This window comes from Thermobia domestica, chromosome 17, assembly GCF_964235325.1.
Source record: "Thermobia domestica chromosome 17, izTheDome1.hap1.1, whole genome shotgun sequence".
In the NCBI taxonomy this organism is placed as follows: Eukaryota; Metazoa; Arthropoda; class Insecta; order Zygentoma; family Lepismatidae; genus Thermobia; species Thermobia domestica.
In genome coordinates, this window is record NC_137470.1 from 131,292,891 (window position 1) to 131,437,069 (window position 144,179).

Here is a 144,179-nt window from a genome sequence, read left to right on the forward strand (position 1 = left end):
GTGTGAATGTTAAAACATAATACGTCAATGTTAGCGTAGTGATTTACCTCAGAACAACCACTCTTCTCTGTAGGTGGAAAGACTCAGAAAGTGTTTCTCTTTTAGTTGTATATACAGATTTACGAAATTTACGAACTCCATTGTCATCATCATCATCATCATCAACATGGTGTAGTTGCCAAATTTATATTTTAGCAGTCACATCAGGTAAATAGTAATAACTATATTTAATAGTAACCTCTCAAATTGAATTTCCATCAATGAAACACGATCCTGACAAGACATTTTATTTTATTCTCCTAATAGAATACCTAGTGTAACTAAATTCAAGATACCTTATACATTTTAAAAGTTAGCAATTGCAATTAATATACCGTTTGACATAGAAGTACAGTCATCCAGTACGCTTGTTTATAAACAAAGTAAGAGTGAAAAGAATGGCATAATTTGAAATAGTTTATCTAAGAATACATTATGCTAATGTGACACTTACATTTAAACCATGAATAATATTAGTTCTTCCTTCAACACATTAAAAAGAGAAAAAGAAACTCAAAGCCTTATATGTACGAATTAAAATTGTAAAATGATATTTTTTTTGTTCCTAGCAATAACATCAAACTTGGCATTTTTGCTAACATAAAAGAAAATTGAATAAGCTATCACCTGTTTCAATAACACGTAATTCTGCTTTATTTAGTGTTGAGTAAAATTGGCATTAGAGAGGAATATATAGTACAATTCAAATTTTCATATCAACCAGTTTTTTTTTTGTTTTATGTTTTTATTAAATAGTAATATTTAAGATCTAAGTTCATAAATGGCATACAATAATTTAATTATACCCAAATTTTGAAATACAAATTTTTAGTTTTCGGAAAGTAGTTTTGTCACTGAAAAATCATTCAGTTTAACGTCCCACGATTATGTCCTTAAGGCTAAGGGAGACAGATGATTAAGGCAAATTAATGATGATGGAAGAATTCATGGAATGAAAATGAGGGAGAAACATGCGGACACGATGTTGTCCATTTCAAACTTACTTTTCCGGGGATTGAAGCAGGAATTCCACGCACCAGAAGTAAGCACTCTATCACATAGCGTAATTATCAGTTTTGTCACGGGATAACAAAGAAGAAAATAAACATAATTTTTAATCAGTGTATGCTAATAAGCTTAGAATCAGTGAATTTACAATAAACATGTTTATACAAGAGTAGCCTAATTGCAAGTATGTTAACTTTATACGTAGGCTGACTACAAAATCCGTACTAAGTGCCGAAATGAAAATGTTGAGTAAAAAGCCCAGATTTTACTTCAGAGCTGGTGGCATACAGGCCGCACAGCATTCTTCTGGCGATTATTTGAACTTCTTCCACAGTGAATACTAGATAGCCCGATTTTAACTAAGTAGTGTTAGGCACATAGAAACATTTTGACATTAAACAGAACTTTTCCATATTTGGTACTTAGCACGGATTTTATTTTCAGTCTCTCTCTCTCTCTCGCTATATATATATATATATATATATATATATATATATATATATATATTGAACTGTAGATGTTAGTGCCACTTGATAACGTTGTATCATCTGACTAAACATATTTTTGTCCGAGGGAATGCCTAAAGTTTTCAAAGAAAATCCTACATGGTTACGAAACCTAGTAAGTGCACGCGGTTACAAATATAGGCTAAAATCCATTAAACATAGTTGTGAAACCTTGTTAAGTTACAAACGTTTATATTTTAAAACTGAAGTTTATGGTATAGCGTGGTTAAAAGAAATGCTTTCAGCGTGTTTTGTAATTATATGCTAATCTAAGCTAGATTAGTTCATATATATATATATATATAAGTATGTAAAATTTAGTGCTTTTAATAAAAGCCCTTGCTGTGCGTTTTAAGATTTTTTCCTTTTAATTACAAAGAATACAGTGAAATAAAATTTCATTTTAGAAATATGCTTTCTTACAGAATAATACAAATTGTCCTAAAAATAAATAAATAAATAAAATGAAGCTACTAAAAATTGAAAAATAATTGTTTTCAAGAAAATTACTTTTAAAAAAATAAATTTTACTTATGCGTGGCTAAAACAAGAAAGCGTGGGGTCCACTACCATACACAATTAATTTAAAATATACTAACTGTAAGTACCCGTTGTTGCCAGGTTGTAATTTAAAAACAGAATTTTTCTTTTGTCAATCGCTTCCTGTCCCATGACTATCGGCTAACACAAAGTAGTGCTTGGAATTGCTAAGTAAGTGGATGCATTCGGTTTTACCCGATCGAATTTGACTAAGGATGGTTTGACCTGGTCGACCCGTTTTACCTGTTTGATCTTTATACCCGTTTGGTCTGAATACTCATTTGGCCATGACCCGCATGACTCGTTTGGACCGTTTGAACCGTATATGACTCGTTTGCCCGTTAAAACCGACAGACTCTTTGGACCTGTTAAAATAGAGACCTGCTAAAACTATTAGACCCAACAGACCCATTATGAATCCTTATATACAAAATACATCATTCTGAGTTATAAGACTTATTGGAGACAATTTTTTTCTTTAGATTATTTTCCATACAAACTTCTAACATACTTTAGATTTATTTCTGGTTAGAAAAGAAAGAGAAAACAAAGAAAAACATTGGCAAGTATAGGTGATTTTTAATTAATAGTGTTCCAGAGTAGAAGTGTACTAACAAGGAACGAACACGAACGTGTCATCCGGACATTCGAATCAAACCTAGTTCACTCGATAAACATAACAAAGATATGTTCATGCACAAAAGAAATAAGTGCTATGGACAACGGGGTAAGTCCCCGTGGCCCATTAACCCTGTTAGTATAAAGAAAATCGTGGACTCGCAGTGAAATAGCTATTGCATCAACACTGTTCGTTGGAAAGTCATTGGAATGAAACTGTTTATAGAGCTGATAGATGAACGTTTATCATTTTTATTAACATTTGATAGTGTTAGCAATGACTGTTCTGAAAATGTAGCAAATTTCATGGAACAAACTTATTTAAATTTTATGAATGAACTAGAAATTTATTGTAACTATACATAACATTTACTGAGGCCACTAAAGTTCCAGGAGGAGAACTTTAAAATGCTATCCACAAGTTTCTTATTAAAAAAAATTTGACGCGATATACTTGCAACAGTGAAGAAGGAAGGAATTCTATGTATAATAATTTTAAATCTTTAACTGCGTAAGTTGACTTTGGTCGACTGGAAGAAGCTTTTTCTAACCAGCGCATGTCGACTTTAGTCTATAAATGTAAGTGTTGTACTCAGTACCTTGGGATTATCGACAAATATCCCCCAAGGCTTTCTGTGCAATTTCCGGTCACTTTACATTGCACAAAACAATATTAGAGAAAAATATGTATCGGACGCACTCAACTCAAAATAACAGAAAAACTATATTAAATTCGCATTTTTGGCAGAATTTTGCACTTTTTAAGCTAATTCGTGTCAGATCACCTACACAATAAAAGAATTAAAGTAACACTATATCCAAAATAGCCGTTTGTGGCTTTAAATTTGTAAACGGAAGCTCTGAGGGTCAGAATAAAATATTTTCAGAACAGAGAACGAGATGTAGCCAAAATTCTATACCAAAAGAGTTTTATATCTGTTTCTTGGTTTATACTATATTTTCTTACCTACCAGATTGAATTTAGGTAACCAGCAAAACATGCAAAAAATGTATGATTTGCAGGTAGTTGATAAAATGGTTTGACAACAAAACAACACTTGGTGTATTGTAGTTGCATAATGTACAGTTGCTAGCAACAAACTGCAATGCGAGTTTGAATATCAATTTAGACAGCCAATCCGGACTAAAGATACGGCTTGGAAATAGTGGATGTTCTAAACGCATTTTCTTAATGTGTTAATCCACTGGAGGGAAACAAAACTGGTATTGGAACTAGGAACTCAAAAAAGGTTTTTTTTTCTGTTTTAACAGAAAGCGAAAATTTCCGATTCCTCCTCCAATAGAACTGCCTCTATGAAGAAAAACTCTATCAAGAAAAGAACATTTTTTTTTTCACTTTTACTCTCAGGTAAAAATTATTGAACATTTGTCAAATCATCACCATTGGTTATTTCTGTAAATAGACTGTACCCGATCAAGTAATTGTAAGAGCTAATCTGATAATGTTAGAAGATTGCAGAGCAATATTGAAGAAAAATGTGTAAATAGTATGAAACCTGAAAGGTAGAATTTAACATCCTAAAGCTAATCATCGAAACTTAAATGGTCTCTCTTCGGCTTTCCCTTGCCCCACGCATGGCAAATTTACATGCCAACATTGCTTCTAAATTAGTATAGTATTTGTGTTTCTGTCTGTTAATGTGAATGTATTTCGCAGATAGATGGTTTCATGGATAGAATAATCTCAAGAAGGTAAGTTGTTTCCTATACACCCCGTCTCTGACCAATTTTTATGGCGTTCTACCAACACCTGTGTGACTACGCTTTTCATAGACTTAGTTTACCTGTGACCTTATTTTTTCTATATACAATTTGCAGTAAGCTACAAAACAACATTCAAACAACATAAAATTTACTTTTTTCAAATTGAGAATAAAAAAGTATACTGAAAACTTAGTAGTGTAGGTAGATAATACACGTTCATACTTCTTTATAATTTAACATTTCATTCTAATAGCTGTCCAGCTGTTTTACACTAGTTAACTCTCTGATAACTCTTCACTTTTCACGCAACTTGCAATACACTTTCCACCTAGACTCATATCTACTTCCAACAAAGTGAGTTTCATTTCACATTGTTAAACTAGGGTACCTTCCAAACTATGTGATTTGTTTTTACACTGCTCGCCAAGAAGGAGAGAATATAGCAGTGCAAAAGATGGCAAGCAAGCTGCAGGTAGCAAATGATAAAACATGCTGCTCTCCGCGACGCATTATAAAGGGCAGAAGAGTTCGTAGGTGTGAGAGAGTTGTGCAACATCTACCAGATGTATTCATGAGGAGATAGATGGAGGTATCGTACCGGCTTGGGAAGCACAAGAAAATAATGTCCAGCTTATGACGGTACGTGCAACGTGAGGAAGCACGTTATCTTGCTGGAATGTAGTCCCGCGGAGAACCTACCCAAAAAGGACACAATGGGGTCCAACACCTCATCAATATACTGTTTGTTGGTCAAATGTCCATCAATGCGTAAGAGGCACGAATGGGCACGTAATTCAGTGGCACCATTCGTCTCTCCATGCGCGACGTTCGCAACACGATTGTAATCTCTCACATTTATGCTATGCAGTCTGCGGAAATAGCAGCAATAGGCGCCGTGCAAATATGGTCCAGACGACTAAGAACTGTATGAGAGGCGCCTAATAAGTTATCTACCTAAACAGAAAGGAATGCAGATGTGCTCACCTGGCATCACTGTTTTTAGATGTAGTCCCCACGAAGGTGTATGCACCGTGGCCACTTTGTGGGCAGCGAAGAAGTCCTAGAGAAAAAAAAAACAATAGTCTTTGTCATGGCCTGCAAATCACTGGGAAACATCCTGTTGGACCTAGTTGTCCGACGAAAAACGTTGCCCCGTAGGAATTTCTTTAGTTCTCTAAACTATTGCCTACTTCATGGTTCTCTTAACAATATCCATGAAAATGCAGAAAATGTAGAGGGTCTTCTGATGGAGCTAAATACTAAACTACAGCATCATCAAAAACACACAACTATCTGTAACTTCTTTATCGATCGGCTCTTGAAAAATTCTTGACTGATTACTTAAATTAATCATAGTGCTAAAGTAAATTATAAAAAATATACGTGTAAAAAATCGAGACAAAATGTGTTGTTGTTAAAAAAAAAGAAGTCAGGTCATTTTTTGTTCTTAAAACGGCGATCAAGATTAATCAGGACGTATGGGCGTCAAAAACTAACGAACTTTACACTTTCTTTCATAACTTTTGACTCTCGGGCTAACTCTCAGTACTCGCCAAGATCTCCAAGAATTTGGGTACTTTATATTAACTAATTCTATGTCGTATGGAACCCGGAGGTTCAATGTCATATTCAGAAAAGCTCTCCATTGACCTTTGTCGTTAGCCAACTGGATCCAGTTTCTACTTTGTACTACTATTTCTGCGAGATCCATCTTAATATTGTCCTCCCATCTGCGCCTAGGTCTCCCTAATGCTCGTTTTCCGATTGACTTCCAGTTGAAAGCGTTCCTACTTTCTTACATTCTGGCTACATGACCTTCCACCTGAGTTTCCTAGTCTTCATGACCCTAACAATATTTGGTAAATGGTATAAACTATGCAGTTCCTCCATTCCCCATTTCCGTTCCTCTTCGGTCTGAATATTTGTATCAGGATTTCGTTCTCAAATACTTTCAGTCCGCGTTCTTTCCTCAGAGTAAGTGACCATGTTTCGCAACCATACATCACAATAGGCTACTTTATATTATTATTATTATTATTATTATTATTATTATTATTATTATTATTATTATTATTATTATTATTATTATTTAAAATACCAGTGGTTCATGAACTCCTCTAATGAAATTGCATTTGTGTCACTGTGAGGCTGCACGAGTAGCATTGCGTTTATCCTCCTACTTCTACAATTCATCGTTACAGAAGATAAGCAATGTTTATTAAATTACATTTGTTTGCAAAGAGTATGACACGTGTGATCTTGAATTTCTTTTTTGCCCTACATTTACGTGCTCTTTTCCGTTCTTTGCTGAAGGTGTGGTAAAAAAAAAGTAATGGGTTCAGTGGAAGTTTTATTATTGTAAACAGCACAATTGGTTAAAGAAGCTAAATGGATCATTATTCCTTCTCCTGTTCATGAGCGTACCAGAAAACGGAGAGGGGCAAAAGAGGGAGAGGTGGGTGTTTTCTTTTTTCATTCCAGTCACGAGTTTATTGCTTACAGCTTTTTTCTGTTGGCAACCGTTACCATTCCAGTAGAACAAAATAAGTATTGAGAAAGGGAGCGCAAATGATTTATTTACTGAATGATTGGTAACCGAACTTAAAATTTCCTTTCTGTCTTGCCTTCCAGAAGTAAAAATTCATTCAACATTTTTATTTAACACGTAATTTAGTCTAAAACAGAATTTACTTCAATAGACTTTCTATCGCATATTGCATATACAAGTGCATACTAGGGGTTCACAACTTGTTATTATTATTATTATTATTATTATTATTATTATTGGCCCATCTTTCAACACACTGAATCTGGCAGAATAATCAACAATTCCCAATGACAAATTGCCTATAAAATTCACTCTAATCCTACATGAATGTTTACCTCCAAGATAAATGTGATGTTTGCGTGACTCGCGCAGTGGTGTACGCAGAAATTCGTCAAGGGAGGTTCAAGCTCCAAGGCATATCTCTGGTGCGTGGGGTCTCTGGTTCGACCCCAGACCAAGTAAGTTTGTGATGGACAACATCGTGCCTCTGGGTTTTCTCGGGGTACTCCCGTTTCCTTCCAATTGATCATTCCACCAATTCTTTCATCATCATTCATTTGCTTTAATCATCGTCTTCCTTAGCCTAAAGGGCAAAACCGTCGGATGTTATTTGAAATATTTCATTTCATTTCGTTTTCATAATTGCATGTGTATATACACATACCGTAATATTTAAAAAAAAAAATGTTTATTTTCCCATAATATCTTGCTCAAGCGGGACGGAAACCCTGGAAATCCCCTTGCGTACGAACTTGGACTCACATACGCAAAGCAATAGCATATTTTGGAGAAATAGAGGGTTCGTCCAGAAATTAGTAGGACTGATTTTTTTTTAAAACTTATTCACAATTTTGACACATCGATTTAATAGTTTTCACAATATGTCCCTTCTGCATCAAGACAGCATTTCCAGCGACTCTGCCAATCACTGATTGCTCCCTGGAATGCAGAAATTAGAATGGTCTTCAGCTCCCTCATTACGGCCTTTTGAATGGCCTGGACCGAGCCGTGGTGCCGTTCTTTCGTGACCCTTTTCAGTCGGCGGAAGAGGAACAAGCCTGCAGAGGCGACCTCTGGGCTGCAGGGTGGCTGAGGAAGCTGTGTGATGCTATGTTTGGTCAGGAATTCATGACAGCAAAGGCGGTGTGGCTCGGCACATTGCCGTGATGAAGCTTCCATGATTCAGTGATTGCTGGACGGACGCGGACTACTTGTTTTCTGAGTATTTAAAGTACATCCACGTAGAATGCAGCATTCACAGTTTGACCAGGCCGTGAACTCTTTATGAACCACTCCTTTGCAGTCCAAAGAGAGGATAAACATCAATTTCCTCTTCGACTTCCAATTTGTGCCACTCAAAAACAATTGATTGACCCATGGCATCACTCCCGTACGCAGTTTCAAATATGTCATGTGTCCCACTCGCACTTCATATATATATGTGTGTGTGTGTAAGTGGCCTACTACATTGCAATGAGTAGGTTACTTCGAGATGATAACATATTTTTCCACAATATTTTTAATCTTTTGCTGCCCAAACAGATTTCGACCAAAGTACATGAATCTCTGATCCAATTATCAGCTGAAAATCAACTGGACTTGAACGGAATAAAATAAAATAGACTTTGAAATGGGCTGACTGCTATGTTCAGTGATTCTTGAAAGAAGATGGAAGTTACAGTAAATTCTCACTTTTCTAATAAGAAGCATCTTAAATTTTAGTGGCCTGAAAGTGCTCGGGTCTCAAACGACACTTACCCATTATTTATTATTATGAAAGCCAATTCCGTTACGTGGAGAGCCTCCGCATAGTGTAGTGCAGTAGTTCTCAACCTATTTCCTATCACGACCCCCATTTTAGTACATTATGTTGCCAGCAACCCCCTTGTAATTTCTGGTTTGTAATAAGATTGTGTGGGATTTTTAATATTCATATTAAGAGATTTCATAATATCCATCTATTGATATAATAGTAGAATCCATTTCTTGTATATAGTAGATACAGTAACTTCCCTAAAAGCGAATGGATTGAAAGCAAATTTGGTCAGTTCATTCATATTCTGCTTATCTTCGCGACCTTCATGAAACCCTCTCGTGACTCCTCTAGGGGTCGCAACTCTCAGGTTGAGAAACCCTGGTGTAGTCTATTTGCCAACTGGGCTACCATGGGTTTGATCCTCTGTGAGGGAGAAAACCTTTCGTGTTCTCCCTTTTTCGTCTTGTGTCTCTGATGTTCGCCCAGTTTTTTTTAAAATTTGTGTCTGCAGAAGCCTGAAGAAGTAAAAGTGGATGGAGTGTGTTGTCCACGTCAAGATAGTGTAGAGACCTTCTCTCCATACAGAGCGCCTATGGCCTTTCCGAAATAGACGCAACATTTATGAGTTACCGGTATATTTCGTGAGTATTTTTACTTGATTAATGACTCTTGCTATGAGTAATCAATTTGCATAGCTCGTTTCTTTAAAAGTTTGCAAAATGATTTGGTAATTAGCGGATTTCCGAAGGCTTAGCCTTAATATCATAAAGGTAAAAACTCATTATAGTGATCGCAACGACTGGTGAAGTTTGAGCTCCACACAAAAAATAGAAATGTTTTGATTTATCTGTAATAAATCGGCAGATTTCGGTACGATTCGTGGAACGCTCACTTGAAAAAAAAAAAAAAAAAACAATAGAAGTTCATCAAGAATTTTGCAAACTTCGAAGACATGGTGAATGAGTGAGAGAAAAAAGGCTATGTCAGAAACGTTAACAATTATTTGAATTAAAAAGTTTATTATAATAATAACGAAAATATAAAACAAAATAACAACAGGAATAATAATAATAATAATAATAATAATAATAATAATAATAATAATAATAATAATAATAATAATAATATGTATTGCGTCGAGCGATCGAGCGTTTCGTAAGATCCTGGATCCTGGCAATATTCGAAGCTTTCCTCAATTCTTATTGTTAGAGGTTGTGGCAGATTTTGTTTTTAAATTAAAAGTTATTATTTAGTAGAAATAGATTATTGAATACAAGACCACTTTTTTTTTATTTTTTTTTTTTTTTTTGTATACGAACGCCGTACGTTGTTAATCGTATAAGTAATAATTTTCACGAACTAACAGAGACTTATATTTAATTGCTGTAGTGAAAAAAGTTCAGTTATATGAACTGAGATGTAATCGTTATTTTCCTCAGAATATGGAATTGAAACTTCAGTTCGTAAACTGGAGTGAGTCGAACACTTCGATAGAGCAATTGAAAGAATTTTGAATTGCGACTGCAAAAAGTTGTGAAGAACGAAAACTAAGTTCTGCGGTAAGACAATCCTAATGAAGTTAAGCTACACTCATACGAATGAAACATACACACAAGCAGATCCTACTCTTTAGTGTATTGATTCGTCAACTGGCGCTTTCAGAGTGCTCCTGAGGTTTTAAACTACCCTTAGAATTGGGCGTTATCTAATTTGCATATTAGCTCAAACATGCTCTCTTTCTTATTGGTTTTCGGAAGGATGTATGCGCTGCATTGTGAGTTTATAGTTTAGCGCACAGCGTTCCTATACTTTTAAGAGGAATTGGTAATATATATTTCCATATATGATGTTACATAAAAATACATAACATTTGGTTTGGGAGCAAGCAGTTGCTCTCTACTCCTACTCTAAAGTTGCTATATTTTCACTCGTCATTACATACAAATGTTAACTAGCACTCTTTCACATTCTTCCCACTCTATAAAGTTAAATCTAAGAAAACATTAAGAATAGTCATTTGTTACATCACATCTGCTTCTTTCATTGTGGGTTCCAAAAATCTAACTTACAAGTCATTCCTTATAGGAAAGGTTTCTACTTAATGTGTTTGTAGATCTATTTTTAAAACTGTACCAAAGGCTGCAATATTACTACTTTACTATTCACAACTGTTACTTCCGTTCTTTAGACACTATATCTGTCTCCGAGTATGCAATTGGGTTGGACTTAAGACAGTGGACAGAATTTGGTTGGATAGAATTTTCTTAAGACAGTGCAATTTCTTTTAATTGTGCTAGGAGAATTCAGTCACAATATGTTGCCAATCCAACTATGGTTTTACTTCCTTCTTACGAAGAGAGTGAGGAAGAGAACTAGCTGGCTCGTTGGGAGCAAAACGGAAAAAGAGAGACTTGTTATTTCTGCTCTCCTTTCTGGTTCCTTGCGACATCCAAGAAGAAAGAAAAAAAATAATATCGAAAATTCGTGTACGGTGTATATTACAAATAAACAAAACTTAATGGCAATTCAACAACACTGTAATCTCACATGTTTCCGTATAGCAGGAAAGACAATATTGGCAAACTTTCATAGACAGGGAAGGGTTGAATATCGTAGCACGCCCTCGCATTCTAACTATTAGGTAGTGAAATCGATAGATTTAGGTTTAGCTTTACGATTCCTTGCGATCACTATAGTAACGAGTAGAAAATAGTTTATTTAACTTTCAAGCTAAAATAGAACATTTCGAAAGTAGGAAAAAGACGATGAGTTTTTATTTTGTTTTCTAATTATTTTGCAGATAAAGATTAAAGGACCTTTGTACCTGCATTAGAGGGGCCAAGGCTTTAAACTGCTGACACTTAATCTGCAAAAGTAACATCCGAATTCAGAGGAAGTAAAAGAGAAAATGGGAGAAAAATCTGAGGAGTGTGGTAATTATTACGCTGTACAAATGATTGCTATTGTACTTCTAATACTTATGTTACTTATTTGTATTCTTGGATTTTATCTTTATGTATTGGACAAGCCCGGTATACGGAAAACTTCTCATAAAGCACAATTACGTAACAAACCTCTTTCTGGTATTGAAGAATGACATATGTTGTTCTGACTCAAAGAATTGGATTGAATTCAATTGTTGTGATACATTTGCTTTTTGTAATTCTGTTTTGTATGTACGAATTCTTATGAATTGGGCCATAGTTAACAAGAGTTTGATCACTTTCACTTTTGTAATTATCTCATTATCTTCATAAGCATTTTGTTTTTGACTTTACATATTTAGTATTACATTTTAATCTTCCCAATAATATTGTTTACCGCATATGAGTTAACAAATCAAGAAGTGAATAAAGATATGAAATTTTAAAAGTTGATTTATTGTGTTTTCAACAGCTAAACCCATCAATAAAACCATTGGTGGCGATTGGATTTTAAAAGTGGTGGGGTAAGACATGATCTGAATAGTTGTATACCAATGTCAGTTTCCCTGGTTGCTTCTAACACTTTGTTTGACGAAAGATTGTATAACTAATAGCATACTATCTTTTTCAGTTAAGATACAGTATAACTATTTCCTATTTTATTAATTAAATTGACAAGAGCAACGCAAGTAGGTACTAGCCTTTTATACTCTTAAACAACAAAGGTGTAAGAACAGATTTGATTCCTTGCTCATGAACATCTTAAAATTCTGTCTGGAAAATTGTGATCAGATTATTTAATAACAAATTTGCAAAACATATAAATAGGAAGGATATTATTAATCATAGTAATGAATAATGAGGCTTGTTTTGCAAAAGTTATATTGAAACTGGGGGTTAATGAACATCTTATATTTTTAATTCCATTTGCTATTATATGTATGTTATTACTCTTAGAAACACAGTAATCACTACAAGCATATGCTACGACATATAAAGAAGTACTTACTTTTGCAGCTTCCCGAAATATGTTCGTTGCCATTAGATACAGTTTTTACTTTCTTGGAACACATCAAAACACAACAATACTTAAAATCACTCCACACTCCTGTTATACAAAATAATCCTAAAACCAAAAATTAGGGTCTATATTGAATTCACTAAAGTTAATTGTATATACACTCTACACCCCTAAACACCACTTCGCTCATATATAAGACTGCAAAAGAATGGAGAAGGTAAATTTATTTCTTATTATTCTCTTTTTAATTAATATTCGTTACTGAGCTCCTTCTTTTTATAAGCGGGTTAGTGTACGTACCTTTGGCATTGGAGACCCGGTTCGATTCCCGGCAAAAGTTTGTGTGGTTTGGATTCCGCGTTTATCAGTATATCCACGTCTCACATAGCCTTGCTGCTCAACGGGATGTTAAACTAAAAAAAAAAAAAAAAAATCAAATCAAATAAAAATATTCCTTACTATTAGAAAGAAGAAAAGACATTTTAGGAACTATTAATTTTTGTGCAATTAAAGAATAGCTTGTGATATTTTTTTTTTCGAAATGTTATCTCAATCAGTTTCAAAGCTGCTGACTAACATCGAGCCTTTGTAAGAAGAAATGAAAGTACGCTCGAATTATTGCGCTGCAATAGGTTAATTTTTGGGCCATTTTTCGTGGCAATTACAACGCAATTCCTGTAGCTTTCTTAACTCCACGGGAAGACAACCAATACATACTCACGCAACAGCAAATATTATATGGCATTATTTTTTTCTATGATGCCATTAATACATACTAGAACGTTATATTTCCAAATGAAACTATATATATTAAGGGTCATTTCAAAAACGTGGGGATCAACTTTCCCCCTTTGTCCTTCCTAATCACCGCCCGTGAATAAAATTACCCTTTCTGAAAGAGTCATTTTCATTTTCCATTGAACCCCTCTCCCCACAGCTGTACGGAAAATTGACCTACACTAATCAACGTAGCTTTTCGTGCTGAAGAAAAATATACCTTAATCATCAAGCTGAGACTACGCTTTCGAAAATAATTGCATGTTGAATTTAACATTAGAGTATATGTCCAGAAGTACTTTTTTATTTTTTTTATTTTATTTTAAAGGAACGTTAACAGGTAGAAACGCAGTTCTTAGGAAATTTCCAGGAGACAATATCAGGGCACATCTAATGGTATTAGAGCGACTTTCCGGAAAGTTATGAAACATTACTTAAATCAGGATGGAATTTGCTGCAAAAGCAGTTTCAACATTAACGCTAAAGAAAGATAAGACAATTTGATGCATCTTTTGCTTGAAACGTACGGTAAAAAAATGTAAAGTACATAAAATTGTGAGGTGAAAAAGTAATCAATCAATTAACAAATATATATGTATGGTACCGAGTCCGAGACTAGTCTCGATCTCGTCTTGGTCTCGGTACCATCCATAACTGTAGGCCTTATATCTGGAGAGCTACATATAGTGTAGCAAAACCCAAACTATCACTTAACTCAGTATGATGTCTTCAATCTGTAAAACATACGACAACTCGATTTCGAGCCCGCTCAAAAATTTTGTAGCTTCTGATGCAAAAGCTGATTATTGGCCAAAATCACAACATTGATCATTTTTTTTATCATTCCTAAAATTCTTGTTTGTGTAGATAAGATACATCTACTTTAAAACCGTGAACCGGAGCATTGTAATGTGGCATACGAGCACAACGCACAGCCACTTATTCAAATGACTGTCTCCAATGAAGAGATGCACCTAGACAGTTGAAACTGATACATTATTTCTTCCATAGATTGCACTACATGCTATGAACGGCTTATTACAAGAGGCGCAATATTTTAGTTTTAACCCACAGTAACTGATTCAAATGACTGCTTCCAACGAACTGACCCAGCTAGGCAGTTGAAACTGATTCATTATTTCTTCCACAGATGGCACTACATGCTGTGAACGGCTTATTACTAGTGGCGCCATGTTTCAGTTTCAGCCCAGAAACTTTTTGTAAACACCCTCGTATATACCCAAACTTTAAGTGAAAATTTTGGAATACCATGGAAACTTTAAAATTTGGTCTAGATACAGTCAATGCTTAAACTCCTTACTTATGTTCTTACAGCATACAGACAGACAAACGAAAAAACATTCAGTGGCGGATGACTTACATCTGGTGTTAGGTCATGGGAGTTCGCAGTGGACAATATCGTATTCGTGGTTTCCTCAAGATTATTTCGTTTCCTTCTACATGAAAATTCCTCCTCAAGATTATCTCGTTTCCTTCTACATGAAAATTCCTCCAATTATTATATTATTAGATGTGTTCATCTTCCTTAATTATTCATGTCGTTTAGCCTAAAGGACGTAAGTTTGCACGAGATAAGACTAAAAATGTCATTGCATTTTATTTACAGGCGGACAAACGGACATTCTCGGAAAGAACAGTATTCATGAAACGTGTGCATACATTCAAATTTCGAAAATAAAAAAGAAAGAGGTCACTTCCGCAATGCTAAGTATTTGTTCATTCATATTGAAGGTCGAAAGCGCAAAAAACTTAAAAAAAGAAAAAGAAAAATAAATAAAGAAAGAAAGAAAAGTAAGTTTGAGTACAGTAGAAAATACGTCTAACTAAGTTTTTCGTATTTTGAATATTGCAGTGGAGATATTTTTCGTTGCTTTATTTCAAGTTGAATTTTACTGGCTACGCAAAACATGAATTCCGTCAATTTTAGAACATATTGTATACAATAAGCTATAAAATCTCCAATCGTGCTAATTGCATTTAGGCATATATACTCATCAGGTGGAAAGGGGAAATCAATTTCCAATGAAGATATTTAAGTTTAATGTCGCACGATTAAGACTTTCAGGCTAAAGGAGACCATGAATGATGTAAGTGAATGATGATGCAGAATTAGTGGAATGAAAAAGTGGGAGGAAACGGAAGTACACCAACAAAACTCACTGGCACGATGTTGTTCATTACAAACCCGACGCACCCAAAGTAAGCACTCTACCGCTGAGCAATCATGTCCCCTAATTGCCAATGTGAAGAGTTTCTAAGTTATAATATCTTCAACTTATTACAGAGTGAGCAATAAAGATCAAGTAAAAAAATAAAAAAAGAAAAAAAGCTATGCAGCACAACTCTAACTTCAGATCTCGGATTCAATTGTCGGTGAGAAAACAGTAGTGCTTCTTACAGCACTGGCTCGAATTCTATTTTAAACTATATTTCTCGTTACTGGTTATTGTCTACTTGCTACTGCCAAACCTGTCGGGCGAGAATTTGGGTCTCCAACCGAATGGTCGAGCTGATTACTTCCCAATGATGTTTGTTTGTTTGTTTAGTGCTTTTTAGTGTGTTTTTGTGTAGTTTAATGTATCTTTCCAACCCCGAGGATTTATAATAATCTAATTAAAACGTTAATTTGTAGCTTTAACCACATGAGCTGGGAATCGAACTCGGATATTTCCTTACCGAAGGCGAGAATATTAACCACTCATACACGAGAGCATATTTCTAGTTTAAATTCTGAAGTCAAATAAAATTAGGTCTAAAGTTTAGCATACAATCCTACATGAACCCCTGCAGGTGATTGAGGCAGGACCTCCCATAAGAAATACAAGAACGTTAACCATTCAACCATAAATGATTTTATTTATAACTGTGAAGCACACATATCTGTTAAGGTATACATTTATTCCAAAATGTTACTCCCTAAAATTCTCTAACTTTTCCATCTCTCAATTATTATTATCTACATGTATAAAATTGAAAATCACTATCTTTGTGACTCTAAATCTCCTGAAGCGCCCGACCGATCTCGATCAAATTTGTAACATTGGTGAGGTTCGAGGCTGGGCTGGTTTTAGGCTTCTCAGTTTGTCGTAGAACTGAGGGTCGGGGGACGGGGTATTAAAAAATAAATAAATAAAACTTAATAACTCCTGAACCACTCGACCGATCTTGATCAAATTTTCAACATAGATGAGGTTCAGACCTGGGATCGTTTTTATGATTTAAATTTGACGGAGCAACATAGAGAAGGAGAAGAAGGGGTAGATATACATATGGTGATCAGAAAAATGGAAACACCTGAAGGAATTTGCAACTTACCAGATTAATATGGTGTCGGTCATCTTTCGCCTTCGGAACAGCCTTGATGCGATGTGGGATGGAGGCATAGAGGTCGGGAATGGTAGCAAGTGGAATTTTACACCACTCCTCGTGCAGGGCATCGGCCAGTTCTGTGTGAGAGGATGGAGGTGGAAATCGTCGCCGGAGTAGTGTTTCCAAGACGGACCACAGATGTTCAATTATGTTGAGAACTGGGGATTGGGCGGGCCAGGGGAGGTGTTGAACTTCATCCCGATGTTCCTCAAACCACTCTGCAACAACGCCAGCTGTGTAAATGGGAGCATTATCATCCTGGAAGATGGCGTCATTCTCTGGAAACAACATCCGGAACATAGGATGCAAGTGGTCTCCTAAAATTGCGACATAATCGTTGGCAGTGATTCGTCCGCTAAGTGTGACCACAGGACCCAATGAAAACCATGATACGGCGGCCCACAGCATCACCTAGTCGCCGCCATGTTTCACAATTGGGCTTAGACACTGCAGATAATAAGCTTCTTTGGGCGTTCTCCACATATAAACACGGCCCGTGGTTGGGAATAGGGTAAAGGATGACTCATCCGACCATATCACACGCTTCCAGTCCTCAACGGTCCAAGTTGCATGGTCCCGGCACCATTTGCGGCGTGCGAAAGCGTTATGGTTCCTGATGAGCGGTTTGGCCCGTGCAAAACGACCCCGTAAGTTCATGTCATGTAATTCGCGGCGGACTGTGATTGTAGAAACAGGGTGGGGAGGCGCTGATTGAGTTCCTCCGACACTTGCTCCGCAGTGGCACGACGGTTCTGCGTGACAATGCACTTTAATACCCGGCGTGACCTGTCACTCATGATTTTCTTCCGCCCACTGTTCCGCTTCCCCGATGTGGTTTTCCCGTGTGTTGTGTAGGCCGTCATTACCTTCGACACTGTCCCACGCGACACACCTAACACAGTAGCCACTGCCGTCACACTCACTCCACATAACCGCGCACCAACAACTTGCCATCTTTGAAAATCTGAGAGGTCTCCCATTTTACACTACCTCCGTCTGCTGCAGCCAATGGACACTGCTGTTCCACTGCGCCTGACGTAGTATGGAGACCGACCTAACACACCACCACCAGCGGTCCGGCGCTGCGGGTGCCACGACACCACTGCCAACCCATAGATCTGACGTGTTGCCAACTACAGGTGTTTCCATTTTTCTGATCACCATCTGTATAAAAATTAATTTATATAAAACTGAAAGTGACTGTTTTTATAACTTAAAAACTCTTGAACTATCCGACCGAACTCAATCAAATTTTCAAGATACATCAGGTTCAGATATGGAAACATTTCTGTAATTTCAGTTTAACGGTAGATCCTAGGGTTGGGGAAGGGGACGTATAAATAAAAACTTTCAAAACCTAATAACTTTTGAACCACCCAACCAATCTCGATCAAAGTTTCAACATGCAGTATATGAGGGTCGGGCCTTGGGTGTTTTTTATCGTTTCACTTTGACGAGCCAACCTAGAAAAAGGAGAGGGGGAGATATATGTAAAAAAAAGTAAAATTAAAATGGCTGCCTTTGTCACTTCATCACCCTTGAACCACCCAACCGATCTCAATCAAATTTTCAACATACATGAGTTTAGGGGCAGGGGTTACTTTAGGCTATTCACTTTGAAGATGCAACGTAGGGGAGGGGGAGAGAAATTTAAAAGTGATCAAATATGGCCGATATAAGTATTGAGTTCATAGTTTTCCGGGTTGATGAGAGAAACAGTGACACTTCTGTTGCTGTTTCAAGCCAAATCCAACCCCGTAGGGGAGGGGGATAAACATTTAAAAATGATCGAAAATGACTAATATTAGTGTCAAATCCATAGTTTTAGAAGTAGCTGAGATTAAGAGTGGCAATTCTGATGCCGTATGCCACAGCAAGGAGGGGAGGGGATCTATATAATAATAATAATAATAATAATAATAATAATAATAATAATCGAAAATGACCAATATTAGTGTCTAATCCATAGATTTCGGGATCATTCAGATGAACAGTGACATTTTCGATCCGGTTTAAATCCAAAATCAGCCCCACCAGTTGGGGAGGGGGAGAAAGAGATATATAAAAATGATCCAAAAAAGCCACTATCTGTGTCGAATTTATAGTTTTCTGGGTCGCTTAGGTGAACAGTGATACTTTCGATCCCGTTTAAATTCAAATTCAACAACGCAACTTGGGGAGGGGGAGGAAGAGATATTTAAAATGATCGAAAATGACCGATATTAGTGCTGAATACACATTTTTGGGGGTCACTGAGATTAACGGTGACACTTTCGATGCCATGGCCCGCAACATAGGGGAGGGGGAAATTATATATATATGTATATATATATAAATGATCAAAAATGACCAATATTGGTGTCGAATGCATGGGTTTTGGGGTCGCCGAGATGATCAATGATTTTCCGGAGCTGTTTAAATCGATGCCATTAAGAACAAAAACAGCATATCTCATATACTAAACACATGAGATACGGAGTTGTGCACTTAAATTTTCATTTCAACTCAGCGAAGCGGGTAATATATGATAATATATACATAAATCATAAATATAAAAATAAAAGTGACTATGTTCGTGAATGAATAACTTTTGAACCACCCGATCGATGAAATCAAATTTTCAACATGTATGAAGTTTAAACCTGAGGAGTTTTCATTATTTTATTTTGACAGTAAATCTTAGGGGAGGTGGAGGGAGGAGGGGAAATAAATGAAAAAGAATAAAACTTAATAATTCTTGAACCACTCAACCGATCTCGATCAAATTTTCAACATTAATGACGTTCGTTCTTGGGATAATTTTTATCATTTAACTTTGACGGTGCAACGTCGGGGAGGGGAGGCGGAGATATAAAAATAAGATTAAAAAAAATAAAAATGGAAGTGACTGTCTATGTGACTTCACTCTTGAACCACGTGACCGATCTCGATCAAATTTTCAACCTAGATTAAGTTCAAACATGCGATGATTTATGTCATATTACTTTGACGATGTAACTTAAATGAGGTGAAAGACATTTACAAATAATCGAAAATGACCGATATTAGTGTCGAATCTATAGTTTTTGAGGTCGCTGAGATGAACAGGGACACTTCTGATGCCATTTAAATCCAAATTCAGCTCCGCAAAAATTGTGGGAGGGAATGTATATATATATATATATATATATATATATATATATATATATATATATATATATATATATATATATATATATATATATATATCAAAATGACCGATGCCAGGGAGCGTTTTAGTAATAGTAAAAAGTGACTGACTAACGAAACATGTTACTATTTTTCCTTAATTTAACCCAGCAAAGCGGGTATTTAATGCTAGTTAATTATACTGCTACTACTGAATATTTTGTGTTGCAGATTGATTCGCTACAACGGGATCTTGATAGAATTCATTCTATATAATCAGCATGAGTAATACCAGATTCTAATCTGTAAAATCGTAATATAATCGACAAATTATTGCTATTTTATGGGAAACACCATCAAACAATGAGTGATTACGTTCATTTCCACAACTTTCGAAGCAATTAACTGCATGTCCTCATCTGGTTGAAGGTCTTGCGGAACTTTCTTGAACATGATATGGTAAAAAGAATAAGAACATAAATTCCATCTGCAAAGAGCGAGAGAAGTTCTTGACTTTTGGTGTTTAATTGCTCTCAGAATCCCATAACTTCTTCACAAAAGAATGGCAGTTGTTTGTACAAACACTTTTATTTCTTTTCTGGCTCAAAAGGTGACAAACACACGCCAACACTAATGAAACTGAGAGAGACCAAAATAAGATTAAAAGGGAAACGATCGATAATAAACTTTTGTTCTGCTATAATCTATGTATGCTCATACTTGAAAATATCGTCCCAACACAGGTTTTGAATATATGTAAGATGGAATATCAGTTTAACGTCCCACGTATAGGCTTTTTAGGCGAAGGGAGACGGATGACTTAAGCAAGTGAATGATGATGGAAGAAATGGCGGAATGAGAGTGTGGGAGGAAACGATACATCCCCAAGAAAACCTATGGACATGACGTTGTCCACCACAAATTTACTAAGCCGGGGATCGAACCAGAGACCCCGTGCACCAGAAGTAAGCGCTCTACCAATGAGCCACCGGTTTGAGAAGCGATATTACAGGCGAAGTGAAATATTTTTAGGACGTTTATTTGATTACTTAAAGCAACTTCTCGCTATTACAATTTCTATTGTATGATGATGAACGTTAAAACTGCAAGTGGTTGATTTCTGTTACTTTCGATTTGAAAAGATTAAGAGAGAAGATAATATATATTCCTAAAACACTAAATCGATACCAAAAAACTCTTCTTGATATTTCTAATCGTTTTTGCTCTATGTAGATGATCAAAACTGGAAGTTGTTCTTACTCTGGTGGAAGAACGCAGGCAGAAAGTATTTGAGAATAAAATCTTGTGACGAATATTCGGACCCAAGAGGAACGGGAATGGTGATTGGCGGAAACTTCATAACGAGAAACTGCAGAATTTATATAGTTTATCAAACATTGTTAAAGTAATCAAGTCTGGGAGGCTCAGGTGGGCAGGTAATGAAGCCAGAATGGAAGAAAATAGGAATAGTTTTAAAGTTCTGACTGGAAATCCAATGGAAAAAACATCCATTAGGAAGACCTAAGCGTAGATGGGAGAACAATATTAACATAGATCTCGCAGAAATAGGAATACAAAGCAGAAATTGCATCCTATTGGGTAAGAACAGAAGTCAATGGAGAATTTTTGTGAACGCGACATTGAACGTCCGGGTTCCCATAAACTAGAGAGTTAGTTAGTTAATCTGTGGCTGATTTTAAAAGATTGCTTACGTTCTGGAATATGGGCTATAGCTTGCCACCACCGTCAAAGACTCAGTTATACATTAATACATTAACAAGTGAGTCTATTAACAAACTTGGCCGGGACAACACTCTAACTCTCTATTGGAATAAAAATAGCAATTGAAAAATTCATATCCGTTCAAGAGTTATGGTGCGAAGTAACGGACAGACTGACGGACGTATTAATAACACAATCTTACAAATCTTTCTGTGTAATTCTGATAAAATGTATACGTCAATTTAATTTCGATTAACTTTTATGACATTTCTATCATTGGATGGTAATTTCTACCAAACCAATAAACCACGTGTACCGAAGCACAACAAGAATAAACTTGTTTAATCTTCTGAGATTAGAAATTTACTACGTTCGCAGTGTTAGGACTGGACATATCTCTGTTTTGCGAATAAATCAAGCATTTAATTTGCAGAAGCAATCATGTTCTGATTTAATATCCTTAGCATTTTGATATAATGGCATGCTAAATACTTCATAAATACAATTTTAGACGTGGTGATTTCCTGTTCTGAAGTGTGAAATCGTCAGTTCCTTCTGCATTGCCAAGAAAATGCAAAACTACCGAAAGTCAGATCGTTGAGTCAGTCTCTTATGGTCTATTGTGGAGCGTAACGACTGCATTTTGATCCAGTTGCTTTGGTTTTCACAAACGTCGGAAGCATCTTTACAACTGGGAACAAGGGCTGAGTGAAAAATAAGGTAAGTCATATTACAATGAGGTCAAATCTCCGATGCTCTCCTTCAAACAGCTATCTATACTATGTATTTTTAAAATTAATTCTTTAGTTGTTTTCCATTGTACTCTCAAAGACAAATTCTTTTGTTTTAGATGAATTATGCTGTTTTTCCACAAGGATAAGGAAAAGAAAAAAATCATGTGCATGGCAGTGATAGAGCAGATTATGGGTCACATTTGTCACGACTTTTATCTGAATCATCCGGATCTGGGTCTCGTTTTTTCAGACCTAGTAACCTTAAAATTTCCGAAGACCCAGAAATACTCAGTGACCTTAACAGGCTCGGTGACCCAGACAGAACCCGTTATCCTAATGTATCCGGTGACTCAGACAGACTCGGTGACACAAATGTACCCAGTGACCAAGACAGATTCAGTGACCCGGACATACTCGATCACTCAGACAGACCCGGGGACCCGCATATACCCAACAACCCGGACAGACTCTGTGATCCTGATAGACCCGTTGAGCCGAATATAACGGGCGACCCGGACATACTCTGTGACCCGTACAGGCTCAGTGACCCGAACGAACTCGGTGACCCAGGCAGACCTGGCAACCTGAATATACCCGGCAACTCGGACAGACTCAGTGACTTGAATTTATTTGACGACCCGACGATTCGGAAGCAGTCAAAATATCAGTTCCTCAGTAATCGTCCAAAATTTTATGGTGAGTTAATGATTGCCCACTACTCGATCCCGAATACTCATTTATTTGCATTCCGGTGTGACATATCTTAATCGGAATACCATGTTTTGAACATTTGAAATATAATTTCATATTATACTATACTGGGAAGTAATATAATGCTCTCCAATATAGACTATACAATAAGATTTAACAAGACATTGAGTTTGGCAGCATGTTTTATATTCTAACGATAAGATGTACATGTTTCCTGGATTGAACTTTGACCATCTTTCATAAGAAAAACATGTAGCTTAACATATCTTTGATTTTCACGAATTTATGCACTTATAAACCATGTAGTTATATTTCAGTGCAACGCTTTGATACAATTGACAAGCGAGAAAGAAAATTATTCATTTACTGAAAAGTAGAGGTGCAAAAACCCAGCTTTTCATTAGGGTGAATGTTTTTTTTCCTATAAAAAGTCATTTTTGGTGGGGGTGAGACAAAAAATTTTGCTTTCTTGACATTTTAAAAATTTTCTTGTTCAAGCACCACTTCTGTTTTTCTGCAGTGGATTCTACAATTAATTAAATGCATTTATAGCATTAAGTAGTGTGAATCTATGTTCAGTCCTGGGCTCGCTATCTTAACTGGTTGTGACCCTGACCTTGCATCTACTACGTGTAAGTATAAGTTATGCAACCCATATGACCAAAGTGTTGTTTTAGTTGCCTAAACATTTTATCAAGTAGCCGAAAGTTATACATCTTGATATATGTTTTTTAGTGGTTGCTTAAATGGAAAAATGAAATGAAATCTTTGAGTTTTACGTCCCACGGTTATGCCGGTTAGGCTAAAGGAGACGGTGATGATGAGAGATGAGTGAAATGGTGGAATGAAGAAAGTGGGAGGAAACGGGAGTACCCCGAGAAAACCCACGAGCACGGTGTTTGTCCACCACAAAGTTCACTTGGCGGGGTGCTTAAATGGAGTCTCGTAGTTAAGAGAAACATACAATAAACCAAGAAACATAGTAAAACATGTTTGTGCTGGTATAAAATCTTGCTTACATCTTGTTCTCCGTTCGGGAAAAATTTTATTCTAAGCTCCAGAGTTCAGTTTACAAAATTAACGTCATAAACAGCTATTTTTGGTATGATGTTAGTTTAACATTATTATTTTTATATTTTTTCTGTCGTATCTGTTACAATGTGCCACGATTTTTGAATAAGAAACTTGTGGATAGAGTTCTAAATATTCTATTCTCGAATTTTGGCAGCCTCAATAGATCTTATATATAGTTGCAACGAAGTTGGGATTAGGATCAGGAATTACATTTCTGGGTTTTATATACGTCCATGTTAGCCCGTCTCGTATGAGGGATGACGTCCCTCGGCGAGCACACTATCCGAGGAAAGGGAAGGAAGGAAGCGGCCTGGAACCTATATGTTAAGTATCATCCCGGCATTTGTCTGGTGTGAATGAGGAAAACCCAGGAAAACCTCTCTCAGGATGGCTGGTCTGAAAAAGCTGTTACACTTTTTCGACCGAGTGTCCCCGTGATTTTCGTTGAACGTTAATTTAAAAGCTCTATAAACAGTTAATTGGAACTAGAAAACTCATGCCTTTTTTTCTTTCCTATCGAATGACTGCTTTACTTTGGATCATGGTTTTTTGGACTTTCTTTTTACAATTGAGTGATTCATTGTATATTAGCGTTATAATGGGATAACAGATACGCAACATAAATTTATCTCTTCACTCAAATTGAAATATTTTGAAAATCAGTCCCGAAATTTCACAGGCAAAAAGCCGTGAAAAATTATTTGAAAAAAAAAAAAAGGTTCACGTTGGCTCAGTGGTAGAGCGCTTACCTCTGGTGCGTGGGGTTCCCAGTTCAATCCCCGACCAATTTTGTGGTGGATAACATCGTGTCCGTGGGTTTTCTCGGGATACTTCTGTTACCTCGCACTTTCTCATTCGATCAATTCTTCCATCATCGTTCACTTGCTTTAATCATCGTCTTTCTTAGCCTAAAAAGGCATAATTGTGAAACGTTAAACTGAAATATTTTATTTTCATTTTTTCCCAGAAAGCCTATTTTTTCCAAGCGCTTGCATCCCTAGTGAGAACACAGAGGGAAACGAGAAGATACTCTTTGTTATAATTACATTAGCAGACTCACATATAGTAAGTTGACCGATGATGGCCACCTCAAAAACTCTTCCTTATAACTTCAAAATATACAAACAGAAAAAAAGATGTGGGTTTTGAACAGTGATCCATCCACTTACCATTATCGAATAAATTATATAATACCCTTTAGTACTTGCGAAGAACATGAGAGAAATGACTTAGCATTCAAAATCAGGATCATAGGAAACCTAGGATTTAGGGTTTAGGATTTAGATTTCTGGGCTTTCGGCATCTAAGACCATTTAGCCCTTCACGTTTTGAGAGATGACGTCCCTCGGCGAGCACACAATCCAGGGAAAGGGGAGGAAGAATGCATTGGAGAAGGAAGGAAGAGGCCTGGGACCTATAAGGTAGGTACCACCCCGGCATTTGCATGGTGTGAATGAGAAAAACCCAGGAAAACCTCACTCAGGGCGGTTGACCTGAAAAAGCTTTTACACTTTTTCGGCCGAGTGCCCCCACAAGGAATCGAATCCGGGACCTCTCGCACCGAAGGTGAGAGTGTTAGCGACTACGCTACGTGGGGCCACATATAGGAAACCTATACCCAAAGGAAACCTATACCCTATACCTTTGTATATGGGAAACCTATATACAAAAAAGAATACGATTTCATTAGAAAAATAGTTAGATGCAAGTATGTTAGGCAACCGTGTATCCTATTTAGTACATGGATAACAAAATGATATTTACATTATTTCAAGCTACGTAAGGCAACATATAAAAATGTTAAAGTGCGCTGGGGCAAGCAAGAAAAAAAGAAAAAAAAAACTCCGCTGGAGAAATGAGTAAGTGAAAACTTTCTTGAGGATAATAGTAAAATGTGCTGTCCATATATCTATATCCATAGTTTTTCGTATTGCATGTCCAATTTTAAAAACTGTTTGTGTTAACCACAAAACTTTTGAACATTGGACATATTTTATTTTCTTACTACTTAAATTTTAATATTACAAACCTATTACACACCCAAACATTTCCACAAATTTATTTCGTACTAGTTAGCGCATCATATGACTACTCACTTCTTGTTTGCTCACCGCGCACTCCAAACACTGCATCCAATAAACTATATTCATAACACTTCTCTTGTACTAACACTTCTCTCGTACTAATTCTTTCTGCAACACATGCAGTCATCAGGATGATCAAATGATAATTTCACTTTCTTTCTCGCAAGAAAGTTCTTGCCAGTGGTTACATGTAAAGAAAAAAAATAAACCACTTTGGAAAGCCATTCTACCTCTGGTATCAGCAAAGATGACTAATGATATCAAAGACAAGTTTTGCATAGAATCCCGTAATGTTATGTGTAATTTTATAAAATATCCTTGAAATTGACATATTTGCACTTTATAACTCAAGTACTCTAACAATACCTACCAAAACTTCTAGCGAAGTTGACAACCTATTCCGCACGTCAATTTATACTTGGATACACCATTATTACTATCACGTGATATGTCTGTGAGAACTGTCAAGGAGTGATCATCATCGATCAATTTACTCTAATTTCCATGCGTATGAAAATACTTCGTGGTCTGCAGTTTATATCGGGTTATGTCCGGGTCACTCCGAGTCAAGGGGCTTTCCAGGTGAGACGCGGTCACTATGGGTCATTAGTCTGCTTTTCGGGTCAGACTGGGTTGCGGGTGTGCCCAGGTCAGCAGGTATGGTACGTCATGAGTCTGACTGCCTCTGGGTTTTTCAGGTCACAGATCACAAATTTCCTGGCTTGTTCTATCACTGATGCACGGCAATAAATGAGATCAGGTGTAATATCAAGAGAATATTGAGATGTCAGCACAATCGGATAATTACATTTTCGTATTCTACTGTTATGTTGTATCACATTGTTTAACTAGTAAGGAATTCCGCACAGTTTCTAATAATTTTGATTGATGTGAAATTAGAGTGACATATCGAGAAAAACTATGTGCTTCCTTCTGACTTTGTGACTAACTTGTGTTCTTTCTGTGCTCGTAGTCGTGAGTTCGAATTCCGGCGTGGGTGCTTTCCTTGGATAAATTCGGAAAAGATGTTTGAATATCTTGTAAAGTTATACTATTTCTCTTTACCGACAGATATTGAATGCATTGAATTAATATATACAAACCGGAGAAATGTTTGTATAAATAAAATATATCTAAGTTGCAAGTTCCTGCTGGATCCCAGTTTAAAATTTTATTCGAAACAAATACTAATATTTTTTTCATAGATTATTTAATGTGTTGACATAAATCTGTTTGTCCAGAAACAAGTACAAAAACTAAAAACGACCTTATATTGCTTTCTCTATAAGCTAAAGAAACACAAATAGATTATTTTTTAGTTATTTATTGTTTTGAGGTAGAAAAGTATTTATTTCACAAGCATAAAGAAATATTTAAAAAAACAGTGAACAAATTTGCATTAGTCACTAGATCAAAATGGAAGTTAGGAATACAAGTTTTTTTGTTTTTCTTTTAAAAATAATTATTGTTTTGAGGAGGAAACGTAACTTGTTCTAAAAAGCATAGTAGAAGCAATTGTTGGAGCATATTTGTCACTGCCGCAAAGGTAAAATGTTGATTGCAAATACATATAAATAGTTTCTTTTTCGTTTGTTATTTATTATTATTTCTATGATTTTTTTTAGCTTTACAAACCATTTTTAAAATATTGAGAAAATAATCCTATGGACCAACTTCACTCTCCCTTCTGAACCCCAAGCTTAAAGATATTTTTTTAAAACGCAAACAACTTAGTCCTTAATTGTTTCAAGATAAATATAAAATATTTCAGGAATATAAAGAAAGAAGTGAATTTCGTTTCACAGTTGTAAAATTTACGGTAGACTTCAAAACTATGGAATTCAGTGTTGAAGCACATTTATAACTTCCGACTGCAATAGAAGATAGCATGAGATGAAACGTGTTATACATTAAATTTCTACAACTTCTTGTCTTAGTAGAGAACATCAGGAGAAAAGTGGAACTTTTCTTAAGACACTGAATCGATTCCAGAAACAAGCCTGTCATTATATATTACCGTTCTTGTTTTATGACGATCAACATTGAAACAGAAAAAAGTTGCTTTTCATCACCAATGGTTTGAATAGAGGGTTAGCGGAACACATTTTTCCAACACTGAATTGATTGAAAAATTTGCTTCTCGATTATCATTTATGGTTTTCTGCGATGTAGAAGTCAATATTAAATGGAATTACTAGTGAATTTTAAACACTTCCCCTTTTCATAGAAATCTTTGAGTTTAACGTCCCGCGATAATGGCCTTTTATGTAAGAGAGATGAATAAAGCAAAAGAATAATGATGGAAGAATTGGTGGAATGAGAAAGTGGGAGGAAACTGGAGTACCCCCGAGAAAACTAACGGACATGATGTTGTTCACCACTAATTTACTTTCCTGGGAATCGAACCATGGACCCTACATACCAGAGGTAGGTGCCCTGCTACTGAGCCACCGCAAAGTGCTCAGAAACTGGGAAAAAGCTGTCAAAAATCGAATTTGTCAACTTCGACGCCTATGACTCGGTATTGATATTTGATTATAAGTATGTCTCCAGCTTCGAAACCCGGAGTTTCAGGACAATAATATTTTCACTGTCCATAAAATGCATGTAACCATGAACACATAAAAATGAAAAATCAGTAAAAAAAAAAATGAACCAAAAAATATATGTTTTAACCATTTATATCGTTTCTGAGATCAATGAAAGCGGTTGGATAGTACATTGGACTCAAATACTTTGTGTTTAGTGAAGAGTTTTATTTGTTATCTATTGTCATATCATTTATATGATAGCTTTGTTAGCGTTACCGAAAAGTTACATATACGCTGATGTTAGTAGCTCTGTGTCCTTGCTTATCTGCACAATAAGGTTTATTGAGTTGACCATGAGTAGTACAAAGGTTGAGCATTGGAAGTATCTGCGGCCAAGTGTAGCTGAAGGACTCAGCCCCATCTAACTGGAAATGCGTGATGAATAATGTTGTGACCGCAATCGAGATCCTCTATATGAGCCTTACAAAGGGATAAGGCATATTGTCTTGTACGTAATGCGGATTGCTCTTCGTCCCTGAATTAAAGTTGTAGTGAAAGCCTCATACATATTGCAGTGATAAACTATCAGTCATGTGGAGCTGCTGTATATTACATGTCAGCGCAGTAATATATTATAAGATTGTACACTGAATCTTTTAATCTTACCGAAACAACGTAATCTTGAACTAAATCATATTTCAGTAAGTATTAGTGTTTCTTCGAAGATGGTGTGAGTGCAAAACAGCGAACTTTAATTTTGTATTCTAAGGCCAAACACAGATTTGTATTAGACCGTCTTTTCATTAGCTGCACATACAATTATAGGGAGAGGATATTGAATCTGTAACCGCTTATTGGATGCATATTAACACTTGTCATAATTTCGTACTGGCTAGCGATGTCTAATTCATATAAGGCGTCAACATGTTGTTTTCAATTTATAAACTATATGTATGATTCACGATGGCTGATTTCAAGATGGCGGCATTCATTGTTCCGTGTCCTCCCCAATTTTTCCTCACCTTTATTACTCCCCTACATTATTCCTTTGGTAATATTTTGCAGTATTTGACATTTATGCGAGAGGTTTCCAAACTTTTGGACCACCCTGTATATATAAGTAGTAAGGGGGACACCTGACTGCGTTTTGGACTTTGACCCCGTCTTTGTGACGTCATAGGTCAAAGGTCAATGACCTTGGCCCGGGGTCAATGACCTAGGGGTACATAGGACCACCCACTCTAAATTTTGGCAGGGGTACCATGGCCCACCCTTTAAATTTGGCAGGGGTACCTAGGAACATACCCCTTAAATTTTGGAAATTGCTAAATCTAAAAATTTGGTTTGGTAGCCTAGGACCATAGTATGTACTTCTATCAGTATTGGGGGTCTATGTCGTTCCCTTTCATGGGTAAAAAATTGCCAAAAAGTCAAATTTCGGGGGTTTTTACCTAATTTATCCCCTTTCATGAGGTGTTATTACCCTACATGTATATATGTGCGTATACAGGGGTCCATTACCTTTCACAAGATATGGGTATATTAATGCACCCCTTGAAAAATTTGGGAGGGGTACTTTGGCCCACCCCTCAAATTTTGGAAATTGCCCAATTTAAACATTAGGTATTATAGTACTGAACCCTAACATGTATTATGATAAATTTGGATGGTCCACTTCGTTCCCTTTTAGGGGTACCAAATTGCCAAAATATAAACGTAAGCAATACGTAGTACCTCGTGTTCGGTTTTTACATAAATTATCCCCTTGGATGAGGTCCTATTACCTTATATGTTTATATGAGCGTATACAGGAGTCTATTACCCTTCATAAGACATGGGTATATTGGTGCACCCCTTTAAAAATTTGGGAGGGGTACCTTGACCCACCCCTTCATTTTTAGAAATTGCCCAATTTAAACATTTGGTATAATAGTATAGAATCCTAGTATGTATCACTATAAATTTGGGTGGTCCACCTCGTTCCCTTTCATGGGTACAAAATTACCAAATTTTAGTACAACCACGTGTTTGGTCTTTTGACCTAATTTATCGCCTTTGATAAGGTGTTATTATCCTATATGGTTATATGAGCGTATACAGGGGTTCATTACCTTTCATAAAACATGGGTATATTAATGCACCCCTTGACAAATTTGGGAGGGGTACCTTGGCCCACCCCTTAAATTTTGGAAATTGACCAATTTAAACATTTGGTATAATTGTATAGGACCCTAATATATATTACTATAATCTCGTTCCCTTTTAGGGGTACAAAATTGACAAAATATAAATGTAAGCAATACGTTGTACCACGTGTTTCGTTTTTTACCTAATTTATTCCATTGGGTGAGGTCCTATTACCTTATACCGTTATATGGTCACGTATGGGGATGCATTTCCTATCATAAGACATAGGTACATTTGTACACCCGTTTAAATTTTTGGGAGGGGTACTTTGACCCACCCCTTTAATTTTGGAAATTGCCCCTTTTACATGCTTGGTATTATAGTATAGGACCCTAATATAGATTAGTATAAATTTGGGTGGTTCACCTCGTTTCTTTTCATGGGTACGAAATAGCCAAATTTTAGTACAACCACATGTTTGGTTTTGGCTCAATTTATCCCCTTGGATGAGGTCCTATTACCTTATATGGTTATATGTTCATGTATATATTGGTCCATTTTTTATTATAAGACATGGTACATTGATGCACCCCGGGAGGGGATTCGATATCATAGTACATGCCTCAACATTTATCATGATAAATTTGGGTGGTCCATCTTGTTCCCTTTCATGGGTAAAAATTGCTAAAATATAAACATAAGCAATATGTTGTACCATGTGTTTGGTTTTTGGCCCAATTTCTCCCCTTTGATGAGGTTCTATTACCTTATATGGTTATATGATCATATATATGGGTTCATTTCCTATCATAAGACATGGGTACATTGACGCACCCTTTAAAAATTTGGGAGGGGTATCTTGGCTCATCCACTTGGTTTTAGAAATTGTTTAATATAAGCATTTGGTATCATAGTACAGGACTTCAATATGTACCACTATAAATTTGGATGGTCCACATCGTTCCCTTTCATGGGTAAAGAACTACCAAAAATCAAGTTTCGGAGGTTATTGACCCCTTTGATAAGTATTTAGCACGTTATAAGGGTATGTACAGAGGTTTATTACCTTTATATGTTTATGTTCCCTTTTAAATTTGGGAATTATCAAATAACAAAATTCGGTAAACGTTTTCTAGGACCCATTGTAGATGTTGGTGTTCCTCTTATGACCAAATATTCAAACTTTAAAGGTTATTGACCTATTTTTTGATACGGCTTTATTATTAAATGAGTACAGGATTTATTACTTTTTTATAAGACACAGGTGTATTTGTGTACCAATCTTAAATTTTGAGAGGGGGTACATTTCTTATTGTCATATCAATAATTGGCAATTCTTCTTAAAATTGGATAGTATCTCATTCATTGGGTAAATCATTGTCAAATATGAGTATGATCACGTGATCAGTTATTGACCTATGATGGGATTAGGAGTCCAGGACATTGGTACATTGAAACTTTGTAGGATAATTTGATAATTGTCAAATGAAATTACGTCATTGGTTTTGATTATTACCGCCAAATATAAACGTAAGCAAGACGTTGTACCACGTGATTGTCTTTGATGAGGTAGTGTACAGAGATTCATTTCCTTTGTTGTGGTACTTCTTAAGTTTGACTACATACTTCTAGAAAACAGTTGGTTCTACTCAGGTAAACAATTGACGGACAGTATTGACCTTATTGAACATATAATGATATGATTAACTCTAAGACTTAGGTATATCAAGAGAAGTATTCTTTAAATTTGGGAATGGTGATAAACAGAATTTTAACATAAGGCGCGAAATTAGAAACAATACTTTGAACTTTAGTCACAGCTCATAGTCTAAGATCATTGGTGGTGATTGATTTGACCTTGAGCTTTAGAAATCTGATAGCTAACTTTATTGAATCTTATGACTCATAGACGAAAGGCAATACATGCTACAACAGTTTGAAATTTAATCATAAGGTGATATAATCTGACACTAGCAAAGTTATTGTTAATGCAATTTGATTGGCTGATCACTATCTTTCCTGCAATCTGATTGGTTGATGATTTTCAAATCTTTTCTCTCAAAAACAAAAAAATTCGAATTTTCAAACAAAAAATTTCAAACTAAAAATTTTACGTTTCACGGTTAACCGTCAAACTTAATCCGTTTTTTAACTATTCGATTAACAAATAAACGGTTTTGATCATATTTATCAGTGAGTGCAAAATGTTGAACGAAACCAAGATTTTTAAATATTAAACAAAACTTAAAACTGAATGCAGCAAAGATTTGAAAATCATCAACCAATCAGATTGCACGAAAAATAGTGATCAATCAATCAGATTGCAGGAAAGATAGTGATCAACCAATCAAATTGCATTAACAATAACTTTGCTAGTGTCAAATTACATCACCTTATGATTAAATTTCAAACTGTTGTAGCATGTATTGCCTTTCGTCTATGAGTCATAAGATTCAAGATTCATAAGATTCTAAGAGTCATATTAGGGTCCTATACTATAATACCAAACATGTAAAAGGGGCAATTTCCAAAATTAAAGGGGTGGGCCAAAGTACCCCTCCCAAATTTTAAACGGGTGCACAAATGTACATATGTCTTATGATAGGAAATGCATCCCCATACGTGACCATATAACGGTATAAGGTAATAGGACCTCACCCAATGGCATAAATTAGGTAAAAAACGAAACACGTGGTACAACGTATTGCTTACGTTTATATTTTGTCAATTTTGTACCCCTAAAAGGGAACGAGGTTATAGTAATATATATTAGGGTCCTATACAATTATACCAAATGTTTAAATTGGTCAATTTCCAAAATTTAAGGGGTGGGCCAAGGTACCCCTCCCAAATTTGTCAAGGGGTGCATTAATATACCCATGTTTTATGAAAGGTAATGAACCCCTGTACACGCCCATATAACCATATAGGATAATAACACCTTATCAAAGGCGATAAATTAGGTCAAAAGACTAAACACGTGGTTGTACTAAAATTTGGTAATTTTGTACCCATGAAAGGGAACGAGGTGGACCACCCAAATTTATAGTGATACATACTAGGATTCTATACTATTATACCAAATGTTTAAATTGGGCAATTTCTAAAAATGAAGGGGTGGGTCAAGGTACCCCTCCCAAATTTTTAAAGGGGTGCACCAATATACCCATGTCTTATGAAGGGTAATAGACTCCTGTATACGCTCATATAAACATATAAGGTAATAGGACCTCATCCAAGGGGATAACTTAGGTCAAAACCAAACAAGTGGTACTACGTATTGCTTACGTTTATATTTTGGCAATTTGGTACCCCTAAAAGGGAACAAAGTGGACCATCCAAATTTATCATAATACATGTTAGTATTCAGTACTATAATACCTAATGTTTAAATTGGGCAATTTCCAAAACTTAAGGGGTGGGCCAAAGTACCCCTCCCAAATTTTTCGAGGGGTGCGTTAATATACTCATGTCTTATGAAAGGTAATGGACCCCTGTATACGCACATATATACATGTAGGGTAATAACACCTCATGAAAGGGGATAAATTAGGTCAAAAACCCCGAAATTTGACTTTTTGGCAATTTTTTGCCCATGAAAGGGAACGACATAGACCCCCAATACTGATAGAAGTACATACTATGGTCCTAGGCTACCATACCAAATTTTTAGATTTGGCAATTCCGAAAATTTAAGGGGGGCGGTCCTATGTAACCCTGCCAAAATTTAGGGGTGGGCCATGGTACCCCTGCCAAAGTTTAGAGTGGGTGGTCCTATGTACCCCTAGGTCATTGGCCCTGGGCCAAGCCGTAAAAGGGAACGAACTTCAAAAATCCCGGTCATAAAAGAGAGTGAGGATGAGTCATTCGGGCCAGGGGGGGGTACTACTATATAACTGCACGTATTGCAGCAGGGGTTCTTCGAATCACTTTAGCAGTAGTTGCAATCGATTTAGAAAGGAAAGTCACATTTAAAACGATAGAGAGACGTCCGTCAACTTCCATCGTTTCGAAATAAACTACTTTAGTGCGCTTTTTCCAAGTTTCCGACAACTGTGCACCGTGACCCCGTTTTTCGAGTATTGAAGGTAATTGCGGTGTGCTCTCTTAAAACATTGAATCGGCGAAAAAAGACAGCTTGTCGTTGGCTATTATTGTTTTTTTTTCTATATCGATCAACGTTGAAGCCGGAAACGTTCGATTTATACCACTTCCGGTTTGAGAAGAAGGATAACGGAGATGAAACATGTTGTTGGAATACTTAATATAGTGCAAAAAGTGCTTCTCTATATCTCTTAGGGTTAACTCACATATCGTGTGCCATCACCACGCCGTGCTCCGTCCATGCCGTAGCCCAGGAAGTTTATATTAAGATTTTCGCATTGAAAATTCATTGTATTGTCTTTATTTTAATTCTCACATTAGCCGTGCCTGTGGTGGTACAGTGGTAGAGTGCTTTCTGATGCGTGGGGTTCATGGTTTGATCCTCGACCAAGTAAGTTTGTGGTGTACAACATCGTATCCATACGTTTTCTCGGGTTATGGGGCGTTTACACTTGGTCGATTTAGTCGCACGACTAAATCGACTCGCTGCATTTGCCACTAAATCAAAGCAACTAGGCCGAATTAGATCGATGGATGTGTTCAATTATTTCAACCACAGAAAATAGAACGTCTTTCAATTCAGTTGCCAGTCGATTTGTCGCCTTCGATCAACAAGCGATTAAGTTGAAGTCCCGTTTACACGGTCGATTAAGTTGAAAGTGACGTCAATTCAACTGAATCGAACCCAAATCGACTAAGTGTAAACGTCCCATTACTCCCGTTTTCTCCAAGATTCTCATTCCATCAATTCTTCCATCATCACACACTTGTCCTACCCATCGTCTCCTTTAACCTAACAGAGCATAATCGAGGAACGTTAGACTCAAAGATTCCCTTTCTTTTCTTTTTGTGCAGGTTCTGAATGAAGACGCGACAATGACAGGTGCTTACGGTCAGTAGAGGAATAAAGTTCGAGAAAAAAAAAACTTATTATTTGAAGACTAAACCAATGCCGAAAACTCATTTCTCGCTATCTTGAATTTTTTCTACTTTCTAGAACTTAATATTGAACCAGAAAATAGTTGATATCTTCCACTTTAGATTTGAATAGAGGGTGAAGGAATGAGATGAAACTTAGTTTTTAGTTGCTGAATCGATTTTAAAATACCCTCCTAGCAATGTGTTACCAATCCTGCTCTGATGCTTGTCGACATAAAAGACGGACCTACGTACGGACAAACGGACGTAATGATATAGCCATTATACAAGAGTTATCATGCTTATGCATAGCATAGTATGGAAACCTAGAAATATAAAGAATGCCTATTATTTGGAACGAGCCAAGAGAACCTACGTTCAATGTAAATGTAAGATTTGGCACGTTTTTGTACTTTCATACATGGAAGAAGTGATGTACCCAGCATTAACCTTTCGTCGCTTTTGCCTGGAGGTTTTTCCAGGTACCTACTTTGCAAGTGCTGAATGAACTCGTCAGCTGGTTTGTAATGACAGAGAGAGAGAGAGAGAGAGAGAGAGAGAGAGAGAAAGAGAGTTATAAATTCCGCTCCCACCGGGAATCCAACATAAATAGATACGCAGAATTATTTACGACTACGTCACTTCGGATCTTCGAAGAACATAAAGGAATAAAAATAATGACAATTCAGATATTCGCTGTCACCCCAAATTTACATTTAGAAAAATCAATAGCAGATCGTTTATTTTTGTGTTTTATTTAATTCTATTTTCCGCTCTCAGCTTTTGAGTTTAGCAAAGTTCAAAGTAACACATTCAAGAGATTAATTAATACAGACCTAGCATTCGACTGCGTGTTTAGCCTGTTTGAAAAACTAATGTTAATACCTTCGTTGAAAGTATGTATATATTTCTAATTCTGCTTTATACACTAATTAGGAGAATGCACGTTCTTCGCACGGGAAGAAAAAGGTTTATGAGAAATATTTAAAAGCTATATACAACACTTTTCTGGTTTCAAATATTTCTCAATACAAGTTTTATTTCGCTGAAATTATGTTCATAATGACCCTTAAATTGTTCCTAAATAAATTTTAACTACATCAAGATCAAGTCAAGTCGTTTTATTGTATGCGAAAAAAAAATGTGAGTTCACTAAAATGCATAGAAAACGTTAGGCATTTTTTTTATGTTTTCGACATCCACAAATATATATTTTAATGTGCTTATTTTGGGAAAGTTATGTTGTAAAATCTCTTTCTTAAAACCGGAATTGGAAGACTTTCCCGTTCCGTGGAAATTGATATTCAAAATTTGTAACCCTTAAACTGAGTTTTCCCAAGGTCAACATTAAGTCTCTTCCCACTATCCATAATTAGCTAAATTGTATTTTTGTGTTAGATTTTCATATTGCATATCTTAAAATTTATAGGACCTTAATCGTTCTGACGCATGATTAGTGATATTCTATAGAGTTCGACTATCATATGTTGCCTGCAGTAGTCAGGCCTTTAGTATGACGCTAATTATACGTCAAAACTACTCTGCATAAGGCCCGTAGTGTTCAAATTTGATGACTATATACTGAACGTTTCGAAAGAACATTATAATAATAATGCAGTGTTCGGAGAAGGCTACATAGCCTTAACTTCTACACGTAAAAGAAGTCATAAATAAATAAATAAATAAATTTAGCTAGCTAGCCTTAACTTCTACACGTAAAAGAAGTCATCAATAGATGAATAAATAAATTCAGCTAGAAACAGACCAAGTCCGCTTTTCGATATTATATTCATTTTTTGTAAAACTTCATCTTATTCTCAGCCTAGAATTTAATGTACAAAATTGTATAAAATTTCAGGTTCTCGACACAGGAGTTCCAATATATGATAGATGGTTGAAGCCCCTTCTTCCCTGTAGGAATGAGCAGTGTTGTCTTCCAGTTCTCGTAGCTCAAAAACAAAGTAACAAAATTAAAATGCAGGGAATTCAGAATTGACAAGGCACACCAGTATTTTATAAATAAGAATTTGGTAGAGAAAAAGGTAAGGGATTCGGAACTTGGATTGCTTAATCAATGAAACAGAACACTTTCTATTTGGATACAGATTGTGAAGTGATACGGATGAAAAAGAATGAAAGAGAATGAGGATATGTTTGGCGTAGGCATCATCTACCCAGTACCTGGCTGTCGATCTCGGCGATTCTCTAACGATGATTTCCTCAGTGTACGGTCGTCCTCCCTCTGGTACATGATCTCCATGGAATTGATACCCAAATGACGAGAACAGAAGTCCGGAGAGGACGTAGATAAAATCCGCATTTCAGCGGCGATGAACTTAACTAAAGTGTGAACGCTTTTCTGAACGTCGTAATATTCTTGTTTAATATCAAATTACGCAAATACAAGTGTTAGCTTTATTATGGGACGGTAAAACTTGGACTTAAGAATCTAAAATCGTGATCCGCCCGTTCACATGTTCGTCACCGTCTTTCTTGATCAGAACTCCTCTCTCGTCGTCACCAATCTGTTGTTTTTGTTCAGCGATCTTGGCCAATCTCCCCTTAGTTCAATAGATTAGCACATGGATAATGAAAACAGAAGCTGTGTAGATTAACGCTAAATAAGCAGCGACGCAAATATGTTAGTTATTGCCCGGGACAAGAACTCGCCTTAGCGCTCTCCCTGACCAACCAGACCAAATATTTGCGCAATTTTGCGCCCTTCCAATATGCGCCAGAGGCACAAGCCCCGTTCACACCCCTAGTTATGTCACTGCAAATAAGGTGATTTTTGGAACGTGGACAAAGAAAACAACCTGCTAGTTTATTTATTAAGGAATACGCATAAAAAAACAAGTCAACATACCATAGAAATTGTTTTATGTCTGCAATGTAATTAAACTCTTGGTTGCGCTGAAAGGATATGGGAATTGAAATATAACTCTGACATTGATCTGATTACGAGAATTTTTGTCCAGTCTTCTCTGAATGCGAAAGAGGGCCGGTGTTTTTGCCTTTGCATAGGCAACCTGTCTCCATGTGTTGTGTATGCTAACGCTTAATGGAGTTCTTGTTAGGTGAATCGACCCCAAACTGTCTTCGCAAATTGCGTTGAAATGTGATAACGAAAGTTGTCTTTGCATATTCCACAGCACAAAATGCCTTCTGTTGTTGTGTGCGTGCCATCTTGAAAAATGTGGTCTTGGGAACGGCGGATAATTCAAACAGATCTTGGAGTATGTAATGGCAATCCTTATCACTGACACCTTTCTCCATATACTGAGAACCTAGGAAAAATAAACAAAATGATACAATATTTTCGGACACCCTGTATATATACAATGTGAACCATTTATCTTGATAGGCCTACACTCTTGTAAGATTTGAACTAATGGAGAGAAAACGTTTAAACGTTGTACCATGCAAATGTAGGCAGAGGGACATAATTTGCCATCCTATGTGATACCACAAGGAGAGCGGTGGCTCAGTGGTAGAGCGTTCACTTCCGTTGCTTGGGGTCCCTGGTTCGATCCCAGCTCGCGCCATGTGGATTTGTGGTCAACAAACATCGTGCTCGTGGGTCTTCTCAGGGTTCTCCCGTTTCCTCCCACTTTCTTCATTCCACCATTTCATTCATTTCTCATCACCACCGCCTCCTTTAGCCTAACCGGTATATCTGTGTGACGTAAAACTTAAAGATTAATTTCATTTTTTCTGTGACACCACAAGGCCTGTGGTATGTATGGCAATATCTGTGGAAAACACTACAATATGTACAACGTTCTCTTGTTCATCGTGTCCAAAAGTGTGTTGTGCAAACGGTGGCCACTTTGCAAATCTGAAACATATTTCTACATACCGGAAGAACAATGTGCTCTTTTACAGGGAATTCACTGATATGAAGGCGAAATTTTAAAAGGTGCTTTCCGGTTTCTTCAAAAGACATGGTTGCTTTCGGCGTTGGTCCTGCGGACTTTATCATGCCACAAAGGGTTAACAAAGAGATGAGACCAGGGCCGGATCCTGGATTTTCTGAAAGGGGTGCACTAATAACTATAAGTACATTTGAATTAAATTTAATTTTTTGCCTTTAGGTATCTGTGTTGTGTATGAGGAATTGACTTAAACTATTGTTTTTGCAAAACTTCGCTTTCTTTTAAGCCCGAAACGGAAACATTACATAGAATTTTAGGAAAGTATTGCTTTTTCACTGCCAGTAGTGTATATTCACTTTACTTTAGATAGTGTATATTCAAACCGGAGGGGGAGCACATGCTTTGGTGCAAACTCCTAAATCCAGCCCTCGATGAGACCTATATAAAGCAATATACGATATTGCCTTGAAAATCTGACACATGAAGGTAAATTCCAGTGCACAGTTTTCAAGAAAACCGTTAAAACCATTTTTTCGGCTCTAAAATAAATTGTTTGTTGCCATTACTAATTTGTAACTTTTAATCTGCTAAAATAGATTATACATTTGTGTATTTCATAGAATCTCTATGAAAAAAAAATAAGCTGTTAACTATATCTATTGCTATATATTGAGATTGTTCTTTTAACGGTGGCATATGTAATCCTAACATGATTCAGATATTCCTAACAGTTACAAATACATTACTTGAAATCATCAATGAATCCTGTAGGAAGAGAGAGTGAAGTTATAATCAACATGCACGACAGTGTATGGCAGCCAAGTTCCGCGAAGAAAATGAAAGCTGGCCTGCACTGCTGTAAGAATGTTATACACGAAAATGAGTTGGGGTAAAACCGCCGATTTTGAGGCTTTGTAAAAACAATTCTATTAAGGATAGAAATATGAGATGTAGAATTTAAGGATATATCTAAGAGATGTGCTAATTTACCAAATGTCACATTCCTAGCTTCAACCATGTTGGAGTACTGGACCTCTAAAATATACAGTTTTCCGGCTCACTGATTCACTGACTCACTCATCAAATTGACTAGGTACTTCTCAATGAGATACAGACTTGAAACTTTGCATTATAGTACCCCATAATAACTTGAGTATGGAAAGGTCTGAAATGTGAGGAATGTGCTATGGGAATTCTTTTATGGGCGAAAAACTGTCCTTATCCAAACAGAGATCGGGTCATTCACTCACTCATCATTAATTAGGTACTTCCTAATGAGATAGAGACCTGAAACTCTGCATAATTGTACCTACCTTACGTAATGACTTGAGTATGGAAAATGTTTCAAATTTAAGGAATGTAGTGTGGGAATTTTTTATGAAAGAAAAACTGGCCTTTGCCATTAGCTAGTTCTTGTTGGTATAAAGATATGAAACTAAAGATACCTTATAACGGCTTTTGAGTATAAAATTTGAGGAATTTGCTATGGAAAAATTTCCATTGGCAAAAAAAAAGTCGGGAACAATTTCGTTATTCAACACATCATGTGCATAATGATAATGTTGTCAATCGTCCGAGTGGTCGAGTGGGTACCCTCTCCGCTGGTCTATTGGCTATCACGTGTGCCTTTGGTGTATGGGGTGCCGGGTTCGATTCCCGGTGGAAGAGCCTTTGGAATTTTAACTGTCCTCGATGTTTCTGTGTTCGTGTCCCTATCGTTCTAGGTTAATGGTAAAACGAGCTAAGCTCACTGAGGAAAATCCGGACAGCAGTATATTGTATATAAAAATAAAAATATACGGGATCCTTATGTTTACTATAGAAGTCAGTACTTAGCATACGTTAACGATATGCTACATACTTTTCCCGTTTAGATGTTACACCATATCGTTGGGGATGTCTGACATCTAAAAGTCTTCTGTACATTACATATAAATACATATGTTGCGTACATCAGCTATAAGTTACATATGTCCATCTGTTTGTGATATCCTGACTTCTTATATACAGTTCTATCGTTCGTACGGAAATCACGTTTATTCGGAACACTTATACGGAAAGTATGTATAAAATATACCTTTTCAGTTATATGTTTAGTGTACGTTAAGTCCAAAAACTACAAGATTTACACATGAAGCCTACGTTTTTGCGTGCGCCACATACTTTTCTTCTCAGTGTGCGAGTAAAGCAAGTGGCTCCTAGTAATAAGTAGTTAAGCAAGGTAATGAAGCACGTTGAGTGAACAGCTAACTTTTTTAAGGAGTAGGCTAAGGCGCGTACATACTGCCGTAAATTTCGTGGTTGAAAACCCAGACAAGGAAAGCTAATATTTTTTTGTGAATATTTCTCCTTTATTGCAGTCATTAGTATTAAATAGATATCGAAATTAAATTGATAAGTAAGAGAAGATAGAGGTGGAGATATTTAGAGTTAACGAAGTTTTCCAAGAAATGTGAAATCCAATTGTTCGACTTTTATATAAGATATGTTGGTAGCAAATATAATGAAGTTTACAAACTATTTGAAAGGCGTATATCATTGAAAGGATATTCCGAGGCAGCATGAAACTTCGCAACAAGCGCGTCATGTAATGAACTGTGTAATTTCGCAATGTGGAAGTTTAGAGAATAACTAAGTATATTGAAACACCAGCCATGTCTAGTGATGTAGCATCGAGGATTCAGCATCAAGGGTTTGGGGCCCTCTTGATACTCTTTGTATTTAGGTAATCAAAAATGAGATGTTAGCGATCGTGATTTTGCAGCTTGGGTAAATGAATTAGAATCTCGTTTGGATATGACTCTTTGACAGATATTTAATAGAAGAAATCCTTCCCGCTGGTCAAGTGGCTAGCATGTACGAATTTGTTGTACAGGGTCCTAGGTTCGATTCCGGGTGGGAGAGCCCTTGGGAACTAATGTTGCATATGACTCTTTTAAAAATGTACAATTCTAAATTTAGATCCAACAGTATGACACAATTGAGAATCCCTATACGCAATATTGATATGGTGAACTACAAAAATAAGTAAAATCTGAACAAAAACACCACAGGTGCAAAAAATGCAGTCAAGTTCGTCAGCCTTAAAACGAGTTGAGGTGAGGATAGATGAGCCAAGTTCCTTGGCCACTGCATCTGAAACGAACACTGGAACTTGGCGCGAGGTGTCAAGGAAAATTATGTTAAGGAGCCTTAGGGATAGTGGTGGGTTTGGAGCCGCTATCAACCTTAGGAATATCAACTTTGCTAAGGCGCTAAGGCACATGTACAATATACTGCAGCAAGATTGGTGGTTCGAAACTCAGACAAGGAAAACTTATAACCCCCCACGAGGTATCAGGGAAAATGATGTTGACGAGCTAAGGGTGATGCTTGTCACCGTGGTATATTCGGGGGCGACCACCAGCCCGAGGGCTCAAATATCCCGTCCGTGAAAACAGGAACAGACATCTTGATGTATTTGAATATGTTAGATACTTCGCGCCAAGTTCCAGTGTTTGTTCCAGATGCAGTGGCCAAGGAACTTGGCTCATCCATTCTCATCTCAACACTTATTGAGGTTGATGAACTTAGTTGCACTTTTTGAACCTCTGGTGTTTTTGTTCAGATTAATAAAATAAGCTTCCTGTATCCGTTATTGGCGGGGACTGGTGGCCAGTGCACCGAATTTCAAAGCGATAGACCATGATTCTAATCATACTCATGTCACTTATTATCTTTTCTGTTCACTTTTCCATTCAGGAACAATATTGAAGAACAGCAGGACACCAAGAATTTCGTGAAATGCTAATATCAAACAAATATTGGTAAACTAAAGTAATAACTTTGTTACGTTATATAAGTAAAGTTATAATGTATGTTTATGTTTTGAACATAGTAAACAACAAAATACATTTTCAGAAAAAGAAAAAGACATGACAGTTTTCAAATATCAAAGTGAACAATATCCAGAAACCCCACGTAGGTCAAATAGTGAAGCCATTTACTATTCTGAATTCATACGGATATGAATCCCGTATTAAGTCTGGACTCATACTGGTAAGTGACTGAAACCAGAAGACTATGTAAACCTAGGCAACAGCTTTATTTTATGTTGATGCATTTTATTCGGAATTTTTGCATGAAAATAGTGGCTAATGCGCTTCATTGTATTTGAAATCGCCTTAAAAGCCATATCTAATAGCTGTATGGTAGCAAGCAGAGTTTTCCAGTTTTTGTATATTGAAGTCTTTTTATAGGATATGTTTCCTTATATTTCCATTCCATAATCCAGTCCACTGAATAAGAACGAAAGAGACACTTTTGTGTTTTCCGTTGATACAGGTATTCCTAAAACAATGCTGTAATTGAAATATGAATCAATGGTTGGATATTTTTCTGGGAAGCATACAAATAAGCTTGATGTTCTGAAATTAAGCCTCTGCTTGCTTAATTTTCTTTGGTGCAATATCGGCAAATATTACAGTTGGTTCATTTAGATACACGAGAAAGTTGACTAGATAAAGGTGAACAAGAATACGTGTATAATATGTTGCAGTGTGAAAACTGTAGGAGTAATTTGAAGATACACGTTGCCCCAGTCACAATCCTTGATCGGAGTTAGTCGGATCGGAACTATTTATTAACTCAGTAGATATAATTTTATATTTTGACAAATGTGTTTTGCCAGCCTACATATATATTTGCACTTGAAGTTAAAAGAATCCTTTACACAAATACTTTAATCGGAAACTGACATTTTTTCTAATCAGCATGCACGGCAGTGCATGGGAGTCAAGTTCCGCGAAGAAAATGAAAACTGGCCTGCACTGCGGTAAGCATGCTATACACGAACAAGAATTTTGGGTAAAATCGCCGATTTCGAGGCTCTATAAAAACGATACTATTAAAGGTAAATATATGAGATTTAAAATTTAAGGAGATATCCGAGAGATGTGTTCATATGTCAAATCTCACATTTCTAGCTTCAACTGTATTCTGGTACTGGATCCCTAAAATATCCAGTTTTCAGGCTAACTGATTCACTGGCTCACTCGTCAAATTGATTAGAGACTTACAATGAGGGAGAGACATAAAACTTTGAATAAAGGTACCTTATAATGACTTGAGCAGGGAAAATGTGAGGAATGTATTACGGGAAATTATTCATAGACGAAAAATTATCTTTAGCCAATCAGAAATCGGTTCATTTTCTCACTCATCAAATTGATTAGGTACTTTGCAATGACATAGAGGCGTGAAACTTTCCATAAAGGTACTACATAATAACTTGAGTATGGAAAAAGTCTGTAATGTAAGGAACGTGTGATGGGAAAAATTTTAAAGGAATTTTTTGGGGCGAAAACTGTTCTTAGCCAAGCAGAAATCAGTTTACTCTCTCACTCATCAAATTGATTAGATACTTCCCAATGAGATAGAGAACCAAACATTTGCATAATGGTACCTTATAATGACTTGAGTATGAGAAAGGTCCGAAATGTGAGGAATGAGCCATGGGGTTTTTGTGGGTGAAAAACTATTCTTAGCCAAGCAAAAATCATTTGAATCACGCACTCATAAAATTGATTTGTTATTTGCCAATGAAATTGAGATGTGAAGCTATACATAAAGGTGCCTTTTAGTGATTTGAGTATGGAAAAGTTCGAAATGTGAGGAGTGTGCTATGGGAAGATTTTTATAGGGAAAAAACTGTCAAGCCAAGCAGAAATCTATTAATTCGCTCACTCATTACGTTGATTAGGAACTTTCCAAAGAGATAGACACGTGAAACTCTACATACATGTACCTTATAATGATTTAAGTATGGAGAAAGTCCAAAATGAGAGGAACTTACTATGGGAATTTTTTTGTGAGCGAAAAACTGTTCTTCGCCGAGCAAAAATCGTTTCACTCACCCACTCATCACATTGATTAGAAAGTTCCCAATGAGATTGAGGCGTAAAACTCTGCATGAAGGTACTATATAATGACTTGAGTATGGAAATGGTTCGAAATCTAAAAAGAATATGCTATATGATATTTTTTATAGGCGAAAAATTGTCCGTAGCCATCAGGGACTTCCCAATGAGATAAAGATGTGAATGTCTGCATAAAGATACCTTAAAATGGCTTGAATATGAAAAATACCCGAAATTTAAGGAATGTCTATGGAATTTTTGTGGACGAAAAACTGTCCTTACCCAAACAAAGATCGGTTCATTCACTAATTCGTCATTGATTAGGTACATCGTAATGAGATAGAGACATGAAACTCTGCATAATTGTATCTCTCTTACCTACTGACTTGAATATGGAAAACGTTCCGAATTTAAGGAATGTATTATTATAACTTTTTTATGGACCAAAACTGTCTGTAGCCATTAGGTACTTCTTAATGAGATAAAGATATGAAACTGTCCATAGAGGTACTTTATATCGGCCTGATTATGAAATTTGAGGAATTTGCTATGGGAAATTCTTCATTGGCAAAAAAAGATAAAAAAAAACTGTCCTTACAATCAGAAATCGGGAACGATTCCGTTATTCAACACATCATGTGCGTAGTGATAATGTTGTCAACGGTCCGAGTGAAAATGAAATGAAATGAAATCTTTGAGTTTTACGTCCCACGGTTATGCCGGTTAGGCTAAAGGAGACGGTGATGATGAGTAATGAATGAAATGGTGGAATGAAGAAAGTGGGAGGAAACGGGAGAACCCCGAGATAACCCACGCACACGGTGTTTGTCCACCACAAAGTTCACTTGGAAGGTGGGGCTGGGATCGAACCCGGGACCCCAAGCACCAGAGGTGAACGCTCTACCACTGAACCACCGCGGCCCACAACGGTCCGAGTGGTCGAGTGTATGCCCTCCCATCTGGTCTATTGGCCTTTGGTGTACAGGGTACCAGGTTCGATTCCTGGTGGAAGAGCCTTTGGAATTTTAACTGTCCTCGATGTTTCTGTGTTCGTGTCCCTGTTGTTCTAGGTTAATAGAAAAACGAGCTAAGCTCACTGAGAAAAGTCCGTTATCCGGACTGCTGGATCCTTATATTTACTACAGAAATCAGTACTTAGCATGCGCTATCTATATGTTAACCTAGGTACATACCTACTGCCCAACTTTCCGACTTAGATGTTACACCATGTCGTTGCAGAATGTCTGATATCTAAAAGTCTTCAGTACATTACATAGTACACGTATGTTACGTAAGTCAGCTATAAGTTACATACGCCCATCTGTATGTGAGATCCTGACCGCCTATATACAGTTCTCTCACCTGCCTGATCGCCTATATAAACGTATGGAAAGTACGTTAATTCGGAACACTTATACCGAAAGTAGGTATAAAATATACTTTTTCAGATATATTTTAAATTTACGTTAAGTCCAATAACTACGGGATTTACACATGGAACCTACGTATTTCGTACGCCACATACTTTTTTCTCAGTGTGCGAGTAAAACAAGTGAAATCTAATTACTAGTAGTTAAGCAAGTTAATGAGGCAAGCTCATTGAATCAATTACCTTTTTTTTTTTTAAAAAAAAAAAAGTGGGCTTAGTCACGTACATACTGCTTTAAATTTCGTGGTTGAAAACCCAGACAGGGAAAATTAACATTTTTTTCATTTTTCGTTGAATATTTTTCCTTTATTGCAGTCATTGGTATTAAATAGATATTGAAATTAAATTGATAAGCAAGAGAATTTAGACGTGGGGATATTTAGAATGAATGAAGTTTTCCAGGAAATGAGAAATCCAATTGTTGGACTTTTAGATAAGGCATGTTGGTGTCCAATATAATTAAGTTTACAACGTATTTAAAAGGAATATATCATTGGAAGGAATACCCAAGGCAGTACGAAACTGCACAACATGCGCGACATGTAATGAACTCAATGTGGAAGTTCAGGGAACAACTAAGTATATTGAAACACCAACCGTGTCTAGTGATTATCGAGGATTCAGCATCAAGGGTTTTGGGGCCCTGTTGATACTCTTCGTATTTAGGTAATCAAAAATGAGATGTTAGCTATCGTGATTTTGGAGTTCGGGTAAATGAATTAGAATCTCGTTTGGACATATCTCTCTGACAGATATTTAATAGAAGAAATCCTCCCCGCTGGTCAAGTGGCTAGCATGTACGCCTTTGCTGTACTGGATCCTGAGTTCGATTCTCGGTTGGAGAGCCTTTGGGAACTAATGTCGCATGTGACACATTATGACTCCCTTAAAAATTTACAATTCTAAATTTAAATCCGACAATATGCCTCAGTTGAGAATCCCAACATACGATATTGATATGGTGAGCTACAAAAAGAAGTGAAGTCTGAACAAAAACACCAGAGGTGCAAAAAGTGCAGCCAAGTTCGTCAGCCTCAAAAAAGTGTTGAGATTAGAATTGTTAAGCCAAGTTCCTTGACCATTGCATCTGAAATGAGCATTGGAACTTGGCGCGAGGTGTCAAGGAAGATGATATAAATGAAATGAAATCTTTAAGTTTAACGTCCCACAGTTATGCTGGTTAGGCTAAAGGAGACGGTGATAATGAGAGATGAGTGAAATTGTGGAATGAAGAAAGTGTGGGAAATGGGAGAATCCCGAGAAAACCCACGAGCACGGTGTTTGTCCACCACAAATTCCACACTGCGCGAGCTGGGATCGAACCAGGGACCCCAAGGATCGGAGGTGAACGTTCTACCACTTAGCCACCGCGCCACCACTCAAGGAAGATGATATTAAGGAGCTTTAGGGATAGTGGTGGTGGGCGTGGTGGGTTTGGGGACACCACCAACCTTTGGAATATCAGCTTCGCTAAAGCGCTAAGGTACATATACAGTATACTGCAGTAAGATTGGTGGTTCGAAACCCAGACAATGAATTCTTTTAATCCTCCACGAGGTGTCAAGGAAAATTATATTGACGAGTCTTAGGGATGATGTTTATGAGCCTGGTGGATTTGGAGGCCACTACTAGTCTTGGGGCTGAAATGTCCCGACCGTGAAACTAGGAACTGACATCTTGGTGTATTCGAATATATTAGACACCTCGCGCCAAGTTGCAGTGTTCGTTTCAGATGCAGTGGCAAGGGAACTTGGCTGCACTTTTTGCACCTCTGGTGTTTTTGTTCAGATTAGTACACCACATGGATCAATGCTGTAGGAATGAGTCTCCATCAGAACGGTTACTTACGTAGAAGAAGGTAAAGTTTCCATAACTGACAGGTTTTAGAGGTTTTTTGTAAAGTGGTGCCCATGCAGTGAACGTTATAGAAGCGATGTTTAGTAGTTACACCAGTCAGTGACTTATGTACATATATAAAATAATTAGGCACATCAAATGCATAGCACATCTAACTTTTTATTTTCAAAATTTCATGAATAATCTTTCTGTTGTCATAGCAAGACGAAACAAATAACTATCTCTAGTTACAGACATTAAAATTATATGAACATCAATTTATCTCAACATATATTCTACATTTTTCTTCTTCTTCTTCATAACATATTGTACACTTTTAAGCACCTTTGCCCAAAATAGCTACATTTAGAAATGAAACTAATTCACAAATGTCAGATACACAATATCGTTATATATATGGCTCCCGATGAGGACTTCTTAAATTGATTATAATAGAAGTAAGAATCCTGGACCGTTACATATCTTACGTACGTAGTTACTTTACTTTTCGAGTAGCTCTCACATACATAAAATATAACACACACACACACACACACACTCACACACATATATATATATATATATATATATATATATATATATATATATATATAATTAATTTTATTTTGTCTCAACAATAATCTTACATTCATTTAATAATCAATTACATTTCAATTCTATAAAATTATCAACAAAGAGGACTTATTCAAAATACGATTCTTTTGCTGATTATTTAGGTCCTCAAATAAATTCTGTAATTCAGTATCATCGGAGCTCATAGACAAATTAAATTAAGTTATATTGAAGTGTTGCATAACATATTTCTTCCATTTGGGCATAATTAAGATAATTATAAAATATTTTGAAAACACAATATTGATAAGTGAAGCGAATTACAAGGAAATCATAACAATACTCAAAATGAAACAAAACAAGACTTGATTAATGTAAAGGAATAATACAAATAAAGAAATTATTATATTAAAAATCAATCTGAAAACTCATCATTATCTATGTTAATCTTAGATACAACTTCCGAAGGAACTAACGTTTTAATTAATTGTATCCATTTCCTTTTGGTATACTTTGATGGACGCCATAATTTCAGCTCATCAACATTACGCAACCCCAAAAGTTTACCAGTCTTTACATCCATTAATTGAAAAACGTTAGGGTTAATTTGTTTAGTACACAAATGAGATCCTGCGTATAAATCGTAAAACTTATACATTCTTTTTAATGACACATCACTTTGTGGATGCAACTCGCAAAAACTAGATCATTTGTCTGAATTCTAGATTTACCTGCTTCTTGATGTTATATTTTATGATTTCGCAAACGAAATGTTTGTGTTCTAAGAAGATGTACCATACTAACAAGATGCGAATAATCCATTTCATAATCCTCATTAAGTTTAGTATTAAAATGTTGCTGTATTGGCTTTATAGAGTCTGTTCCATTATGAATATTCGCCGAAGCGACACCCAAAGTATCCGAAACTGAATAATTTAAAAAAGTAGATGATTTTTGTAACATATTTAATCCAGTCAGTGTTTTTTTCCCGACGACAGTGTCTAAATAGCATACCGATATTTCGATGTACATTTTGAACAACAGAACTACTTGGGTGTAACAAAATGCACTTTAATGTTGACATCATTCATCGCAGGGATAAATACATTGCTGCAAAACTGTCCACCATTATCACAAAGGATATGCTCAATTGGGCCACAATGAGGTATATATTCATTCAAAATTCGATGAGCAATTGCAGACAAAGTTGCTCTTCGTAGAGGATATGCGACTAGATATCTCGTAAACATATCCATAACGGTAAAAAGAAAAGTTTCACCTGTAGATGCTCGAGGAAGAGTCCATACAAATCCACAGAAATAAAGGAATGAGGTCTTACAGGCAGGATTAACATAATAGATTTATATATAGCTTGACAGTTATGTTTAATTTTCATACATTCCTCACAATCATTGATATAGCTTTTGATCTGTGTTCGTGGTGATTTCCAATAAAAGGATTTACTAATTAATGAGTACACCTTCAAATATCCGAAATGGTCAAAATCATCATGATACGCTTTTGATATACGAGGCACCAATATCGATGGAATACAAATTTTCTTTCTGTTTTTATATCTGAAGTCTTTAATCAATAATACGTCGTTAGTCATTTGATACATTGTATCCCAATTGCGAGGACAATAACAGTCCTTAGGGCAAGATGTTAAATGATGTATGATTTTAGCATAACACTCATACTTCCTTTGTTGCTCTTTCAATTCCTCTACGGATATCTTAGCTATTTCATCTTGTAAGATTTTAAAAACATTTATGGACGGACGGAGCGAACTTTTGAAGTGCAAAACGTACAGCGAGTTATTCGATTTCTGTGGTCGTATATCCCTTTTCTGCGTTCTTCAATGTTCGACAAACACAGTGAGTATCAGCTGGTTTATCTGTGGTTGGATTAGGTTGCCATAATATACTAGAAATTCCGGATAACGAACCATCACACATCACATAAAAAGGATGATCATATGTTGGATGATTTAGACGAATATATTCCATAATAGTATTTTTTAAATTTGTTAAAACTATGTTCTTGTAAAATACCCCACTGCCACGGGATTCCATTTTTGATTATAGAGAATACAGGATGAGCAATTTCTGCAAATCTATGTATCCATTTTCTAAACCAGTTGAACAATCCCAGTACTTGACGTGTTTCTTTTAAGTTAGTGGGAGCGGGCAAATCTCTTATAGCTTGTATCTTGGCTTCACAAAAACACATTTTTTGAGCGCGTATCGAATAACCCAAAAACTGAATGGAGTCCCTGAAAAATTTGGATTTTTCTATATTAACGGTTAAGCCTGCTTTTCCCAAAAATTCCAAAACCAAATCCAAGTTTTCCAAATAGTCTTTAGGAGTTTTCCCCATAATTAAAATATCATCAGCATAGAAAATCACACTTGCACGAAAATCTTGTCCTATCACTTTATTTAAACATGACGCTAATGCAGCACTACCATTAATTAAACCAAAAACCAGTCGATTATATTCATATAACTGACCTTCAAACGGAAAAGCTGTATAGTGCCTTGAACTTTTTCCTAACAAGATCTGATTATACACCATCACAAGATCCAGATCTCCAAATACGGTATTTCCTTGTAATGAACTAAGGATTTCTTCTACCGGGGGATATTTTACTTGTTGTAAGTTTATATGTTTATTTAAATTTCTCAGATCAAACACTATTCTCAATCCTTTGCATTCCTTTATAAGTGCCACATGCAATGGATTTAAATGGACACTCTGTGAAGGACTTATTATTCCGTCTTGCAACATTTCAGCAATCTGTCTTCTTATAACCTCCATAAATCTATAAGGTATAATGTAGGGCTTTGTTATAATTGGGTTTTCTGTATCGACTTCAGAATCGTACACAAAATTTTTCACCCCGGTCTCTGTAAAAATACTTTTCTATGTTTATAGAGAATATTCCTGTATTGTACCATAAAATTTTCATCAGTACTCTTTACGGTGTTTATAATTTCATCTATACACATGAAATGAATGATCACTGTTGTCTGTTGTAGACTTTTACTTCCATAACCTATAATATCTTTTCTTTTATTATTGCTTTCACTTATATTAAGAACATTATTTATAAAGGGTTGATACTGTTACGCAAAGTTGTCACTAACAGGAATTAAATTTTGAACAATTTTGTCGTAAAGGGTATGTATTGAGAATGTTTTATTTTCAAAATCTAAAACGGCGCGTAATTGCGTGAGAAAATCTAGACCTTTCAGTACATTTCATTAATATCCAAAATGGAAATTGAAATTTCGTAATCTTGCATTGAAATTATCACTTGTGTTTTTCCCATAACCCTTTTCTTACGTTTACCTGTGTAGTTAACCAAAATTAAATTATCTATTTTCTGCAATCTAGGGTTGGAATAGTCTTTTATAAGTTCATGCCAAAAGGAATATGATAGTAGTGATACGCTGGATTCAGTGTCAATCAAAGCTTGAAAGGGAATATCATTAATTTTCACATGATTTCTGGCTGTACTAAATGTTTTCAAGAAAAAAATCATTATCGTGCGTACATACATCTTCTATCTCATCATCAAACACCCAATGACAATTACTAATGGGAATATATTGGTAATTATCACTAAAATCCAAAGTTTTAAGGTTAGTTTCATTTACAGAAAAACACTCTTGCGAATAAGTTCCTTATGTGGCTTTAACCCGTTCCACGTCAGCCACATCTAGTTTAAATTGCCATTAACAAATGATTCGGTTAGGTTGCATTGAGTAGCGCAATCTTGAGTACTGTTCTGTATATTATGGATTCCTCCAGATCTTTGATTTTTATTTTGAGAACTTCTGCCACCTATGAAATTGTTACGAAATCCATTTCGAAAAAAAATAGATGTACTGTTTATCTGATTTCTAAATGCTGTAGAATTATCATTTATATATCTTCTGAAATTGGGTTCGGTTCTATTACATCTATAATTGAATCCATCATTTCTTCTTACATTAAGACTACATTCTTCACGCACATTGATATTTCGGATTGGAATGTGATTGGCTTGGCTTCGGTTGTTATTAGTTTTGTTTCGATTAGTGTTACTTTGCACCATTGATTGATTTTCAAAATTTTGTACTATCATAATTAGATGATTGAAATTAATATATTGTACAAAAATCAACCCAAAACGTAACAATGTCCGGATCGATGCTATGATTCGTGATTCCTGTTGGTATGGATTAATTAATTTCAATTCATTATATACGGAAATAACAAAATCAGTAAGATTCTTATCAATTTTGGGATCATACCGCCTATTTTGAACCAAAGCCTCTCGATTTGCCAACATAAAATCATCCTCAAAATTGGAAGGAAGTGCGTTCTTAAAATCTAAATAATTGCGTAAACTCCCCCTGATCGCTTTGAACCAAACAGAGCACGGTGGTGGCAAAACGTATGGTAAAATCTTAAGAAATTTGGATCTGTCTACCCCAATTAAATCGCATTCTTTTTCGAACTTTTCTAAAAAATACACTTTCAGGTATGTCTTCTTACCTTCCATTAAAGGATCTGTCGTTAAAGACCTGATTTCACTAAATCTGAAATGACGATGATTATGAGACTGTTTCAAGTGATTAGACTTTACGTATCAGGTTTTCCGGCGATGTGACGGATACGGTCTTCTTTCTTCTTTCCCGGTGCTAGAAGCACTATCATCCCTCTCAGTACAGCTTTCTGGTATATCACTTTCTTCCAAAGCTAATCTGGGTTCATTTGGCCTATGGTCGCTATTGGTGACCTCATCAGGATTATCATTTATGGTAATGATCCTTTCCTTGATAGCGTTTATTTCTTCTTGTAATACTTTAATTTGGTTGCTATGCTCACTAACTTGGGTTTCAACCACTTCCACCGAACTTTGTACAGTTGTAAATTTGTGTAAAATTTGTTCCATCCTACAGCCTGTTCGTTCTAATTTAGTGTGAATTTGCTGCGTAATTTGTTCAAATTTGCTATCCATTTGTTGAAACCTAGTATCCATCTATTGTGTTTGCTGTGTCAGTTGTTGTGTTTGCTGTGTCAGTTGCTCAAATTTAGTATTCATTTGCTATGATTGCAGTGTCAGTTTCTCAAATTTAGTATTCATTTGCTGGGTAACTTATTCAAATTTGCTATTCATTTGCTGAAACCTAGTATCCATCTGTTGTGTTTGCTGTGTCAGTTGCTCAAATTTAGTATTCATTCGCTGTGACAAGGATTTACCTGGTCAGCCACATTCGTTGATGTATCCGATCCTGGTGTTTCAACATCTCCATCATTATTACTTTCGACTCTGGGTAAATCCATTTTAATATTCATATAAATTTTCCTTTTACTTCTTAATAAAGTGTACTCTGTGTTACAGGGGCGGATCCAGGACGGACTTCTGGGGAGGGGCGATGGGTTGTAATGCTGCTACTTACAGCTACTTTTAAAAGGCCCAAAACTCTGGAATTAGTTTTTTATCTATATATAAAATAAAAAAAGTTTCCCTTCTGGGGGGCAATCGCCCTGATCGCCCCCTGGATCCGCCCCTGCTATGTTGATGGGCATTTATGAGATTGCTTACTTTACTTTACACAAATCTCAAAGTTCCCGGACGGTAACACCATCTAACAATATGTAAAGGTTATTTATGATTCCTTTTGTTACATATATTGCTCACAATTCGAATCACTAGATAAGTCAACACGATTCAGTATTTTAATTATATACCTCTAAAGTCGGAAACACACTTAATTGTTTGCATACTTCCACAAAACATACAAACACCAAATTTTGCATACTTGTTCGTCATGGGATGTGAGTAATGGGAAAATTCCGATATCACGAAAAAGGCGACATTTTCCATGTAAATGAAGTGTCGAAATTTTTCGTCGTTTCGAAATGCTGGTTTTTAGAGTAGTTCCGCACACCATAGAAACGTCATATTTTGTCAGGCAGTGAAGCTAGGAACATAGTTTATGATAGAAAAAAGAGCATTAAAATTCGTTTTCGTTTCGCGGCGCAAATCGAAAAAATGTGAAATTTGTAATGGCTGTATTTAGGATGTTGAAATTTCGAGGTGATGTTTATTCTGATGCGTAGTTTGCGAATCCGCCCTTAAACTTGAAAAAAATAGTCATGTTCGGTGTCAGAAAGTGCTAGGAATGTTATAAGGGGGCATCTAATTCTACACAACTTGTAGATATGGTGGAATCACGAAATTGCGTTCAAGTGTGTAGAGTACAGCTCATGTGAGGGGAAAAATCCGACATGTTGGAAAAGTCGTCATCTTCGATTCAAAATGGCGTCTCAAAAATTTTTAACCATGAAAATTGTAAGTTGTGCTCTTGGTAGGTAAGCCAGGTTTCGCTATGTTATTAAGGACGTAGTTCAGTTTAAGTGAAGAAACAAATCATTGGAGAAGTCGCCATCTTGAATTCAAAATTGCCATATTTTTGAATTGCCTTCATTTGGCCTCTTATGTGGTATATTGAGTAGAACAGAACAAACAGAATTCAACGTAGTAAGTTAGCTCCGCGGTAAAGTGTCTGCTTTCTGAGTAGCAGGTCTGGGTTCGAATCCCGGCAGACCATGTTTTATCTTGCATTTTTTTCTTATCACGTTGCTTCATTTTACCAAATAGTTTCTGTTGGCATTGCGTCAACAAAATATTTTCGTTATTACAGACAGACGGAAAGGATATATTTATACGCTAACTGTTGAGATGGTCTCGAAACTAGGCAGTATGTTCGTGTAAAGTTTCGAGACGATACTGAAGTATTTAAAATCAAACATATGTAGCTTTGGAAATGGAGCATCACCAGTGTCTCTATCGGAAGCAATGTTGGGGGGGGGGAAATGAAATGAAATGAAATCTTTGAGTTTTACGTCCCACGGTATGTTGGGGGGAGTATTACCCCGGGGGCACTGCTGATAACATTCTATTTGTTATTGTATTATAAACGTATTATTTTGATCTCGCCAGGGGCGCTCTGAGGAGGCAATGTCCCCTAAAAAGAGTCTGAAAGAAACATTGGGCATCATTTTCACGATATAGTGTCCATACAAGAAAACAATACATTTTGTCTCGCGGCAACAGTGTCTGCTTCAAACCAGAAACGATTGCAAAATATCTCTCTCCCCTTTCATGTTCCTCGTTAAGATACATGCGTATACCAAATTTGAAGTGAATACCACAAATGGAAAGTATAAAATATTAATTTTAAGGAAATACACACACACACAGGGACGTACGCAGGGGGTGGGTCCTGGGGGTCCGGACCACCACCGAAATTCCAACTTTTGAGTAAATTTAGCCTAATTTTTGGGACAAGTTTAGGAATTTCAATATAAAATCACTGATATTGAATTGGCCCTTCCCGAAATAAATTCCTGCGTACGCAACTGCGCACACACGCTCATACACGCACACGCACACACACAAATGGGCACCTTTGAAAATTGTCTCGTCGGCAGCGTACATAATTTTAATATATAAGATACGTGGAAAAATGCCCCTTTCGATTTAATAGTTTTAGTTGCGGGTCCGGTTGGAATGAAATGCCGTATATAATAAAGTCAAGCTTACTTTCAATCACCTATGCTATAAAAATAAACTTTCAAAGAAAGAAAAAGTGAGAGAAAAACTTGTTGGGGATCGAATCCAGGTCTTTTGCACAATAGGCTCACGTCGTTCCCCTACACTACTCAATTCCTTAGATTTTGGATTTCCTACTTACTGCTCACATAGTACTGGTACGTAGCGGGCCCGCGTCTGTGGAATTATATACCTCTATAATCGGAAACGCACTTAATTGTTTGCATACTTCCACAAAACATACAAACACCAAATTTTGCATACTTGTTCGTCATGGGATGTGAGTAATGGGAAAATTCCGATATCACGAAAAAGGCGACATTTTCCATGTAAATGAAGTGTCGAAATTTTTCGTCGTTTCGAAATGTTGGTTTTTAGAGTAGTTCCGCACACCATAGAAACGTCATATTTTGTCAGGCAGTGATGCTAGGAAGATAGTTTATGATAGAAAAAAGAGCATTAAAATTCGTTTTCGTTTCGCGGCGCAAATCGAAAAAATGTGAAATTTGTAATGGCTGTATGTAGCACGTTGAAATTTCGAGGTGATGTTTATTCTGATGCGTAGTTTGCGAATCCGCCCTTAAACTTGAAAAAATAGTCATGTTCGGTGTAAGAAAGTGCTAGGAATGTTATAAGGGGGCGTCTAATTCTACACAACTTGTAGATATGGTGGAATCACGAAATTGCGTTCAAGTGTGTAGATTACAGGGCATGTGAGGGGAAAATTCCGACATGTTGGAAAAGTCGCCATCTTCGATTCAAAATGGCGGCTCAAAAATTTGTAACCATAAAAATTGTAAGTCGTGCTCTTGGTAGGTAAGCCTGGTTTCGCTATGTTATTAAGGACGTAGTTCAGTTTAAGTGAAGAAACAAATCATTGGAGAAGTCGCCATCTTGAATGCAAAATTGCCATATTTTTGAATTGCCTTCATTTGGACTCTTATGTGTTATATTGAGGAGAATAAAACAAACAGAATTCAACGTAGTAAGTTAGCTAGGCGGTAAAGTGTTTGCTTTCTGAGTAGCAGGTCTGGGTTCGATTCCCCGCCGAACCTTCTTTTTTCTTACGTTTTTTTTTCTTATCACGTTGCTTCGTTTTATCAAAATAGTTTCTGTTGGCATTGCGTGAACAAATTATTTTCGTTATTACAGACACAGACGAAAAGAATATATTTATACACTAACTGTTGATATCGTCTCGAAACTAGACAGTATGTTCGTGTGAAGCTTCGAGACGATACTCAACTATTTAGAAAGAAACATATGTAGCTTTAGAGATGGGACAACACCAGTGTTTCTTTCAGAAACAATGTTCCTGAGGATCACAGTTAGTATTCCCAGGGGCACTGCTCATAGTATTCTATTTATTATTCTATTATACACGTATTATTTGGTCTCCTGCGGGGGCACTCTAAGAGCCCCAAGGAGGCAGTGTACCCCCCAAAAACATTTTGGAAAAAAACATTGAGCATCATTTCCACGATATAGTATACAGACGAGACAAAAATATATTTTGTCTCGCGAGGATAGTGTGTGCTTCGAACCGGAAATAATTGCAAACAATCTCCCTTTTTATACTGGTCGTTTAGATAGATGCGTATACAAAAGTTTGAAGTCTATACCACAACTGAAAAAGTATAAAATTATAACTTTTAAGGAAATACACACACACACACACACACACACACATATATATATATATATATATATATATATATATATATATATATATATATATATATATATATATATATATACGCACCTTTTGACAATTTTCTCGTTGGCAGCGTATATAGTTATAATATACGGGATACGTGGAAGAGTGCCTCTTTCGGTTCAGTAGTTTGTTTACAGGACCGGTTGGAGTGAAATGCGTTTTATAATAGACTCAACCTTATAGGCAAACAATATATGCTATGAAAATAAACTTTCAAAGAAAGAAAAAGTGAGAAAAATATTGTTTGGAATCGAACTCAGGTCTCCTGTCCAGTAGGCTCACGTCAATCCCCTACACTACCGATTTCCTTAGAATTTCGACTTCGTTCTTACTGCTCACATAATACTGGTACTTTGCGGCCGGCATCTGTGGGGAATTATATACCTCTATAATCGGAAACACACTTAATTGTTTGCGTACTTCCACAAAACATACAAACACCAAATTTTGCATACTTGTTCGTCATGGGATGTGAGTAATGGGAAAATTCCGATATCACGAAAAAGGCGACATTTTCCATGTAAATGAAGTGTCGAAATTTTTCGTCGTTTTTAAATGCTGGTTTTTAGAGTAGTTCCGCACACCATAGAAACGTCATATTTTGTCAGGCAGTGAAGCTAGGAACATAGTTTATGATAGAAAAAAGAGCATTAAAATTCGTTTTCGTTTCGCGGCGCAAATCGAAAAAATGTGAAATTTGTAATGGCTGTATCTAGGAGGTAGAAATTTCGAGGTGATGTTTATTCTGATGCGTAGTTTGCGAATCCGCCCTTAAACTTGAAAAAAATAGTCATGTTCGGTGTAAGAAATTGCTAGGAATATTATAAGGGGGCGTCTAATTCTACACAATTTGTAGATATGGTGGAATCACGAAATTGCGTTCAAGTGTGTAGAGTACAGCGCATGTGAGGGGAAAATTCCGACATGTTGGAAAAGTCGTCATCTTCGATTCAAAATGGCGGCTCAAAAATTTGTAACCATGAAAATTGTAAGTTGTGCTCTTGGTAGGTAAGCCAGGTTTCGCTATGTTATTAAGGACGTAGTTCAGTTTAAGTGAAGAAACAAATCATTGGAGAAGTCGCCATCTTGAATTCAAAATTGCCATATTTTTGAATTGCCTTAATTTTTCTTCTTATGTGGTATATTGAGGAGAATAGAACAAACAGGATTCAACGTAGTAAGTTAGCTCCGTGGTAAAGTGTCTGGTTTCTGAGTAGCAGGTCTGGGTTCGAATCCCCGGCGACCTTGTTTTATCTTGCGTTTTTTTTTATCACGTTGTTTTGTTTTATGGAAATAATTTCTGTTGGCATTGCGTGAACAAAATATTTTCGTTATTACAGACATAGACGGAAAGGATATATTTATACGCTAACTGTTGAGATGGTCTCGAAACTAGGCAGTATGTTCGTGTAAAGTTTCGAGACGATACTGAAGTATTTAATATCAAACATATGTAGCATTGGAAATGGAGCATCACCAGTGTCTCTATCGGAAGCAATTTTCGAGGGGGGGGAGTATTAGCCCGGGGGCACTGCTGATAACATTCTATTTGTTATTGTATTATATACGTTTTATTTTGATCTCGCCAGGGGCGCTCTGAGGAGGCGGTGTTCCCCAAAAATTGTCTGAAAGAAACAATGGGCATCTTTTTCACGATATAGTGTCCATACAAGACAACAATACATTTTGTCTCGCGACAACAGTGTCTACTTCAAACCGGAAACGATTGCAAAATATCTCTCTCCCCTTTTATGTCCCTCGTTAAGATACCTGCGTATACCAAATTTGGAGTGAATACCACAAATGGAAAGTATAAAATATTAATTTTTAAAAAATACACACACATACAGGGACGTACGCAGGGGGTGGTTCCTGGGGTCCGGACCATCCCCGAAATTCCAACTTTTGTGTGAATGTAGCCTAATTTTTTGGACAAGTTTAGGTATTTCAATATAAAATACACAGATATTGAGTTTGGACCCCTCCCGAAATAAATTCCTGCGTACGCCACTGCACACACACGCTCATACACACACACAAATGGGCCCCTCTTGAAAATTGTCTCGTCGGCAGCGTACATATTTATAATATATAAGATACGTGGGAAAGTGCCCCTTTCGATTTAATAGTTTTAGTTGCGGGTCCGGTTGGAATGAAATGCCGTATATGATAGAGTCAAGCTTATTTTCAATCACCTATGCTATAAAAATAAACTTTCAAAGAAAGAAAAAGTGACACAAAAACTTGTTGGGAATCGAACCCAGGTCTCCCGCCTAGTAGGCTCACGTCGTTCCCCTACACTACTCAATTCCTTAGATTCTGGACTTCCTACCTACTGCTCACATAGTACTGGTACGTAGCGGGCCCGCGTCTGTGGAATTATATACCTCTATAATCGGAAACACACTTAATTGTTTGCATACTTCCACAAAACATACAAACACCAAATTTTGCATACTTGTTCGTCATGGGATGTGAGTAATGGGAAAATTCCGATATCGCGAAAAAGGCGACATTTTCCATGTAAATGAAGTGTCGAAATTTTTCGTCGTTTCGAAATGCTGGTTTTTAGAGTAGTTCCGCACACCATAGAAACGTCATATTTTGTCAGGCAGTGAAGCTAGGAAGATAGTTTATGATAGAAAAAAGAGCATTAAAATTCGTTTTCGTTTCGCGGCGCAAATCGAAAAAATGTGAAATTTGTAATAGCTGTATGTAGGACGTTGAAATTTCGAGGTGATGTTTATTCTGATGCGTAGTTTGCGAATCCGCCCTTAAACTTGAAAAAATAGTCATGTTCGGTGTAAGAAAGAACTAGGAATGTTATAAGGGGGCGTCTAATTCTACACAACTTGTCGATATGGTGGAATCACGAAATTGCGTTCAAGTGTGTAGATTACAGGGCATGTGAGGGGAAAATTCCGACATGTTGGAAAAGTCGCCATCTTCGATTCAAAATGGCGGCTCAAAAATTTGTAACCATAAAATTGTAAGTCGTGCTCTTGGTAGGTAAGCCAGGTTTCGCTATGTTATTAAGGACGTAGTTCAGTTTAAGTGAAGAAACAAATCATTTGAGAAGTCGCCATCTTGAATGCAAAATTGCCATATTTTTGAATTGCCTTCATTTGGCTCTTATGTGGTATATTGAGGAGAATAAAACAAACAGAATTCAACGTAGTAAGTTAGCTAGGCGGTAAAGTGTCTGCTTTCTGAGTAGTAGGTCTGGATTCGATTCCCCGCCGAACCTTCTTTTTTCTTACGTTTTTTTTTCTTATCACGTTGCTTCGTTTTATCAAAATAGTTTCTGTTGGCATTGCGTGAACAAATTATTTTCGTTATTACAGACACAGACGAAAAGAATATATTTATACACTAACTGTTGATATCGTCTCGAAACTAGACAGTATGTTCGTGTGAAGCTTCGAGACGATACTCAACTATTTAGAAAGAAACATATGTAGCTTTAGAGATGGGGCAACACCAGTGTTTCTTTCAGAAACAATGTTCCTGAGGATCACAGTTAGTATTCCCAGGGGCACTGCTCATAGTATTCTATTTATTATTCTATTATACACGTATTATTTGGTCTCCTGCGGGGGCACTCTAAGAGCCCCAAGGAGGCAGTGTACCCCCCAAAAACATTATGGAAAAAAACATTGAGCATCATTTCCACGATATAGTATACAGACGAGACAAAAATATATTTTGTCTCGCGAGGATAGTGTGTGCTTCGAACCGGAAATAATTGCAAACAATCTCCCTTTTTATACTGGTCGTTTAGATAGATGCGTATACAAAAGTTTGAAGTCTATACCACAACTGAAAGAGTATAAGATTATAACTTTTAAGGAAATACACACACACACACACACACACACATATATATATATATATATATATATATATACGCACCTTTTGACAATTTTCTCGTTGGCAGCGTATATAGTTATAATATACGGGATACGTGGAAGAGTGCCTCTTTCGGTTCAGTAGTTTGTTTACACGACCGGTTGGAGTGAAATGTGTTTTCTAATAGACTCAACCTTATAGGCAAACAATATATGCTATGAAAATAAACTTTCAAAGAAAGAAAAAGTGAGAAAAAAATTGTTAGGAATCGAACCCAGGTCTCCTGTCCAGTAGGCTCACGTCAATCCCCTACACTACCGATTTCCTTAGAATTTCGACTTCGTTCTTACTGCTCACATAATACTGGTACGTTGCGGCCGGCATCTGTGGGGAATTATATACCTCTATAATCGGAAACACACTTAATTGTTTGCGTACTTCCACAAAACATACAAACACCAAATTTTGCATACTTGTTCGTCATGGGATGTGAGTAATGGGATAATTCCGATATCACGAAAAAGGCGACATTTTCCATGTAAATGAAGTGTCGAAATTTTTCGTCGTTTCGAAATGTTGGTTTTTAGAGTAGTTCCGCACACCATAGAAACGTCATATTTTGTCAGGCAGTGAAGCTAGGAAGATAGTTTATGATAGAAAAAAGAGCATTAAAATTCGTTTTCGTTTCGCGGCGCAAATCGAAAAAATGTGAAATTTGTAATGGCTGTATGTAGGATGTTGAAATTTCGAGGTGATGTTTATTCTGATGCGTAGTTTGCGAATCCGCCCTTAAACTTGAAAAAATAGTCATGTTCGGTGTAAGAAAGAACTAGGAATGTTATAAGGGGGCGTCTAATTCTACACAACTTGTAGATATGGTGGAATCACGAAATTGCGTTCAAGTGTGTAGATTACAGGGCATGTGAGGGGAAAATTCCGACATGTTGGAAAAGTCGCCATCTTCGATTCAAAATGGCGGCTCAAAAATTTGTAACCATAAAAATTGTAAGTCGTGCTCTTGGTAGGTAAGCCAGGTTTCGCTATGTTATTAAGGACGTAGTTCAGTTTAAGTGAAGAAACAAATCATTGGAGAAGTCGCCATCTTGAATGCAAAATTGCCATATTTTTGAATTGCCTTCATTTGGACTCTTATGTGGTATATTGAGGAGAATAAAACAAACAGAATTCAACGTAGTAAGTTAGCTAGGCGGTAAAGTGTCTGTTTTCTGAGTAGAAGGTCTGGGTTCGATTCCCCGCCGAACCTTCTTTTTTCTTACGTTTTTTTTTTCTTATCACGTTGCTTCGTTTTATCAAAATAGTTTCTGTTGGCATTGCGTGAACAAATTATTTTCGTTATTACAGACACAGACGAAAAGAATATATTTATACACTAACTGTTGATATCGTCTCGAAACTAGGCAGTATGTTCGTGTGAAGCTTCGAGACGATACTCAACTATTTAGAAAGAAACATATGTAGCTTTAGAGATGGGGCAACACCAGTGTTTCTTTCAGAAACAATGTTCCTGAGGATCACAGTTAGTATTCCCAGGGGCACTGCTCATAGTATTCTATTTATTATTCTATTATACACGTATTATTTGGTCTCCTGCGGGGGCACTCTAAGAGCCCCAAGGAGGCAGTGTACCCCCCAAAAACATTTTGGAAAAAAACATTGAGCATCATTTCCACGATATAGTATACAGACGAGACAAAAATATATTTTGTCTCGCGAGGATAGTGTGTGCTTCGAACCGGAAATAATTGCAAACAATCTCCCTTTTTATACTGGTCGTTTAGATAGATGCGTATACAAAAGTTTGAAGTCTATACCACAACTGAAAAAGTATAAAATTATAACTTTTAAGGAAATACACACACACACACACACACACACACATATATATATATATATATATATATATATATATATATACAGGGTGGGCCATTTTAATTAATCCACGGAAATATCTGAAAAATGATAAAACATCGAAGAAATGTTTGAAATACACGTTATATATTGCTAAGGGGGAAAACCATTTCCGCCAAAAGTACCCCTCTTCACCCCCCGGAAATGGGGGTAACGGGGGGTAACTTTGAAATGTCAAATGGGAACATGGGTCGAGTAATACCTCGTTCGAAAGGTCTTGGAAAACTAAGTAACGCTGTACCAAAATTTGTTTCATATGGAGCACCAGTTTCAAAATGGCCGCCATGATATAGTTCGGAAACTCCAGTAGCCGTAGTATGAAAAGTATGGGAGGTAAATGAATGGAACAAAATTGAAATACGTAAATATCATAGGGCATATCGAATGATGTGACCCCTGCGATCCCAGCGGCTTCCCTGAAGGGATCTTGTGAACTAACTTCAAAATTTCAATGTCCGACCGGACAACGGTTCGGGCGTACGCTTGACCTACCCAATGCTGTTTGGAAGGCAGACTTCAGAGATAGAGAATTAGTGCACTCAGTTAATGCGGATGGCCACAGTCAAGGGCGCCCATAAGGGGGGCAAGGGTGGCTCTCGCCCCCTTAGAGGAAATTGTGTTTCGGAATATCGAAAACTTAATAGAATTTTTAGAATAGCTACAGCAAAATTTGAAACTATATTTGAAATGTCGCTTTTTCTTGCCTCCCTTGGAAACCACAACATGGGCGCCCTTGGCCACAGTTACATTTTGATTAACTATTAGCACTCATGTCATATTGTGAACTTGAGGGACGAAACAGTGTGTACGTATATCCCCGAAATGCTTTCCGAATAACCAGCACGAATTGCATAAAAGTTTCTGTGGCGACGGAAATTAGCAAATTCACACGTTTGTAAGTTCCAGCAACTGCATTATTCGACAACTTCTTTCGTATAACGTTCCTTCTGTTTTCGCATCAAATCATACTTAGCCATACAGATATGAGTTACCATTCAAATAAAATTTCACCTTTTTTTAGTCACTACAGCGTCATCCTTACAAACAAATGTTTCAACCATACCATACCTATTTGTAAGGTAGCCTTAATTTGCGAATTAAAGTAGAGTTCTCATTTGAACTTTCACTGTTACTTTCCACCCCACTCACATACAGAGCACAGGAAAAGATTATTTTGCAGGACTTGGATATCTCTCTATACATTATGGCAATTTTACTCTAACATTTTTATCTCTGTTGTATCATTCTCGAGCCTTGAAACGCCTCCGTGGTTTTCCTATTTAATTTTCGTTATTTTCATTTATCTCTACCCGTATTCATACTATGGGCACTAGACGTTTTCTTAGACACATTCACCATGTCTTGGCGATCATTTTGAAAACGGTGTCTCATGTCGAAAATATTCTTACAGAAGCTGTTTGATATTCATTTGTCTATGTAACATGATGTTACTCGCTTCAAGTTGCTATTTGAAGTTTTCAAGTGGGCCCGGATATCTTTCAGTGGAAACACCCCGACAACACCTCTCGATGTGCCTTACGTCAGTTACCTACTCCAGTTTTTCTTATGTTGATTTGTCTCCAATCGCTTTCATACTACGGATACTAAACCTTTTCTCTGACACTGATACTATGTTTCGGCGGCCTTTTGAGAACACTGCCATTTCACCTCAATCGTTTTCTCCTTCAAGATGTTTGATTTTGCAAGATTTATCGAACGAGGTACCACTCGACTCATGTTACTATTTGAAATCTTGAAGTTAGCCCCCAAGACCCCTTCAAGGAGGCCACTGGGATCACAGGGACCACACCATTCGATATGCCCTATGATATTTGCGTATTTCAATTTTGTTCCATTCATTTATTTCCCATACTTTTCATACTACGGCTACTGGAGTTTCCGAACTATATCATGGCGGCCATTTTGAAACTGGTGCTCCATATGAAACAAATTTTGGTACAGCGTTACTTAGTTTTCCAAGACCTTTCGAACGAGGTATTACTCGACCCATGTTCCCATTTGACATTTCAAAGTTACCCCCCGTTACCCCCATTTCCGAGGGGTGGAGAGGGGTACTTTTGGCGGAAATGGTTTTCCCCCTTAGCAATATATAACGTGTATTTCAAACATTTCTTCTATGTTTTATCATTTTTCAGATATTTCCGTGGATTAATTAAAATGGCCCACCCTGTATATATATATATATATATATATATATATATATATATATATATATATATATATATATATACGCACCTTTTGACAATTTTCTCGTTGGCAGCGTATATAGTTATAATATACGGGATACGTGGAAGAGTGCCTCTTTCGGTTCAGTAGTTTGTTTACAGGGCCGGTTGGAGTGAAATGTGTTTTCTAATAGACTCAACCTTATAGGCAAACAATATATGCTATGAAAATAAACTTTCAAAGAAAGAAAAAGTGAGAAAAAAATGTTAGGAATCGAACCCAGGTCTCCTGTCCAGTAGGCTCACGTCAATCCCCTACACTACCTTTTTTTTTTTAATAACTTTATTTCCATTGAAATACAGAGAAATATACAAGGATATTTACTATTCACAGCCTCACTGAAAGTGTAAAATATTATTCAAGATAAAAACATTATTCAAGAAAGAAAAAAAAAACTTACCGGTTCAGTTCATTTTTGTTTGTGGGTTACATCATAAAAAAAAGTGTGGGAGCTATTGCAGATAAGTAGTTGGCAAAATACTTTCTTTTACATACAGGAGAGAGCTTCATAGCCTGGTATGTTAAATACATCTCATACATTTCAAGACACAATGGTCGTGCTGTTACAAGAATAAACATGATAGTTTGTACAGTAAACCAGATCACAGCATTATGTTTATAGCTAGGAAAGTAATGAAAATCTGGAAATAATATTACATTATGTACGCTAAAAACAGTTTGTGAGGTACGACATATTCTACTAAGTATAGTGCTAAAAGCCTGCCAAATGGGTGGTATGTCAAAACAGTTATGGAATCGATGTTCAAGAGTGTCTATCTGATTACAATAATAGCATACATTTGTAGAGGTGATTCCTAGATTAAAGTGCCTAGCAGACGTTTCATATACATTATTAACAATAAAATACCACATTTCTTTCTGTTTGTGAGTTAAAAACTTGGCAGTTATGTTTTTCCAGATGTTACTCCAGTTTTTGCATGGCACGTGAAGCATGACGTGTGGCGTAACAGATACCCACGTGCTCTGATAGTGCCAGTATATTTCTTTGACTGACCTAATTTCGATCTGCTGTCGTGCGACTATTGCATACAGCATATCAAGTACTACATCGCGAAGGTGAGGGAATTTAATCGCCCAAGGAAAGATAGGAATCGGAAGCACAAGATCAATACACTGAAAACAGACATTGAAAACCGTAGCAGTAATCGAATCGGGGTGGGAACAAACCATACGACAACTTCTATGCACAAGCAGAGCACGTGACTGAATTCCAATATCCATGAACTCTATTCCTCCTTTTGCTGCAGGCAAAAGTAGTTGTTGTTGACCTACTCTTAAAGTTTTATTATGCCAGAGAAAAAACAACGCCTGACTGTTTAAAGACTTATAGATAGGCTTTGGTAACGGGAAAATCTGTGCAGAATGCCATAGTAAGCTAAACACAGTAGTTTTAAGAAACAAATTTCTACTGAAAAGACTAAGATTACGTGATTTATGCGTTATTAAAAGACTTCGGATCTTAGAGGCTATGACTTCATATGTTTTCGTGATAGTCTGTTGTAAAGTAGGATACCATACAATACCAAGTATTTTGATTGATGGAACAGTGTCAAACGTTCTACCATACAGAGACTGATATTGTTCATGTAAACACAATATTTTTGTTTTTGCTTTATTAAGTTGCGCGCCTGAGGCGTGTTGATAAAGGTTTAGTAACTTCTGTATACATTCCAGATCTGCGTCATTGCGTAATATATAGTGTGTGTCATCAATGTATGATTGCACTGCTAGACTGTTGTTATACACAGGAACACCAGGGAGTAGGCGGTGTGCCGCATATACAAGAGGCGCTAAAGATAAACTAAATAAAATACTAGACATTGTGTCCCCTTGTAGAATACCATTACAAACAGAGATGGGAGCACTTAAACCTCCATTTAGCTTTAACCTGGTAATTCGTTTCGTATATATTCCTTTGATAAGAGAAATGAAAAGGTCACCAAATCCATATTTAGCTAAAACTTGGAAGAGATAATTGTGATTAATTCTGTCAAAGGCCTTGGAGTAATCGGTGGATAAAATAGCTACCGAAGAAGGATCGGCGGACTCATGTAAGGAAATAAAATCTCTGAGATTGGATAAGGCCTTATAAATAGGATTATTGTGGCCAATACCGTATTGGCAAGGACTTAACAGCTTTTCAAGGTATGTTTTCATTCTGATCGTCAGACAACGAGTTAATAGTTTTAGGTCCGTGCACAAGAGACTTAGTGGCCTGAAATTTGTAACACTAGATGCTGATGAATGTTTGGGGACCAAAACAGTAATGCCCGTTCTGAGAGACTGGCCTAAAACAAAATGTGTGCGGTATTCATTAAAAAGGTCGGTGAGAAAAGGAGCTAAAATATCTATAAATGTAACATAGAATTCTAGTGGTAGAGAATCAATACCTGTGGACTTTCCTAGTTTGCCTAATCGGATGGACTGTTTGACCTCGTCTATTGTGAACGGACCCGATAGACACTCTCGATCATCATCCGTTAAAACAGAGGGAATATACTCTAGTATAGAAGAATCAGCACAACTAGTAGGAGGTTGAGCATATAATTGTTTATAATAATCAAGAAAACAAGTCATGACGTTTACGCCCTCATACACACGGCCATCTTCACCCTTAATTTTAGAAATCAATTTTTGTCTGCCCCTTGTGCGCTCCTTGCGTATTTGGTGGATACTTGCCTGTTCAGTGTCATCATATTGACGTGTTTTGCTACGAATCATAAAACCTTGCATACGTCGTTTATGCAGCGTTAATAAATGAGCTTTGATCTGCTGAATTTGAGGTCGGACTTGACCCCCGCGTTGTTGTTCTATCATGTAATCGCGCAATAGACCAGTATAGTAGTGATATTGCTGATAATGATCGGCGTTTCTAGTTCGACAATATTGTTTGGTCACAGAGCAAAAAGTTCGTTTAACACGGTTTTCCCAAAATTGCATGAGAGAACCTTTGTAGCGTTGTTTCACATGAAGGAGGCCTTTCCATTCAGCATGTATCAGAGCTTCATATTCGGGCTCACGTAAAATTGACGTATTAAAGTACCACAATGGGCTACGTTTGAGAAATTTTTGGGCTGGTAGTTTGATGGTCATGAGTACAGCATGATGATCACTAAAACAGACTGGGACCACAGCCATGTGTTGAACCTGATGTATAAGAGTGCGACTGATATAGAATTTATCCAATCTTGAGGAACTCGTCCCTGTAAAGAAAGTATGGCCAGGCGTGGTTGGAAATAAGTGTCGCCACACGTCGACGAGATCATAGGTGTCAATTAAATTGGACAGACTGGCTGAGAAGGTATAATTTGGGGTCATATCTATTGGTGCCAAAACAGCATTAAAATCTCCGGCTAATATACAAGGAGAAGAACCATTATGTAACGCTTGAGCAAGCTCAGTATTAAAGAAACTATTGCGCTCTCGTGCATGATTCGAACCGCTTGGAGCATATGCTGTACACAGGCGTATATTTTCTAGTGTTCCTAAGGTGATACGTTCAGTAGGCATTTGGAGAAGCGCTTGAAAGTCAATATCACTGCGGTATAGAATAGCAGTTCCTAAACCATTTTCAGTGAAGCGTGAAACACATGAATAATTAGGGATGTCTGGAAAATCGGGTACTGCCACCTCTTGAGCAAACAGAATATCAACTTCTTCCTGATATATAAAATCTCGTAGTGCGTGTAATTTGACCGGAGAAGTAAGACGATTTAAATTGACTGTGGCAAAACGAAAACTAAACATTACAAAAAATATACAAAGTAAATACATGAAAGTAAAGCAATGCGGGAACAAGAACATGTGTAAAGTAGAAACAAGGAGGAAATATATAAACAATATAAATTATTGATACCAAAGATGGGCAATGCACTATTCGCCGTCTGATTGAACAACAGATTTCAACTTTTTGGTCGAAGCTCGTGTTTTCCTAACATTCTGACCACTTGTTGTTTCATCACTGCGGTTACCTTTAGAATTTTTAGACACTGCACTACTGTTAAACTGAAGTTGAGTTAACTTGCGCTTTTCGCAGGATGCTACACTCAGATCGGAATCACTTATGGTATCACTAGTAGCATCTTCAAAACCAGTGGTGTCAATGGAACCAAGTGCGAGAGGAACGCTTGAAGGGGTAGCACTGTGCCCCTCTATTGTATTTCTATCACCTACCTCAGAGTTTAGTAGAAGTGGCTGGTCAGTCACAGGAACTGGAGATGGAACACCTGTCTCGTCAGCATCGGGAGTAGGTGTCACTTCCATACTAGGTGATCTGTCAGCAATGGAAGGGTGGACGGGATGAATGTCGGGAACACTAGATGCAGCACTTGCAGGTGGCAAAATCGGGGACGACGCGGGTATGTGCGTATCCTTCTGTAGAACAGGAAATGCACTGTAACAACCGGTATCGGGAGCTGATGTTTCCACTGGAAGGTTGCACGGCATGCGGACACCTGGAGACACAGAAGTAGACCTGGGTAAAGGTGGAGTTCTCTTCTTAGGACAGTCCTGTACAAAATGGTCCTGAGAGTTGCAGACCGCGCAGGTCTGGATTTGACCGGCGTAACTGACAAAAAGACGTAAACCACAAACAGTAACAAAGGATGGAATGTTACGTTTAACAGTCATTTTGACGAGTTTGCTACCCGTGCGGGTGAGATAAATATGATCAGTAGAGTACTGTTCATCAGCAATATTCTGAATATCTCCATACTGGGAGAGTACACGACTTAACTGGGTATCACTAAGTTCCATTGGACATAAAGAGACTTTTACAACAACAACAGAGTTGTCTGCCAAATCAATGGGTAACACATGATCTCCATCAGTATTGGTATAAGTCACGGTGCCGTTGGTACCAGAAAGAATACGTTCACATAGCACTTTACTAACTAGTTTGATGTACAAAAGTTTACGAATAAAGTCCAGTTCTATACTTAACACTTGGTCAATTGTTAACTTGAAAACACTTCGAATCCATTCATGAATATGAATAGACGTAGGCTTTTGACGCACAGTTACGAAATTAATTCGGAGCGTATTAGACCTCATACAACTCATATTGCTTACACTCGACGTTACACGTCAACTACAGAATATATATATATATATATATATATATATATATATATAATGTTGTTGCTCACAAGTGAAACAAAGGACTTGTAATACACACTTCACCAAATCACTAAGTCACAGAAAAAAAAAATCAAACTGCACTATTCGACAAAACAAAGCAGATACAATAGTACAGCACGGACAGAGAGGCGATGTTATGCGCCCCGTGTCTCAACGCGAACTGAACGATTTCCTTAGAATTTCGACTTCGTTCTTACTGCTCACATAATACTGGTACGTTGCGGCCGGCATCTGTGGGGAATTATATACCTCTATAATCGGAAACACACTTAATTGTTTGCATACTTCCACAAAACATACAAACACCAAATTTTGCATACTTGTTCGTCATGGGATGTGAGTAATGGGAAAATTCCGATATCGCGAAAAAGGCGACATTTTCCATGTAAATGAAGTGTCGAAATTTTTCGTCGTTTCGAAATGCTGGTTTTTAGAGTAGTTCCGCACACCATAGAAACGTCATATTTTGTCAGGCAGTGAAGCTAGGAAGATAGTTTATGATAGAAAAAAGAGCATTAAAATTCGTTTTCGTTTCGCGGCGCAAATCGAAAAAGTGTGAAATTTGTAATGGCTGTATGTAGGACGTTGAAATTTCGAGGTGATGTTTATTCTGATGCGTAGTTTGCGAATCCGCCCTTAAACTTGAAAAAATAGTCATGTTCGGTGCAAGAAAGTGCTAGGAATGTTATAAGGGTGCGTCTAATTCTACACAACTTGTAGATATGGTGGAATCACGAAATTGCGTTCAAGTGTGTAGATTACAGGGCATGTGAGGGGAAAATTCCGACATGTTGGAAAAGTCGCCATCTTCGATTCAAAATGGCGGCTCAAAAATTTGTAACCATAAAAATTGTAAGTCGTGCTCTTGGTAGGTAAGCCAGGTTTCGCTATGTTATTAAGGACGTAGTTCAGTTTAAGTGAAGAAACAAATCATTGGAGAAGTCGCCATCTTGAATGCAAAATTGCCATATTTTTGAATTGCCTTCATTTGGACTCTTATGTGGTATATTGAGGAGAATAAAACAAACAGAATTCAACGTAGTAAGTTAGCTCCGCGGTAAAGTGTCTCCTTTTTGAGTAGCAGGTCTGGGTTCGATTCCCCGCCGAACCTTCTTTTTTCTTACGTTTTTTTTTCTTATCACGTTGCTTCGTTTTATCAAAATAGTTTCTGTTGGCATTGCGTGAACAAATTATTTTCGTTATTACAGACACAGACGAAAAGAATATATTTATACACTAACTGTTGATATCGTCTCGAAACTAGGCAGTATGTTCGTGTGAAGCTTCGAGACGATACTCAACTATTTAGAAAGAAACATATGTAGCTTTAGAGATGGGGCAACACCAGTGTTTCTTTCAGAAACAATGTTCCTGAGGATCACAGTTAGTATTCCCAGGGGCACTGCTCATAGTGTTCTATTTATTATTCTATTATACACGTATTATTTGGTCTCCTGCGGGGGCACTCTAAGAGCCCCAAGGAGGCAGTGTACCCCCCAAAACATTTTGGAAAAAAACATTGAGCATCATTTCCACGATATAGTATACAGACGAGACAAAAATATATTTTGTCTCGCGAGGATAGTGTGTGCTTCGAACCGGAAATAATTGCAAACAATCTCCCTTTTTATACTGGTCGTTTAGATAGATGCGTATACAAAAGTTTGAAGTCTATACCACAACTGAAAAAGTATAAAATTATAACTTTTAAGGAAATACACACACACACACACGCACACACACACACACATATATATATATATATATATATATATATATATACGCACCTTTTGACAATTTTCTCGTTGGCAGCGTATATAGTTATAATATACGGGATACGTGGAAGAGTGCCTCTTTCGGTTCAGTAGTTTGTTTACAGGACCGGTTGGAGTGAAATGCGTTTTATAATAGACTCAACCTTATAGGCAAACAATATATGCTATGAAAATAAACTTTCAAAGAAAGAAAAAGTGAGAAAAATATTGTTTGGAATCGAACCCAGGTCTCCTGTCCAGTAGGCTCACGTCAATCCCCTACACTACCGATTTCCTTAGAATTTCGACTTCGTTCTTACTGCTCACATAATACTGGTACGTTGCGGCCGGCATCTGTGGGGAATTATATACCTCTATAATCGGAAACACACTTAATTGTTTGCGTACTTCCACAAAACATACAAACACCAAATTTTGCATACTTGTTCGTCATGGGATGTGAGTAATGGGAAAATTCCGATGTCACGAAAAAGGCGACATTTTCCATGTAAATGAAGTGTCGAAATTTTTCGTCGTTTTTAAATGCTGGTTTTTAGAGTAGTTCCGCACACCATAGAAACGTCATATTTTGTCAGGCAGTGAAGCTAGGAACATAGTTTATGATAGAAAAAAGAGGATTAAAATTCGTTTTCGTTTCGCGGCGCAAATCGAAAAAATGTGAAATTTGTAATGGCTGTATCTAGGAAGTAGAAATTTCGAGGTGATGTTTATTCTGATGCGTAGTTTGCGAATCCGCCCTTAAACTTGAAAAAATAGTCATGTTCGGTGTAAGAAATTGCTAGGAATATTATAAGGGGGCGTCTAATTCTACACAATTTGTAGATATGGTGGAATCACGAAATTGCGTTCAAGTGTGTAGAGTACAGCGCATGTGAGGGGAAAATTCCGACATGTTGGAAAAGTCGTCATCTTCGATTCAAAATGGCGGCTCAAAAATTTGTAACCATGAAAATTGTAAGTTGTGCTCTTGGTAGGTAAGCCAGGTTTCGCTATGTTATTAAGGACGTAGTTCAGTTTAAGTGAAGAAACAAATCATTGGAGAAGTCGCCATCTTGAATTCAAAATTGCCATATTTTTGAATTGCCTTAATTTTTCTTCTTATGTGGTATATTGAGGAGAATAGAACAAGCAGGATTCAACGTAGTAAGTTAGCTCCGTGGTAAAGTGTCTGGTTTCTGAGTAGCAGGTCTGGGTTCGAATCCCCGCCGACCTTGTTTTATCTTGCGTTTTTTTTCTTATCACGTTGTTTTGTTTTATGGAAATAATTTCTGTTGGCATTGCGTGAACAAAATATTTTCGTTATTACAGACATAGACGGAAAGGATATATTTATACGCTAACTGTTGAGATGGTCTCGAAACTAGGCAGTATGTTCGTGTAAAGTTTCGAGACGATACTGAAGTATTTAATATCAAACATATGTAGCATTGGAAATGGAGCATCACCAGTGTCTCTATCGGAAGCAATTTTCGAGGGGGGGGAGTATTAGCCCGGGGGCACTGCTGATAACATTCTATTTGTTATTGTATTATATACGTTTTATTTTGATCTCGCCAGGGGCGCTCTGAGGAGGCGGTGTTCCCCAAAAATTGTCTGAAAGAAACAATGGGCATCTTTTTCACGATATAGTGTCCATACAAGACAACAATACATTTTGTCTCGCGACAACAGTGTCTACTTCAAACCGGAAACGATTGCAAAATATCTCTCTCCCCTTTTATGTCCCTCCTTAAGATACCTGCGTATACCAAATTTGGAGTGAATACCACAAATGGAAAGTATAAAATATTAATTTTAAAAAAAATACACACACATACAGGGACGTACGCAGGGGGTGGTTCCTGGGGTCCGGACCACCCCCGAAATTCCAACTTTTGTGTGAATGTAGCCTAACTTTTGGGACAAGTTTAGGAATTTCAATATAAAATACACAGATATTGAGTTTGGACCCCTCCCGAAATAAATTCCTGCGTACGCCACTGCACACACACGCTCATACACACACACAAATGGGCCCCTCTTGAAATTTGTCTCGTCGGCAGCGTACATATTTATAATATATAAGATACGTGGGAAAGTGCCCCTTTCGATTTAATAGTTTTAGTTGCGGGTCCGGTTGGAATGAAATGCCGTATATGATAGAGTCAAGCTTATTTTCAATCACCTATGCTATAAAAATAAACTTTCAAAGAAAGAAAAAGTGACACAAAAACTTGTTGGGAATCGAACCCAGGTCTCCCGCTTAGTAGGCTCACGTCGTTCCCCTACACTACTCAATTCCTTAGATTCTGGACTTCCTACCTACTGCTCACATAGTACTGGTACGTAGCGGGCCCGCGTCTGTGGAAATACACCTCTAAAATCGGAATAGTAATCGTGTTATATATGTGTTTTTTTAGGATGATTAAGGAAATGATGTCTTGTTTTTTGATTGTAATAAGAAATTAGAATGACACGATTCTAGTACAATGTTCTACTAGAGTGTAGAAAGTGGTGTTGTTTAAGTTGCTATAAACAAATTTTTTAAAAGCCTCCAATAATATTCATATTCTAAATTACCTAGTAAATAAACGTCTTCATTGAAAATATAAGAGTAAAGATACAGGAAGACTGTATGTAATTGTCCAGTATAAATAAACATTTCAACAAGGCCTGCTGCCAATAATTACTTGTGTACCAAAGGACAGCATTATAATACAGTGTACTACGTTACTGTGCAAAAACTGGTGTTCAATCAAATGTTATGAACTAATGTTTAAAAAGCCTTAACAAAATTCATATTTGTAAATTACGAACAAATTTTTTCTTCATAAAAATACAAGACGAGAGATACAGGTAGACTGCCAGAAATTGTCCAGTAAGTATGAAATATTTCAAAAAGTGTTGCTGCAGGTAATATGTACTACTATGCCGAAGGATTCCATTATAAGGGACTTTTCTATATTACAGTGCAAAAGTAGTGTTCTCTCAAATGTTACAAACAAATGTTTAAAAAGCCTCCAACAATAATCATATTTGTAAATCACCTACAAATTGTAGTCTTCATTGAAAATACAAGAATAAATATACAGGGAGACTGCAAGAATTTGTGCAGTATATATGAAACTTTTCAAGAAATCTTGCTGAGGTAATATGTACAACTATGCCCAAGGTTTCCATTATAATCCACTGTACTACATTATAGTACAAAAGTAGTTTTCACTCAAATGCTATGAAAAAAAATGTAAACAATCTCCAACAATATTCATATTTGTAAATTATCTAGTAAATTGTAGTCTTCATTGTAAATACAAGAATAAATGTGCAGGAAGCCTGAAATATTTCCCCACCCTTATATCACAGATATGAATTACTTTTCCTGCAGGTAATATGTACAATTAACTACAATGACACGATTATAATACATTGTACTATATTACACTGCAAAACATAATATTAAAAAATGCTACGAATAAATATTTGAAAGGTTGCAAAAATTACATTTGTAAACAGTGAGTGTTTTCGCAAAATGCAAGGTTTAATAGGTAGGCTATTGGAAGACAGTGCTCGCTGTTTATGTTTGAGAAAATAAATTCTGTTATTGTCTCTAACATGTATAGGTGTGCGCAAAGTGTACATAATAAGCCACGCACATGATTGCCAGAGTAGAAGTAGTAATAGAGTTATTTCTAATAAATTGTGCGCTTGTTTTTCAAAGTTACATGGAAGGAATAATACCGGTTGAATTGAAGTATGTATTGGTAAACGGTGTCTACTGTAAAGGGAAGTGAATTCCTGAAGGAATAGTTTTCTAGAACATGACACCTCATGGGAAAGGCCTGACCGGGGGTCTGGGGGCGGAGCCCCCAGCGAGCTTTAGCGAGTTACACCTCTAAAATCGGAATAGTAATCGTGTTATATATGTATTTTTTAGGATGATTAAGGAAATGATCTCTTGTTATTTGATTGTAATAAGAAATTGGAAAGACACGATTCTAGTACAATGTTTTACTACAGTGTAGAAAGTGGTGTTGTCTAAGTTGCTATAAACAATTTTTTTTAAAAGCCTCCAATAATATTCATATTTTTTATTACCTAGTAAATAAACGTCTTCATTGAAAATATAAGAGTAAAGATACAGGAAGACTGTATGTAATTGTCCAGTATAAATAATCATTTCAACAAGTCCTGCTGCCCAATAATTACTTTTGTACCAAAGGACAGCATTGTAATACAGTGTACTACGTTACTGTGCATAAACTGGTGTTCAATCAAATGTTATGAACTAATGTTTGAAAAGCCTTAACAAAATTCATATTTGTAAATTACGAACAAATTTAGTCTTCATGAAAATACAAGACGAGAGATACAGGTAGACTCCAAGAAATTGTCCAGTAAATATGAAATATTTCAAAAAGTCTTGCTGCAGGTAATATGTACTACTATGCCGAAGGGTTCTTTTATAAGGGACTTTTCTATATTACAGTGCAAAATAGTGTTTTCTCAAATGATACCAACAAATGTTTAAAAAGCCTCCAACAATAATCATATTTGTAAATCATCTACAAATTGTAGTCTTCATTGAAAATACATGAATAAATATACAGGGATACTGCAAGAATTTGTGCAGTATATATGAAACTTTTCAAGAAATCTTGCTGAGGTAATATGTACAACTATGCCCAAGGTTTCCATTATAATCCACTGTACTACATTATAGTACAAAAGTAGTGTTCACTCAAATGCTATGAAAAAAAATTAAACAATCTCCAACAATATTTATATTTGTAAATTATCTAGTAAAATGTAGTCTTCATTGTAAATACAAGAATAAATGTGCAGGAAGACTGAAATATTTTCCCACCCTTATATCACAGATATGAATTACTTTTCCTGCTGGTGATATGTACAATTAACTACAAGGACACTATTATATTACATTGTACTAAATTACAGTGCAAAACATAATATTAAAAAATGCTACGAATAAATATTTGAAAGGTTGCAAAAATCACATTTGTAAACAGTGAGTGTTTTCGCAAAATGCAAGGTTTAATAGGTAGGCTATTGGAAGACAGTGTCCGCTGTTTATGTTTGAGAAAATAAATTCTGTTATTGTCTCTAACATGTATAGGTGTGCGCAAAGTGTACATAATAAGCCATGCACATGATTGCCAGAGTAGAAGTAGTAATAGAGTTCTTTCTAATAAATTGTGTGTTTGCTTTTCAAAGTTACATGGAAGGAATAATACCGGTTGAATTGAAGTATGTGTTGGTAACAGGTGTATGCTGTAAAGGGAAGTGAATTCCTGAAGGAATAGTTTTCTAGAACATGACACCTCATGGCAAAGGCCTGACCGGGGGCCTGGGGGCGGAGCCCCCAGCGAGCTTTAGCGAGTTTTTATACGTAATCGGAAATTCTAATAACTGCATACCTTGAAAATTAGGCACATCAAATGCATAGCACAAATAAATTTTTATTTTCAAAATTTCATGAATAATCTTTGTGTTGTCATCAGGGGTGTAGCCAAGGGGGGCCCTATCGGGGCCAGGCCCCCAAATGATTTCCTGCCCCCCCCCAATTGGCCAGCTTTTAAAATATCATAGCAAAATTATCTCGCTTTATTCATTTAAAAGTAACAAAGTTTATTGACAATTAATAATTTACTGTAAAATAGTATGGATAAATATTGTTTTTCCATACCAATCGAAAAATAGAAAAATAGTATGGTATATCTTCCTTATACCGATCGAAAAATAGGATCGGATACTTTTTTGTGACAGCAGATTACACAATTTACTTCGATTTATATTTGACAGTTTGAAGACAAACGTATAACAAGGTACCATAAATACAGGCATAAAACAAAGTTACTAAACTGATTTGTAAGTACAGTATATTTTTATATGCTTTAACAAGTGTTTTAAAAGACATAGAGGATGGAAAATTTGGTGAGAAACAATGTTTTTATTCAGTTTGGATTTCATTTGCTCTCTCTTTTATTTCTACTCAGTGTAATAAAATAATTATGTTTTTTTAGTCACGAATAATAAATAAATATTTTTGTCGGGAAACCATAAAGAAATTAAGTGAAATTTCAAAGAAAATCAATTTTGTGTAGATAGGTTCTGTATACAAGGTCTTAAATTTAAATATGAAATGAAATGAAATCTTTGAGTTTTACGTCCCACGGTTATGCCGGTTAGGCTAAAGGAGACGGTGATAATGAGAGATGAGTGAAATGGTGGAATGAAGAAAGTGGGAGGAAACGGGAGAACCCCGAGAAAACTCACGAGCACGTTGTTTGTCCACCACAAAGTTCACTTGGCGGGGGCTGGGATCGAACCCGGGACCCCAAGCACCAGAGGTGAACGCTCTACCACTGAGCCACCGCGCCCCCCTTAAATTTAAATATAAAGGTAACCAAGAAAAGTTTTGTTGCTTTTTCACCCACCACCTTCGAACATCGATATGTCACCTAAGACTACCTGGAAGGTCAAAAATCGTCCCCATCAGCATCGACGACCTTCTGAAAACGTTCTGGAAGGCCATGGAATCCATTGCGGTAGAACTTGGTGGACCGTGAAACGAAGAAGGTATCACGTGCATTTGGACTTTTACTAGGGATTTGAACTGGCGTCTTCTAAGGTGATTGTCCAAAGAATAGACAGGTGATAATCGGACGGTGTAATACCCGGGGAATATAGTGGTTGCAATATTGTTTCCCATCTAAGGCGGAGAATGGTGTCCTGAGTCATCCTAGCCATGTAGGACTTAGTATTGTCCGTAAGCGAGGAGCCATTTGCAATTCAGAAGTGATGGCTCCAGAGTTTTGAGTTTTTGTTGAGCACAGTTCAACTGCTGACACTATAGAGTTGCATTGATACTCTGACCAGCTGGTAGCAGTTCCCGATGCACGATGCACCAAACACACAGAAGGACCTTTTGGTGCAGTGCTGGTTTCGGCTGTTTTGAAATCGGTTCATGGAATGCTAACCAGTGATGATGGCGCCGTGGAGCTTCGCATAGGACCCACTTTTTTATCACATGTCAACACCCTGTCCAGAAATGGCTCCGAAACAGTAAATAAACAGAGGCGACTGCCGCGTTGCATTCTGGCCCGGAGTCAAAATATGTGGGACCCTTCGACCCAACTTGTAGTGCTTCCCAAGTTGATGGATGTGCTGCCGAATGGTTTCTCCACTCACACTGAATTGTAGTCGCAGTTTCTCTTTGTACATGTGTTGGTCTTGCGGCACGTGATGTTTCGGGTGTTTCGTCATCGTCCTTAAACTTGTTAAAGCATCGCTGCACTGTCCGCGTCGTCACGACACCCTCACCAAAGGCCTGGCATATCTTCTGTCCCGCTACAGCGGCGTTTGACCTCCATTTGAACTCGTTCAGCATACATGCTCTTATGACGCTATGTGGATGTCCCATAATCCCTCTGTCTTTACGCAAGTTCACGGTGTATCTGAATTGCCACATCCAGATAGTATGTTGGATATACCCACACCAACAACTGACGTTCGCCTTATCTCCACTCGCATTCAACTCACGGTGTGAGGTCCAATTGAACAGAGACTTCCACGAAAAGGAACAGAACATTCTTGGTTACCTTTATAGTTATGCACGAAAGTATAGCGTTTAGTCCCTTGCAGTAGTTCTTGATTAACCATAATAAAAACTACCTTGAATATAATTTATAAAGAAAAACATAATAATAATAATAATAATAATAATAATAATAATAATAATAATAATAATAATAATAATACAAGAAGAAGAAGAAGCTAAAATATTAATTTTAATTTTCCAGAAGGAAACCAACATTTTCCTTTCTTTCAGGCCTCAAAAACACTAGCAGCAACACATTTTTCTTTGGCTTTGTACATTGTTACTGCCCCCCCCCTGAAAAACGACGAGCCCCTCCTATACAAACCTGCTGGCTACACCCCTGGTTGTCATAGCAACACGAAACGAATAACTATCTCTAGTTACAGCAACTACCATTACATGAACATCAATCTATCTCAACATATATTCTACATTTTTTCTTCTTCTTCATAACATATTGTGCACTTTTAAGCACCGTTGCCAAAATAGCTACAATTAGAAATGAAAGTAATTCGCAGATGTCAGATATACAATATCGTTGTAAAGACATTCTCATTGGTCAGCAATGAGGTGCCAAAAATGCTGTTATGTAGACGTCGATCTTATCCCTTTTAGTCATATAACCTCGATAATTCCTGAAAAATATATTTGTTGAATTTGACACCTAACGGGGTGAACTTAGACAACGTAAAGTCAAAGGAGCAAGCGTATTGTGAGTTTTTTCTTTTAATAAAAGTAGAGTATCAAGGTTGCCGAAACACTCCCTTTACTACAAGGGTAAATGGTACATGTACAGAAGTAAAAAATAAGAACAGAACATAAACGAAAGAAAACTGACAGTCGTACTTGGCTCCTACAGGACAACCTTTGCACCTTCTCTGCAACACATTCTGGGCTTTATAAACAACGAAAGGTAGCAGTAGCTGGCCAGCGGCAGTTCCGCAAAACATGAGAGAAATAGTCGACTTGGTATGCTCCGTAACTCTCACCTTTCTTCGATGTAAACGTGGCACCACCACCTTCTTCTAGCCCGGGTCGTTCATCACGTTTGTCTCACCGTAGTTATAAATGTTCTGTGGTGCAGTTGTTATCAGCTTCCCTTTGATATTGTAGAACTGCTGGACATTGTTAACAGTCACAAACGCCCTTGCAGAACTGGTTTGTTGCTGTATATATGGACAGTTTGTGACGACACTTAGTGAAAGCATCCATCTCCAGGAACATTATTTTTGAACTGAATGATCATTCGCCCTTTTCGATCGTTGTAGGCTTTCACTAGTAAGGACATACCCAACATACCGAAAGGAATACCTCAAATGGAAACTTCTTTCATGATATCGAGTATATCTTCTCCTCCTCGTCAGGGAAAACGTGGGAAGGCCCACTACACTCCAGTGCTTCCTTTTGACCTAGTCCAGAAGCATAATTCTTAGTACTCCTACCTTTCTTGCGGCTGCAGCTATTGACATCCCATCAACAACCAGTTGGTTTCTTTCTCCATCTTCCTGGGGTCGTAGTTCTGGCAGGGGGACCTCTCACTGCATTGTTATACTTCCTAGACATAGTATCTTCTGCCTCACTTACAAGAGAAAATCCTATGACCATTAGAAGCTCGCCTTTGTTAAAAAATTCAGCTGCGATGAGATATCATACTACCTGCACCACAGGTTGTAAATAAAACGATATTTTGTCTAATACATATTCTAAGTGAGAATGATTGACGCTTGAATGTTTCTTCTTTTTTGACATTCACCAGACCACCGAGAATATTAGACGTAGAGTCTTGACGCTTTCTATAGATATTATTCTCCTGTCACTCTAGGCTCCAAATAAGGCCAAGGTTTGGGAATTGTATGTCCTAACGGGGGATGGCGACTTAAATATTTTGTTTTGATGGACGCCAGATGTCCGATACTATTAGACATATAAACTTGTAAATTTGCATAAATGTTTTTAAGCTGTAGAATATACAGGATTTAGCGAAATACATATTTTAATGTGGGGTGGAGCTTGAATGACTTTTGTTATTAGCCAGATCTTCGAAAATATATGTTAGTGTTAGATATTTGAACAAGGCAGAAAGTGCTTGTAAATGAGGCACATACTGATATGTTTATTTGAGAGAATAGTTTATAGCATGTGAATATAAAGAAGATATAGATTTAGATGAGATTATGAAGATTTAGGTTATGAAGATATTGATTTAAGATATTGTTTGAGGAAATACGAAAGGATTGATATATTTGTGGATAAATATTGTATAGAGTACAGAGTACTGAAAGGTACAGGTAAAGAATAAAGGTTCACCGAAGAATTTAAGTGTATATTTCGTGTATTTAAGTACGGGTTTCAACAGTCAGCATCTTGAAATTTCCTATAAATATTCTAGTTGCACTCTAGGCTGCGAATAGGGCGAGATTTTGGAAATTGCATATAATAATGCGGGATTATATTTTCTTCTGGCATTAATCAAATCTCCAAAATTATTAGTTGTACAAACTTAGTGGTTTGCATAAATGTTTTGCATGCACTCTAGAGTGCAAACAAGGCGAAATTTCGAGAATTGCTTATCTTAAAGGGAATGAAATGAGACTTAAATAGTTTATTTTGACTTTCACCAGATCTTCATTCTATTAGAAGCAGATCGTTGAACGTTTGTGTAAATATCATCCTTGTACTCTAAGCTGCATAAAAAGCAAGGTTTTGTGAATTGCTAGAATGATGGGAGACTTAGAAATTTTTTCTTGGCAGTTCGCCAGATCATCGAAGCTATCATATATAGAACCTTGAAATTTTGTATAAACATTCTCATTGCATTCTGGGCTGCAATAAGGGGAGGTTTTCCGAAATGAACACCCTAACGGGCGTCTAGGGTTTAATAGTTTTTTTTTATCGCCAGATATCTGAAACTGTTTTACGTAGCACCACGCAATTTTATATAAGTGCCTTCCTAAGAATCTAGCCTGCAATAAAGTAATTTTTCGGGAGTTCCTCGCGCCTGAGAGGGAATGGGGGCTCAAAGAGTTTTTCAGTGCGTGTGTATTATTTATTTGCATTCAATATCGAAGAGGAGTGGAACGCAGGAAGAGGAAGGGGTAAAAATTTATTATCCACGATAACACGCGGGGCAGATCTAGTACAATATAATGTAACAATTCATTTGGATAATTAGATTGATAAATAGGAGTTCCGTTTTCTTATTTCAACAACAAGGCTGTATAGGACAGAAACTCGTTCAAGAAAAATCCAAATCATCAATTATACTTTTATCCAAGAACTTGTGCTGAAATCTAGAAACGAATATAGATGCACACGGATACATAACGCAAACATACAGGGTTCATTATGAAAGTAATGCGCATGATTTTGTTGTGGCGCGACTATCCATGGCAGCACTGTAAATCCGGTCGGGAAATATGATTGGTAATCTGCCCTTCCAACGCAGCCGGTTGCCAGTTTGTTCCGAGCAGTGTGAGCGAAAAGACATGCCTCCACGTGAAGAGTGCTTTTACGTCCGCGAACTTGGCCCCCCACTTTGAGCACTAACGATAAAATTACTGTCAATCGTTAGTGCATCGTTAGTGCTTCTTAGTGCACCAACCCCTAACGTTAGTGCTTAATTAGTGTAAGAGCTACAAGCAAAAAACCTTTGGGGGGCCAAGTTCACGCTTCCCCCCACTTCAAGCACTAACGAAATAACTAGTGTCATTCGTTAGTGCATCGTTAGTGCTTCCTAGTGCATCAACCCGTGACGTTAGTGCTTCATTAGTGTAGGCTCTAGAGCCAAAACAATGGTACACGCTGCCCCCCCACTGCAAGCAATAAGGAAAGGAATAGTGCCGTTCGTTAGTGCATCGTTAGTGCTTCTAGAAAATACTAAAAGTTTCGTTAGTGCTTCACTATTATTGTAGATATAGCCAATTATAAGTCACGAAACTCCCATGAGAAATGCATGGGGAATTTATCATTGAGTCAAATTACCGCCAAATTCAAAAGCACTATTGCCCTCTTCTAGTGCAATCGTTAGTGCATCGTTAGCGCTTCTTACTGCAAAAACCGCTAACGTTAGTGCTTCATTAGTGTAGGAGTTATAAAGAAAAAGCATTTGGGGTCCAAGTTCACGCTGCCCCCCCCCACTTCAAGCGTTAACGATAAAATTAGTACAATTCGTTAGTGCATCGTTAGTGCTTCTAGAAAACACTTATAGTTTCGTTAGTGCTTAAATATTAGTGTGGTTATGACTTATTACATGTTACGAAACTCCCATAAGAAATGCATGGGGAATTTTTCATTGCGTCGAATTGCCGCCGAATACAAAAGCATTAATGAATTCTTGTAGTGCAATCCTTAGTGCATCGTTAGTGCTTCTCAGTGCAGCAACCCTAACATTAGTGCTTCATTAGTACAGGAACTACAAGTAAAAAACACTTCGGGTCTAGCGTGAACTTGCCCCCCCCCCACTTTGAGTACCAACGAAAATATTAATTCCATTCGTTAGTATATCGTTAGTGCTTCCAGAAAATATTAATAGTTTCGTTAGTGCTTCACTATTAGTGTAGATATAGCCAATTGTAAGTCACGAAACTCCCATAAGAAATGCATGGGGAATTTTCCATTGTGTTAAATTACCACTAAATTCAAAAGCACTAATGATCTCTTTTAGTGCAATCGTTAGTGCATCGTTATTACTTCTTAGTGCACCAACCCTAACGTTAGTGCTTCATTAGTGTAGGAACAGCAAGTGAAAAACCCTTTGGGCCTAGCGTGAACTTGCCCCCCCCCCACTTTGAGCACTAACACAAAGATTAGTGTCATTCGTTAGTATATCGTTAGTGCTTTCAGAAAATACTAATAGTTTCGTTAGTGCTTCACTATTAGGGTAGATATAGCCAATTGTAAATCACGAAGCTCCCATAAGAAATGCATGGGGAATTTTTCATTGCGTTAAATTACCGCCAAATTCAAAAGCACTAATGATCTCTTTTAGTGCAATCGTTAGTGCATTGTCAGTACTTCTTAGTGCACCAACCCTAACATTAGTGCCTCATTAGTGTAGGAACTTAAAGTAAAAATCCTTGTGAGCCTAGCGTGAACTTGGCCCCCCAGCTTGAGCACTAACGAAAATATTAGTGCCATTCGTTATTGCATTGTTAATGCTTATGGAAAATACTAATATTTTCGTTAGTGCTTCACTATTAGTGTGGATATAGGCAATTATAAGTCACGAAACTCCCATAAGAAAAACATGGGGATTTTTTCATTAGGTCAAATTCTCACGAAATTCAAATGCAGTAGTTGTCTCTTCTAGTGGCATCGTTAGTGTTTCGTTATTGCTTGCTAGTGCACCAAGACCGAACATTAATGATTCTCATCGTGAATGCTTTTATTGTCTAGCGTATAGTTAGCTCCCCTTAAGTTTTATTTTCTACCGTTCATACTGTTGATGCACTAATGTTTGGAGTTCTGCAATAAGAGGTACTAGCACTACACTATATTATAACCATTACACTATATGTGGTTATTAGTGCTTTTAAATATGTGGGAAATTTACAAAATGAAAAAATGCTGTGTCTAAATTTAGCCCCGCACGATTCTCAAGTGCTAGTAAAACTATTTACATGGTTAGTGCTAAGTAATTTCACATTAGTGTACTAAACAGTAACGATATCACTATCATACTTTAGTAGTTATTAATGAATAACTCGTTCGGAGCTAACTTTAGATTTTTGAACTTTTACACATTTTTTTAGTAATTGTGCCACAAAAGTGGGACTAACACCAGTGGATAGTGCATTAATAGAGCCCTATTAAACACTGATTGCTGTCATAGTTTATGAGTTATACGTGAATAACACATTCCGGGCTAAATTTAAACTTATTGAAGTTTACAATAATTGTCTCACAAAGGTGGAATAATCGTCAAAGGTTAGTACAGCGTTAATACTCCAAAAAGCTCTAACGTTAGTGAAATTGTAGTTTGGGAATTATTAATGAATAACTCGGACGAGACTGAATTTAAAAGTATCGAAAAACACTAATTTTCTCACAAAGGTAGGTCAAACTTTAAAGGATAGTGCATCCTTAACGAGTAGGTATAGTGCTATATCTAAACATTCCAAACAACGGGATACCTTTGTTAAAACAATGTGTAGAGAGTATAGTTGTATAGAAATACACTTTTGTTTAAATGACATATGATGACAGGTAATGGGTAGTGTACTATTGTATGTGTAGCAGTTGCACAAAAGAGAATAATAAAAGATGTCAAAGTTAAAAAGATAAATGATTTTTTTAAAAAAAGCGTTGGAAACTTGTTGAACAATGGCAGCTTGTTATAAAGAATAATAGAAGTATACAATTCATTGTAGTTGTATGAAAATAATAATAAAAGATAAACCTGGCAGCTGTATGTTTTAAAGAATAATAATTTAGGTGATGAACAATAGTGGATTGTTATAAAGAAAAATAAGAGTTTTAACCCGGCGGCGGAAACGCGGACGCGGCGCGGGAAGGCGCGGGGGCGCAAACGGAAAATACCCGTGTGCGCGGGCGCGAGCGCGTGACGTCATTTGAAATTTTTATTTAAATATCGGTTTAAAAAAATAGGCATGTATAGTTTTGTTAGCAATGGAGAACCGTCAGTTTGTAGAAGACGTTGATGTGAAGCATAAGTTAGACGCTGAGAATGAATATCCAGATTCGCCAGATTGTACAATTAATGAAAATGAATTACAAAGATATGAAAACGAAAATATAAAAGTTTATACAAGTGATAGTGAGGAGGAACTAGATAATGAAGTGTATGAATTTTCGCAAGATAACTCAGATTTTGAGGCGGAATGAAATGACGAAGTGGTATCAAATGTGGATACGCCGCCATGTTCACCTGCTTTATCAGAATTAAGTTGGAACTGTGAATGTGTTGTTAACTATGTGGATGTGAACTGTGTTAGAGAATGCATTGTGAAATGGAAACCAAATGATTATTTGATATGTTATGCATGTTATTGGCATGATACATGTGAATGGTCTCATGAATGTTTTTATTGTAATGAAGACGTTTTAGACATTCGTGCTTGGTCTGTGTTAGTGAATCCTCGTGTACAGGATGAACTGTTTGAGATTTATGCAGAAACACATACAGTTATTATATCATTAAGAAGAGATTATTTTAATATTACATTTGGTGAACTATCAGTGGATGTGAATGTACGAAAGGAACTTTTAAGTATTTTTCTTGAAAAAGACAGATCGAACGACTATAGTGAGGTGTGTTAAGAAAACGTACTGTACATAATGTATTTCGAAAATAATTTTTGTGTATCATGTAGTAAAGAACATATTACTGAAGTTTGTGTTTTTAAAACTATAAGTGCATACTTACGCTTTAATAATATTTTTTGTGAACAATGTTTGCTGCATCTTGAACATCAATGTTTATTTCTTCATGATATTGGAACTTTTGCTGTAGAACATTTATCCAACGATATAACTCTTATTGATTTATTTGAAGTGTTTGAAGAACATCATAGTGAAATTTCAAGTATAAACTTTATACACAAAACGCGTGATTGTTTAAAGAACACTGAATTTGTTGGACAAATGATACCATTTTTCTTAGAACGTAAACATAAAATTTCACCATGTGTTAATGAATACATTATTGACATACAAGGTTTTAAGATTTCAAATCATGAATTTATTATACGTGAATTTTGTTTAACTGCGTGTGATGATACAGTAAATTTGCATTGTTTAATAAAATCACCAGTAGAATACAATGCACTTCCGTTAGGTTGTCAAAAAACAAATTGAATGGTTTACATTAAACTTACACGGATTAACTTGGAATGATAAATGCGGTTATACTGTATCACACATACGTAACCTCATATATCAACTTTGTAAACAAGATGCAACCTTTTATTGTAAAGGTGCAGAAAAAACACTTTGGATTAAAATATTTTTGCACTAGCTAATGTTATTGATTTGGAAAGTAAACAGTGTCCACCATTAAACACATTGCATGCAAACGTATTTAATGATTATTGTACTTTTCATGAACAAAATATTAAACTTGACAAAAAATTAGAATGTGCATTTCGTAAAGCACAACAATTATGTTATTGGTGGAAGTTTCAACGTACTATAACATTAACTAATGCATTTGCAAAGTTGTAAAAAGGAAATGATATGTTCTTGTAAATAAAAATACAAGATTTTAAATTGTAAATAAAAAATTTTATTAAACTATTCTACTTGTTTTTCTTTTTCATTATATTGGTTACATGATTGAATACAATTTTATCATTTTGTTTAAGATTATTTTTTGAATAAATTTAAACATTCTTGAAAGCATTTCTTTCGTACAATATGATGCAAAAAGTACAACACAAATTATCCACACAAGATTGAATTATCATCTTGATATGCGGAACTATTTGTAAAATATATTTTACAATTTTTATTTTAAAAAGTTTTTATTTCTTTTGGAAATGGTAAAGCTAAGCTACCGAAATAGTACCCTCTTTGATTTTCATCAATGAATACACACACCCAATTTGTGCCACCTGAAGATGAATTGCTTAAATTTATAATAAGTCCAGCCGGTGGTTGCACAGTTTTTGGTATTCTATCATTAGGATAAATGCCATACACTTTTGCACCAGTAAGTTTATCACGAAGTAACACTTTTATTAAATCATCCGTGTACATAACTTTTGTTTTTTAAATTCACATCACTTCACTTCACTTTACATCACTTTATACGCGTATATGTTGGAAGACCTAGTGGAGTATATGGAATATTCTCATAAAACGAAATAACATGTTTAAAATATTAATGACAGATTTTTTATAACTTTTCCAACAACGATGAATAACTAACGCATAAAAAATACTTTTGACAAACTTCATAGTACGATACCTAGCAACTCTTTGAATAATCAAGCAAAAATATTACAATACACAATGTTTAACACACTTTGTACCAGTAGGGCACATGTAATTGATATGCTTAGAAGTGAGCAGTTATACTTCTTTTATTAAAATGATACTTTTAAAAAGTATTATCAGTATATATATTTCTATCTTTATCAATTTGAATTAAAGAATCAAACTGGGCGTATAGAATACATGTTAAAGGTTCAGTTAAATTTTCAGAAAAGGGCACTTTAACATTTACAGGTGCATCACGCACAAGGTCCCACGTACAATCATCTAATGTTGCTGTAGGTGATAGAATAAATGCATAAAGAGTATAGCCGTGTGGATATTCTTCAGGAGTAATAGTATGTGCATCATCTTTATAATATAAACCAGTACCGGAAAACAGAGAGTGGTAACTTAGAAGGTACAAATTGTTTTTAAAATCGGGGATGAGGGGACTGGGAGGAAAATATTTTGATCCAACTTGTAGCTGCAGTTTATTAACGTTAGTGTTGAAAATGAAATGGATTTAGTTCAGATTTTCCATTAAATGCCGAGTTGGAAACAAATCCGATAACAACACCTTTAGGTACGTTACCCAGGAAAATATTATCAAGATTGTATGAATTAACGTTTGCAGAAATAGTATACGATCTTGTTTGTACTCTTGTAAGGGGATATTTTGTTGTTTCATGATTCATATTAGTATTGATTTCCATTGCCAAGTGAGGTGCAACATCAATGCGACGTATATGCAGAGTAACATCTTCAAGTTTTACTTTATAAGAAGTATTTGCAGGAGATAATAAACAAAAAGCATCTTTACTACTATGTAATTTTATACGAAGACCTACTTTATTTACAAGTGCTCTTGGTAATCCAGCAATATCTGTATACAGACGACCATACATTTCAAACAATTTACTATTTTTAATATAATTAGCACGTTGTTGAAAACCTACATTAGCATTACCAATGGTATCAAATTGTTTACTGGTATCTTTATACCACATACCTAATTTCAAATGTGTATCAGAAGCATCACGGGAATAATTTAATAATGTTTCAAGGTACGCACGATAAGGATAAAATCCTGATGAAGAAGTAATTAATTTATCATTTAATGAAATGTCAATTTGACTAAATAATGAATGTAGGAAATTATTTGTTGGTGCTACAACATCAGTGTCAGCTAAAGGTGTGTCATCAGGTTTTGAAATTTTACAACGTACGTAAAGATAAAGATATGCAGTATGAATAAATTCTCCTGTTTCACCGGGAATAAAAAATTCAATAGGTCCATCAGAACTTAATGTTGAAATTGGACGGTATTCAGCATTAAAGCAAGATTCAATTGCAGTTTGTGTCATTGGAATACTAAATAAATCGAAATCGTTGGTACAGCATTCCACACTGCTTGAATTAAGTAGTGCCATTATGAAAATATATTTGTAACACGACTTATTTTTCTTTTTACTTTTCTTTTGCTTTTGCTTTTGTTTGTACGGTTACGTTTTTTTACATGAGTTTGAAAGGGATAAAGAATGAATGAAATCTTTACGTAAGGTGACTTTCCCTTTCTTTTGCTTTTGGCAGAAGACTTTAAAGAAGATTTCTTTAAGATATTTTTCGCATAAATGATTTTATCTTTTTAAAAACTAGATTAATGAATTAATTATTTATGAATATTAATGAGGTGGTAATGAAAGGGGTTAGAAAGAATGATTTTTCGTGTTTTTTGTAAATTTTAGAGGTATATTGAGATATATGTAATATAGAGTAGTACATATTGCATATAAATGTATCACATATTGGGGGAGGAAACGACCACAACTCTAAGAAACATATTTTATGTATTGATATGGTATTTTCAGTAGCTGATATGGGATTTTAGCATAGAATATTATCTTTTGGATACTGTATGGGTCTAATGGTGTACGAAGCTTAGATGAATGACAAATTAGATGTATATATGAATATATTAATATATGATTAGTTTGTGAATGGGTACATGTATGTATGTATATTGGTTTTGATATCGGGACAGGAATATAGGTATCATATTGTAGACATATTATCTTTTGTTTCCATGTAAGTGTTTTAAACATGTGTTGTTGGATTGCATAGCTTTAGGTGCTATGGTAGTATGGATAGCTTGTACCTCTTAGTTTGTATTGTAGGGTTATATATTGTGACTTTTTATACGTGTGGCCTTATTTTAACGTAATGTAGAGCTGTATATTTTGTTTGGTGATATGTTAGGTGAATGCAAACGCCTGAACTGATTGTATTATATTAATATTGGGTTATATTGTGGGCTTATATAGTTACAAGATCAACATATTTTGCTGAACCCATAGTTCGTCCCCTACCTTTACGTGAATCAACAATATGAATTTTGAAATTTACTTTATCACCTAATAAATAATTTTCATTACTATTTAAAACACTTTCAATATTACTAAATAAAATGTCGGAGGATAAATTTGACTTTTGACGCCACGAAATGTATATTGGTTTATTAATTGTGGAAGCAGAACTTTCTATTGTTATACCAACATACATATCATCATCGGCATCATTTAACAAATGATCCTTTACAAATTCAAATAATAACTGAATATATTTTTCAGGATCATCTATTCCGCCAGTTTCCATACGTTCAATTGTAACTTCCTTTCCCGTAAGTCCAAAATAAGTATAATGTTTGGTTGTACTATTAACAATACGAAATATTCATTTGTTTTACCACTCCCATATATGTTAGGTTGTGATATACAGAATTAGTATTAAGACTTGGAAAGTTTATAAAATTTTCCATTAACACGGTAAAGTCATCTGTAGTTAAACTATCAGCTTTTCCTTCAGACACAAGTTCCATAAACTTCTCACGAGCTAAATTCTTTATATTATCTTGACGAAAGAAGCCTACATGACATAAATCAATAATATCTTTTGCAGACTTACATTTTTTCAAAACAACATGAGGATCACAACCAAAATGCATAAACAACGCCTGCAATAGCTTGGAATAAGCTTCATTGCTTACCCTTGCACCCGTAGCATGACATTGTGTTAACACTTCCCATGTAAATAAAACTTCGTTTGGATTTTCATATCCACGTGCTTCTTGTGCTGACAACATGGTACAGATTACAGACTGTCCTTCCATTGTATTATTGACACACTAATTATGTAATTGCAATTTGAATTATTGTTTCTTATACAGTAAATATTTTACACAATGATGTTCTATAAATAAATTAATAGTGTTATTTACTGTACACAGAACTTTGATAATTGTTTTCGCAGTTTTCAAATGACAAGGTTTCGTAAGTAGACTTTTATGATATGATTCACAATGTGTTGACCAAAGATACACTTTTTAAGAATTTTTACACTTACCAGTAAATATAAATTACAATGTTCCGTATCTTTTTAAGTTTAGCGACAGTACACTTGAAAGCTTGTCGGCAATTGCACTAACATTTGCCGTTAACTATAATAATAAAACTTCCCGTAACTTTTTTCAGTTTAGTATCGATGCACTAACACTTGTCACAAACTAAATATATTTTTTAGTTCACCGAAGATATACTTTTAAGTTTATCGGTTAATCCTTCAGTACTTTCCGATAATTGTAATTTACAAATTGCCGTAATGAAATTGTTTTAGACTAATTGCACCATTCAATGTAAACTAGAAATGTGTTTACTTTTTCATTGATTGCTTATTATCAACACTGACAATTGGAAATTCCAAGAACTCCACACGAAGATTTCCGAAGATTGACGAAGTTTCCCGAAGTTTTCTGAACATTGCCGAACTTAACCGTAGATGAACATGAGAGTTTATCCACAATTCCTGTACATGTTGGTTAACGTACCACACGAATGGTTCCGAAATTGCCGAACTTAACCGAAGATGCACATAAGAATGTATCAACAATTCCTGTACACGTTTAGTAAATGTAACTTCCAAAAGACTTATAACTTTAAAGATCATCAAAGATATACTTCAAAGTTTATTATTAGATGTTACTTTGTAACAAAAATGGTATTTTAAAATAAATGATTTAACAACACAGAGTATAACGATAAACAGCTTTACGTTAACACTATTAATTCTATAGTGCGCCGCACGGCTTGCTGCGCTGGATTTATACTTTCAAAATTTGATCGCGTACCCAAAGGCATTTAGTTTTGTAATCTCGTACCCAAAGGCATTTAGTTTGTAGTCTCGTACGCAGGTGTTTGAAAATATTTTAAATTAGTAACAGTAATATTACAAAATGTATTATAATTTATTCAAACAATTTGTAATTGTAGTATTAAAGTTTGTAACACTTCAAACAATTATAGTTACTTGTTTTCGTATGCTCTTCCATTGTGTTACCGGTTTAAAAATTCCTTTGTTAGTAATGCTAGGAATTTCTTTTGTTTGCCTTGCTGTAGGTGTTTAAACCGGTTTAAACTAGTTTTATTGTTTTTCTTTGTGAAAGACCCATTTCCTGTGCAAACTCTTTTATTTATTGGTTCGTTTGTTACACAAACTCATAATTTTTAATGGATAGCTTCCATAGGAAGCTCAGATGAATTACGTTTCGAAAATATTAAAAGTTGTGTCAGCCTACCAATAATTCCGATAGAAACTCAAAGTAACATAGTTGCAATTATTTTATTCGTTCGCTTCATTAGAAGCTCAGCTTATTTTTGTTAACATTGTTCAATGTCAACATATTAAAATTGTTGTGAAGTTATAAATATTTTTTATGAAACTCTGTTTATTTAATGATTCGTTTGATGTGCAAAATCGTTTATTTATTGGTTCGTTTGTTACACAAACTCATAATTTTTTAATGGATCGCTACCAAAGAAATTTTACTTGGATCGTTTGCGGTGCAAACTCCTTGTTAAAATTAATTTTGAAAATATTAAAAAATTGTGTGAACTTACAATTAATTCCGATAGAAACACAAAGTAACATAGTTGCAAACTGTAAAATAATTTAAAATACTAATTGAAAACAAGCTTGATCATTAGAAAGTTATTTTTAACACGACACACGTCGGTTAAACTTAAAATTTATTACATGAAACTCTTTGATTGTTAAATGGAAAAGTAAAATTTAAGTCAGTGTTGCAATTCACTGAAAAATGTCACATTCGTTTTCTCATTTTATTCTGTTCGTCATGTGGGTTTCGCTTTCCATTGCAATAACTTTCACAAACTCACATCTCCATGCTAAATGTCACATTTATCTGTCTAACAAGTCAAAAGATCTTTTTTCAACTATTTCCATTCTTTGTTTTCTAAAAAGGGTCACAAATACAGGTGCTCGTAACTAATATAACATTCTCTCCACCCCCTACCAACAAATGTCACATACATTTTCTCATTTTATTCTGTTCGGTATGTGGGTTTCGCTTTCCATTGCAATAATTTTCACAAAGTGGCATGTAACATTTAACCAGGTGTTTCTAAAAATCTCTGTCCTTCACAATAATGAGTGCTATTTCTTTCTTAAACTTCACATCTTTTCATTCTCCATAAAGTACAACTCCCAATCCCAATTAAAAGAAGTTCTTTTACTCAAAAAGGACATTACACTTCGCCCCCCAAACATCTGGACCACCCAAAATACTAACAGCTGTATGTCTTTCCTTTTAACAATTGTTCTTTATCTACATTTGTGCTGTTTCTAAATATATGTAACTAAGTTATGTGACATGTTCAAAATACTCTTTTCTGCCCCCTACAACTACAACATTCACCAAAACCTATATGTCACTTTCAAGTGTCATTATCTTGTATTGTATTAAAGCCACAACACTGAAAATTATGTGACAGTTACATAAAGCTTCTCTGTTTCGAATTCTAACCTTTCCCATTGTTTTAACAAAGGTATCCCGTCGTTTGGAATGTTTAGATATAGCACCAAGTACTACTGTATTTTCCCTCCTCCTGTGCTCTTCCCCCTTTAGTTACCTCATCTTACGACTTTCCATTCTTTTATTATACGTGTCTTCTTCCTTAGAATTAGTTTCTTGAATACCAAGACCAACTGTGTTTAACAAAAAAGACCTCTGTGGTCATCTTCTGAAGTTTCTTCAGTTATTGTTCAGCACTTGATGGAGGAATAAGAAAGGACGAAACAAGTTTCTTAAAGGATTGAGAAAAACGGTAAGTAATCAGCATAAATTGTATAAATTAACATAAATTGTATTAAAATATATGATAAAACATATCATAGTAAATTTGCATCCATTTTGGTGAGAAATTTGCACTGTTGACCAATTCTTGTGAGAATGAAGGAAATTTGCATCCATTTTGGTGAGATTTTCGGACTGAGTTGGTGAGAATGACGGTCTATACTACTTTAACGCTTCAAAAAATAATAAGTTTCTAACGTTAGTGCTATCATATTTTAGGACTTATTAATGAAAACTCAACCTGGTCTAACTTTAGGTTTTTCAACTTAAACAGTTTTACACTAATTGTAACAAAAAAGTAGGACAAACACAAGCGCTTACTGCATTGCTAGAGCTATAAAACATTAAGCATTCTCGTTAGTGCTTTCATGAATAGTCCGGATAGGATTGAACTTAAATTTCCGAACTTCACACTAATTGTCCCACAAAGGTAAGATAACCGTCGAAAGTTAGTGACTGTTAGTGCTTTATGAAACACTAATCACTTAACGTCAGTGCCGTCACAGTTTAGGAGTTTTACCAAATAACTCAAGGGGGGCTAACTTCAGGTTTTTCAATTTTTACACAATTATTGGAAAATACGATAAATTTTAATTGTGTTCCGTCCGAGTGATTCACTGATAACTCCTAAACTGTGATAGCACTATCGTCAATGCTTAGTATTTTTGAAGCACTAAAAAAGCACGATCCTTTAGTGATTATCCTACCTTTGGATTGACAATTATTGTAAAATTCAACAAATTTGAATTAAGGCTCATGCGTGTTATTCGTTAATAACACTTAAATTATGATAGCATTAGCATTAGTGCTTATTCAGCGGAGGACTAAACGCTGGTGTGGTCCATTTCTGTCAGACAATTAGCGTAAAATTGTACAAAATTTAAAGATCTAAAGTAGCCCTCCCCCCCGAGTTATTCATTTTTAACCCTTAAACTAAGATAGCAGTAACATTAATGCTTAGTGTCTTTCAGAGCACTAACGATGTACTAACCTTTGACGTTTATTCAACCTTTGTGAGACAATTATTGCAAAATTTGCTAAAATTAAATTTAGCACAGAGTGAGTTATTCACTTATAACTCCTTAACTATAATCGCGCTAACACTAATGCTTCGTGTTTCGGGAAGCAATAAGGATGCACTAACTTTTAACGTCTATCTCACCTTTGTAGGACAATAATTGTAGAATTAGAAAAATTTAAATTTAGTCTTGCAAATAATGTTCACTAATATAGAGTTGAATCAAAGCACTAATGTTAGAGTTTAGTGTACTAATGGGTACTAACGATGCACTAAAAATGTCAAACGTTTTTTAGTATTTGAGATGCGTGCGAGGCTAAATTTAGACACGTAGCATTTTCCATTCTGTAAAATTCTTCCACCAAATTTAAAAGCACTAATAACAATATATTAGTGTAATGGTTACTATTACGTTCGGGAATTTAACACAATGAAAAATACCCAATGTATTTCTTATGGGAGTTTCGTGACATATAATTGGCTATATCTACACTAATAGTGAAGCACTAACGAAACTATTAGTATTTTCTGAAAGCACTAACGATATACTAACGAATGACACTAATCTTTGTGTTAGTGCTCAAAGTGGGGGGGCAAGTTCACGCTAGGCCCAAAGGGTTTTTCACTTGCTGTTCCTACACTAATGAAGCACTAACGTTAGGGTTGGTGCACTAAGAAGTAATAACGATGCACTAACGATTGCATTAAAAGAGATCATTAGTGCTTTTGAATTTAGTGGTATTTTAACACAATGGAAAATTCCCCATGCATTTCTTATGGGAGTTTCGTGACTTACAATTGGCTATATCTACACTAATAGTGAAGCACTAACGAAACAATTAATATTTTCTGGAAGCACTAACGATATACTAACGAATGGCACTAATCTTTTCGTTAGTCCTCAAAGTGGAGGGCCAAGTTCACGCTAGGCCCAAAGAGTTTTTCACTTGTAGTTCCTACACTAATGAAGCACTAACGTTAGGGTTGGTGCACTAAGAAGTACTGACGATGCACTAACGATTGCACTAAAAGACATCATTAGTGCTTTTGAATTTGGCGGTAATTTATCGCAATGAAAAATTCCCCATGCATTTCTTATGGGAGCTTCGTGACTTACAATTGGCTATATCTACACTAATAGTGAAGCACTAACGAAACTATTAATATTTTTTGGAAGCACTAACGATATACTAACGAGTGGCACTAATCTTTTCGTTAGTGCTCAAAGTGGAGGGCCAAGTTCACGCTAGGCCCAAAGGGTTTTTCACTTGTAGTTCCTACACTAATGAAGCACTAACGTTAGGGTTGGTGCACTAAGAAGTACTAACGATGCACTAACGATTGCACTAAAGACATCATTAGTGCTTTTGAATTTGGCGGTAATTTATCGCAATGAAAAATTCCCCATGCATTTCTTATTGGAGTTTCGTGACTTACAATTGGCTATATCTACACTAATAGTGAAGCACTAACGAAACTATTATTATTTTCTTGAAGCAGTAACGATATACTAACGAATAGCACTAATCTTTTCGTTTGTGCTCAAAGTGGGGGGGCCAAGTTCAGGCTAGGCTCAAAGGGGTTTTCACTTGTAGTTCCACACTAATGAAGCACTAACGTTAGGGTTGGTGAACTAAGTACTAACGATGCACTAACGATTGCACTAAAATACATCATTAGTGCTTTTGAATTTGGCGGTAATTTATCGCAATGAAAAATTCCCCATGCATTTCTTAAGGGAGTTTCGTGACTTACAATTGGCTATATCTACACTAATAGTGAAGCACTAACGAAACTATTAGTATTTTTCGGAAGCACTAACGATATACTAATGAATGGCAATAATCTTTGTGTTAGTGCACAAAGTGGGGGGGGGGGCAAGTTCACGCTAGGCCCAAAGGGTTTTTTACTTGTAGTTCCTACACTAATGAAGCACTAACGTTAGGGTTGGTGCACTAAGAAGTACTAACGATGCACTAACGATTGCACTAAATGGGATCATTAGTGCTTTTGAATTTGGCGGGAATTTATCGCAATGAAAAATTCCCCATGCATTCCTTATGGGAGCTTCGTGACTTAAAATTGGCTATATCTACACTAATAGTGAAGCACTAACGAAACTATTAATATTTTCTGGAATCACTAACGATATACTAACGAATGTCACTAATCTTTGTGTTAGTGCTCAAAGTGGGGGGGCAAGTTCACGCTGAGCCCAAAGGGTTTTTCACTTGTAGTTCCTACACTAATGAAGCACTAACGTTAGGGTTGGTGCACTAAGAAGTACTGACGATGCACTAACGATTGCACTAAAAGACATCATTAGTGCTTTTGAATTTGGCGGTAATTTATCGCAATGAAAAATTCCCCATGCATTTCTTATGGGAGCTTCGTGACTTACAATTGGCTATATCTACACTAATAGTGAAGCACTAACGAAACTACTAGTATTTTCTGGAAGCAGTAACGATATACTAACGAATGGCACTAATCTTTGTGTTAGTGCTCAAAGTTGGGGGGAAAGTTCACGCTAGGCCCAAAGGCTTTTTCACTTGTAGTTCCTACAGTAATGAAGCACTGACGTTAGGGTTGGTGCACTAAGAAGTACTAACGATGCACTAACGATTGCACTAAAAGAGATCATTAGTGCTTTTGAATTTGGCGGTAATTTATCGCAATGAAAAATTCCCCATGCATTTCTTATGGGAGCTTCGTGACTTACAATTGGCTACATCTACACTAATAATGAAGCACTAACGAAACTATTAATATTTTCTGGAAGCACTAACGATATACTAACGAATGGCACTAATCTTTTCGTTAGTGCTCAAAGTGGAGGGCCAAGTTCACGCTAGGCCCAAAGGGTTTTTCACTTGTAGTTCCTACACTAATGAAGCACTAACGTTAGGGTTGGTGCACTAAGAAGTACTAACGATGCACTAACGATTGCACTAAAGACATCATTAGTGCTTTTGAATTTGGCGGTAATTTATCGCAATGAAAAATTCCCCATGCATTTCTTATTGGAGTTTCGTGACTTACAATTGGCTATATCTACACTAATAGTGAAGCACTAACGAAACTATTATTATTTTCTTGAAGCAGTAACGATATACTAACGAATAGCACTAATCTTTTCGTTTGTGCTCAAAGTGGGGGGGCCAAGTTCAGGCTAGGCTCAAAGGGGTTTTCACTTGTAGTTCCACACTAATGAAGCACTAACGTTAGGGTTGGTGAACTAAGTACTAACGATGCACTAACGATTGCACTAAAATACATCATTAGTGCTTTTGAATTTGGCGGTAATTTATCGCAATGAAAAATTCCCCATGCATTTCTTAAGGGAGTTTCGTGACTTACAATTGGCTATATCTACACTAATAGTGAAGCACTAACGAAACTATTAGTATTTTTCGGAAGCACTAACGATATACTAATGAATGGCAATAATCTTTGTGTTAGTGCACAAAGTGGGGGGGGGGCAAGTTCACGCTAGGCCCAAAGGGTTTTTTACTTGTAGTTCCTACACTAATGAAGCACTAACGTTAGGGTTGGTGCACTAAGAAGTACTAACGATGCACTAACGATTGCACTAAATGGGATCATTAGTGCTTTTGAATTTGGCGGGAATTTATCGCAATGAAAAATTCCCCATGCATTCCTTATGGGAGCTTCGTGACTTAAAATTGGCTATATCTACACTAATAGTGAAGCACTAACGAAACTATTAATATTTTCTGGAATCACTAACGATATACTAACGAATGTCACTAATCTTTGTGTTAGTGCTCAAAGTGGGGGGGCAAGTTCACGCTGGGCCCAAAGGGTTTTTCACTTGTAGTTCCTACACTAATGAAGCACTAACGTTAGGGTTGGTGCACTAAGAAGTACTGACGATGCACTAACGATTGCACTAAAAGACATCATTAGTGCTTTTGAATTTGGCGGTAATTTATCGCAATGAAAAATTCCCCATGCATTTCTTATGGGAGCTTCGTGACTTACAATTGGCTATATCTACACTAATAGTGAAGCACTAACGAAACTACTAGTATTTTCTGGAAGCAGTAACGATATACTAACGAATGGCACTAATCTTTGTGTTAGTGCTCAAAGTTGGGGGGAAAGTTCACGCTAGGCCCAAAGGCTTTTTCACTTGTAGTTCCTACAGTAATGAAGCACTGACGTTAGGGTTGTTGCACTAAGAAATACTAACGATGCACTAACGATTGCACTAAAAGAGATCATTAGTGCTTTTGAATTTGGCGGTAATTTATCGCAATGAAAAATTCCCCATGCATTTCTTATGGGAGCTTCGTGACTTACAATTGGCTACATCTACACTAATAATGAAGCACTAACGAAACTATTAATATTTTCTGGAAGCACTAACGATATACTAACGAATGGCACTAATCTTTTCGTTAGTGATCAAAGTGGAGGGCCAAGTTCACGCTAGGTCCAAAGGGTTTTTCACTTGTAGTTCCTACACTAATGAAGCACTAACGTTAGGGTTGGTGCACTAAGAAGTACTAACGATGCACTAACGATTGCACTAAAATAGATCATTAGTGCTTTTGAATTTGGCGGTAATTTAACGCAATGAAAAATTCCCCATGCATTTCTTATGGGAGTTTCGTAACATGTAATAAGTCATAACCACACTAATATTTAAGCACTAACGAAACTATAAGTGTTTTCTAGAAACACTAACGATTCACTAACGAATGGTACTGATTTTGTCGTTAATGCTTGAAGTGGGGGGCACCGTGAACTTGCCCCCCCAATGTTTTTTCTTTACAACTCCTACACTAATGAAGCACTAACGTTACCGGTTTTTGCAGTAAGAAGCGCTAACGATGCACTAACGATTGCACTAGAAGAGGTCAATAATGCTTTTGAATTTGGCGGTAATTTGACGCAATGAAAAATTCCCCATGCATTTCTTATGGGAGTTTCGTGACTTATAATTGGCTATATCTACACTAATAGTGAAGCACTAACGAAACTTTTAGTATTTTCTAGAAGCACTAACGATGCACTAACGAACGGCACTATTCCTTTCCTTATTGCTTGAAGTGGGGGGGCAGCGTGTACCATTGTTTTGGCTCTAGAGCCTACACTAATGAAGCACTAACGTCACGGGTTTGTGCACTAGGAAGCACTAACGATGCACTAACGAATGGCACTAGTTATTTTGTTAGTGCTTGAAGTGGGGGGAAGCGTGAACTTGGCCCCCAAAGGTTTTTTGCTTGTAGCTCCTACACTAATTAAGCACTAACGTTAGGGGTTGGTGCACTAAGAAGCACTAACGATGCACTAACGATTGACACTAATTTTATCGTTAGTGCTCAAAGTGGGGGGCCAAGTTCACGGACCTGTTTTTTTTAATTTGTAACACGATGCGATGGAGTGTTCGCTTCAACAGCGATACACCGTCAAGTTTTGCGTGAAACTGGAAACAATGCAACCGAAATATTCCAGATACTTCAAGAGGCCTTCAATGACGACTGCATTTCAAGGTTACAGTACGGGAGGTGGTACAAGGCGTTCAAGGAGGGCCAGAAGGAGGTTGCCGAAGAACCACATTCTGGAAGCCCAACAACGTCCAGAACCGAAGAAAACGTGGATTGTGTGCTAGAAGTTTTGCGTTCCGACCGTCGGTTGAGCATGCAGCAAATTGCTGACACTCTGCACATGTCCACATTTTCGGTACATGGGATAGTGACCAAGGATGTGCAACCATGAAAATACCCCCAGCCATCATTACCAACTTCCTGGCCCGGAGTCCCCCATCCCCCTTACAGTCCCAACTTGACTCCGTGTGACTTTTTTTTTTATTCCCCCGACAGAAGAGAGAGCTGAAAGTGAGGCATTGGGAGACTGTGGAAAACATCCAAAAGCATGTTACAACGTTCCTGACAGACATTCACGTCGAGAACTTTCAGGGTAGCAGACACGTCTCTGCAAGTGTATTGATGCAGGGGGAGGGGTATTTTGAAGAATTTTAAGCATTTGTACAGGTCTGATCAATAAATCTATTTTTCCCAGAAAATGCACATTATTTTTATAACAGACCCTGTATTTAGCCAGTAGTCGGCGCTTATTTGAAAGGAAGATAGTTCTTGATATACATTTTTCCAGCTAATTTTATTTTACTTTTTTTTCTGCAGATCAAAGCCATGAAGAAAAAGGAACATGGAAAGAAATCCCAGCATGCAAGATGGATACGATCACGTGACATTGACGATCTCTATGCTGCAAAAGTGCTTCGCCTCGGCATTATTTTCATTCTAGTGGCATTGCATATGGGATTCATCTACTTCTTTGAGCCTCCGAAGGTTAAAAAACAAAAGAATCAGTAACTAGGAGGTAAAATTCTTGCCAGTTACGTTCAGATATGTTCCTTTGTATTTAGGTTACCCATGTTAACTCTGAAAATCGAATATTTGGAATATAAATGCTTCTGTAGAAGAAGACTGAGCTTTAAAGAAAATGTGCATCAATAAATTGGGGATTTGAGATTTGCTGTGTTTAAATTTCAATATTTTCCTACAACTAATACGGCTGAAGAACTTTCCTTACTAGTATGTTGGAGTCAAATCTGACCCCTTTAAAAGCCAATCAACAACTATAAGCACACAACCCACAAACAGGATAGTGTTCACCACAAAACTCATATTGTCGTGGGAGGGTAACCAGACTTTCTTGCATCTGACAAGTAAAGGTTCTCTCCCAAGAATCGAGGATCGGGAATCTGCGTATAGATTTAGACAGAGGAGGGCCACGAAGGGATACTGGTGAAATATGCCGGGCCGACAGCAAAGTATAAATCCAATATGGCCGCCCGAAGGTCATGCCAATCTGCAAGCAATCTCTCATCCACTTCCCATGGACAGATTGACTTAATGTTTTGCAGATTGATATATGTATGAACACTACACATCTATTGGTTTGAAATTTCGCGGACGTTGACGTATTGAACCCAATATGGCCGATCAAAATGTCAATGTGTCAACAACTTGTGTCTGGAAAACGAACTGTACTATGGAAGTACAGTATCACTAGACGCGTACAAAAAGCATTAAACTGTACAATCGTAAAGTCAATATGGTCGCCCAAAATCTTGAACCAAACAGCTCGTACTGCAAAGACGAAATTTGGTGTAAAGGTGCATTGTCGCGTGCAAGTTATAAACACATGACAAAATATTCACAATGTCCCCACCTTGAAGCCAATTGTCGCCAAATATGCAATGTAAATAAGAGAAAAACAATTTAAAACAATTGGTAGGTCAAATAATTTAGACTTAGGCAAAAATTACTTACGGATGGTCGTCTGTCCAATGTGAACTACGGAAGTATGAGGTATAAGGTTTATTTGCACCCACTCACCCAAAAATCAGGCATACATACGAACATATGATCGTAACAACCCTCAAAGATAGGGAGAAAATGCATGGATCCGGAAGATGATTGCAGTGACCGATAGAATGGCAAAAAGAATGGAAATTGTTTTAAATTGTTTTTTCTTATATTTTCAATGCATATTTGGCGACAATTGGCTTCAAGGTGGGGACATTGTGAATATTTTGTCATGTGTTCATAACTTGCACGCGACAGTGCACCTTTATACCAAATTTCGTCTTTGCAGTACGAGCTGTTTGGTTCAGGATTTTGGGCGGCCATATTGACTTTACGATTGCAATATTTTGTACAGTTTAATGCTTTTCGTATACGTCTAGTGATACTGTACTTCCATAGTACAATTCTTTTTCCGGACACGAGTCGTTGACACATTGACATTTTGATCGGCCATATTAGGTTCAATACGTCAACGTCCGCGAAATTTCAAACCAATAGATATGTAGTGTTCCTACATATATCAGTCTGCAAAACATTAAGTCAACCTGCCCATGGGAAGTGGATGAGACAGTAGCGTAGAGTGCTATGAGACATTGAGACACTGTCTACCCTTTCAAATTAAAAGAACATAGCTTTAGAATTTCCTTATTAATAAGTACTAATATTAATTTCATGTTGAAGAAAAATATAGAAATACTAGGGCCAGCGATAGCTTGATTAATAACAATAGTAGTAGAGTCAAATTTCTAAATAATTTTACTTTTAAAAACTCGGGAAAAAAGTTCTATCTCCGTCAAACAACCAGGAGACAACAAGAAATATGTCTCAACGCGGCTGAAACAAATACACTTGAGAAAGCGGCGCGCGCATGTGGTTGTAGGCTTCTTACTCGCTGTAACAAGCTAGCAAAGTGACATTCGGCAAAACGTATCAATAGCAGTGATGCCATACTTAGCGAAATGATACCATTTTAAATACAGTATACTTTTCATTCTTCATTTTAGATATTCAATCATATTTCAAGGAAAATTATTAAGAAATAGATGGAAATAAAAACCTAAATTAATAACTCCCTTAAGAAGGTTTTATCGATACAGTAATTCATATAAATATTTCACAATCTAGGTTCAGCTTCTGTTTAATCGCAATACCAGAATGTAACAACACTGGGAAAGACAAAAGCATGAGCAGGAGGTTTTGTAGTCTGCTATTTTGTTGGTTTTAAAATCGTTAGGTAAATTTGTATTTGGGTCTGTCTGAGTTAATTTGTTATGTGCAAATCAAATGATTGGAAATAGATTTACTGCACTAGTTGTTATCGAAATTAGTTTTCTGTACATTATATATAGTAGTGCAACCTTGCTAAAATAATTTTCTAACGAAAGTTTGTTAGGAGTTTGTAAAAATTGTTACATTAAAAATGTTCCTTTCGGAAATTATTATTAAAAGAGAGTTCCTATAATTTTACTCATTCAGAGGTTTTCATCAGGAAGTAAAAACCTTAAACTAATAATTTTATTAGGTTCTGGATATCGATGCGATACTTTGCACCATGTGTCTACTCTTTCTAATAATATATTAAAAATGAAATGGAATCTTTGAGTTTTACGTCCCACGTTATGTCGGCTGGGCTAAAGTAGACGTTGATGATGAGAAATGAATGAAATGGTGGAATTAAGAAAATGGGAGGAAACGGCAGAACCCCAAGAAAACTCCACACACGGTGTTTGTCCACCACAAAATTCACTTGGAGCAAACTGGGATCGAACCAAAGAACCCATGCACCACTGAGCCACCGCGGCCCCAAATAATAGATTATATAATTGATATTTATCATATATTTGGATATATGTGGAGTATAAACATGTGGATTTTAGGTTACAGGAGACGTCAAATTATCTCAATATCAATATAAGGTTTTAAACTGCAAATAATTCCAAAATAAATAAAGAAAATGGTTAAATCGAAAAGTCTAAAGCTATTGTTATTATGAAATAATGTAAATGGAAAAATTTTGTAACAAGTGTTTAAAGAGAAGGCTCGGTAGCTCGTTGGCAGAGCAGTCCCTCTGATGCGTAGGGTCTCTGGTTAGATTTCAAATCCCAACAAGTTGGTTTCATACGGGACTTACACTGTGTGTGTAGATTTTCTAGAGATTCTCTTCCACTTTCGTCACACCACCACTATCATCCAACTCATCACCATTTCCCTTAGTCTCAGAGCATAATCGTGGAGCACTGAACTCTCTCCCTTGCCCTCTCTACCCATTACGAAACTTAACGCTACGCTACTGGGATGAGAGGTTGCTTGCAAAAGTCGATTGGCATGAACTTCGGGCGGCCATATTGGATTTATCCTTTGCTGTCGGTCCGGCATATTTCACCAGTATTCCTTTGTGGCATTCCTCTATCTAAATATATGCGCAGTTTCCGGATCTCCGATTCTTGGGAGACAACCTTTACTTGTGAGATGATTATCATATAAATAAATCATCATGCATAAAGAACAAGAAAAAGAATGCTCATTGTGAAGTCTCTAAATCAAAATTAGAGAAAGGGACACAATCCTAAAACCTGATTAAAAACAAATACGAGTGAATGCTGATAAATTTTGCATCCAAGGTCGTAAAATACTACAAATCACAGAGCCAAGTATGTACTATCAAATGAAAACATACACAATTCTCTACAAGATTGCGTACTTATTATTCCATATAGTCACCATTTACTGGAATATATTTGCGCCAACGATAAACAAGTCGTTTCATTCCGTTGGGGTAGAACTCAGGATCATATGAGCGTAACCAAGAGCGAACAGCTGTCTCAACTTCTGAATCATAGGTGTAGTGTGTGCCCTTCAAATGTTACTTTCAATTAAAAAGAAAAAAAACACTAGGGGCAAAATCAGGGTTGTAAGGTTGATAGGGTAGTACAGTCAACTTAATGGTTTCAAGATCAGCTGTAGTTATGTGGCTTGTGTATGGCCTTGCATTGTCATGATGTAGGAGAATATAAATTCCCTGTCAAACTCTGTTGACACGTGCCCTTAATCTCAGTGATGCCACATACGACTCACAACGGGGCACCTTATATTGATAGTAGCATTGCCCAATGAACAATGCACAATCGATAGAGGAGTGAAGAAAAGCGAAAAATCCAAATTTTTACGGGCCGACACCCAGAAACAGGAGATACAGAGGAAAGAAGGATCTAGAATCATGTGAAGATGGCAATGCAAAATATACACTGACACAGACAGAACTTCAAGATGATTAAAGTAATCAAAACGACATTTACGCAACAGTATAGTAAGCAAATATTGTACCCACAGACATGCTTAATAACATCATGTGTAATGCAGTGTTGCCAACTGAGCACAAAATGAAGTTTTGTTAAATGGCATGGAACTCTCATTATAATATCTAGAAAATTTAATTATGACTAGAACCATACCTGTGAAGTCGTGTGTACAGTGTTGCCAACGTTTGAAGATAGCCTAAAGGAATTTCTATATGAATCTCAGATGTAGAAGAATACATACAATACACGATTCGAACCAGTTGAAACCAAAATATGGGACCGCAAACAGGAATATAATCACTGACGTACAAACATAACGGACGAAGCACACTGTCGAAGCATTTTTACTAAAGGAAAATGTCAGAATAGTACCAAAACATAGCACATAAGCTAAAATGATCCATGCTCTTGGATGACCAAGTGGTCCGCAAACATTGGCAACATTGTATCAAGATTTCACAGGTATGTTTCTACTCATAACTTAGTGTTCCAACTTCATTTTGTACTCAGTTGCCAACACTGCGTTACATATCATGTTATTGAGCATGTCTGCGGGTACAATGTTTGCTTACTATACTGTTGTGTAAATGTCATTTTGATTACTTTAATCATTTGGAAGTTCTTTCTGTGTCAGTGTATCTTTTGCATTGCTATTAGGGATGCACACGAGACAAGATTTGTGGCTGACTCGTCTCGAAAATGTGCTGTAAAAGTGATATCTCGACTCGAGAAATGTATATTTCTCTATTGGAAGAGCCCTGTGTCGACTCGAATTTTCTCAGGAAAATCCTGTCTCGACTCGTCTCGTGCGCATCCCTAATTGCTTCTTCACATTATTCTAGATTATTCTTTCCTTGTATCTGCTGTTTTTCTGGGTGTCGGCCCGTAAAAAGTTGGATTTATCCATTTTATTCTTTCCTCTATCGATTGCGCATTGTGTGATTGGGCAATGCTACTATCAATATAAGATGTTCCCTTGTCGGAGTTTACAGTTTTCCTGATGTGCAAGAATTCACAATGAACAACACATCGACTATCCCAGAACTCTGACAAAAGCACTTTTCCTGTTGATGGTACTGTTTGGCTATTTTGGGGGGTTTGGAGAACCACTGTGGCAAAATTTCATGGATCGTCTTTCGTTTTTAGGGTCATAATGATGGGTGTATGACTCATCACCTGTGAGAATTCTATGCAGAAATGCATCATCTTCAACCTCGTACCGCTGCAGAAGCTGTTGACAAATGTGTAACCTCTTCTGTTTCATTTCTCTTATCAAAATACGAGGCACCCAACGGGCACACACCTTACGGTACCCTAAACATTGAGCAGTGTGTGCCACCCTTTCATGTGAGACGGGAATGCAATTGGACAGTTCCTGCTATGTGATTCTTTGATTCTGAAAAATTGATTCATCAGCACGTTTTTGCGATGATCATTTGTCCCACTCGCTGGTCTTCTGAATGGGATTCATCGTTCAGTGATGATGCACCGGGATCTGCGTCCTTGGCCTTTGAGGCCCAACGCCTCACTGTACTCACACCAACACATGCTGCACAATACACTTGCAGCATTCCACGATGAATGTCAGTAAGTGGAACACCCTCTCCTGTGAGTAACTCTACCACTGCCCGCTGTTTTAACAGTATATCCAAATATGTTGTTATGTTTACACCTGTAGCTTCAAGAATACCATCAGACTGACCTCAAACTTGATACACCTCAAGGTCATATTCACACCGCTGCCCTCATTTGACGATTTCTGAATATGCCTGAAAAAATGAAAAACGAGGCAAAATTATCAGCATGCCTTTACATTATTCCGATTAGGGCCAGATTTGACCGTACTATACTAGTTCTGGTTAATATTTGATAACTTGAAATGAGTTACAGCTAATCTCGTTTGTTGCAAAAGAAGATTCCAAAAGTTGCATTATGGTGCATATAGCTTTCTTACAATATAATGCAGGGGAACCAACCCTGCAGAAACTTCATTATGACATCTCGATATAGTTCTTATTCTTAAGCTGGGTTCATATGGGCCAGTGGAATGCTAGCCAACACGAGTCAGTGTAAAGACCTAGTGCGCACGTTATTTAAATTTTGATATGCAAATATCATATCAAAATCTTTGCATATCAAAATGGAAATTATATGTAAATATGTAACCACATATACTTTATATCAATTCATTTAAATATTTAATCATGCCTAATTAGATGTTAAAAGCCAACAAGATGTAAATGCTTCGTAAAGAATTCATATCATTTTCATAGGAAGAGATGGAAGAACTTCGAGTACAAAGTTTTTTTTTTTTTTCTGGAAGAGCATTTCAAAATTTTCAAACTGAAGTTCAGCAAACTCATAGCCTCCAGCGGAACACACACGAACAGCAACTAAGATGGTACAACTGTTTCCAGCTTACTATGAGTTTCCTGACTAGATTTTGGACTATTCAGAAATAATTGTATACAGGACTACAACTATATGTCAAGGACTAGTGGATGAGAGATGGGTTGGCTACTCTCCAATATAGCGCCGTTCAGTCGTGTACATGGCTATTGTATACTAGTCACACAGCAGTGTTGTTTTTTGGGAACAATAACGTGCGAAAAACTCTCCTGATGACGTATTTTGTCACCTTACCCGCCCTGCCGGCCACGGCTCTAGGCCGGTAAAAACGAAGCTATCGCCAGCCTCAACGCGGAGTAATATGTTTTTGAAATTGTGATTTGGTTTTTGAAAATTTGTTTTTATTCAAATTTAAAAGGTTCTTGGATGCACCCGTTTATAAATTATGATTATTTAACACGGTATGTCACACGTCCGACAGTATCACGTACTCTTTCAGTACGTTTTAACAGTACTATTTACAGGCAGTTGTTTGAACTCGTTGAGCGGTGTTCGTCTGCAAAGATGGAAGGGGTTTTCTGCCCACCAATGTATCCGGAAGACATATATATTAATTAACCACCCCTAAGGTAATGACAGTCATGTATTATAATGTATGTATATAGTAAATTGTATAATGTTATTAATCTAAGGTTTGATTTTGCAGCATATTTGTTCAATAAGCAGGGATGAGTGAAATTCAGTAAAAGTTTGTATTGAGATTACACCCCGCTGCAGACATTGTTTGGGTATAGATGTCACTACCTGTCACGTGAGTTCTTGATGGAAGGGGGAACATGTATTTTTTCTAATATGTTTTGTTTTCTTAATTGTTTAAATAGTCTTCCGGTACATGACATATGTTGTGTTATACATCAAAATCTTCACAGAAGATCAAAGAATCATGTAAAGTATGTGAAACTCACCATAGTGTATTTATATACATAATATTAGGGCATAACTGTGTTGACCTATTTAGAAATTTCGGTTGTCACCAAAAGAGAGAGAGAACGTTGACCATAAGAAAACCGGTAGACTGAAGGTGAGTCTAGGTTTTTCAAGTTCCAGCGGACCTAATAACTATGGTCGCAGGAGAGGTCACGAGACACTTCGCTTAGAGCAACGAGACAATTCACGTCACTGAGTAAGACACTTCGTTCTTAGTTTGAACACAGGACACATCGTTGAGTGACACTTCGTTCCATGTCAGGAGACACTACACGTCGTTCAGTGAGACTTTACTTCGTTTGAGTTCTTAGTTCATAGAACACTTCATTTAGAGACATTACATTATCATGTCTTCGCTAGTGTAATAGCAACTACTATGACATGGATCACGTAGTGCTTAGATAGAAAAAAGGGGAAATATCTTCTATATATGACCCCATCGGGAGTGTATTTTTTTTCTTTAAGTAACTTGCTGTAGTTACATCTGCGTACATATAGTTAGGGGTGTTTCGTTGTACACCAAGACCAACTATTATCTAAGAACATGTACGTATTATGAAGAGATTAGTAATGTGTGTTGGTAGACTCACCGTGTGGCTCACATTTACAATGAGCACACTTCCAACCAGTTTGTTTTGTGTTTAATACACACCTATGTTAAGAGATATGTCATCAGCAGAAACATTTATTTTTTTTTCTTTTAACCTGTGCATCGCAAATTAGTGCACCACAAACAAATTTTTGTTTTAACCTGTGAAAGTTAAATAGTGGGACTTTTTGCACCACAGAGCACCAAATACAGTAAGGCGTGACGAGCCTATGTCACCTTTACTGTAATAGTGATGACAGTAACTCTCAACGTGTAACAGGGAGATACCAATGCAGAGATCGACGAAGACAACGTGATCTTAAAGACTGATCATCAAAAACCGAACTATGTGGGATAAAATTACGTCACGCATATACGGAAGAATGCGTGCAGATTGGAGGATCCAGACAACAGTGAAGACTGGACTCATGCAGGACATTTCTGTGAAAACTACAAACTAAATCACGCGTGGACTAGAACTATTGGTATAAGTAAAACACATTGGCCACAAAAACGAGTATCATTTTTTTTTCTTTCGTGTACAAGTGTTGTTTGTGAAATCGTGTGTAAATATTTCAAATTCAATTCCGCCAAGGATCTATTAAATAATTATGAAAATTTACTTATACGTCTGTTGCATACTACAATTCCCGTATGAATCCTGAAGGTTAACTTGCTGCCTGGTGAGTACAAAAATATATCTAAAATGTTTTGTAACTTCTGTTCTTTTCAGGTGGACTTCGTTCGGCGACTTCATGTAACTTACTGCTAATAGTACTCCTTGTAAATGTATTCTGTTGGTATCATTAGACTCAGTCTCATGTTACATGAGCTGCTACTAAGGGTGTAGCCCATGAGTCGCTTCGAGAGCGTACAATCAGGGTAGGGAAACATGAACTATGAGACCTGTGTAGATCTCAAAATCGGGATTTTCTTTTTAATTTTAAATGTAGCATAGATCTACATAGGGGCATTTTTTTTGATTATTCTATCAAAATTAATTTTGTTTTGTTTTAAGAGTCTCAACAATTTTTTTTTATACTCAGTCTCTACCGCAACCAAACAGCTCATAGTTCATGGAACCCACGATGACAGACAGTCTTCTCAGGTGTGACGTAAGACTGCTGTCAAATGTAGAGAGAGAGACACACCTCACCATCACTGGTATGCCTTCCTCTTCTCTCTACAGAGCCTCAGCCTAATTTACTTGCTTGACACTTCATGTCGTATGCAAATTGCAGCACACCTGTGCTTGAAAGGTAAATTCTTCATGTGTCACCGAGCCTGGGGCTCCTCACACCTTTTTCATTTGCTTCCCGAGCGTGGGGCCATATACAGGAGGCTCTTGGGGCTATTTCCAACGTGACTCCGAAGTGTGGGGCTTGATGGACGTCTCCGTCCATTTTCATTTGGCGCCCGAGCTTTAGGGGCTAAGCATACGCTAGTAGCGTAAGCCGAAAAGGGTACCTACCTTGATACACCAACAGAAGTACAAGGGTAGAGCAGTAACTTTTTATTTTTTTTCTGTTATCTCTTATGAAGCGTGATAGTTTGAAACATAGTCCCTATGGTATCCAAGAACCTTGTTACAGTGCCTTGTATTTGTTTTTGAAAGTATTTATTATGAGTGAAAATTTTGTGTCATGTGTATTTGCATAAAAATTAGGGGGGAAAGAGTTTAGGCGTAATAACCATTAGGCAACTTAGAGTTTGTTTTGTTTTTAATTAAATGCCGGTAACGAGAGCTCAGACGCGTAAGATGGAAGAGGAATTTAGATCTGACGTGTACGCTCAGCGTATTGAGCTGGATGAAGATATAACTAGTAATAATGTTACCGTCAATAGCATAGAGAATGTCAATGAGATAGAAAGTGTACATAGTGAATCAGGCGTAGATAGAATCACTGAAGATATAGTAGGTTCAGGAACCGGTGACAGTCACCTACGTTCCGGTGACGTCACTGAGAGAGAAAACAGTAACCCAGCTGATGGACAGTGTGGCCAACCTGTCCAGGAAAACACAGCTGAGGCAACACCCAGGGAAAATGATGTAGTACCTACCGGAAGTCAAGTCGTAGAGACCGGAAGTGGGCAGTCCGGAGCTCAATTCGTCACGACTGTTGACTTATCGAGGCTACTAAGTGGATTTCTAGATACTATTACGGCTAAAATTGAGCAGTCAAGTGCTAGTATCCAATCGAATAGCGAAAAACTTGAAAAGTCTCTAGTAGGGAGAATAGATTCATTTGTAGCAGAAAATAATAGGAAGTTTGAGCAATTGAACGAATCAATTGCGTCCGTAAATAGGAGACTTGACACCTCCAACTTGGAGCTGCAGACACAGCTCGTGTGTACAAGTCAAAGGATACAGGCTTCATTAGAACAAGTTAGCGACAGGGTACGGTCTAATGAAGTCTCGATTGCATCCTGTAGTAGTGAGATCCGAAAAGTTGAACAGTCAGTGAAAGATGCTCAAAGTTCACTGACAGTTCAAATCAGCGATGTCGAGAATCGATCGAAGGACCTCGGTGATAGGATAGGCGACCTCTCTACCAAACAAACGGACATAGATCAGGCAGTAGAGAACATGCACTTGCGAATGGAGAGAGTCGATCGAAGTATAGATAACATTGTAGGCAGTCAGGCCGAAATTAGAGCTGAACTTCAGACAGTGCAAAGTGAATTTGCACTGAGATCTGAATCCACAGCACAGCTGGGAGACAAAATCAAGGATCTCCGAGATGAAATGTCTCGTGAGATACAAAAAGTAAAACAAAGTTCACGACTAGAGATAGAGACACTACTAACTGCACGAGACGGGTTGTCGTCTCGTTCTAGCGAGAACGAGACACAACAAACAGAGGAGAGAGTAGTTGTCGACAGTGGTCCCAGCACGAGCTATTTGTTAGCCCCGCCTGTACTGTTGTCGAGTAGTAGTAGGGAACCTGTGCCATCAACATCGCGTGTGGGAGGACACGGAAGCGTTCACACAGTTCAAAGTAGTGGCGAAGCTGCCCAACTTGCCACTGCAATGAACTCGTTCTTGCACAGAGACCTGAAACTACCGACATACAATGGAAATGAGGACGAATCAGCTACCCATAATTATCTAGTAGATTTAGATAATTATTTCGAGCTAACTGGAGTAGCGCCAGAGCATAGACTGAGCTTCTTAACACGCTCGTTAAGAGGAATCAGTTTACAGTGGTACAAAGTGATGCAACACAAGATCACCGACTATACTAGTTTCATAGAGGAATTTAAGAAAAACTACTTAAGCTCCGATCGTTTAGCGTCCTTGCGTGCAACCCTGCTCATGAGTCATTATGACCCTAGAATTTTCAGGCAGCCTAGTGAGTACCTTCTCACTCAGCTGCAGAGAAATGCTGTTTTGGACCCTCCCTTGTCCCAACAAAATCTTTTGAAATTACTACCGAGACAGCTTCCTCAGTGGATCTGTAGGTGTTTGATTAGTGCGAAGCCACAAAGCATCTCAGAGCTTCTCGCGTTAGTGAATGAAGTACAGTTAACGCACAGGGAGAACGGTAATCACCAGCAGCGAAGAAACATAAATATGATTGAAGTGACAGAAAACAATCAATCAGCAGGGGGGAACTTCAAACGTAACACGAGACGTAACAGGGCACAGCAGGGGCCGTATACTAGAAATAGTAGGGGCAGGCTAGAACGGTCTAATGAGAATAGAGAGCCTAGTAGTAATCCTCGAAATGAATCCCGACAGAATCGATTCAGGGGGAATGGAACTAGTTCGTACCGAGGTACAAGAGGTAGCAACAGAGGCAATAGGAATAGGCCTAACCACCAGATGAGAAACAGTAGTGATGAACAGATACAAGTTCTTGAAGTGTACGATACACGAGACGAGACTCGGGCAAGTACTTCGAGACAAGTACAGTCCGACAACAATGGGCGTGTCCTGAATGTTTCTCGTAACTGAGGACATTCGGCACACATTTGGAATCCCATTAGCGTGGAATCTCAGGATAGCGATTACACACCAATGAGGTCGGATGATGTAACTGAATGTGTGCTGGAAATTTCGAGTAATGAAATCGATGAAAATGAGACATTGGTCAAGGAAGTAAATGTAAATGCTAGTGAGAATTGTAATCAGTGCCAGGAAATTATTGAGAAAAATCATTTTAAGGAAAATTTAGTAAATTTTAATACAAATAGTAAGAAGTTAGAATTGAGATTGAGAAATGGAAATGTAATACTGTTGAATCGAACAGAATATGATCAGGCAAATGCTATTTTTGATAATTTATTAGATACTAGTGATGACCTAGTTGTTAGAAATAATGTGATAACTTTACCTGAAATTGAAGTTATCGTGATCGCTCAACCGGTACTTGGCTTATTGGACTCAGGTTCGAGCATCAACGCGATCAGTAGTGAATTGTGGCAAACAGTACAGAATAGTAACCCCAGACCTGCGTTCCTTAGAACGAATAATATGAAAGTAACATCAGCATTCGGAAGTAGTGTGGCTAAGATTCTTGGTCAAATTTTATTGCAAGTAACGATCAATGGAGAAGAGTTTGAAACTGTGTCATTAGTAGTGCAAGGGTTGAATAGAAAGTTGATTCTTGGTTCTCAGTTCTTTGCTGAGACTGACGCTGTGTTAGACTATGGGAGAGGGGTGTTCAGTTTGAAGAAGCCAGTAGAAGTAGATGTAAGTTTCAATGACGTCGAAATATCAAATGAAGATCTAGTGCTAAGAAATATTGAGGAGATTTTTAGTTTTGATGATCTCGAAGGCGGAGATCCAAGTAACGGTTATTCACTTGTAAGAGGTAGACAAGTTGGCAATCATGAGATGGGTACGGAGATAGGGAAGAATAGGCTAATTGAGAGCAACCCACCCGTAAAGTCGCAGGTTAGAGGATACCCGACGCCCACAGAAATGGCCAGAACCGTATTTTCACCAGAAGAGTGGAAAAATTTTCAAACGCGCGCGAGTGAGCGTGATATTAAAGAGCACGTAGATGGCTACACTGATCTCACTGATTCTCAGAGAGCAGAACTCACCTCCCTCCTCATAAGACATAAACAGCTGTTTGATGAGAGACCCGGTTGCATTAGAGGTTATGAACATGAGATACATCTAACCGACACAAAACCGATTCGTTCAAAAATGTTCCCGTTTGCACATTGTTATCAGAATCAGGTCAGGAATGAGATTAATCGTTTTCTAGCATGGGGAATAGTGAAAAAGGCTGCCACGCCTTATAGCAATTCACTAGTAGTAGTACCGAAGAAGAATGGGAAGTTACGCCTATGTATCGACGGGCGCCCTCTTTCGCGGGTCACTTTGGCAGAAACAGACCAACCAATCCCCGCCATTGACGTTTTACAAGAGTTGAGCGACAAAAATATTTTTTCTGTTTTCGATGCAGTAGATTTTTTCTTTCAAGTACGTGTAAAAGAGGAATTTCAGAAGTATCTAGGATTTGTGCACGAAGGCATTTCATATTGCTTCGTCAGACTACCATTTGGTACAAAGACGTCTCTGTCTTCCTGTATAAGGGCACTTGATTTAGTACTAGGAGATGATATAAAGAGCTTTTGTCAAACATACGTCGATGACCTAGCGGTAGGCTCGTACAATTTTACACAGCATTTAGACCATCTAGACCAAGTTTTCACTAGGCTGGAAACTGGCGGAATAACGCTCAGATTAAAGAAATGTGTTTTTGCACGCACACATGTCAAACTTTTAGGCTTCGAGTTGTCTGCTGAAGGAATCAGAAAAGACAGGGAAAAGATGGAGAAAGTAGTAAATTTTAGACCTCCAAAGACGGTGAAGGAAGTTAGACAGTTGATAGGTTTCCTCCAACATTATCGTCCCTTCAGTAATCGTTATTCTGAGGTACTAATTCCACTTTTTGATCTTCTGAAGAAGAATACGAAATTTAAATGGGAAAAAGTGCATGATGATGCCTTGGTAAAAATAAAAGAGATTTTTCAAGAAGAAATCGTTTTAAAGAAACCACTTCCTGATAAAGAATTCATTTTAGAAGTGGATGCAAGTGATAGGAGTTGTAATAGTATCCTATATCAGATAGACGACAATGGAGAAGATAGGATCATTGGGATGTCTTCAAAAGTATTCAATAGTGCGCAGAGGGCGTACTCGATTACTGAAAAGGAACTTTTGAGCTTAGTAGAGGGTGTCGCTAAATTCAAATATTATTTGATAGGAAGGAAATTTAGAGTTCGCAGCGATCACTTATCATTGAAGTTCATTTTACATTGTCAATTGACGAATCAGCGTATCACACGTTGGGCCTTAGGGCTCGCGAATTTAGATTTTTCATTCGAATTTGTTCGCTCAAAAGACAATAAAGCGGATTATCATTCACGCTACCCATCGCAGTCTAGTAACGTGACAAATTTTGACAGTAAGCCTGTGTTACGTGAGACATTAATGTCATTGTTAGAGGAAGTTCCGTGTGAACTTCGGAAGTTAATTGCAGTGTTGCCAGAACTGCAATCGTCAGATGCCTTTTACGGTCCTCTGAAGAAGGCTACACAGAGTGCCGAAACGTCGAAGAAAATAAAAAGTCAGCATCACGAATATATTTTGCTTAGTGGAAGATTATGTAAGAGAGACAAGGATGGTGTAAAGATTTGTATACCAGAAGCTTTGGTTCGACCACTTCTGCAGTACCACCACGATGAAAGTGGGCACCTATCCGCTTCGAAGCTGATACCACAGCTCGTCGAAACATACACTTGGCCAAAAATGAGAGAGCAGATAAGGAAATACTGCGGGTCATGTGTCATTTGTCAGAAGGCTACTGCCCCACACACCTACATGTGTGGGCCACTAAACTCTATTATTCCTGAGAAGCCTGGTGAGTTCATCGCCGCAGATTTCTGTGGACCACTAGTGCGAGGTATAGGTGGTGTCCAATACATACTTGTATTTGTTGACATTTTCTCCAAATTAATTGGTCTTTTCGCATGTCGTCGCGCAACCACACACACGGCCTTACAGAAATTGAAACAGTTTCTCAAACTGTGTCCGCGAGCTGAAATTCTATTGACGGACCACGGTTCCCAATTCTGCAGTAATCAGTGAAAGAGAGAGATTCAGGCCTTAGGACTGAAACATTACATGTCTACTGCCTATTACCCTCAAGCGGAACCTGCAGAGACAGTAGTGAAGAGTACAACCAGGATGTTGAGAAAGTATTGCCATAACAATCAACGTTATTGGCCAAGACATTTAAGTAAAGTAGAAAGATGCTTGAATAGTGCTAAACATCTTAGTACAGGGTTTTCAGCTTATGAGCTGCATCTGGGAGTTTCGTCCACTGCTGACGTTGCCAGAATATTTGAAATACCCGAAGTTGAACGGCCAGTAGATAAGGATTACTTCGTGGAAGTAGCACACAAGAACTTGAAGAAGAATGCAGCAGCCAGGAAGAAATACTTCGATTCTCATCATACTTTGGTACAATATGATGTAGGACAGCTAGTGCTAGCACGTGTATTTCCGAAATCTGATGCTTTGGCCGGAATTTCGAAGAAAATATTACTGATGTATTCTGGACCCTGGTTGATCCTCTCTAAAACTGACAAGAATGTGTATACTCTCGCTGACCCACAGACTAAAGTGGCAGTGATGAAAAGAAACGCTTACTTGCTTAAGCGGTATAGAGAAAGAGAACCTGAAAGTCAGAGAAAAATTGCAGCAACTGAAGAAGAGATTGCTGAAACAACGAAGAAGAACTGAGCTCTTCGTGTTACATTCATGTAAATATTTTTTTTACGTGTAACATTAATAGTTTAAACTTTTGTGTATGTATTATGCCATTAGATTATTATGGGAACAAGTTTTCTTTCATGTTTTTATTATGTATTAATCAGTATTGTTGTGTTAAAGTATTTTCTATTACGTCCGCACTTATTGTATATACTTGTATGTAATGATGTATTTCGATAAGCTTTGATAGCTAAAGTATCTTTACTCTCAAAACATATCGAAAGGGGGGAATTTGTAAAGACCTAGTGCGCACGTTATTTAAATTTTGATATGCAAATATCATATCAAAATCTTTGCATATCAAAATGGAAATTATATGTAAATATGTAACCACATATACTTTATATCAATTCATTTAAATATTTAATCATGCCTAATTAGATGTTAAAAGCCAACAAGATGTAAATGCTTCGTAAAGAATTCATATCATTTTCATAGGAAGAGATGGAAGAACTTCGAGTACAAAGTTTTTTTTTTTTTCTGGAAGAGCATTTCAAAATTTTCAAACTGAAGTTCAGCAAACTCATAGCCTCCAGCGGAACACACACGAACAGCAACTAAGATGGTACAACTGTTTCCAGCTTACTATGAGTTTCCTGACTAGATTTTGGACTATTCAGAAATAATTGTATACAGGACTACAACTATATGTCAAGGACTAGTGGATGAGAGATGGGTTGGCTACTCTCCAATATAGCGCCGTTCAGTCGTGTACATGGCTATTGTATACTAGTCACACAGCAGTGTTGTTTTTTGGGAACAATAACGTGCGAAAAACTCTCCTGATGACGTATTTTGTCACCTTACCCGCCCTGCCCGCCACGGCTCTAGGCCGGTAAAAACGAAGCTATCGCCAGCCTCAACGCGGAGTAATATGTTTTTGAAATTGTGATTTGGTTTTTGAAAATTTGTTTTTATTCAAATTTAAAAGGTTCTTGGATGCACCCGTTTATAAATTATGATTATTTAACACGGTATGTCACACGTCCGACAGTATCACGTACTCTTTCAGTACGTTTTAACAGTACTATTTACAGGCAGTTGTTTGAACTCGTTGAGCGGTGTTCGTCTGCAAAGATGGAAGGGGTTTTCTGCCCACCAATGTATCCGGAAGACATATATATTAATTAACCACCCCTAAGGTAATGACAGTCATGTATTATAATGTATGTATATAGTAAATTGTATAATGTTATTAATCTAAGGTTTGATTTTGCAGCATATTTGTTCAATAAGCAGGGATGAGTGAAATTCAGTAAAAGTTTGTATTGAGATTACACCCCGCTGCAGACATTGTTTGGGTATAGATGTCACTACCTGTCACGTGAGTTCTTGATGGAAGGGGGAACATGTATTTTTTCTAATATGTTTTGTTTTCTTAATTGTTTAAATAGTCTTCCGGTACATGACATATGTTGTGTTATACATCAAAATCTTCACAGAAGATCAAAGAATCATGTAAAGTATGTGAAACTCACCATAGTGTATTTATATACATAATATTAGGGCATAACTGTGTTGACCTATTTAGAAATTTCGGTTGTCACCAAAAGAGAGAGAGAACGTTGACCATAAGAAAACCGGTAGACTGAAGGTGAGTCTAGGTTTTTCAAGTTCCAGCGGACCTAATAACTATGGTCGCAGGAGAGGTCACGAGACACTTCGCTTAGAGCAACGAGACAATTCACGTCACTGAGTAAGACACTTCGTTCTTAGTTTGAACACAGGACACATCGTTGAGTGACACTTCGTTCCATGTCAGGAGACACTACACGTCGTTCAGTGAGACTTTACTTCGTTTGAGTTCTTAGTTCATAGAACACTTCATTTAGAGACATTACATTATCATGTCTTCGCTAGTGTAATAGCAACTACTATGACATGGATCACGTAGTGCTTAGATAGAAAAAAGGGGAAATATCTTCTATATATGACCCCATCGGGAGTGTATTTTTTTTCTTTAAGTAACTTGCTGTAGTTACATCTGCGTACATATAGTTAGGGGTGTTTCGTTGTACACCAAGACCAACTATTATCTAAGAACATGTACGTATTATGAAGAGATTAGTAATGTGTGTTGGTAGACTCACCGTGTGGCTCACATTTACAATGAGCACACTTCCAACCAGTTTGTTTTGTGTTTAATACACACCTATGTTAGGAGATATGTCATCAGCAGAAACATTTATTTTTTTTTCTTTTAACCTGTGCATCGCAAATTAGTGCACCACAAACAAATTTTTGTTTTAACCTGTGAAAGTTAAATAGTGGGACTTTTTGCACCACAGAGCACCAAATACAGTAAGGCGTGACGAGCCTATGTCACCTTTACTGTAATAGTGATGACAGTAACTCTCAACGTGTAACAGGGAGATACCAATGCAGAGATCGACGAAGACAACGTGATCTTAAAGACTGATCATCAAAAACCGAACTATGTGGGATAAAATTACGTCACGCATATACGGAAGAATGCGTGCAGATTGGATGATCCAGACAACAGTGAAGACTGGACTCATGCAGGACATTTCTGTGAAAACTACAAACTAAATCACGCGTGGACTAGAACTATTGGTATAAGTAAAACACATTGGCCACAAAAACGAGTATCATTTTTTTTTCTTTCGTGTACAAGTGTTGTTTGTGAAATCGTGTGTAAATATTTCAAATTCAATTCCGCCAAGGATCTATTAAATAATTATGAAAATTTACTTATACGTCTGTTGCATACTACAATTCCCGTATGAATCCTGAAGGTTAACTTGCTGCCTGGTGAGTACAAAAATATATCTAAAATGTTTTGTAACTTCTGTTCTTTTCAGGTGGACTTCGTTCGGCGACTTCATGTAACTTACTGCTAATAGTACTCCTTGTAAATGTATTCTGTTGGTATCATTAGACTCAGTCTCATGTTACATGAGCTGCTACTAAGGGTGTAGCCCATGAGTCGCTTCGAGAGCGTACAATCAGGGTAGGGAAACATGAACTATGAGACCTGTGTAGATCTCAAAATCGGGATTTTCTTTTTAATTTTAAATGTAGCATAGATCTACATAGGGGCATTTTTTTTGATTATTCTATCAAAATTAATTTTGTTTTGTTTTAAGAGTCTCAACAATTTTTTTTTATACTCAGTCTCTACCGCAACCAAACAGCTCATAGTTCATGGAACCCACGATGACAGACAGTCTTCTCAGGTGTGACGTAAGACTGCTGTCAAATGTAGAGAGAGAGACACACCTCACCATCACTGGTATGCCTTCCTCTTCTCTCTACAGAGCCTCAGCCTAATTTACTTGCTTGACACTTCATGTCGTATGCAAATTGCAGCACACCTGTGCTTGAAAGGTAAATTCTTCATGTGTCACCGAGCCTGGGGCTCCTCACACCTTTTTCATTTGCTTCCCGAGCGTGGGGCCATATACAGGAGGCTCTTGGGGCTATTTCCAACGTGACTCCGAAGTGTGGGGCTTGATGGACGTCTCCGTCCATTTTCATCAGAGGGAGGTAAGAGAGGATGTAGACAGAGAGAGGGAGAGAAAGACTGGAACGCATTGACCGTGAGTTTCAATTACAACTTTGAAGAGCCTTTTCTCTAGCACATAATTGGGTAAATATGTGGTTCGAGGCTTTGTTACATTGCTTACAGTTGCCTGCATTACTGCGCCTCGGATTGGTTGTCCTGTCCCCTGATCAATATGCGGCTAGCCTTAGGCGCATTGACCAGGGGAAAATCAGCCGAGGCCAGGAAATAGACAATCAGTCAAGTCGAGGTAGGAGAGAATGCGGAGAAATAGGCTTGAGGGCATTGACTGAATGTTTCGATCACAACGTTGCAGAGACCTCTATCTAGTACGTGCTCGAGTGATTATGCGGTGCGAGGCTTTGTTACATTACTCGCAGTTGCATGCCTGTACTGCGCCTCAGCTTGGCTGTCCTATCCTCTGTTCAATATTCGGCTAGTCTTAGACATATTTACCAGAAGAGGATTAGCCAAGCCGAGGCAAAGAGAGGCAGAAGACGAGGCGAGAAGAGAGAGAGGCTTGAGCACATTGAACGTGCTCGAGTGAATATGCTGTGCGGGATCTTTTTGTATTGTTTACAGTACTAAACTTTGGGTCGGCTGTCCTGTTCTCTGCAAATATGCGGTTGGTTTTAGTGCATTATTACACTTCTCAGCAACAATGATACATACGTCTGTAAAACCCTTCTACATGTTGTTGAAGAAACCAAAATATTTAGTGACTTAAACCGGATGGAAAGCAAGGTGAGGGAAAATCATAGTGTATCCGTTTTTTTAAAAAAATATTCGCAACCATGATAGACTGATTGCATTTATGATAGAATTAGTTCTGGTTCCTTTAATTAAATTAACAATTATCGCAAATAAACTCTAGTAACTCTAATATACGAGTACAATCAACTCTTCATGTATAGTTTTGTTCCAAAAATATGTTGAAAACTCAACTCCTTTCTGAAAAAAGGCTTTACCATTGTTTACAAATAAAAGAAATCACACTTCTTCGTTGTTTGTATCACATTGTTATTTTGACGCTACGGTTACACGGTTGTAGAACACTCATCTCTGGCATGAGGGGTCCCTGGTTCAATCCCAGCTTCCACCAAGTAGGTTTCGTGGTGGTCAAACAACGAGTGCATGTGTTCTCTCGGGTTCTCGGGTTTCCTTCCACTTTCTTCTTTCTACCATTATAATCTATCTCACTGTCACGTCTCGCTTAACGTCGGTGCATATACACGGGACGTTAAACTAAACATTGGTTAATTTATGGCAACATACTGAATTAGTTACCTCTTTTCTCCTTTTAAGTTTAGTGTCCCCTTCCAGCACCGAAACTATATGAGACATAGACCTACAATTATAATTTGACTTAAAACCACCGTACTCAGAAGGAAAGGTCACGAAGTGGTTCCGAACCAGACAATTTTGTTTGCATTTGACATGTTATAACTAGACGGATACCAAAGTTATACGTGCCACCGGCCAGGATATCGTGAGTTAGAACATATTTTGTAATGTATCAGCTATTAGCTGGCAGAATAGTTTGAACCAGGTCATTTGTTCGGAAACGGTTGGGTAGATGTAAAACTAGGCGAACACGTATCCCATCATTTTCAAGGGCATAATTTTTGGAGTAAAAATGTTTGCCCCAGGGTAACCAGCAATGTCCCAAACGGGTTCTAACTCCAAAGTTTCAAATGGAAAGGGAGGTTAAGTAGCACATGATTTGAAAACTGTTGTGAAATGAAAGAAGATCGAGCAAGTTCAGACTCTCTACAGCAACCCTATCCAAATTGGCGTAGGATCAAAATATAAACAAAAACTTATCTGAAAAGTATATCGCCACCCCGATAAATGGGAAACGGGGAGACACATGTGAAAACAGGAAAGCACGTGTGACATTATTTTCAAAGTACAACGATTTAAAGTAAAAACGTCTTGTCCCAGGGACCCCGCAGCGTTCCAGGTCGGGACCAACTAAGAGGTTTCAAATGGCAAGAGGGGTTAAGTAGTGCATCGTTTGAAATCCATTGTTAAGTGAAGGAAGATGGAACAAGTCTTCCCTCTCTACGATAACTCTGTGCAAAATGACAAACGGTCAAAATGTAAACACAAACTTAATAGAAAAGTCTATGGCCACCTTGAATCTTGGATGGTCGCTTAAAACCTATGTCGAAAGTATATCCACTCCAAAGTGCTGAAGCTAGGAAAATCAAATTTGGCATGAATGTTGACCAATAAACGTAGATGACGGAAATATACGATATGTTCAAAAACGCGACATTTTGAGCTCGCGACAAAAACAAGACACAATAACGGACTAGTTTATGTATGGTACAAACAGGATAGAAAATGAAAGTGAGAATAACAAAGAAATAAATAATCGAAATGGTAAATAAATAATAGAAAAGCAACAGTAGATTTGGTTCTATGATGCTTCCAATCATCTGCTATAGCGGTTAGAGCTGCCGCCTGGTGGCAACAACTTCCGTACTTCGGTCGGGTACCTAGTATATTTCTTTGTTTCAACGGGTCGAATGAATGAAGATGCAACATAATTGTCAGCTATGATTGTCAGATACAACATAATTGTCAGTATTTATATACAAACTGATTTTTCATGATGGCAGCCATATTGGATTACAGATAGTACGCCTTTGACATTTTGTGGATGTCTACTATTGAATAAACGTAAATACTACCTTTACCTTCTCCAGCTCCATTCGTTTGAGTTGGACCTGCATGTGATATACATAGTGCGTCATTCTGAAATTCTGAAATCATAGTGCGTTTTTGAACATCTCCTATCTTTTCGTCACCTGCGTTTACTGATCAACATTCATGCCAAATTTGGTTTTCCGAGCTTCAGCAGTTTGGAGTGGCTATACTTTCGACCTAGGTTTTAAGCGGCGATTTTGGATTCAAGGTGGCCACTGTCTTTTCAGTAAAGTTGTTGTTTACATTTTGACCCGCCGCCATTCTGGACAGAGTTGTCATAGAGAGTCGAGATTTGCTTCATCTTTCATTTAACTACAGCTTTCAAACGATGCGCTACCTAATCCCCATTGCTTTCGAAACTTTTGCGTTGGCCCAGGGACAAGATGTTTTTACTTTAAATCGTTGTAATTTAAAAATAATGTCACACGTGCTTTCCTGTTTTCACATTTTACTCCTGATTTCCGACTTATAGGAGTGGGATAGACTTTTCAATAAAGTTTTTGTTTACCTTTTGACCCTCCGCCACTTTGCATAGGGTTGTCGTAGAGAGTCGAGACTTTCTCCATCTTCTTTCGTTTAACAGCAGCTTTCAAGCGATTTGCTACTTAACCCCCCTTACCATTTGAAACTTTTGACTTTGACCCCGTCTGGGATTCTGCAGAGGACACTGAGGCAAACCTTTTTACCCTAAAAAGTGTGCTTTTGAAAACGATTGGATATGTGTCCGTCTAAAATTTTAAAAAAATCCTCATTAGTCGTAGGACCTGCCAAAAGCAGAATACTCAATGATAATAATAGGTGTCCGTCGACTTTTCCATATACCCAACCGTTTCCGAACAAATGACCCGGTTCAAACTATTTTGCCAGCTAATAGCTTTCACATTACAAGATATGCTCTAACTCACGTTATCCCGACTGGTGCCACGGATAACTTTGGGATTCGTCTAGTTATAACATATCAAACACAAACACAATTGTCTCGTTCGGATCTCAGCGAAGCCAGTTCGTGACCTTCCCTTGTCAGTTGAGATTCTTAAGGCTCTCCAAGGAGAAATAGAACCAGAGACCCCGTGCACGAAAGACACGTGCCCTAACCACTTCACCAGCTCCGAAGCAATACTAATTTAGTAGATACGGTTATAAAACTAAAGCTTTCCAAAGAGAGTCATGTACTCACTATTCTGAACACGACTGTACATTTTCCAATACTGGGTAGACCATGTATCTTTAAATGTCATTATAATTGTTAAAATAATAGAAGGAAAATGTCTGAAATTTTGCACGATGTAAATATCGACAGTTATTCATTGTTTGATGTAGTGTATATACAATACCACGAAATTAGTAGTGTTGAAAACGTAATTATAATTTTTACTTTTAAATTGTATATCAGGTTCTTACATGTGTCAAAACTACATATTAAACGGAAGATCACATTTAAATGATATGTTTTTCAGATTAGTGTCCGTTTTAGCAGCGAGGCTATATGGCAGCTTAAGTTAGGATCCGAAGCACATGAGCTCCCGCTTGGAATGGAACCCGGGTCTTCCATGCCACCAGACTTATTTTGTCAGTGTTATAAACTAAGAACGCTACAATATCATAAACATCAGAATTTTGGACACACATAGAAGAGTAAAAAAGTAAATCAGACATACAAGCAATGTGCACGCATAATGCCTCAGTATCGAAAACTGTGATCTTGGTATGATGCATTTTGAATAAAGATGAAAAAATGGAAAGAATTGAAAATTTTACATTTTTAGAAAGCTTTATTTCGATAACTAAACACTAAACACCACATCCAATGACATAGATGATTTTCAAAATATGTAAAAATCATGATTCTGCTCACAACAATATATTCCAAACCGTTCCCTAGATGGTGTCCCAAACTTATAAGAGGATAAATATTTTCATCGTGCGATAGTAGCTACTAGGTACCAACATGTCTTCTACGTCTTTGTATTATCTTGTCATATGAAGTCCTATTACTTCCTTACGTTTTTTTTCATATCCAGTAAATTACGCTTAATTAGTCATTTCAAGTACTGAAAAAGTTTCCTTTTCATCGTGTGTGTGTTTATTAATGTTTATATTTTGTTTCGATCACTTCTTTACGAATTCCTCAACGTTGAGGGAAAAAGTGGGAATTTGAGACAGCGTTACCAACTTCTACAGCGCAAAATTCTCAGCTTTTACCAAATTCCGAATATCTCGGTAAGTACTTGACTTATCGACTTCAAATAAACGTGAGAATGCTTCTTCTGACGTAACAAATTGTCCTATAAATTTTAAACCGTAATGTATTTATGGCCTTTTTCGAGTTATTGCACAATATCCAAACTCGACTTTTGTCTTTTCTGTTATGTCAACACTGTTTAACGGACCCATCTAAACTTGGTGTCAATTTAAACCGTTCTGGCCAATATTTAAATTATTGTGCAAAACTAGTGTGTACCTCACTCCCTGTGTGTGCAAAAGGCGTTTAAATGTGACACATATTTAACGTTATTTCTCGAGAAGTTTGCAACACTGACCTGCGGGTGGCATATCTTTCGTCTTCCTTTTTAATGTTGAATTCAATTATGAAATACAATTTAGGTCGTTCCATTTAAAAAATCATAACTTTATATTGGGTTGGCAACACTGTCCATCCGGTGATGTCAAATAATACGTCTACCAATGTGCCCCTTTGTATAGTTGCTTCGTGCAAAGTTTCGCTTCTCTCTCTCTTTTGGTTTCTCCGTCATCAAGGTTTGACATTATAAATGACGCACCCGGTATATATATATATATATATATATATATATATATATATATATATATATATATATATATACACGAGGCGTATCCGGAAAGAATGTACCGTTTCGCATTCCCGCCGCTGCTGCGCTGCGATCGGCGTTCCGCGCATGAGCGCTAGTCGTCCTTGTTTATCTGCTCTCAACTGGCGCCATTTTGTTTGTTCTGCGTAGTGTTGTCTGTTTACAGTGCCAGTTTAAAATGTCTAAGACAATTTACGATCCCACCGACTGAGATTCGTTTGGTAATTCGATTTTTAAACTCAAAGAATGCGAACCTGGCAGAAATTCATCGTCAAATTAAAGATGTTTATGGTGAAAACGCAATGAGTGATGGAATGGTGAGAAAGTGGGTAAGGATGTTTAATGAGGTTCGAACTAATGTCCACGATGAGCCCCGGAGTGTCAACGATGACTTGGTGAAAAAAATCCGTGTGAACAGACGTTTCACTATGACAGCGCTTTCAGGCGAATTCCCGACGAAGTTAAACTCGCTGTGCAGCAATGGTTCTCATCACTGGCGGCATATAGTGTCAAACTCACTGGCGGCATCGTCCTATGAGGAAGAACTAGATAAGTTGATCCACCGCTACGACAAGTGCCTCAATCTGGTGCAAACTATGTGAAAAGTAGTGTAATATATGCTCTTTTTTATAACAATACTTTTTTTTTTCAAAAAAGGTATGTTTACTATTTCCAAAACAGTACTTACTTTCGGGATACGCTTCGTATACACATATATATACTGTATATATATATATATATATATATATATATATATATATATATATATATATATATATATATATATGACTCACCTTACTTAACGAGTTGAAATATTTCGGAAATTACAAAAGATGTGGAAAATCTAGTTTATGTAATGCATCCATCTCAGGGACCTACAAAATTATGTGAACCAAAAGTGCCCACAGGGGTCTCATCAAGAAGCCCCGCGGCCAACTTCAGAATTTTAAATTAAAACCTCTATTTTTATTGCAGATTCGGATTTGCAATCGAAAATACTCAAATTTTACTTGAAGTACTTTTTCTTTATCGTACTAGATGGTGCTGTGATCGCAAAAACGAACATCATCGTACGCACGTCACTTAACACTGGCACCATAATATTTCCGAAGTAACAAAAAATGTGACATATCTAGCTACTTAAGAATATACCCATATCAGGGGCCTATAAAATTCTCTGAACAAGTGCCACCAGTGACTCCATCATGAAGTCCCGGGGTCCAACTCGAAAATGTTAAATAAAACCCCCCTACTTTTATTGTAGATTCGGATTATGCGATCGAAAATACGCAAATTTTACTTGAAGTACCTTTTCATTATCCTACTACATGGCGCTGTAATCGCAAAAAAATGAATGTCATTGTATGTACGTAACCTAACTCTGGGACCTAAATATTGCCGAAGTGACAATAAAATATGAAAACTATAGTTACTTAAGAATGTGCTCAAGTCACGGGTCTATAAAATTCTGTGAACAGCAAGTACCTCCAGGATTTCCATCATAGGTCTCCTGAGGCCAACGTGAAAATTTTAAATGGAAACTTACTACTTTTATTGCAGATTTTGATTCCGCAATTGAAAATACCCAACTTTTACCTGAAGTACTTGTTGTTATATGGAAACTTACTACTTTTATTGCAGATTTTGATTCCGCAATTGAAAATACCCAACTTTTACCTGAAGTACTTTTTATTATCAATCTAGATGGAGTTGTAATCACAAGAAAGAAATATCATCGTACGTCACCTGAGATTGATAATAAACTAAAAATCTCTTGAAGTACACGTGCAATTAAAAAGCACGAAATACGTGACCAATATTTTTAAAAAGCTTATCATAAAACAAAATTTATTTCATTTACACTTTTATGCGACCATGGCAAACCATTATGGTGTGGAAAGGAAAGTAATGTGCTTTACAACAAGAATCATCTTCCCTAGAAGTGTAAATGCCAAGTAGACACAAATGTTTGTTAAATATCAGCACAGACCATTATTTCACACCAACAAGTAAAACCACAATTGACAGAGATTCCACAGGATAACAAATTTAGAAAACGTGAATAAAGCACAAAGAAACTTAATTGATATACAGGGCTATTGAAAATTATCTTCCTGATTTTAAAGGCAAATAATTCACGTTTATTCAGCCATATTGACATGCAGTCTTTTGTTAAACGAGAGAAAACTCCAAAAGTTGTTTTTTTGTTTTGTTTATAAACACATGCGTGTTATGTTCATTCTCAAAGATGCTCAATATGAGTGCCGTTAGTAATTCAGCATACATCAATTTATTATCTAATTCTTGACACACTTTCTTCATCATCCGAGAGTCAGTAGATCCACGTCCTTCTTAACTGCGTTATCAAAGATCAGTTAAATTATTAGGGAAGGTTATTGATACATTTGGATTTAAGATAACCCTAACTTTGTTGAGCACTAACTACAGTCCGTTTCACGTGAAATTCGATAACAAAAAAAACGTTGTCCTGTCTTTGTTTCCTGCTATCTTGATTTACTCTTACCTAGCTCCTGAATGCGTAACTACACATCAGCTTTTCCAGCCACGTACTATCTTTCCTTTTTTTTCTTTCTTCGAAGAACTTGACTATCGTGAGTCCCCTTGCCTCTCACGATCTGGTTGTCTATAAAATTTGCAAATGAACAAAGTGTAACCGATTCGCAGCATGTACTCAAAGTGCACACATTTCTTGGTCTGACAGTGAGCAATTCGATGCTAAATGCCAAATACTGCATTCCTGATTACGTCCAGTTCAATATGTGCAACATCATCAATAACTCTTTGACGAAGATAATCCAAAGTGGTTGGCATTGTTTAGTATACTCGGAATTTTAGATAAATCTACAAAAAAAGTAGGCTAGTGGCGATAAATCAGGAGACCAGAGAAGGACCGGGCCACTCAATATCCACTCTTCTGCCAATCCATTGTTTTGGATATTCCGTGTTAAGAAATTGCCGCGTATTTACACCGTAGTGCGGTCCTACACCATCTTGCTGGAACCATCTGCGGGTATCTCGTATTCCTGGAACTATTTTATTTCGAAGCATTTTCTCATACAGTTCAGAAGTCAAATTGACATTAATAAAGAAGGAACCAAATATCGTATTATTTACTACTTCCGCCCAGATACTCAACTTCTTAGGATGTAGAGTATGTGTTTCAAAGGGCCAATGAGATTGCTGTCAAATCAAAACGTACAATTATGTATGTTAATGTAATCGGTTAGATGGAACTTGGCTTCACCAGAGAACAAAATGCTGGTAAGAAAAATAGGATCATCATTGATTTGTTTCATCATATCTTCAGAAAATTCTACACTACGATCAAAGTCATCTTCATTCAGTTGGTGTATCAGATGAATTTTGTATGCGTGGAACTTCATTTTCTTCAACATTTTTTTTTAGCATACATGTGACTAATGTCATGTTGTCCAGTAGCTTTAGGAATGCTAAGCTGAGGGTTTTCAACAAACAACTGCAACATCAAGCTTTTTGACGTCGATTTTAGTCGACCAGGAATGTTACAATCCTTTTTAGTTACCGTTTCCTTGACGCATCTTACGGTGCGCTCTTCAGTAGATTTCGAAATGGAGTTGGGTGGATCATGAATTCTTTTTTTTCGTTAAATATTGCCCTTATTTCAGCACATAATCTTTAGCGATTGCCCTATCCTCGTATTATCGAGAGCGTTAGAACTTTACTTTGAGAGCTCTAATACAAACCAGTTGAAATACACGAGCTTGAGTGTTCCGGAAATTTTCTGTAATGATGATTACTACTATTAATATCTAATGGTTTGTCCGTTGCTGGACCATAATTTACAACCAACCATAAGTAATTACAGAACATGCCATAGAGGTGACACATACGCATGTCTTCTGGTCAAATGTTGTTTATTCCACTAATTTTATAAGAGTGCATTTGCTCTTTTTTCTAATGACTAATAGATCTAGTGACCAACTTTTTCATGTTCAGATTTGCTTTCACTTCTCAGGTGGAGTTACATGCAGTTCAAATCAAATCATAATTATGCACATCTACATAACCATAACAAGAAAGTGATAATGTCTATTTCAACTTTAATAGATTTACCAATCAACCTTACGTGTTCACTTTCACTTGTACCTTTCAGGTAAAACCACATAGTCCATATTGAAATCAAATCGTCATTATACAAATCTACATAACCATGACAAAAATGAATAACAGTTCTTTTTTTGACACTGTGTCCGATTACTTAACTAAACTTTATGCCCCAACGTCAATCAACTTTCAAAGTATCCTTAATCTCACAGAACAATCTCAGATCTTGAAGAATATTATTACAAACGTATTCATAACTTTATTTGCTTGCAAGTCTTGGCACCAACATCACACTGCATGTAAAATTCTTGAACCAGCATTAATCAACCTCAGGTGACGGTGATATTATTATTATTATTATTATTATTATTATTATTATTATTATTATTATTGCGATTAATGAGTTGTCTAGGAATATAAATTAACAAAAAAAACTTAAATAAAAGTGCGCATTTTCGGTCACAGAATCCAAATCTGCAATAAAATCAGAGAGTTTCTATTTGCAATTTTGAGGTGATGAGAGTAACTAAATTGTATGTTAGTTGAATAGATCTTTAAAATTATAGGATACGTATTTAAATTGCAAATGTATTTCTCGAAATATTTACTTCTTCATCAGCTCCAGCCGACGTACGATGATATTCATTTTTTTGGAAATTACAGAGCCATATAGTAGGATAAAGAAAAAGTATTTCAAGTAAAATTTGCATATTTTCAGTCGAAGAATTCGAATCTGCAATAAAAATAGGATTTTCTATTTAAAATTTTCAACTTCGCCCCCGGGAACCTATGATAGGAACCCTGGGGCACTTGTTTTTTTTACATAAATATTTAGGACCTTTACGTGGGTGCATTGTTGCGCTAATAGATTTATTACAGTTTTTGTCAATTCCGAAAAGTTTCAGGTCGCAAACTTAGTATGATACATCCTGTATTATATATATGTATATATGTGTGTAAGGTATTATAAAAAAAGAAAAAAAGAAAAACGGTGAATCTTCTTGCACAGTGCCATCTATCGATGTTGTATCCATTTCAACTAGTAAGTCCGGTAGCGAGTCAGCCAGTCTTTGGTACAGACAGTGTCGAGATTGAACGAGTTGTGACATGTTAGTTGGCTTCCAGAGACAGAAGAGTAAGGGCGTGTTAAGAGTATCTGTTGCGCGCCAACATTAACTTCTGTTCTAAGCTGCAAAAATGTGTCAAACAAGCTGGGCTTCAGCTTGAAAATCCCAAACCCCATAAATAGGCTTTTAGCACATTCTCAGCAAAGGGGTGAAGGATGAGGGTATATTATGTAAAATTATATTCTACGGCTAACTTCTTGATCGCTGCAGCGACTTTGACGATATTGGGTACATAAGTATACCCTAGTCTAACTTAGTCAAATCACCAGCATTGTGAATATGGCGTAGGAATTTACTTTTATTATATGGGGTTGCATAACTAACAACAGGCAGGCGTTACGTAATAACAAGACTATGTTCTTGAGTGACCAGACCTGAGAGGAGAAATCTTTTGAAATGAATAGAAATAGTACATTATGTAAACAATTGCAACACGTAGACATGGGTTTTAGTCGTAACACAGATGAAAATAGTATGCAAAAACTCGAAACTACGGAATGTAAAAGACCACTACATAAGACAAACATTTGTATTGGAACGTGCATTCGTACAATACCTTATTCCATGCCACAGCTATTGTTCTTGCACCTGGATACTTCACAGGAGATGTTGAAAGTGCTCTCCCTGCGCGTCAATGCATCCCGGAACTCGTCGCATCATGGATTCCCGAAACCGCTCCATTCGTACATCTTGCATCCGAAGTTCGCAAAATGCTATATGGATACATTGTTGAAGAGTCTAGAGATCAGGAACGGACTCGGCATACACGAGAGCTTTCACGTGTCCCCACAAGTGGAAGTGGAGGGGGATCAGGTTAGGTGACAGGGCAGGCCATGCAACAGAACCTCCGCGACCAATCCATCTGCCGGGGAAAATGGTGTTCAGACATTGGCTGACGGGACGTCAGAAGTGGACTGGAGCTCCATCATGCATCATCCACATGACCCATCGTAATTGGAGTGGCACATATTGAAGTTCAATAGCCAGGATGGTATCTGTATTGCAATGGACCTGGATGACCCCTACGTTTCTCAATTATTTCCCACGACATGGGCAATTCCTACCAGCGTAGTGTTTCGGTGTCACCCATTAACCACAACTGTTTACGTTCGTGCTAGTGTTACCATGAGGGGAGACCTTTGTCCTGTCTCATCTCGTTTCAAACCCGAGACGTGACGAGGCAAGACTGACCTAAAAGTTGCGTTTACTTGGTCCACCTGTTACATACACGTGCATGTTTGTTTTATTTAGTAGTCTTTCACATTTCATAGTTTCGAGTTATTACATCCCACTTTCATTTGTGTTACGACTAACTTCCATGTCCACGTGTTGCAGTTGTTTACATAATGTACTACTTCTATTCATTTCAAAAGACTCCTCCACTCAGGTCTGGTCACTCAACAACATACATTTGTTGTTACGTAATGCCTGTCTGCTGTTACAGTTATTCAACCCCACATAGCAAATGTAAATGCCTGCGCCATATTGACAATGATGGAGATATGACATTTCCGACAACAAATCGTTTGCTTGTTGTTCGTCTAGCCGTCGAATCATGCAAATTGGGAACCACATTTCGGCAGAAACTTTTCGGGGATTCCCCACTTCCTCTGGGGACTCCCTTGCGCACGAATGTCATGCTTGCAGCATAGGCATTTTTGGATAGAGCAGGTTCGGTACCTTTGATTTGACCTTGCCGCCTTACCTCTGTCATTCTGGATAGTAGAGATATGGGACTCGCAAGTTAATATTCCTACGTGTGTGGCGTCCTGTAGTGCCAAAACTGTTGATCGACTCGTATCTGTTCCCAAGACGTTTTACTCGTACAGGTGCACTGAGAAAAATCCATTATCCGGACAGCGGTATATTGTACAAATACAAGGATTCGTTATGTTTACTAAGGAAATCTGTACGGAGCGTACTTTATCCATATGCTACACAGGTATTGCCTTTTACCCGCTTAGATGTTACATTATGCTGCTGCAGGATATCTGACATCTAACAATCTTCTGTATATTACATACGTATACGTATGTTTCATACGTCAGCTATATATTATATACGTCCATCTGTGTGTGAGATCCTGACCGCCTATAGACACTCTTTCTTTCGCCATGGCTGACGTCATTGAACTACCGTCTTTTGCTTGCGAAAGGAGGTTGTTTATAAACGGAAAAGAAGACAGGAAGGAAACAAAAGCCTGGGTAAGTACAATAGTTAACTATTATTTTAGTTAAATATTCCATTAATTATATATTCTTTTAGTGTAACTTGCTTTAATATAGTACTAACTAAGTAATGTAGTTCATGACAATTCTTACTATTGTAACTCGTTAATGATTGAGGAGAATGGAATGGGTGAATCTGAATTTTGAGAAATCTTTGAATATTAATGTTTTGAAACATTTTACGTTTCAAGGTAGCAAAATGAATGTTATGTGTTTATTCATTCCGTTTTATATGTGACGATTTATTACTTGGTGCAGAGTTACTACAGGACTGCTTAACATAATTGCTAATAAACCGTTTTCAGCGCGAAAATTTCCTTGTGTAGTGAAGATTTAGGATTTAGATTTCTGGGCTTTCGGCATCAATGGCCTTGTTACCCCATCACATATGAGGGATGACTTTCCTCGGCGAGTACACTATCCGGGGAAAGGAAGGGAAGAAAGGATTGGGGAAGGAAGAAAACGGCCTGGGACCTATATGTTAGGTACCGCTCCGGCACTTGCCTGCTGTCAATGAGGAAAACCCAAGGAAACCTCATTCAGGATGGCTGGACTTAAAATCTTTTGATACTTTTTCGACCGAGTTCTCCCCCGGGATCGAACCCGGAACCGTTCACACCGAAGGCGAGAGCGCTAGCGACTACCCTACGCGGGGCCACTTGCGTAGTCTAGAAAACTCATTTTTACTAGGATATTTGCAAGATTTTTTTTTTTTGCTTTTAGTTTAACGCCCCATGATTGTACATCAATGTAAGAGAGAAGGTGACAATGAGATACATGATAATGGCGGAATCAAGAAAATGTAAGGAAACTGGAAAGTCTTAAGAATAACCACATCTACAGTGTTCACCAAAAGGCTATTTGTCGGGAGCAGGAATCGAACCAGGGACCTAACGCGTCAGAGGTAAGCGCTCTACTACAAAGCTTTCTTTTGTTTAAAGAACTTGTTTACATTGAAATATATATATTTTACGAAGATATTGACATATTTTACAGCCTCACTGAAATTTAAAAAAAAAGTAGTCAGGGAGAGTTTACTTGTCAGATTTTTATTTTTTAATTTAATTTATTTTTATTTTTATTTATTTTTGCTTTGTTATGTTCCCTAGTTAATTAATGTTTGGGTTACTGAAAATTAAAACCTTTTTAGTATTATTGTTATGTCATCACTTTGGAACAAAAAAAGTTAGATTTTTTTTTCTGGTGTTTTCATATAGGAAGTTGGTAAGTTTGTGCCTTAGCATTGGTTTGATTTCTAGAACGTAATTGAAGGTCATGTTGAGTTGAGACTTGGCGAGTTTGAGTTCGTGAAGTGTCAGGCACTGCTTGTGCCCCTGTCTTCTGTCTGTGATGTTTCCTAGCTTTGGGCTGTGAGGTATTTATGTTGAGGAGTACCAACGCAGGCCGCGTGATATACAGGTAGCTACAACACAGCTTCAACAGCTACGAGTGCCAGGTGTTTGAATTTCATCTTTCGTTACGGCGTGACTAATGCAGTATAGTACTAGGTTCAAATTCTATGGGTGGTAAAAATGGTATATTACTTTCGTGGTGTGGTAAGAAATACAACGTAATTGTTATTAGTTTATTAGTGTTTCTTCATAGTATAGTTTCACTATTTCTAGAAGGAATTAAGTATTAACGAAGTAATGAATAAGCAAAAGCACACTTTGATTGGCGTTAACTATTTCTCATACTCCATTGAGAATGTTTTGATACTCAGTTGCGCAAACATCCAGTGTGCGTTTTTTTTCTGTTTGCTTACACTGCCTTACAGATGAACTCCCTCGTGGCTAAGTGGTTAGTGAACACGCCTTTGGCGTGGGACACCCGGGTTCGATTCCCGGCCGGGGGCCGCGGTGGCTCAGTGGTAGAAGGTTCACCTCTGGTGCTTGGGGTCCCGGGTTCGATCCCAGCCCCGCCAAGTGAACCTTGTGGTGGACAAACACCGTGTGCATGGGTTTTTTCGGGGTTCTCCCGTTTCCTCCCACTTTCTTCATTCCACTATTTAATTCATTACTCATCACCGTCTCCATTAGCCTAACCGGCATAACCGTGGGACATAAAACTCAAAGATTTCATTTCATTTTTTCGATTCCCGGCCGGAGCTTATGTGGTTCGGATTCCACGTTAATCTGTAGGTCCACGTCTCATACAGCCTTGCTGCTGAAAGGAACGTTAAAATCAACTCAGCACTGTTTTACAGATGCAATTGTTCGATTCCGAGTTCGAATGAAGCTTTTTTACGGGCAGGGGGCGACTTTTATATATACAATCCAAGGATTTTAGTTATTAGTCAGTGATGCAATATATAGACCTATATATATTACAAAATTGAAAGTGACTATGTTCGTGACTCTTAATCTCTTAAGAGCTGCGGTGGCTCAATGGTAGAGCGTTCACTTCCGGTACTTGGGGTCCCGGGTTCGATCCCAGCCCCCGTCAAATGAACTTTCTGATGGACAAACACCGTGTGCGTGGGTTTCCTCGGGGTTCTCCCGTTTCCTTCCACTTTCTTCATTCCACCATTTCATTCATTGCTCATCATCAGCGTCTCCTTTAGCCTAACCGGCATAACTGTGGGACCTAAAACTGAAAGGTTTCATTTCATTTTTTCTTAATCTTTTTGGAATCTTGTACTTAGGTTCACAGCGGAAGCGACGAAATAACTCGACTCATCCATTGTAGCTCTTTTCGCAACTAGTTTCCAAAATGTTGGCAATAAGTTTGCGAAACGAGAGATGACGACTGCAATTTTGGGTGAAAAGTCGCTATAAAAAATAATCGAGAAATTCATTGTCTATAAGCATTGTTTTAAAGTTGTAGATGTAAACTAAACAATATGTTCTACTCACTGGCGCAAATCCGGGGGGGGGGGATGACGGATACATGTCCCATCCAATCTTGGAATTGAGGGGGACTTCTCCCCAATAATCCGATTTGAAATGTGTTTTTTGGGAGAAATTTGATTATTTTTGTCCGATTGCTACAAAGGAACGTGAGATAAAATAGATGTCCCCCAGAATAAGCCTCAAATCTGCAGCCTCCCAACGCTGAAGACAACTCTGATCCTCCACAACATCGTTTTTCAACTTCATAAGTATTTTGGACATCGCCCAAAAAAAAGTATGGTAACGGTCTTACCCCCCCCCCCAATGTTGAAGACAGATTTGCGCCGCTGGTTCTAGTCACATCTTTGTAAATAGGGCGCAACCAATCCTTTAATTCAGGGATCATTTCAGGTTGTTTCGGGTACTTTTGTTCATATTGTGGTCAAAATAGTTCCGAAATAATTAACACTACAGTACTTACGTTAAGCAATTTTTTTGTAAAAGAAAAAGTGCAGAATAATTAAAAGATCCCAAAGGACAAATATAACAAACATCTTCTTCGCCTTTATTCACGCATCTATAGCTAATCTTGTTGCTATCGGTAATGATGTATTACGTGTGTCTCTCAACGGAAACTCTGCGAACTAAAGGACATCAAGTTTGTGGTTGTTCTTCGTTAGAGGGCAAGGGTAACATAACAATGCAGGATTGTGGGGCAGTGAGTATGCTGTATTTCCAAACTCTTCATCAGTTGCGCTGATTAAAACAAACAAACAGAAAAAAAGAACGTAAAAACTGTTTTGAACTAATAATGCTTCTCTACAGATGAACATTTTGTTTGGAGCAAAAAGTCGCTAAATGTGTAAGTAGGTAAATCGTCATTTAAAAATCACCCAAAAAAGTCTCCAATCGGAAAAAAATATTTTTTGTCGCTATCGTAGGGCGACCATACGTCCCGTTTTGACCGGGACAGTCCCGTTTTAGGGGCGTGTCCCGGCCGTCCCGTCAGTAGATGGAAAAAAGTAGTATTCGTCCCGTTTTATGTAAATGAAAGAAGTAAATAACAAACCCAGTATCTTTACTCCTTTTAAAAGTATTAATAATTAATAACAACAAAGAGGCAAAAATTGAACTGAAATTCCCTATATTAAACATACTCTATAGTTCGCAGTACTGCTCGAAAGGCAGCAGAGGTTTTAGCAGTTGGTTGTGTGTTGAACAAATTTCAACGTGTCTTTCCTTTTTCATAAGTACCCGCTCTGTAACAAAGAGAGAGAGGAGGAAATCTGATATCAAGGCACTGATAAGAACAAAGGTAGATCTAAAAGTCTAGGGTTGCAAGAACCTGTCCCGTTTTTAACTGAAAATTTTATGGTCAACCTACGCTATCGTTGAGGTCATATTCCCCTTATTTAGCGACTTTACCCAAAATTGTCCACATTGACCCCCACCGAACAACACCCCGTTATCTTTATCCTAGCCAGCATAATAGTGGGACGTAAAATTTAAAGATTTCATTTCGAACAACACTCCCAGAAACCTATTGTTATACCATTCCCAAAACACCCTTTTGTACAGTTCTCCCTATTCGAAAAAATCTTGTAAATAGCAGTGTTCATACATACGTAAATATGAAACTCAATTTCCCTGAATTTTCCAGGTTTTCCAGGTATTAATTTTGCAATTTCCAGGTCTAGTGGAAGAAACTAATAGTACGAGAACACATAAATTTTAAGAATACTATATTTATATATTTGAGAATCGCCACCCTTCTCCCCAATGAACGATTGCAATTAAATATTGAGTCACAAGAAAATAAATAATTAAAATAAATAAAATTTAAGTTGAAAAATATTAAGTTGAGAAACCTACTAAGGGAATTATATAATACTTTTGTTCCATACTTGAATACATTCAAAATATACAAAAATATTGGCTTGGGGAAGAAAAAAGGGCCCGCGATATTTTAACTGATTCTTATAGTACTCGACAACAGAAATAAATTACTGAAAGAATTTTCAAAATCGGCGCAGGTAAACATGCAGAAAATCGCATTTTCATGTACCGGTTCAAAATGGTTAAGAAAAGACGACCGCAAGATTTTAATTGATTTTTGTAGTACTCGTCGAGGGAAATCGACTAGTGAAGGAATTTTCAAAATCGGCGCAGGCAAGCATGAAAAAAATCGCATTTTCATGTACCGGTTCAAAATGGGGAAGAATAAAGGGCCCGCGAGATTTTAACTGATTCTTGTAGTACTCGTCGAGAGAAATCGATTAGTGAAGGAATTTTCAAAATCGACGCAGGCAAACGTAGAGAAAATCTCATTTTCATGTTCCGGTTCAAAATGGGGAAGAAAAAAGGGCCGCAAGATTTTAACTGATTCTTGTAATACTCGACGAGAGAAATCGACTAGTGAAGGAATTGTCAAAATCGGCGCAGGCAAGCATGAAGAAAATCGCATTTTCATGTACCAGTTCAAAATGGGGAAGAAAAAAGGGTCCGCGAGATTTTAACTGATTCTTGTAGTACTCGACGAGAGAAATCGATTAGTGAAGGAATTTTCAAAATCGGCGCAGGCAAACATGGAGAAAATGGCATTTTCATGTACCGGTTCAAAATGAGGAAGCAAAAAGGGCCGCAAGATTTTAACTGATTCTTGTAATACTCGACGAGAGAAATCTACTAGTGAAGGAATTGTCAAAATCGGCGCAGGCAAGCATGAACAAAATCGCATTTTCATGTACCAGTTCAAAATGGGGAAGAAAAAAGGGCCCGCGAGATTTTAACTGATTCTTGTAGTACTCGACGAGAGAAATCGACTAGTGAAGAATTGTCAAAATCGGCGCAGGCAAGCATGAAGAAAATCGCATTTTCATGTATCAGTTCAAAATGGGGAAGAAAAAAGGGTCCGCGAGATTTTAACTGATTCTTGTAGTACTTGACGAGAGAAATCGACTAGTGAAGGAATTGTCAAAATCGGCGCAGGCAAACATGGAGAAAATGGCATTTTCATGTACCGGTTCAAAATGAGGAAGCAAAAAGGGCCGCAAGATTTTAACTGATTCTTGTAATACTCGACGAGAGAAATCGACTAGTGAAGGAATTGTCAAAATCGGCGCAGGCAAGCATGAACAAAATCGCATTTTCATGTACCAGTTCAAAATGGGGAAGAAAAAAGGGCCCGCGAGATTTTAACTGATTCTTGTAGTACTCCACGAGAGAAATCGACTAGTGAAGGAATGTTCAAAATCGGCGCAGGCAAACATGGAGAAAATCTCATTTTTATGTTCCGGTTCAAAATGGGGAAGAATAAAGGGTCCGCGAGATTTTAACTGATTCTTGTAATACTCGACGAGAGATATCGACTAGTGAAGAATTGTCAAAATCGGCGCAGGCAAGCATGAAGAAAATCGCATTTTCATGTATCAGTTCAAAATGGGGAAGAAAAAAGGGTCCGCGAGATTTTAACTGATTCTTGTAGTAGTCGACGAGAGAAATCGACTAGTGAAGGAATTGTCAAAATCGGCGCAAGCAAGCATGAAGAAAATCGCATTTTCATGTATCAGTTCAAAATGGGGAAGAAAAAAGGGTCCGCGAGATTTTAACTGATTCTTGTAGTACTTGACGAGAGAAATCGACTAGTGAAGGAATTGTCAAAATCGGCGCAGGCAAACATGGAGAAAATGGCATTTTCATGTACCGGTTCAAAATGAGGAAGCAAAAAGGGCCGCAAGATTTTAACTGATTCTTGTAATACTCGACGAGAGAAATCGACTAGTGAAGGAATTGTCAAAATCGGCGCAGGCAAGCATGAACAAAATCGCATTTTCATGTACCAGTTCAAAATGGGGAAGAAAAAAGGGCCCGCGAGATTTTAACTGATTCTTGTAGTACTCCACGAGAGAAATCGACTAGTGAAGGAATGTTCAAAATCGGCGCAGGCAAACATGGAGAAAATCTCATTTTTATGTTCCGGTTCAAAATGGGGAAGAATAAAGGGCCCGCGAGATTTTAACTGATTCTTGTAATACTCGACGAGAGATATCGACTAGTGAAGAATTGTCAAAATCGGCGCAGGCAAGCATGAAGAAAATCGCATTTTCATGTATCAGTTCAAAATGGGGAAGAAAAAAGGGTCCGCGAGATTTTAACTGATTCTTGTAGTAGTCGACGAGAGAAATCGACTAGTGAAGGAATTGTCAAAATCGGCGCAAGCAAGCATGAAGAAAATCGCATTTTCATGTATCAGTTCAAAATGGGGAAGAAAAAAGGGCCCGCGAGATTTTAACTGATTCTTGTAGTACTTGACGAGAGAAATCGATTAGTGAAGGAATTTTCAAAATCGGCGCAGGCAAACATGGAGAAAATGGCATTTTCATGTACCGGTTCAAAATGGGGAAGAAAAAAGGGCCGCAAGATTTTAACTGATTCTTGTAATACTCGACGAGAGAAATCGACTAGTGAAGGAATTGTCAAAATCGGCGCAGGCAAGCATGAAGAAAATCGCATTTTCATGTACCAGTTCAAAATGGGGAAGAAAAAAGGACCCGCGAGATTTTAACTGATTCTTGTAGTACTCGACGAGAGAAATCGATTAGTGAAGGAATTTTCAAAATCGGCTCAGGCAAACATGGAGAAAATGGCATTTTCATGTACCGGTTCAAAATGGGGAAGGAGAAAGGTTCCGCGAGTTTGAACCGCTACGATGTATGTTCACGAATGTCCCCGTCTTCTCAAATTTAGTTAATTACTGTGACACTGAAACATGTGATACAGAGTC

At 37.1% G+C, this 144,179-nt stretch overlaps 2 long non-coding RNA genes across 2 annotated transcripts; both read left to right on the forward strand.

Annotated features, from left to right (window-relative positions):
• Positions 1-44: 44 nt before the first annotated feature.
• Positions 45-12,112, forward strand: LOC145674342 (uncharacterized). Its single transcript, XR_014128898.1, has 2 exons — positions 45-207; positions 11,541-12,112. It is a non-coding gene; the product is annotated as an uncharacterized LOC145674342 (long non-coding RNA).
• Positions 12,113-22,330: 10,218 nt separating this feature from the next.
• Positions 22,331-104,181, forward strand: LOC145674343 (uncharacterized). The gene is made up of 2 exons (XR_014128899.1): positions 22,331-22,441; positions 103,831-104,181. It is a non-coding gene; the product is annotated as an uncharacterized LOC145674343 (long non-coding RNA).
• Positions 104,182-144,179: the final 39,998 nt, after the last annotated feature.